The sequence below is a fragment of the Pristis pectinata genome, chromosome 23 (assembly GCF_009764475.1).
Source record: "Pristis pectinata isolate sPriPec2 chromosome 23, sPriPec2.1.pri, whole genome shotgun sequence".
Classification (NCBI taxonomy): Eukaryota; Metazoa; Chordata; class Chondrichthyes; order Rhinopristiformes; family Pristidae; genus Pristis; species Pristis pectinata.
Window position 1 is genome coordinate 31,051,735 of NC_067427.1, and position 134,792 is coordinate 31,186,526.

The following is a 134,792-nucleotide window of genomic DNA, read 5'->3' on the forward strand; positions in this document are numbered from 1 at the left end:
GAGATCAATCAACCATAATCTTATTGAAAGGTGGAAAACAAAGGATTGACCATATGGTCTAGTTTTCTAATATTCTTAGGAGCCCAGATGTACATCAATCCACACCCACTTCTTGAGACTGGGTGTAAGGCTGGACTTCATTTTAAGAGAATAACTTCCATGTCAATATGAAGTGTCTTGACAGGACAATTAAACTAAGGCCAGAAATGTTGTTAATATCTGTGCAAGGCAAATGAACATTTAAAAGATGATCCTTAGAAGAATTTGAGATTGTACAGGTTGCAGGGCACACATACATCAACACACTCATTCAAATCACAAATTCTACAATCTGAGTCACAAACTCAGATAAAGTGATAAAATACTTTGGACTGAACTATTATATATGAAGTTGATCAGTGGATGAGTCAGTTTAAACTCTGTAGATTTCGGACATGGAAAGGACTCAGGAGAGGGACTAAGGAATATCAACACTGATCACAGTGGGTCCTAATGTAAGTTGGAAGCAGAAAACTTAAACCTGTTGACCAATCTTTTGATACAGACGACCCCCACGTTATGGCTGTTTGGGTCATGAAAGTTCATCCTTACAGAATTCACAAATTATTACCCAAAAATTTGAGATACAGAATAAAATTTGGCCTCATGGAATTTGTAGAAAAGAAAGGAAATAAATCAACACAGTTTTCTTTTCACTCACGTTTCTTGATGCATGCGTAGATGACGCAGCTCTGCGTTATTGAAAATTGTGATACAGACTGTCTTCTAGGAACACAACCCCATCCCCTATTCACCCCACCCTCAGGATTGCCTGTATTTCTATCCCAGTCTTCCGCATTCTCTCATGAATGAAAACTTTGAAGAACTGCAGATGCTGAAGATCTGAATTCGAATTGGAATTTTCTTTATTTCACTATGTCAGCCTGATGAGATTTTCAACTCCAGGGCTCCAGAAACATCTTTCTCCTTAAGTGTGGCTTCCCCTTCACTATCATTGCCAGAGATTTCAACCACACCTGCCCCATTTGTCACATTTCTGGTCTCATCCCCCCTCCTACCCCGAGCAAGGATAGGGCTCCTTATCCGTATCTTTCTCCTCATCATATTCCATGTAGCTTTTGTAATTTCTGTGACTTTCAAGAAATTACTACCAAACACACCATTCCAGAGGGACAGCTCCCTCAGTGACCATCTCCAGCAATCATTCCTCTTTGCATGGCACTTTCCCATGCAACTGCAGGAGATTCAACATCTGCCCTTTTACCTCTTTCCTTCCCGCTATTCAGGGAGCCAAACAATCCTGACAGGTGAAGCATATTTTCCAATTTAGTGTACTGCATTTGTTGCTTACAGTGTGATCTCCCTTACATGGAGTGGGCGACCACTATGTAGAACCTCCATTCATTTGGCCAGAGTGACTCTAAGCTTCCACTTCCCAGTCACCTTAATTATCCGTCCCACTCTGATCATTCTTTTGGCCTCCAAACTGTTCCAAAGGCAGCCAAAATAAGCTTGAGGAACAGCATCTCATCTTCCAGCTTCACATATGCCACTATTTGGGAAACAATATTGAATTCAACAATTTCATATAACCAGCCTTACTTGTGTGTCAGAACTATCCAGTTCTGATTAATGTGCAACATTAATTCAGTTTTTCTCCAGCCACAGATGCTGCCTAAGCTGCTGAGTACTTTCAGCAAACTGCACTTTTTTTACACCTTGCAGTTCCAACACTTTTTTTTAAAAACTTTCTCCTCCTGTCCTCAATCATCACCCTCAATTTACACCTCCTCCAGACAAATCAATGACAACTGAAAAGCATTCATCAACCTTTCTGAGACAGTATTTGTATTGTTTTGGTCTCCACCTTATCTTAGACATTCCTTTGTTCTCTCCACTCCTCCCATTTGGCTGCAATACAAAAGATATTTGCTTTCTTTTCCAATTCTGATGATGACAGGTCATTGACCTGAAACATTAACTGCTTATCTTTCCATTGTACTGCCTTTCCTGCTGAGTATCTCCAATATTTTCTGGTTTTAATTCTGATTTCCAGGATTTGTAGTTTGCTTAGATGCATACAACTAATTCTGGTAAACTGCACGATCAGGTACTACAAGCTCTTCTTAATAAAAATATTAATGAAAAGTCAAAGTGAAAGAGTAACCTGGTTTCTTTCTCCACCAACAGTGACTGTCTTACTTCCAGCATTGCTCATTATTTCAAATTTCTAGCATCAAGTGTTTTGATTTGAGATGTTATGGTTTGCCCCAATCATTGCCAACTCATTTCACTTTAGCCAAGTCAAATGGAGAAAAGTTATGACACACCTTTACACCTGAGTTCGGAAGACAAAAATCAGAAAATTTCCTGCTTATTGCCAGTGAGCCCTGCTATTAAATACATGCGCAAGTATGGATCCATGTAACAAAGAAGTAATTCCTTGGACTCTAGAACAGTAAGCATTGATGGCTAAGGGTTCATGTTTAGCTCAGACAGGTGGATATACATTCTTGTAAGAAATAGCATGGAAGACGGGGAAAATCGACAAGGACAGGGAGTCTGAACAGTGCTTGGCATATATAGATTTAAAGAGTTCACTGACAGAAGCGGGACTGGTAGTTCTTGTGACGTTGGAAATTTCGTGACCAACGTTGGCAGGAATGGCAATTCAAGGCAAACATAGCCTCTGTCACAAACCAGCAACAAAAGAAACACACTGAGCATGATTTAGTGTTAAAAACTATTTTATTAATCACTACTTATGATAATACGTAAAATAAAAGTTAAAATGTTAGTATGTTAGAATTCAAGAATGTTAAACCTCGAACGTTAACCCCAAAACTAAACTCTTCGTGTGTGTGTGTGACAAAGTCCAAAACTCCCAGTTCCTGAATGGTTCTTAAAGTTCAGTTCCGCAAGCCATAAGGTGAAACATGAGCAAGGGCTTCTTCAACAACCACCGTTGTCTGAAGAAAAGATGTAGATGTAGAAAAACATAGAGAGAGTACATACGAAATCCAAATGTTCCACGATGGAACCCAAACGACACTTCAGTGTTTACTCGGTAGTGACTTCCTCACCCCGAAAAGCATCCGAACCGTGGTCGTCCACACACAAATACCTGTTTCCTTCTACAGGTCAGCAACAAAGTGAACTCCACCGGATTACTTCCAACTTCCATACATGGATTTCAGTGGCAAACACAGTTATTGTTTCTCATCCATCGATAGAGAAAACAAGCAGGCTGGTGTCTCTCTCCCTTCTCTCTCTCTCTTCTTCTTCTTCTTCTGACTTCTTCAACAACGTCATTACGTCCTTTATCTTCTATTGACGTAAGCACGCCCCACACACACTCTCTATCTTAAAGGGACTTTCACTGAGTCCGTAACACCTCAAATAGCAGGAGGCCATTCGGGCCAACGAGCCTTTGCTGACCTTGATCAAAGCCACACAATTAATCCCACCACTGCTCCAGCCAAATACCATTCCATTGCTCTCCCCACCACAGGTTACATTGACCCAGACAAAATGTTGTTAAGACACTAACTTTCTCCCAATTCCTCACACTACCCAATCCCCTCAGACTGCAGCCGAGTGTTTGGTGTCCTGTTGAGGTGCGGACAGCGCCCAGGCCGGGGACTGGGGTGCGATTCACGGTCATCAGCACTGCCTCCCGGAGCTGGGCAGGCCGTTACCTTCCAGGTAGACCCTGTTCCGCAACTGCAGTATCTGGTCGCGGCTGCTCCACTCCTTGAAGCACGCCATGTCCTCGTCGTCGCCGCCCATCTGGCGCCAGCCGCCGCCTCTTCCACTGCGCCTGCGTCACACACACACCGCCCTGTGGCGTCACACAGCCCGCGTGCAGCGGGTGCAGCGCGCATCGCCGGGGGCGCGACTGGGCTCCGCGTGCGCGCGCATCGCCGGGGGCGCGACGGGGCGCCGACGTCACGTGTGCAAGGGGCCGCGCTCAGCTGTGGCAAGGTGAGGCCTCGGCTCGGGGTGTGAGTGGACTGAGGGTTGGAAACAGGTGTACGGGTGAAGTCCGCCCCAATACCGCCAAGTCTGAAGGTTTGCTCCCCTGTCGTCGTCGAGCAACTCAGACGCCCGCCCAAAGGGAGACAAGACGGGCTGATTATACAGGGCAGGGAAAATGTGAAAAAGTAGGACCTCTGTTAACAACTACAGACGTATGTTGCTAGAGGAATCAAAGAAGTAACGGGATGGGTGTGTGGGGGATGAGGGGTTGGGGTGGATGTGTGTGTGTGTGTGTGGGGGTGGGGTGGTTGGGATGGATGGGGGTGGGGGGCTGTGTTGGGTGTGTGTGTGGGGTTGGGGGTGGTGGGTGTGTGTGTGTGTGTGTGGGAGGTTGTGGGGGTGTGTCTGTTTGGGGTGGTGGGGGTGTGTGTGGGAGGTTGTGGGGGTGTGTCTGTTTGGGGTGGTGGGGGTGGGAGGATGACTTCAGATACTGGAAATCTGAAGCAAAAGCAGAAAATGCTGGAAATATTCAAGGATCCCAGACCCTGTCTCTCCTCCATAGTTGCTGCCTGAACTGCTGGAGGTTTTCACATGTTCTTTTAGTTTAAATAAGTAATAGTTGGAGAGATGGTGGTGGAGGAGGGGGAGATTTGGGTTTATGAGGCATTGGTTCTGTTCCTGAGGCAAGTTGGACCAGCGCTAATCAGATGGGTTTCACTTCAAATAGACCAGGGCAAATATCCTAGCCAGGGGTTTGCTGGGGCTCATGGGCAGGGTTTAACTAGGCAAAGGACAGGAATCTTGGAGGGAATACACAAAGGAGAGGAACAAAAGAAATGGAAGTTAGAAAACTAGTAAGCAAAATAGATAGGCAGAAGAAACAATGGCTATCAGTGAATGGGGGTCAAAACATGGATAAATGCTAAAACCTCAAAACTTTGATATAAATCAAAGTGTATACGGTATTAGCAACAAAGTAGGTGAATTAATGGTACAAATAAAACTAAATATGTATGATCTAATTACCATTATAGAGCCATGGCTGCAAGGTGATCAAAGCTGGGCGTTGAATGTTCAAGGCTGGTTGACATTTCGGAAGAACAAGCAAAGAGGAAGAAGAGGCAGGGTAGTGCTATTCATAAGGAGGGAGGTCACTGCAGTAGGGAGAAATCATCCTGGTCAGCGGATGATGAGGTAGAATTAAAATCAGCTTGGATGGAGTTTAGAACCAGCAAAGGGCAGAAGGCGTTGATGGAATTATTTATAAACCACCGAACTGTAGTTGTAATTTTTTTAAAATTTTATTTGCAGCGTGGTAACAGGCCCTTCTGGCCCAACGAGTCCGCGCCGCCCGTTCTAAACCCAAATTAACCTACCCGTACGTGGAAATGAGAGGTTCATGTAACGGGTACAGAGCAATCACGGGGGACTTTAATCTACACACAGACTGGGGGGAATCAGGTGGAGGACGAATTCATGGAATGTGTACAAAGTTATTGTCTAAATCAATATGTTGAGGAACCAAAAAAAAACAAAAGGGCTATTTTAAACCTCATGTTGTACAATGAGCAAAGGTGAATTAATAATCTTGTTGTAGAGGAACCTTTAGGGAAGAGTGACCAGTGAGTTTTAAAGTGATGCAGTTCAATTTAAAACCAAGGTCTTAAATTCAAACAAAAGAAACCACGAACCATGGGATAGGTTTGGGAAACTACATTGAAAGCCATGACTGTGGAAGGGCAATGGCAAGCTATTAAAGATATAGGATTTGCAAAACAAAAACTTTTGAGGTCAACTCCTATATTCTTTTGTCCATGTTCTCATTCAGAGTTGAACAACACAGAAACGGGCCCTTTGGCCCACCTGTCCATGCCAACCTTTCTGCCCATCTATACTAATCCCATTTGCCTGCATTAGGTCTGTATCCTTCTATGCCTTACCCATTCAAGTGCCTATCTAAATATCTCTTAAACATTGTGATTGTATCTGAGAAATTGAATGAAAAATTATGGTATTGGTGCTGCTGTGGGAGGGATAATACAAGTTAGCATTGCCAGTGATGCCCAAAACCCCTGAATAAATGTGGTTTCTGCAGATTCAGTCTTCCACTATATGATTAATGCCCTCTGCAGGGACCCAATATGCTGCTCAATTATAAACAATTGCTAACTCACACAAGCACTTGAGAAAAGTTATTTGGCTTGGTCTTTCAGCAGTGGACAGGATCTCCATTCCCTCCCTTTGTTTTATCAGTCAGCTGCAGAATGCAGTGCAGCAAACCACCAAGGATATACTACTGCACAAATCAGCCTCATCAACTCTATCTTCTTTATCAAAGTTCATTCATTGACCAGATAACCTTCTTTACAGCTTATCCCCATGGTCACCTTGGTTTTATCCTATGAGAGGCATCTCCCTTCCCCCACCCTACCAGCAAGCGTAAGTTAAAACTTAAGGCAAATTCTGTTGTTTCCTTCCCATTCTGACAAAGCATCTTTGACCTGAAACGTTAACTCTGTTTCTCTTCTCACAGGTGTAGCCTGACATGCTGAGTATTTCAGTTTTTGTTTACATTCACTAGGTTGATTCCTAGGATGAGGGGTTGACATATGAAGAAAGGTTGAGCAGGTTGGGCCTATATTCATTGAAGTTTAAAAGAATAAGAGATGATCTCAATGAAAAGTACAAGATTCTCTGAGGGAATGACAAGGGGATGTTTCCCCTTCTAGGTATATCAAGAGCCAGGAGGCATTGTTTAAGAATAAGGGGCCACCCACTTAAGATGGAGATGAGGAGGAATTCCTTCTCTGATGGTTGTGAATCTTTGGAATTCTCTACCCTGGAGGCAGAGACATTGAATATATTCAAAATGGAGATTGATTATTATTTAAACCACATGGGTATGGGGAAAGGAGTGGGAAAAGTGGTGTGTTGAGGCCAAGATTTGATCAGCCGTGATCCTTCTGAATGGTGGCCCAAGCTCGAGCACTAACTGGTCGAGCTGCTCCAGCTTCTAATGAACTTGTGTTTCGATCGAATGAGCTGCAGGCATGGTGATATATTTCCAGGTCAGTTGTGTGGCCCAGACAGGAACTTAAGATGGAAGTATTCCACTGGACTTGCTGCCTTTGTACTAATCAAGCTTGCAGGTTTGGAAGGTATGATTGGAGAGTTGTTGCAGTATATTCTGTAAATATTCCACTCTGTAGTCATGGTGTGCTCATGGTGGATGGACTGCCCGTCGATAGGGTTGCATTTTCCTGGATGGGAAGGGTTTGGGATGTCAAGTGGTGAGTCACTCACTGTAGATTACCCACCCACTGACCTGTTCTTGTATCCTGTTGAGTGTCTGGTCAAAGGTCACTCAGAGTAATTGATGGTGGAGGACTTGGCAAAGATAATTCCTTGGACTGTAATGAGTAGGTGACTGAGCTCTCTCTTACTGGAGATATTCATTGCCTGGCAGTTCTGTGGCATGAATGTTACTTGCCACTTATCAGCCCATGTCCAAATGTTGTACAGGTTTTTCTGCATTCGTGCATGAGTTGCTTCATTTTGTTGCATTTGGGATTGGACATGTGCAATCATTATCAAATATCCCTATTTCCGACTCTATGATGCAAGGTCATTGCTGAAGGGAGAGGGAGTGGGATAGATAGAGGGGAGGGAAGGATGGATGAGGTGAGGGAGTGGACAATAGAAGGAGGGGGAGAATTGAGTGGGGAAAGGGGGTGCAGTTGGAATAAGGACACTGCCCTGTGGAGCTCCTGCAGCAATGTCCTGGGGTTGAGATGATTGACCTCCAATGCTACACCCTTCTTCCTTTATGGGGGGCTTTGACTCCTGATTCACATAGAATACCTGGCATTCCTACTAATCTTGCTATCACTATTACGAATATAAGGATCAGGAACAGGAGAAGGCCAAGCCTGCTCTACTATTTAAGAAGATCATGGCTGATTGATTGGTAAATTCAATTCTGCATTCCCATCTATCCCCAGTAACCTTTGACCATGTTATCAAGTAACTATCTACCTCTGCCTTAAAAATATTTAAAGACTTTGCTTCCACTGGCCTTCAAAGAAAAAATTTCAAAAATTAAAAAAAAATTATCATCTTGACTTAATTGAGTGACCCCTAATTTTTAAGCAGTGATCCCTACTTCTAGATTGTCCCAGAGGAACATCCTCTCCACATCCACCCTATCAAGATCCTTAAGGATCATATGGTTCAATGAAGTCTTTCCCCCCATCCACACCCCCACTTCTAAACTCTAGTAGATACAAGCCTCACCTGTGCAACCTTTCCTCATAAAACAATCTGCCGTTCCAGGTATAAATCAAATCAACCTTATCTGATCTGCTTCCAATGCATTAAAATCCCACTTTAAACAAGGGGACCAAACCAGTGATCAAAACTTTACATGGTCTCACAATGCATCATATGACTGATGTATAACCTTTTTAATTCAATTCCCCATCGCAATAAATGATAACATTGGGAATGATAACAACTAATTGCTGTACCTACAAACATGTCCTCCCAAGGTAACGGCAGGGTTCCATTCCTGTGAACTATTCATAACCCAAACAGTTTGTCAGTTGGAAATTCAGCTGTAAAGTGAGTTCCCAGGTGGCAGAAGATACCTATAGCTCGCAGCAGCCAGCAAATCCATCCTGCCGGTCCCCCAAATACTTGTTTATAGATACAGGCTGGACACAAGTCAGGCGTTCGTAAGTTAGGGAGGACCTGTATCAGCCTTTTGTGAATCGTACAAGGATAGGCAGATCTCAGAGGTCTTTGACCGTACAGACTTGGAGCTCTTTCACCATAGAGACAATGTAGTTTATTTTTAATGCCAAAGTGGACAATTTATCATTTTTCTCACATTGTACTCCATTTGCCAGATCTTTGTGCACTGACTTAACCTATCTCCGTCCCTTTATAGCTTTCTATGTCTGTTGCACAACCTGTTTTCCTCCTTTTTTAATCTTGTACATGTAATGACACAGGAGGCTGCCACTGGGCTCATTTGGTCCATGCTGGCTCTCAAGGGAGCAATCTCATCTGTCCCATTACATTATTTCCTTGTATCCCAGCAACCTTTTCCCTCTCCGACATGTCCTTCAACGCCTCCTTGATTCTTTTTGCCACTAACCTATACTAAGGGACAATTTACATTAGCCAATCTTTTTGTCGTCAACAAATTTAGCAACCACACCTTTGGAGTTTCCATCTATTGTTTGCATAAATTGAAAATGTTCAGGTCCCAAGACCAATCCCTGAGGCACCCCACTCATTACATTTACCCAAACAGAAAATGACCCATTTATGCCCACATGGAGACACAGGAGACTGCAGATGCCAGAATCTGGAGCAAAAAAACAAACTGGACTCAAGACAAAGGGTCTCAACCCAAAACACGACTGTCCATTTCCCTCCACAGATGCTGCCTGATCCACTGAGTTCCTCCAGTGGCCCATTAATCCTATCCACGTCAACATATTATCAGAAGAAGCAATTAACCCAGTTCTCACTTTCCAAAGCTTAGTAACTTTAAAAAGAAAGAAGTCCCAGGTTGTTGAACATTGCTGAATTTTGGTGGGGAGAATGGGACAGAGAAAAGGATGGAGAAACTGAGTGACTAGGGGAGAGTGGGATCGGGGAAGTGGGCAACATGAGTGGGAGTTGAGTAGGGGATGTTTGGAATTGGGGCTTTGGAGATAAAGATAATGGGCTGTTGAGGGAATGGGGGTGTGGAGAGAGGAGGGAGGGTAGAGGTAGGGTTGGAAAGGATTGGTATTGGATAGTTTAGGGTAGGATGTTTCCTGTTATACCGCGTAGGGAAGGGAGTGGGGTAGGGGCTATATGGATAGAGTGATAGGGGAGCAGGGTAGAGGTTGGAAGGGTTAGGATCTGAGGAGGACATATGGGGGTATGGGATGTGGAGAAAAGGGAAGGGGGAGGGATTATGCATATGGGATGGGTGAGAGTAGGGGATGAAGAGAGGGAGTGGGGATGGTTGGGAATAAGGCTATGGGAAAGAGGGAGTGTGGGATATGGGGAAGAAGAGTGAGATATTGATGGGGGTGAGGGATCACAGAGGGAGGGGTTGGGTAGGAGGAGTAGGGAATACAAGAGGGCGGAGGTGGGTGTGGGGTCAAAGTTGGGATATAGGAGGAAGGGTGGGGGCATGGGGAGGGGGAACGGGGTAAGAGAGCGAGGGATGTATCTGGAGGATAGATTGAAGGAGGCAGTTAGATGAGGAAAAAAGTGGGGAGTAAGGTGATTGGGAATAGAGTGAGGGAGGGTTGGGAAGGAGAGAATTTGTGGTAGGGTGTGACTAATGAGGATGATGGATGGAGGGAGGGACTGGGGTTGAAGTGAGAGGGGTTGGTTATAGGGGTAGAAAAAGGGAAGCAAGGAATAGGTAAGTCAGAAGGAGAGGGTTAATTGGTTTATTATTGTCACATGTAGCGAGGTACAGTGAAAAACTTTTGCATGCCGTCCATTGCAGATCATTTCATCACATCAGTACATCAAGGTAGTACAAGGGAAAACAATAACAGAATGCAAATTATAGTGTTACAGTTACAGAGGAAGTACGGTGCAGGCAGACAATAAGGTACAAGACCATGATGAGGTAGATTGTGAGGTCAAGAGTCCATCCTGTCGGATGCAGGATGAGGGGAATGGGGTAGGGGGAGCAAGGGGGAGGAGTAGGTTGAACATGAAGTATTGGGAAGGAGTTATGATGAGTGGGCATAGAGAGAGGCATGGGGGAATAGCAGTGGCTGGGGTGGGGGATGGGTAGAAAATGTGTAGTAGTAGTGACATGGGGTGGGAAGGAATGGAATGGTGATCGGCTGGGGCAGTGGTGGCTGTTAGGATGAGAGGGGTGGAGTAGGGGTGGGTGGGTTAGTGGACTAGGATAGGTAAAGGAGGGAGTGGGGATTGAGGGAAGGAGAGGTCTGTAGAGAATAGGGAATGTAGGAGGGGGAAGAAGTTGGTGGTGTAGGAATGGGAGGGATTGGCACAAGGTGAGGCGGTAGGGAAGGAAGGGAGAATGGATGTAGGTGGTAGAGATATATTGAAGGTAGAGGGCAGGGGAAGGTAGAGGAAGGAGGTAAAGGGAATGAATGGGTTGGAGTAATGGGGAGATAGAGAGAAGTGAGTGTTGGTGATGGGAGAGGAAAGATTGAGGTGGGTTTTGGGGTGTAGAGGTGTTTGCAGTGGAGGTGGGATTGTGGGAGGAGGAGTTGCTGTGAGTGGTGAATGGGATAGGAGGGTTTGTGAGATATCAGTGGAAGTGCAGAGAGTGAGGTGTTGGGTAGGAGGAGTTGGGATGGGGGCTGGGGGAAAAGTTGGGATGAGTGGGGGAAGTGATGGTGGAGTGGAGTGAATACTGGAGAAGGGTGAGTTTGTGTGCTGTTGAAAGTCTGGATGGAGGAGAATTGGGTTGCAGGAGTCAGGCTGGAGGAGTTGAATAGAGGTGATGGGGTGGGATGCAGTGGGTTGGAGTTGGTTGCATGGATGCACAGGTATTAAGATAGATGGAGCTTTGTTAGGGTGAATAGGGAAATGGGTGGGGTGAGGGATTTGGGTATTGTGGGTGGGGGCAGGGGTTTGAAGTCAGTGGGAATTTGGAAGAAGGGATTTGAGGAAGAACAGGAAATTCAGCAGAGGATTAGGGGTTTGTGTAGTTTGAGGGAGGATGGGAGCAAAAGGCAATGATGGTTTTGGACGAGATTGGGGCTTTGGTATCAGGAGGCATGGGTGGTTTGAAGGAGAAAGGGGATATTGGGGGAGGATGTGGGATGGATTAGGTTAGGGGTGATGGAGATTGGGGATATTGTGACTGGGGAAAATCAGGGTTCAGAGAGTAGGAGGCATTAAGTGTCAGGTTGGATGATGATTTGGAGTTAGGGAAGATGGTGGGCTTTGCTGTGGGCACAGATGGCAGGCTGGGGATTTTAGAATGCAAAGAATTTTGAGGTGAGAATGTGGGATGAGAAGGTTGTTCTATTAAAGGCAGCTGAAGAAACTAGTTCCGAAAAATGAAGGATGATCTTATCAAAACTTAAAATCTTCAGGGGGAGAATCTCAAATGAGGGAACATAATTATATGATAAGGGATCTGTCATTTAAAACTGAGGGTAGTTAACCTCTGGAATTCTCTTGTTGTGGAGGCATGATCATTGGGGTGTTTAAAGAGAATGTAGATACATCTCTAAACTTTCAGAAAATTGAGGGCTATAGGGGAACTGGCACAGAAGAGGATCTGGGACAGATCAGCCTTGATCATATTGGCAGGCCAAGTGGCTTACTCCTCTCCTATTTTCTTTTGTAGGGAGGTTGGATTCAGAGATGTTTGGGGTTTCAGGGAGGATGTGAGGAGTAGGGGTTTTGAGGAAAGAATGAGGCTTTGTTGTGGGGAGGTTGGAAGATTGGGGGAAAATGGGTTGGGATATGAGGGTTGTCTTTATTTGGGGGAGGGTGGAAGATGTGTTTGTGGGATGGAGAGGGGTTAGATTGGAGCATTTTGGGTCTAGGAATGTTTGAGGAGTAGAATTGGCTGGAGTTCTGGGACCATGATTCAATGGGGTTCAGAGAGGAGAGTTGGGAAGCAGGGCTTGGGAGTTTGGCGGTGAGATTTTGGGATGGTTCGGGGAGAATTTGGTGGGGTGTAAGGGGATTTGGAGTGGTTGGGTGGGGATTTAGTTGGGGATGGGGTTTGGATGGAGTTCCAGGAATAATTTGATGACATGCAGGGGCAAAGAGTTGGTGGTTTTAGTGTTTGGTGGGGTTTGGGAATAATCTGATGTGGCTCGGGAGGATTTATTAGGGGGTGAAGTATGGGTGTGGTTCTGGTAAAAAGTTAGGATGCAGGGGAGGATTTGATGTGGTTCAGGGAGGATATGTTGGGGTTTGAGAGGAGGATTTCATGAGTTTGGGGTGGATTTAGATGAGGGTGTGGGTTGGCTAAAGTTCAGGAAAGAATTTGGTGGAGTGTAGAGGGAGGATTTGGTAGTCTTCAGGGAAGGGTTGGTTGGACGATCTGATGACCTGATGGGAGAATTTGGTCGAGGTTTTGGTGGGTTTCAGGAGGTGAGTTTGGATGTGATCAGCTTCAGGGCAAAGTTAAACAGGGTTCATTGGGGGGGGGGATTTGGTGGGGTTCAGAGGCGAGGTTGTTGAGATTCAGGATGTGAAGTTTGGGATGAGTTTTTGAGAGTTTGGGGTGTGGGGTGCTTTTGGGTGGGGACTGTTGGGGTTCTTTTATTTATTCAAGGGATGTGGGCTTCATGGGCTAAGCAGGTATTTAATTGCCCATCCTTAATTGCCCTTGATAAGATGGTGGTGAGCTGCCTTCTTGAACCACTGTGTTCCTTGAGTTGTGAGTATACCCAAAATGCTGCTGGAGAATGAGTTCCAGGACTTTGACACGGCAATGGTGAAGCAACAGCAATATATTTCCAAGTCACAATGCTGTGTGGGTTGGAGGGTAACTTCCAGGTGGTGGTGTTCCCCTGCTTTTGCTGCACTTGTCCTTCTCGCTAGTAGAGATCGTGGGTTTGGAAGGTGCTGTCTAAGGAGTCTTGGTGAGTTGCTGCAGTGCACCCTTAGATGGTACAAACTGCTGCTACTGTGCGTCAGTGGTGGAGTGAGTGATTGGTTGTGGATGGGGTGCCTATTAAGTGGGCTGTTGTGTCCTGTATGGTGTCGAGCTTTTTGAGTGTTGTTGAAGCTGTATTCATCCAGGCAAGTGGAGAGTGTTCCATCACACTCCTGACTTGAGCCTTGGAGATGGTGGACAGACTTCAGGGAGTTAGGAGGTGAGTTACTCACCGCAGGATTCCCAGCCTCTAACCTGCTCTTGTAGCCATATTGTGTATATGGCTACTCCAGTTCAGTTTTCCAACGGTAACCACCAGCATATTGATGCTAGGAGATTCAGGGGGTGAAAGCTATATTTTCTTTTGTTGAATATTGTCATTGTCTGGCACCTCTTTGGTGCACTGTGGACAGTGGTGCCACTGTCAGCTCGAGCCTGGATATTGTCCATGACTTGCTGCATTTGGATGTGGATTGCTTCAATATCTGAGGAGTTACGAATGATGCTGAAAGTTGTGCAATCACCAGCAAACATCCCTACTTCAGACCTTACAACTGACCTGACCTTATGACCTTCAGGGGTGAGAATTTTTCAGTTTCAGGACGGGATGTTTGGCATTTGGATGAAGTTTTGTGTTTTGGGACATTGGGGTTCAGGTGTGAGGTTGGGGTTCAGTGTTGACATTCAGGTTGGCATCTGGGAGTGTGGGGATTGTTGGCATAGAGGCTGTGGGATTGTTTGGGGTTTGTGGTGTTTGGGTTCAAGAATTGGGGGTTGTCCAGGTGTGGCGGTTTGGGGTGTTGGGTTCTGCGATGATTGGGGTTCATGGACACAGTTGTTGGGTGTTGAAGGCTGGGTGTTGGGTATTGGTGTTCAGGTTCAAGGTGTTGGAGGTTGGGGTGTGAGGGTTCGGGGTGTTGGAGGTTAGGGTGTGAGGGGTCGGGGTGCTGGGGGCCCGGGGTGGGGGGGTCGGGGTGCTGGGGGCCCGGGGTGGGGGTGCTGGCGGCCCGGTGTGGGGGGGGGTCGGGGTGCTGGGGGCCCGGGGTGGGGGGGGGTCGGGGTGCTGGCGGCCCGGTGGGGGGGGGGGGGTCGGGGTACTGGCGGCCCGGGGTGGGGGGGGGGGGGTCGGGGTGCTGGCGGCCCGGTGTGAGGGGTCGGGGTGCTGGCGGCCCGGGGTTGGGGGGGGTCGGGGTGCTGGGGGCCCGGGGTGAGGAGTTGGGGTGTGGAAGCCGTGTGTCTGGAGCTCGCCGCCCCGCTCTTTCTCCCTCAGTGCTGGCCCGCCGCCGTGGCCCTGGCCCCGCCCAGCTGCAGTCGGCTGCGTCTGGAGCGGTCCGTGGAGCGGGCGGTGAGTGGGGCTCGGGCTTCGGGGAGCGGGCTGTGGGCAGCGAAGTGCTGCGGGATCCCGGGCCTGGCTTGCTTCAGGGCGGCCGGTTCCCTCCGGCCCAACGGCCGCGGAGCCGAGGCCTAGGCCGGCTTCTGCGGACTGGAGCTGGCACTGACCCGCGCTCTGTGGAGCTCGTCCCGGACACTGCGATGCAGCAATTCCGCCTGCACCGATAGCCGAGCCCGGAGCCGGCTGCGACCTGGGGTTGGAAGCTGGGGAGGAGAGAGAGAGGGAGGGCGGCGTTGTCCGGTCCTGGGGGTGGTCTGGCTCCCGGGCCGGTGCCGGCCTGGCGCACATTGTAAACGTTGTGTGGAGACGGGAGCGGAGTAATCCGGCTCGGGAGGGCCGCCGTTGTTGGCTTCAGGCTTTTGTGTGGGGTTGGAGTCCATGAACACTGGCCTGGTGATGATGTGGGCGAATCGACCGAGGGGCCCTGGCAAACGTGCTGGATGCAGTCAGCATGTGTGGCAGCACACTTCACCGGCAGCTGCTGTTGAATTATGTTTACTCGTTTAAGTAATACAAACGTTGCTGGGAAGGCCAGCATTTATTGTCCATCCCCTAATTGCCCTTGAGAAAGTGGTGGTAGGATGCTGCCTTTAAAATGCTGTATCTACTGTATTTTTCTGGTAGGATTGAAATCCATTGACAATGGGCATTTAGATCAGCATGTTCTGAGGGAAGAAAGGAAACCTGAAATACTACTACAGAGATGGGGGTTGTGGTTTTCAAAGTGGTTAGAATAACCGTTTGAGTACGTTGTGGATGGTATACACACTGTAGCCACAGTGTGCTGATAGTAAAGGGAATCAACGTTTAAGATGATGGGCGCTGTGCCAATAAAACAGTTGTTTTGCCGTGAATGTTATCAAGCTTTTTAATTGTTGGAACTGCTCTTAACCAAGAAGTATCATGGAATACTCTCTACATGTGCCTAGGGGTTAATGGAAAGACCCTTGAGAGTCATTAGGTGAACCACTCACTGCAGGATATCCAGTCTTTGACCTGCTCTTATAGCCACAGAATTGAGGTGGTTGGTCCAGTTGAGTCTCTGGTTGAGGGTGTCCACCAAGATGTTGAAGTTGTGATGGCAGAGCCATTGAATGTTAGTGGAAAGTAGTTGGAGTCTCTTGTTGTCATTGGACAGTGTCAGGCACCTGTGTGGCACAAATGTTACTTACAGTTTAATTAACCTGAATCTTATCCAAATCTTGCTGCACACAGGCCCAGTCTACTAAAGGATAATGCATGGTTGAAGAGGATGAGCAGCTGCAGGGAAGGATAGCAGTCAGTTTCTGGTGATGCTTTGCCTGTTTTTGGATAGGTAGCAATTGGTCAGTATGATAATCCAGTGCGGCTTCATGGAGGATTGTCAGTTACATGTGTAAATCTAGGAGGAGCATAACTTTGCTGGGAAGTGATCCACATCAAGGGCCTGAGGGAGAAGAAAGGCTGAAGCTGGATTTATAATCTTTGAGCAATAGCTCTTAAACTTTGTCTTTTGGGCAATTGTTGACCTTGCTGAAGGATGGGGTGGATGCATGCTTCAGGCCCTGCTCTCCTCCCTTGGCTGCCATGCCCGGCACAGAGTGGACAGGGCAGTGGCCTGCCTTTGAACAAAGGTAGATATGGATGGGCAGCAGATCTCCAACAGGTTTTACTGTGGAAAAGTTGGGGTGGTAGGAGCAGAGGGAGGTGGTTGGGGGGGGGATGCAGGTTTCGGACAGTATGGCTGCTGGGACCGGGATGGGGTGTTTGGTGCTTGTGGAATGTCCTTGGAGAGAGTGAGCAAATGGTGGCTAGAGAGTTGGGAATGGGTGGTAGTCAAAGAGGGGGCTGGTGGAATGGGTGGTAGTCAAAGAGGGGGCTGGTGGAAGGAGATGGGTCATGATGGGAGAGCTAGAGTCAGTGGGAGACTGGAGAGGGTGAGATAATGGGAGAGGCAGTGAGGGGGCCTTGGGTGGAAGTGGGAGATTTGACAAGATAATGGGAGAGCAGAAGTACAATGAAGGGGGTAGTGGGTGAGCAGTGGGCAGAGTGTGAAAGAGGATGCAGCAATGGGAGAGTGGGACAGTGAGGTTGGGTTAACTCCTAAGTCCTAAAGCAACTAAAATGCCATATTGATATATTATTAGTGCAATGGATGGGAATTAAGTCACTGAAATGCTTAGAGACAACCCGAAGATCATTGTAGGTTGCCCTGATCAGGACTGAAAGCCTTGTTATAGTCAAATATGTGACAGGTCTTGGGAAAGTGGTATGGGATTGTTTTTGGGTCCTGACACAGAAAGAAGGACCATTATCCAAGAAGTTGGTTGGATTGGAGTAGCATTTTGGAATGAGGTTGGCAGAAGCTTTGTGTGTAAGACAGAGAGGTGAGCAGGAAGGAGATGGAAAGTAGAAGGTAGGTCCCATGGACCAATTAGGGTTGAGAACTGGGATTAGAAAAAGAGAAGCTGCAGAAAGTTCGAGGTGCATGATTGAAATAGTTTGGGAACAGGACAGGTAGTAGATGAGGAGGTGTTTGGTCTTTGATATGAAGAAATCTGTGAGGTGTTGGTAGTTGGATTTAGTACTTGAGGTAGAAGGAGCCAAAGGAAAGGAAAAAAACTAAGATGATCTCATTTTGGAGTTAATTAATTAAGTCATAGTGAAGTATAAACAAGCTTTCGTCTGTCCAGAAGGATCAGATGAGGAAGGTATGTGCTGGCATTGGGGGCTGGGGATTTCAGTTTACAAACTCATTAACTTAGAGACACAAGAGACTGCAGATGCTGAAATCTGGAGCAACACACAACCTGCTGGAGGAGCTCAGTGTTACAGCATCTTTGGGATGAAAGGATTGTCGATGTTTCGGGTCGAAACCCTGGATCAGGACTGAGAATGGAGAGGGAAGAAGGGTCCCCTCCATTTTACACTGGTTGTGTCCTCACTCCACTCTCAGTCCTGATGCAGGGTTTCCACCTGAAATGTCGACAGTTCCTTTCCTTCTACAGATGTTGCTTGACCCGCTGTTCCTCCAGCAGGTTGTTTGTAGCTCATTAACTTTAATTGTACTTCTTTTACTTCCTTAGACTGTTAGTTCGTAAGTATTTCTGGGAGATTATATTTTATTTTGTGAAATATTAGCCTTTCCCTTAGAAGTAATTCTATACTTGTTGTCTTTTAATTTCTCTTGTAATCCATGGTTGGACCACTTTTTCTGTTGAGTCTTAATGGAATGCGTATTTATTACAAATCTTATATTATTTCCATAACTGCTAGTCATTGCCTGTGTGCTATCCGATCCTTTATTGTAGTCTCCCTCAGCCTGCCCCTCAGAATAAAGCTTCATTGACAGGTGACTGTCTCGGGGCAAGGTTCCCTCTCAGTATACAGTGTACTCTGTCATGTGGCATCCAGGTGGAAGGGGGTTGCTGGTCGCATGAAATACGCCAGTTGCTTGAGAATTGCTTTAAAAAAATTACTGTACATCACACACTAGTATTCTATGCATAAACTTTTAAATAAATTGTCAAATTATATGTCCTCTCCTTACCCTTTTAAATAACAATGTTTTACACTGCAATTCTAGATTTTAAGGCTAAACAGTATTAATATATACTACAAAAATAAATCAGATGAATGACTGCACCCACCATCACATGAAGCGGCAAATCTTCGGAGGAGGTTGCTGCTAATCAGTCTATAGCTACACTGCCCTTGTGTATAAATGTAAATAAACTAAAAATGTGTCTTCACATTTATTTTGCATAACACTTGAAATAAGATTTATTGTTTGAGCTTACCTTCATGAAAAACTAAACAGTGTTGTGTAGGCCATGCATAGACTTTTACACATAGCCTAGCTTGGGCGAGGCTACCACTTGAACTAACATCACTTGATTCTAAATGTCAAAAGGACAGTGCAATCTAATGGGATTTCAGTAGGTTCAACAGAACTTTCATGCGTTGAAGTTGAAGGCTTAATATTCTTACAAATTTTTGCTGGTTGAAAGAATTCCAGGTGCATAAAAAAAGAGAAGTGAGGCAATGTCTCAGGAAGGTAACATTAATCATCAAGGACCCCCACCACCTGGGCCATGCCCTCTCCTCATTGCTGTCGTCAGTCCGAAGCCTGAAGACCTGCACCTCCAGGTTCAACTCCAGCTTCTTCTCCACTGCCGTCAGGTTCTTGAACAGACCTGAAAAACACAAACTCTACCTCAGACTATATTTCCCTCAACTTGCACTAATGTCATTTCATTTATTGAGTACTGTAAGTTATTTATAATTTGTGTTAATTTAAGTTTATATAATTTATGTTTGTAATGTACTCTGCTGCTGCAAAGAGCTAATTTTCATGGCATTTACACCTTGGGTATATATGCCCATGACAATAAACTTGTAGTTTACTGTAATTTCCTCACCTTTAATTTATTCTGGAGGGTAACTTGTGGCCAGTGCCCAGATACCCACCTTAAGTGTCTGGAGAATTTGTCTGTAAATTTGTCAGTTCTGTCCTTTCTTGATCTCCTATACGTGTACTCTCCAACAAGGTTCACATTTCTTTCTGCACCTACTGTTATCCAGCTTCATTATCTTGAGACATGTTGTGTTTGACAGAATATTTTGTGTGTGTGTGTGTGTGTATATATATATGTGTGTATGTATGTACATACAGCTTCTTCATGGGTCAATCTTTAGGTCATAGAAACATTCATGCATGAGCTGGCACTTTGAAATGCACAGGTTATAACTGACGTGTGCAGTAAATAAGTCACTCTGCGGTACTCTGTGGTATTTACATGACCTAGTTAATGTCACTAATTTGTGACATGTAACTGAAACTGGTTGGATTTCTATGCAGCAATGCTTTTTCAATTCTAGTCAAGTTGTAATAGCTTATTTCTGTTTTTTTTTCAGGCAAACTGTCAGCTGTGGAGATTACAACAGATGGCAGCAAGGAGTGAGAGGAGCCCACCAAACTCATTAGAATCCCAAGCGCAGGGGAATCGCACTGGTTTTCCTAAAGAAATTTTGGCAGCTAAGGTTGAGGGGAAGTACCTGTGCTTCGAGTGTCGCGGGATCCTGAGAAAACCCTTCCAGGCACAATGTGGTCACCGCTACTGTGCCTCCTGTCTAAAGGGGATTGTCAGGTGAGAGATTGCAAGCAAATGACTTTCAAGGCTGTGCCCTTCTGTTTCCTCCCTTCTCTGATTCCAACTTGCCTTCGGAAGGGTATAATTCCACAGGGGACAACACATAGAGCCAAGTTGACCCAGAGAGTAAACTATAATACGCTCTTAAACTGTGAAGGCCTCTCAGTGTGTTCCTGTTCATATTCCTTTATTAATCAGATATGTTAAGCTTGGTGCTAGGGAATGGAAGTCTCCGATTCTGCCATCCAGTTTTAACGTCAGCGCACATGAACGTCATGTTCAAAGGTCAGCTCCCAATTGTTTATCCAATAGTGTGTGGAAAAATGTTTTGTCAATTTCACACAAGCCATCATGCTTCAATAGCTTCAATCACTATCTTGAGACATGTTGGGTTTGGAGGGCTATAATTTGCAGCAATGCTGTAGTTTTTTTTCCACAGATCAATGACACTCTGTATGTGACAGATTGTAGAAAAATTCATGCATGAGCTGCCACTATGAAGAGTGCAGGCTAGAACTGACGTGATCATCGGCATGTACTCGCAAAGTTATGGTGGGGGCTTCAGTCTTTGTGATGTTTGGTTGGAGAAAGTGAAAACTGCTTTCACTTTCTCCGACCAAACGTCACAAAGGCTGAAGCCCCCACTATAACTTTGCAAGTACGTGCTCAGTCATTAGATACTATTTAAAACATTGATGCCCTCTTTGACTCACAGTTGAACTTCAAACCATGTCCATAACTAGCTTGTTTGTTTCCATCTCCATTATAAAACAACATCATATTTTTCTTACTTCTCAACTTATTTTCCCAATAACTGCCTGCTGGACTCCCAATCTCCTTCCTCCATTACTCTTAGCTATCTAAAGCTCAAGCTAACTTAACCTTTTTGCTTTGAGTCCTCAGTAGCATGATATCCCTTGGTCTCTGGTCAGTTTTCTGGAATAACACTTTTTTGAACTAGCAAGAAAAATGCCTTCATAGAAGTAACAGCGAGTAATGAACCTGAATTGGTCAGTAACCTAATCTAGCTGAAATTACCAAAATATGACTGAATTTGATGTCTGATTTGAGGAGGAGGAATCACTATCCAGTATGTTGGGTAATCCAGAAACACAATGCTGAAGCTGCTAGAAATCTGAAATGAAAGAGAAAATGCCAGAAATACTTGGCAGATCAATCAGTACTTCCAGTTTTTATTTCAAATTTCCAGCACCTGTATTGGCCATTGTAAATTACTCCTATTGTGTAGGTGAGTGGTCAAATCAGCAGGGGGAGGGGAATGTGGGGAGACAAGGTACAGGGAAAATGAGTGGGTAATGGGATTGCTCTGTGAGCCAGCATGAACTTGATGGGCCAAAATGGCCTCTGGCTATGTGATAAGGAAATATGGAAATACATGTGCTGCTCCAGCTCCATGAAAATCCCTGAATCTGCTCACTCCACAGTTGGCAAACTTTCCTTCAGCTGCTCAGTCCCCAGCATTTGAATTCTTCCCTAAACCCCTCTCCCCCTCTCTCGTCCTCTATGTTGCTTTTACAACTCACTTCATTGACTAACCTTTTGATCAATTGCCTTAGTTTCACCTTGTGTTTTTTTTTGTTGATTGAATTCCTTGATGTTTTTGCCACATTAAATGCTCCAAAAAATTGAAGCTGCGGAATTGAGGATGTAGCAGACTTTCTAAATAGCTGCTTTGTATGAGTCTTCACAGCAGACCACGAGGAAAAGTTGAGACATGAGGACAATAAGACTAAATCAATACATGAATAATCCAGATTCAACACAAGTGAAAACGTAGTGACGCGTTGGTTTGGTAACTCATCTGCCCTCCAAATACTTGTGCATTAAAAATTGTACATGTTGATTATGATATTCCAGACCAGTTCCCAGCAGAGCAGTTCCATCAGTCCCACTTCCCTTCTCATTTCCCTGCGTTCTGCAATTTATTTTCTTTCACATGCCCATCAATTCCCCTTTGGTTGTTTTGCTATTTACCATAGCTGATCAAATCAAGTTTATTGTCATATGCACAAGTATGGTGAGATACATGTACAATGAAAAACTTGCTTGCAGCAGCATTGCAAGTTTGTAGATTCAGACAACACACAAGAAGTATGTTGTACATAAATTATACAATACATTATTCATAAGTTATATAATATGTAAATTATACAATACATAAACTATACATGACATTGAAGAAAAAGACTGTAGAACAACATCAGTCGTGCAAAAAAACAGTCAGCCAATTGACCTACTAGCACAGTTTTGCACCTGAGAGAAGCAAAAAAAAAACAAATTGCTGGAGGAACTCGGTGAGTCCGGCAGCATCCGTGGAGAAAAATGGACAGTTGGCATTTCGGGTCGAGACCCTTCGTCAGTTGAAATGAAGGGTCTCGACCTGAAATGTTGGCTGTCCCATTTCCCTCCACAGATGCTGCCTGACCTAATGAGCTCCTTAAGCAGTTTGTTTTTTGCTCCAGATTTCAGCATCTGCAGTCTCTCATGTCTCCACCTGAGAGAAACCCACATGGTCACAGGAAGAACGTGCAAGCTCCACACAGACAGTGCTTGAACAGGCCAGGTTTGAACCCAGGACCCTGGGATCATGAGGCAGCAGCACTAACTGTGGCACTGCCATCGAGTCTCGAGTAATTTCTTAATTAAGCTTTTGGCTTGGTTAAGGAATTGCTTAGGACGTGGGAGAGAGAACTTAGAAATGATGTGTATTTTCTCATGTTGGCAAGATGTCACTAATGATATCTTCCAAGGATCTGTATTGGAGCTGCAACTCTTCACTATATAAATGATATGGTTGGAGAATTTGCTGCCGAGACATGTCGTAGCAAGCATGGTTAAGGGGAGTAGAAAGTTACAAAGAGATGCTGATAGATAAAGTGAGTGGCTAAAACTACGGGTTATCAAGCTCCTTGTGGGAGCTTATGAAGTTTGGACCCAAGACCAATCGGATTTTTTTAATGTAGAGGAAGAAACTGGATGAAGGAGCCAAATACAAAATTTATTAAAGGCAAGTGGACAGGTACAAACATAAATATAAAGGTTAATGAATTGTTGATGGTTATCTAAAGGAGGCTGGGACCAAAAGGATGGAAGTTGATTTATAGCTCCTCAGAGCACTGGATTAGATCCCATTTGGATCTGGGTGCTGCATCTCAGGAAACATTGATTGTGTTTGTCATAAGTGCAGCATAGTTTCAGCAGATAGATCATATCGGGCTGTGCAGCTAAATTTTGTGGACATATTACAAACATGAGTGTTGTATTGCCTTGACTACAGAAGGCTGCTATACTTTAAAATAGTTAAGGTGATTTAGGGCATATCAAGACAATTTCCTCTGGTGGGAGAACCCTGAATAATGGGCCATGATATTAAAAGTTAGAGTCAGACCGTTCTGGAGTGATGTCAGAAAACGCTCTTCACACAGAATTGTGTAAATCTCTTCCCCAACAAAGCTGTTGGAAGTTAGGTGAATAAAAAACTTCAAAGCCATGATTGATGGATTTTTGGAAGGCAAGAACTGCAGAGCCGAGGTAGGCTATAGATTTCAGAATTAGGTCAACTGTACAAAACTGAATGGTGGTACAGGCTTCTCCTGTTCCTATGTCCAATCTTTCTTCCACTACCATTTGAATTTTCAATCCTAGATTTCAGATTTTCATTTACTTCATTGTCTAGGCCTAGCCTTTTTCTCCCAACTGCTCCAAACCTGGCATACGCTGGATAGGCCCCTGGGCAAACTGTCCTCGCTCCATTGCACCATAGTTGGCAGGGCCTTCAACTTCAGCTTTACATACAAACAGGAATGGGATATTCAGCTTCTTGATGGTTCTAGATTCTCAGTCTGAGCATTACTGTGACCCTTCTCTGACTCTCAGGATTCAGAGAGAGAACAGATGTGACAGCCTATCTATATACACCCAATCTCTTCTGTTTTTGGTGGTGTTTTAGGAGGAAAGATTGAACAAGCTCAGGAGCTGTCCAAAGCTGAAACTCAGAAGAGTGAGAGGGGATTTAAGACAGATGAGACTTTTTTTCTCAGGGTTGTTAGTCTTTGGAACTCGCTTCCTCAAAAGCTAGTGAAAACCAAAACTTTGAATATTTATAAGGCAGCAATAGATGGATCCTTGATAAAGCAATGGCGTGAAAGGTTACCATGGATAAATGGGAGTTGGGAATCAGATCAGCCATGATTTTGTTAAATAGTGGAGCAGGCTTGCAGGGCCAGTTGGCTGCCTACTGCTCCTAATTCATATGTCTGTACTGACTGGCAGATGATATTGACGTTTATATCAGGCGAAGCTGTTACTTTCGCTTTCTGATTGATTTTTCCACTGGTTTATATTTTTGATCTTGCTCTCTCTTGCTTTCTCTCTCTCCCCACCTGACCTTACTTCAAAGCAGTATTCAGGAAGGACTTGAGATAAGCATTTTTGTGTGACATATATTTTGACTTCCTCCATCTGTGACTTCTTTTCGGACTTCAACAGTTGTCGTGCTTTCCTGTCTAGCTTCTTGTGTTTAATACCCATCTGTAGTCCTTAACCAGCTGTGTATAAAGAGTGTATACAAGGAGACACTTGTCCTCTGTTATATAATTTAGAAAATAATTAACTACAAGTTGAGTCTTGTAATCAGCACCTTGCTATTGCACTGTTTTATCTGGTTAAAATTGCTAATAGTTTCATAAGTAGTAATGGAAATGTCTGTGAGTGTCAGAATGAGTTCAACATGGTCTCACATGTGAAATTGTTAATAAAAATGGGAACACTTAGAATCTGAGGCACAGATGGAGGCTATTCAATCCATGAAGTCCCTGCCATTTCCCAGAGGAATAAACCCATCAGTCCCATTTCCCCCTCTCATTTCCCTGTGGTCCCGCAATTTATTTTCCCTCACATGCCTATCAACTCCCAAGAGCTTGGTTAAGAAATTGCTGGTTAGTGCTGCTGTTCACGGTTCTAGGTTTCTGGGTTTGATCTTGGCCTGGAGTGCTGTCTGTGTGGAATTTGCATGTTCTCCCTGTCACCACGGGGATTTCTCCTAGGTGCTCTAATGTCCTCCCATATTCCAGAATTGGAAGAGGTGAATGATCACTGGTCAGGATTATAACTCTTGGTTAAATGTTTCCTTTTATCCTAGATCTTGGGGGACTAAGATCCATTATAATTCCCCTACTTATAATCTGGATAAAAACAACCTAATGCGATATGCTGGGGATCAGTTGCATTTTTCTCCCATGTTTGATGTTGTCTTTCTGGGCAGTAACTTGTGTGTCTCAGGTGCAGGGCACTGCAATGATAGCTACAGTTTCTCAGTGAACAACTCTTGGGAGGTTTCAGTGGGTGTTGGATGTTTCTTGAATATCATATTTCAGGAAAACCCATTCCTTTGCTTTTCTCATTCCCTGAAACAATGGGAGCAGAAATACAAAATAGTACAGTAGGGAGGAGGGCCCTTCTCCACCCGATCTACTGCAACACATTTGAAAAGCAGTGTACTTCCTACTTCCCTCGCGTCAGAGCAACTTTGTCAGCTATGTGTTCAAGGTTGTCAGTGATCTTGTTTCCACCATTGTACAAAGTCATTGTATAACAACAGTCAGTTCTCAGGTCATCTCTATTCCTTAGATTATTGTCACTTCACCTGTTGGAAACTTACTCATTTTCCATTTATGATCCAAAGCAATCTAATTAAATATTAGTCTGTTCTGCTCCAAGGAAAATAACCTACTTTATCCCGTCTATCCACATAACTTAATCCCTTATTCTGGCACTGTTGTATCAAATCTCTTTTGAACTTCCATTGAATCTGATTCTGTAGTCATTATATTACTGCTGGATAGTGTCCAAAATCAGATGCAATTCTCCATTTGGGGCTGATCTAATGTTTTATAAAAGCTGACCATAGCTTCTTTGCTATAGAGTCATACAGCATGGAAATGGGCCCTTCGGCCCACCTTCTCCATGCCGACCAAGATGACCATCTAAGGGAGTCCCATTTGCCCGCATTTGGCCCATATCCCTCTAAACCTTTCCTATCCATGTACCTGTCCAAATGTCTTTTAAATGTTGTTATTGTACCTGCCTCAACCACTTCCTCTGGCAGCTCATTCCATATGCGCACCACCCTCTGTGAAAATGTTGCCCCTCAGGTCCCTATAAATCTTTATCCCCTCTCATCTTAATGCCTCTATAAGGTCAACCCTCACACCTCTATAAGATCACCTCTCTGATTCTACTCATAAAATTGAGGATTTTGTGCCACCTTCACCCACCTCAATATTCTAGCACTCCCTCTAAAACTGTACTGTTCAGCTTGTGTTGATATCCTCTTTCTAACTTTTATTGCCTCACACTTTTCCGTGTTGATTTTCATCTGCCACGTGTCTGCTCGTTCCACCCATTGCCCTCATGAAGTCGAATGTTATCTTCCTCAATGGTTGCTGTGCTCTCAAGTTTCCTATCATCTGCAGATTTCAAAATTATGTTCTGATGCTTCATGTCCAAGTTAATGTAAATTTAAACAGCAGTAGTCCTTGCACGGAGCTACAAGGAACAATGATATGCACTTACTGCCTGTGTGAAAACACCCATTCATCACAACTCTATTCCTCAGCGAATTTTGTATCCACGTGGCTGTTATTGTTGCTTTTATTTCAAAGATTCAGTTTTGCTAACTGGCCTTTTGAAAATCCGTGTGTATAACAGCATTATGCTCATTCGTCTTATTTTATCAGAAAACACAAGCAAGTTGTTAAGCAAATGGCTCCTCAAAAGAATCTGTTGACTCTACTTACCTACTTTTGTCCAAGTAGCTGTTAGTTATCTCCCACGTTGTTATTGCTCAATGCTGTCTCACCAGTGAAGTTAAATTAATTTGCCTGTTATTGCTGGCTTCACCCTGTATCCAAAGATAATTGGAAGATTGGCCAGCAGTTCGGGGATTTTTCCCTTATTTTCCTCAGCAGCTGAGGGTACATTCCATCCAGACAGCATGACTTAGGAAATGCCAAAGCAAAGTACTCATTTAATGCCTTAATTCCATTGGCAACTCTGTTTCCTTGCTGAAAGCATGGTCTGATGAATGGCAAGGGACATGCCAAACAAGTGCAAGGCAGTGTTCATCTTGAGCAAAATACTGACTCATGATACCATTCCCAAATCCCCAAATATCAACAGTCTGGAGGTCAGTTCTAATCAGCAATTAACTGGATCAGCCACACAAATATTGTAGCTACAAGAGTAGGTTGGAGGTTGAGTAATTTGAGCTGAGTGACTTGCCTGCTGACACCCCAGAGTTTTCCCACCATCTGCAGCCTCAAGTTAGGAGTGTGATGGAATGCTGCCCACTTGGTTCAGTCACCAACAAATCACTTACAGTGAGTACCACTGACATGTTGCACTGCAGCAGCTTGCAAACCCTAAACCTCTACCACTTAGAAGCATAAGTACTGGAAATGCTTGAGAACATCACTTACATTCAATTCTGAACTCTCAAAATTGCAGAACTTTCACCCACGGCGCTTTCACCTGTTGGTCTGCAGCGATTCGAGGAAACAATTCAGCATCTTCTCAAGGATGTGAAAAGCCTCTCCATTCATCACAGTGGAGGGGAACTGCTGAAGTAGTGGTTAATATTGATATTTTTAAATTGAGAGTATTTATAAGGTATTTTAGAAGTTTTTGAATGTTTCTCACATTCAGGAACATCTAGTTTTTAATTGGTCCTATCCATGTGACTTGGAATCATGTAGTTGTTCCTTCATTGTCATTGGCTGCAAATCTTGCAACTTCAGACCTAACATCAGTGTGAAAATGCCTTCACCTCACAGGCTGCTTTAGTTCGGGTCAGTAGTTCTCCATCACTTTTTTCAGGAACAATAAATGCTGGCCATGTCAGCAACATCTCCATCTTCTGGATGCATAAATTAACAAGTTCATGATAGAGTTCCTCCCTCTTCTTTGGGAGTCGCCCATGAGCAGAAAGGATTCCTCCCCCACAGTGCCTAAATGCAAACCTACACTTTCCTTTCACAAAATACTTTCTTATACCTTCATTCATAAATGCATACAAACTTGGTAGGTCCCCAATTTATGGAATTTCAGTATTTACTCTGCTGCCTCATTGCTCCAGGGACCTAGGTTGTATCCTGATTTTGGGTGTTGACTGTGCAGAGTTTACAAGTTCTCCGTGTGACCCCATGGGTTACCTCTGGCTTTTCTCCCATATCACAAAGACCTGCTGGTAGGTTAGTTGGCTACTATAAATTATGCCTTGGTGTAGATTAATGGCAAAAAGAATCGAAGGGGACTTGATGGGCATGTGTAGGAGAGAATATGTTGCATGAGTACTGGGCAATAGGCAGAAGAGGAATGGGACTGAAAGGATTGCTCCTGTGAGGGCCAGCATGGACCTAATGGGCTGAATGCCCTCCTGTGTTGTCATATAAATTATATATACATATCACACTTGTGTTTGCTGCTGTACATCAGCTCCTGATCTGGCACTATTTTGAATTTGAAATTTTTGTCCTTATTTTCAAATCTGTCCCAGCCACCACCTACAGCCTTTCCAAGCTGCTCCAGTCTTAGCCCCTTGTGTATCCATGATTTCCATTGTGTCTATGCCTTCCATTTTTTTTAGATCCCAAGTTTTGTGGTTTTCTTCTTTGCCTCTCAGGATATGACGTTGAAATTCCCCTTAAAGTCACTTCCTATTCTGAACTTTCATCCTAAAAAGTGGATCTGGCAAATTTTGTTTCGTAGTGCTCCTATGAAGATTGGGACATTTTATTATGTTTAAAATGCCATATAAAGTTGTTTTTGTTGGCTTATCATCTGTAGTGTGCACCCCTTGAGCAACATTATGTTTACAGACTGAACTCGGCTCCTGAAGCGCATATTTTGCCAGAATAACCCCTCCCAGAGAGATTTACTCTGCTGTCCTGTGAAGAGCTTCTGAAGTTGCACGTGAAGAACAGGATATGTATTAAAGGACACCTTGGTTCATACTCCAGCAATAGTCTGCAGGTCCGGAGAGAAGGATCCAATAGTGAAAAGCTTTTCCAACATGGTTTTATTTGGACTGCTGATTTGTGTGTCTTTTTTCCCAGCACTGGCCCACAGAAGTGTGCAGCCTGCATTGAAGAAAACATTTATGAAGAACCACTGTCTCTTTTGGATGCCAATTCAGTAAGTCAAATGCCACAAACAACAATAAATGTCATAAGATTTTCCTAGATATCCATATTGAGGTTATAAGATAAATTCAGCATGAATTAAAAAAAAATACTGCACAAGTGATCCCGTCTATTTTTGACTCTAAGCATCCGACCTTTTACTGTGGAATGGAAAAAGTCACAGACCACAGCTCCCGCATCCCATCATTGGATTTGGGAAATCACAGACTGCTGTCCTATGCCCTGAAAATCATGGACCACAGCTCCTTATCTTTGGTGGAGAAAACCCCAATCTGTATTGGATTGGGAAAGAGGAAGACCTTTGTGTTCAAACATTCAGGAAAGGGGAAAGCATAGTGGAAAGAATCTTCATTACTCACTATTTCCTGAGCCAGGACTGGATACAGTAATGAAATGTTACTGAATAACATCAAAACAGCTCTGGTGCTTACTGGTCTGCTTAAGAATGGTATAGATTACTGGTGGATATAAGACTGTTGCTATCTCTGGAGTTCAGTACCAGTGGATGAAGGACCTATACAATAATACTGTGGTATAAGAACAGCGGCAGTGAGTCTATGTCTGAAGGATGGTGAGAGGATGACTTTTAAATGTTAGACAGTTTTGGTGGATTGAATCAGTTGGCTTTGGCTAGTGTGTTTGCTTTCTCTGAGTAGAAATTTTCAATATGTGTAGAACTGGGGATTCAGTTAATGTGGAAATTGTGGCAAACTATTCGGCTCATCCAGTGTTGGTGCTCCCACTCTCACCCTGTCCACAACACAAGTCTGACTGGATGTAGAAAAAGTGTTACCACTTAGATACGTCACCAAAACTAGACTCAAGGAATCATTACAGGATAGCAGGAAGCCATTCAACCTATCTGGTCTTTGCCAGTTTCCTGTGGAGCAATCCAGTCAGTCCCATTCCCCAGTCTTTCTTTGTGGCCCTACAAATTATTTAACCTCAAGTACCTATCCAATTCCCTTTTGAAAGCTCTGATTGACTCTGCTTGTAGAGGTGATGTAATTATTGACTTCTAGATCATTACAATTCTCTGTGCTCTCAATTCTTTCAGTAACGTTCACTGCTAACATATCAAGCAGTGTTTCTGATGTCTTTTTCATTCACTGTTCCCTTTTCTGGTAACCCGAGCAAGGAACATGAAAATGAGAACTCATTGTTGTATTCTTTCTTCCTATAGGCTTTCCCAGACAATGCAGCGCGCAGGGAGCTGGACAACCTGCCTGCAGTTTGTAGCAATGAGAGCTGCCCGTGGAAGGGCACCATCAAGGAATATGAGGTGAGAAGGAGAAATTAATATAAAAGCAGGAAGTTTTAAATAAACGTGAATTGACTGGAAGTAGACAGCAGGTCTGATGGTATCAGGAAGGAAAGGGTCCTCAGGCATTCAGTAAATATTGTTCTGGTGAGGGAGTGGAACTCCCCTAATCTCTTTCCAGGAATCATTAGCAAACACATTCTTCCTGTGACTGTGTGGGTTTATTCCAGAGGTTCTGGTTTCCTCCCAGTTCCCAAAGATATGCAAGTCAGTGGGTTAATTCCCACTGTAAATTGCCCCAGTATAGGTGAGTGATGGAATTGATGGGAATGTGGGGAGAGTAGTTAATAGGGATGATTAGTGGGTGAATAACCTCGTATTGGGAAACGAACCTGACCAGGTGATTGGGGTTTCAGTTGGAGAGCATCTCAAGTTGTAAGATAGTTATGAGTAAGGATATGTCTGGACTTCGGGTGAAGGTGCCAAATTGGGACAAAGCAAATTAACACATTATTAGATAGGAGCTAGGGAGAGTAGATTGGGAGCAGCTTTTATTGAACAAGTCCACATTTGGCATGTGGGAGTCATTCAAAGATCAGCTGATCAGAATTCAGGACAGTATGTACCTGTAAGGAGGAAAGATAAGGATGGCAAGGTTCAGGTACCTTGGCTGATGAGTGATGTTATAAATTTAGTCAAAAAGAAAAAGAAAGCATATGTAAAAAATCAGATAGAGGCCTATAAAGAAAGCAGGAAAGAACTTAAGCAGGGAATTAGCAAGGCCAAAAGGAGCCATGAAATGTCCTTGGCCAGTAAGATTAAGGATAATCCAAAAGCATTTTATACATACATTAAAACAAGGGAGAGAAGGACCACTCAAGGATAAAGGAGGGAATTTGTGCCTGGAGCCAGGGGATGTGGGTGAGGTACTAAATGAGTCCTTCGCATTGGTATTCACCAAGGAGAAGGACATGGAGGATAGTGAGATAAGTGTGGGGTATGATAATCTAGGACATGTTGAGATCAAGAAGGTGATGGTGCTGGGTCAATTAAACATAGAACACTACAGCACAGTACAGGCCCTTTGGCCCACAATGTTGTGCCGACATTTTATCCTGCTCTAAGATTTATCTAACCCGTTCCTCCCATATAACCCTCCATTTTTCTATCATTCATGTGCCTATCTGAGAGTCTCTTAAATGTCCCTAATGTACCTGCCTCCACCACCTCTGCCGGCAGTGTGTTCCACGCACCCACCACTCTCTGTAGAAAAAAAAACTTGCCTCTGACATCCCCCGACACCGTCCTCCAACCACTTTGAGATTATGCCCCCTTGTGTTAGCCATTTTCACCCTGGGAAAAAGGTTTCTGACTGTCCACTTGATCTATGCCTCTTATCTTGTACACCTTTATCAAGTCACTTCTCATCCTCCTCCTCTCCAAAGAAAAGGCCTAGCTCACTCAACCTATCCTCATAAGACATGCTCTTTAATCTAGGCAGTATCCTGGTAAATCTCCTCTGCACCTTCTCTAAAGCTTCCACGTCCTTCCTATAATGAGGTGACCAGAACTGAACACAATACTCCAAGTATGGTGTAACTGGAGTTCTATATAGAGCTGCAACATTACCTCGTGGCTCTTGAACTTAGTACCACAAATAATGAAGGTCAACATACCTCTTAACAACCCTATCACCCTGCGTGGCAACCTTGAGGGATCTGTGGATGTGCAGCCCAAGATCCCTCTGTTCCTCCATACTGCTAAGAGTCCTGCCATTAACCTTGTATTCTGCCTTCACATTCGATCTTCCAAAGTGTAACACTTCACATTTTTCCAGATTGAACTCCATCTGCCACTTCTCAGCCCAGCTCTGCATCCTATCAATGTCATGTCGTAACCTACAGCAAAACTTTCTACAATATCCACAACACCACCAACCTTTGTGTCATCTGCAAACTTTAACCCACCCTTCCACATCCTCATCCAAGTCATTTATAAAAATCACAAAGAGCAGGGGTCCCAGAACACATCCCTGTGGAACGCCACTGGTCACTGACTTCCAGGCAGAATACACTCCATCTACCACCACCCTCTGTCTTCTATGGGTGAGCTAATTCTGAATCCACACAGCCAAGTTTCCCTGGATCCTATGCCTTCTGACTTTCTGAATGAGCCTTCAATGAGGAACCTTATCAAACGCCTTACTAAAATCCACGTACACCACATCCATTGCTCTACCTTCATCGATGTGCTTTGTCACATCCTCATAGAATTTAATCAGACTCATAAGACACGTCCTGCCCCTCACAAAGTCATGTTGACTGTCCCTAATCAGCGTATGCTTCTCCAAATGCCCATAAATCTTGTCTCTAAGATCTTCTCCAGTAATTTGCCCGCCACTGAAGTAAGACTAACTGGCCTGTAATTCCCAGGGTTATCCCTACTCCTTTTCTTCAACAAAGGAACAACATTTGCCACCCTTCAATCATCTGGTACTACTCCTGTGACCAGTGAGGATGCAAAGGTCATTGCCAAGGGCGCAGCAATCTCTTCCCTCACTTCCCATAAGAACCTTGGATGTATCCCGTCCAGCCCCAGTGACTTATCTATCCTAATGCTTTTCAATAGTTCCAGCACATCCTCTTTCCTCACGTCGACATGCCCTAGCATATCAGCCTGTTGTATGCCATCCTCACAAACATCAAGGTCTCTCTCACTGGTGAATACTGAAACAAAGTATTCATTAAGGACCTCCCCTACCTCTTCCGATTCCAGGCACGTTTCCTCTTTTATCCCTATCGGTACTACCCTCACTCTGGTCATCCTCCTTTTCTTCACATACGTGTAGAACGCCTTGGGGTTTTCCTTAATGCTACTCACCAAGGCCTTCTCATGCCCCCTTCTAGCTCTCGTCCATTCTTAAGCTCCCTCCTGGCTACCTTGTAACTCTCCAGAGCCCTGTCTGATCCTTGCTTTCTAAACCTTAGGTAAGCTTCTTTCTTCCTCTTGACAAGATATTCTATGTCTCTTGTCGACCACGGTTTCTTCACTCTACCATCCTTACCCTGCCTCAATGGGACAAACCTATACATATTCCTATAAATATGGAACATAAGGAATGAACCCATGGACAGCTGCCATCTTTGTAAATTCCAAAAACAGGAGGGGGAAAGAAATGAAATTGGAACAACATGAGAAATATTGGGTTCAAACTGAATGTAGAAAGTACAGAAGAGATCTTAAATGTACAATGAGGGAGGAAAAGAGTGAATGAGGACACGAGAGTATACGAGGGTTAAAAATTAAACATAACATGAGCCCCGAGTCTTTTTCAAACATAATAAAGAATGAAAGGGGAATCAAAGAAAGTGTGAAGATGGTTCAGGACCAAAAAAAGGTAATTTTGGGCATGGCTGACCTAGTAAAGGGGTATTACATGAGTACCTGCATCTATGTTTGCTAAACAAGGTACTGTCAACGCAGCAGTAAAGGAGGACCCAGTAGCAATTTACAAAGGATAAAAATAGCTGAGATACTTAAAAGATTGGCAGTCCTTAAAGTAGACGAATCTCCTGGATGGGATGTGTTCTCAGTTGCTGAAGGAAAGATGAGAATTGTGAAATCCTCTGTGTGTTGGGGTGATGTCAGAGGGCATGGGGAAGGCAAATGCTGCACTGATTTTTGAAGAAGTGGAGAAGGGTAAACTCAACAACTCAAGGTCAAGCTGCCCAATATCAGTGGAAGAGAAAGCCCCCAGAGATAATTGTGGCAAAATTAGTTGTTCTAAAAATACAAGTTGAAGTGGAAATAGCAATAGATTTGTTGAAGGCAAATTGTTTCATGAACTTTAAGTTCTGAGAAGTAATGGAGAGTTGATAAGAATAGTGTGGTTGATTTCAAAAGATATTTGACCTAGATTTATTTACAGAATAAAAACCCATAGGTTTTAAAGGATTGTGACTGCATGGATATGAAAACTGGCTCAGGGACAGAAAGCAGATTGTCAGAGAGCTGTTTTTTTCAGATTAGATGGAAATATACAATGACATTCTTCAATGATCATTGTTAGGACTTGTTCTTTTTGTCTAAATAAATAATGTCTTGAATTTATGGGGCATGATTTCAAAATTTACAGCAAAGAGAAAATTCAGAAATGTGGAGAAGACATCTTTAGAAGTTATAGGTTGGTGGGAAAAGGGCAGATCCATAGCAAATGAAATTTAACATGAAGTGTGAAGTGATAACTGAGGAGAGTCATTATTAACCAAATGGTATAATTTTAGAGGGTGTGGGAACAGATGCCTGTGGGCATTTACACACCAGTCTTTGAAGGTAGTGGGGAAGATGTAAAGGCTGTTAAAGAAGCATATGGAATCCTTGTTTGTTCACCCTTTCACTTCAGCTTTTGCAGCAACTTTTTATGTGGCACCTAGTAAAATGCCTTCTTTATATCTAACTATACCACATGTACTAGTTCCCCTTTATCCATGCTGCCCATTACATCTTCAGATAATCATGATAAATTTCTCAAAAACAATTTCACTTTCAGAATATCATGTGGACTCTATTATTTGTAATCAGCTACTGCTACCTTAATAAATTGATACAGCATCTTTCCAATGACGCGTCAGGCTAACTGGCCTATAGGTCCCTGTTTGGGAGGTAGGGGTTAGATGGTCTTAGGGGTGGTTTGAAGGTTGGCACAACATGGTGGGCCGAAGGGCCTGTATTGTGCTGTATTGGTCTATGGTTTGCTGCCTCCCTCCATTTTTGAATTACATTAGTGAATTTTTAACCTCGGGGACTTTTCCAGTATGTAGGAAACTTTGGAAGATCATAACCTCTTGTTGAACACTCTTGAATGCAGGCCGTTAGGTCCAGCGGACTTGTAAACATTAGTCACGTTAGTTCGCTTTTTACTTTCTCTGTCGTGATCATAATTTTTTGAAAGTCCCTCCTCCCTTTTGCCCCGTGTTTTCTACTAATATTGGATGCTTTTGGCGTTTTCTACCATGAGGACAGATACAAAGTATTTCTGTGTGCTTAGTTGGAATAAGATCAGGATTAGCAGTGATTCTCCCTCGGTTCAATAATTGGTTTCTGATCTTTGGTGCGATGTCTCAGGGCTGTGATGGCTTTGGACTGCTTTGTCCCAGCACATTTGTGCCTTCAGAGAAAATATGGAGCAATGATACAACAGTACAGTATCTCAGCTCAAAGCCGAGTTTATTGTCATGTGCATAAGTACACGTATGCACAGGTGCAATGAAAATCTTAGTTGCAGCAGCATTACAGGCACATAGCATCATATAAGCAGCATTCACAAAAACAAATTAAACTTCAATTATACACCATTTTTACGAGAAAGAACACAAATAGAACAAAAAAAACAAAGTTTATTTTAGTACAAAGTGATCAAAGTGGTCATAGTGTTGCTAAACTGTCGTGATTAGGTTTTGCTGGTTGGTTCAAGAACCGTATGGTTGAATGGAGTAGCTGTTCTTTAACCTGGTAGTGTGGGACTTCAGGCTTCTGTACCTCCTGCCTGTTGGTAGCTGCGAGAAGATGGCATGGCCCGGATGGTGGGGATCTTTGATGATCGATGTTGCCTTCTTGAGACAGCACCTTCTGTAGATACTACCAGTGGTGGGGAGGCATGTGCCCATGATGTATTGGGCAGAATCCACTACTCTCTGCAGCTTCTTATGTCCCTGTGCATTTGAATTGCCATACCAGACCATGATGCAACCAGTCAGGGTACTTTCAACAGTACCTCTGCAGAAGTTTGTTAGAGTGTTCGGTGACAAGTGGAACCTCTTTAACCTTCTAAGAAAGTAAAGACACTGGTGCACTTTCCTTATGATTGCATCTATGTGCTGGGCCCAGGACAGGTCATCCAATATGTTAACACCCAGGAAGCTGCTGACTCGCTCCACCGACAATCCCCCAATGTAGGCTGGTGGATGTTTGCCCTCCTTCCCCTTCCTGAAGTCAACAAACAGCTCTTTAGTTTTACTGACATTGAGCGAGAGGTTGTTGTTGCAGCACCACTCAACCAGGTGTCCTATCTCGTTCTGGTAAGCTGACTCATTGCCACCTGTGATTCGTCCAACAGTAGTGACATTGGTGAATTTGAAGATAGCGTTGGAACTGCGCTTAACCACACAATCGTGTGTATAGAGAGTAGAGCAGGGGGCTAAGCAGGCAGCCTTGAGGTGCACCTGTGTTGATGGTCAGCGAGGAGGAAGTGTTGTTACCAATCCTCACTGACTGAGGTCTGCTGATGAGGAAGTCGAGGATCCAGTTGCAGAGGGAGGAACAAAGGCCCAGGTCTTGAAGCTTGATGATGAGTTTGGATGGATGATTGTGTTGAACGTCAAGCTGTAGTCGATGAACAGCAGCCTGACCTACGAGTTCCTGTTGTCCAGATGGTCCAGAGCAGAGTGAAGAGCCAGAGAAATTGCATCTGCTGTTAACCTGTTGCGGCAGTAGGCAACTTGCTCGGATCCAGGTCATCTCTGAGGCAGGAGTTGATTTGCGCCGTAACCAACCTCTTGAAGCACTTCGTGACGGTTGACGTAAGCGCCACCAGATGGTAGTCATTGTGGCAGGTCACCACGCTCTTCTTAGGCTCAAGTACAATAGAAGCCTTTTTGAAGCAGGTGGGAACTTCAGATCGCAAAAGCGAGAGGTTGAATATGTCCGTAAATACGTCTGTGGAATCAGCAGCATTCCACCCACCGAACAATGTTACAGAAAAGATCTTTATGCACAACTAGCAATCATTTGGCTTAACTGTGAGATTACTAGTACATTGTTAGGATTGAGTCTCTGTTTAGCTAATTAAAATGGAATGAGGTAGCTGGTATGTATGCTGAGTAAAGAATAACTAATGAAGCTCAGGTGGGAATGTTGACTGATTCTGGCACCACTCCTACTCACTGTGCAGTGACTTGGCTTTGTTGCAGCAATAGTTAATGACTTGTCCTTTGTAAACGCAGCTGTGATTGGTCAATAACTTGGGCTTGGTAGTTTGATCAGATCTGCATATTTACTGCTTGGAAAGTCCCTGAGACTCTCAATACCCTGCTGTGTTTTAAAATAACAGAACAAGTGGAAAGTCCCTAAGACTTGCTGCTCTAGATGATATGATGATTGTCCAGCACACCATGGAAAGTTGCAATAACATTTCTTTTTAAAAGTTCTACAATTTTCCCTCACAAAACTGCTCAGTGTTTATTTTAGAAAAAGTACATTCCATTTGAATGTTTTCATTTGAAATGACGGTAACAAATTGAACCATTTTTAAATAAAGCCAAGCCTCGGGTTGATCCTGCACTGGATGCATTCCAGCACTGGCAAGCTATCTATTTGAGGCCAAAAACAAAGGGCATGTTCAAACCAAAACTACCTCTCCTTCCTCCCATCCAAGCATTCTAAGGGGGAAGTACAATATTGGGTTAGACGCAGAGTAAACTCCCTCTGTGGATCATTGAATTTGGTTGGAGAACAGCAGGAGCCAAAGACAGGCAGCATCTACCTTAATGGCAGAAGATGCATCAAAATGTTGCAGGTGTTGGAAATCCGAAACAGAAAATGTTGGAAATGTTCAGCAGGTCAGGAAAGTTCCAATAAGAGGTCATCAGACTGAAACGTTAACCCTGTTTCTCTCTCCAGAGATGCCATCTGACCCAAGGTTTCCAACATTTTCTGTTTTATTTCATCTTTATTCCAGATTGGGTAATTGGTCATATCGATGACAAAGAATACTATGCCCTCTCAAAATCCAAGTATTGAGCTCGGGGGAAGTTGGGAAAGATGGAAGGAGTGGCGGTTTTACCTATTGTTGCATGTACCTCCTGGGTTTTGACCTGGAATTCTGCATTTGCCTGGATGGTCCAGAGTGGAGCTTAAAACTGCACCTGCTGTTTCAAAAGTGACAGCACTACCACTGAGCCAGAAACTTTGACCTGTTGAATGAGAGTCGGAGCTTCCCTTTTGCCCTAGTGCGGAAGAGTTTCTGTGGTGGATGTGGGGACAAATGTGGATGTGGGGACAAATGTGGATGTCACATGCTGGCTGAATGGACAGTAATCATGTGATGAAAGAATTTGCCCTCAGCAAGGGATTGTGTTGACGCTTGCTATCCCTGCAATTGCCGCAGACATGCACTTGGCCACTGGCCCTATTACCTGTATCTATTGTTTGTTGTAGGCTAACCATGAGGGAAGGTGTGAGTTTGTCTTGATGCCTTGTGAAGCATGCAGCAAGAAGGTGCGCCAGGTCGATTTACCTCGGCATTTGGAGCGAGAATGTCCTGAAAGAAACCTCAACTGCAAATTCTGCAAAATGTCGTTCCACCACAAGGATATAAAGGTCATTGTCTTTAGCAAAGAATGAATTCACTTCCCTGACCATTTCCTGGGCTATGCTGAATCATGTCCTTATAGCCACCAGATCAGCTGTTGCAAATGACCTCAGCAGCCCAGCAGTTGTTCTGCTCCCAACCACAGTCTATTCATTCCCAGCGAAGAATACAGCAGGTGGATGTGAACGGGATTGGAATCACTGATTAACTAGCTAATAATTATGGTAATTACAATAGTCAGTAACAGGTATTTCCCACTGCGATGTCCAAGCTGATCACAGGTGCAGCTACTAGTTTTATTTATTTTGTGTGATACAGACGTCACTGCCAATGTCAGTATTTATTGGCCACCTCAAGCTGCCTTTGTAAAGGTGGTGGTAAGGGCAAGCCAGGTTCTCGAACTGCTGCAGTGTAGACGCTCTGATGATTGTACAGTAAAACTTCGGTAATCTAGTATCTATTTCCTCATAAATCTTGATTTGGCATCTGGATCAGCGGGTAATCTTTTCACTGGGTGCTCCCTGTAAACAGACTGGGCCCCGTTTCCTGTGCTCCTTTTGAACTCACTGGGGCCCCATTTCCCACGCTTCCTTTGAACTCACCAGGGCCCTGGTTCCCGTGTTCCCTTTAATGCACCTGATTCACTGGTAAATTTATTGTACAACTGTGCAACATGTTAAAAAAAGAAAAGTGAATTAAAAGTGCAAAGTGCTTTAGGGTTTTAATAGGAGGATTCCAGTAATTTGGAAAGTCTGCTCATCAGGCACTACCAGTGTCCCATGGGTATCAGATTATCAGAGTTTTACTGAATTTGTGTGTTTGAAAACAGCATCGCTGAGAAGGCAGTGGTTGAGGCAGTATGAACATGAGAAACAGAAACAGGATGAGTAAGTCAGTTAGCCTCACAAGCCTGCCTCACCTTTCAATAAACTGATCTAATCCTGATGTGAACAACACTTCCTCTCTCTTTCCCCATATTGTTTAATTCTTTTTAAAAATCTGTCAATCTCCTCCTGCAGCTTTCTGTGGTAGAGGATTCCAAAAGCTCACGAACCTGTGAGGGAAGAAATTTTTTTCTTAAATTTTTAAAAATTTTATTTTTATTTACAGCGTGGTAACAGGCCCTTCCGGCCCAACGAGTCCACGCTGCCCATTTTAAACCCAATTAACCTACCCGTACATCTTTGCAATGTGGGAGGAAACCGGAGCACCCGGAGGAAACCCACGCAGACACGGGAGAACGTACAAACTCCTTATAGACAGCGACGGGAATCGAACCCCGATCGCTGGCGCTGTAATAGCGTCACGCTAACTGCTACGCTACCGTGCGGATGTTTCCTCATCCGCAGTAAAGGTGGGAGAAACTGCTGTATCTTGAAACTTCCCTGTCACTGATGCCACCCCAACAGATCTGATTCAGGATACTGACCCTTGGGATGGTCTGGTAGCAGCATCTTAGAGCTGAGATTTCCGAATTTTACAAAGGATACCTTTAACCTGCAGATCAGATAACTAAGCATAGATCTGGACGAGAGAGAAAAGACTGCAGATGCTGTAATCTGGAGCAAAAAAACAAACTCCTGGAGGAACTCAGCAGTTCAGGCAGTATCTGTGGAGGCAGAGGGCTGGCTGACGTTTCAGGTCGAGACTCTGCCATCAGGACTGAGATTGTAGAGGGGAGAGAGCCAGTATAAAGAGGTGAGAGGGACAAGTGAGGCAGAGGCTGGCGGGTGATAGGTGGAACCAGGTGAGGAGGGGAATGATGGGCAGATGGAGCCAGGTGTCAGGTGCAGGAGGGGGAGGGATAGAGTTGAGAGGCAGAGGCTGGTGGATGATGGGTAGAACCAGATTTGGGGGGGGGGGGGGGGGCGTGGTTAGAAAGAGGGCTGATGGAGCCAGGTGGGAGTAAGGGGAGGGTAGAGGCAGAGGCAGGAAGGTGATAAGTGGAAACACAAGAGGCTGCAGATGAAAAACACAATAACGCTGGAGGAACTCAGCAGACCAGGCAGCATTGGTATTGCTTTATTATTGTCACTTGTACCATGGTACAGTGAAAAACTTGTCTTACAAACCGATCATACAGGTCAATTCATTACACAGTGCAGTTACATTGAGTCAGTACAGAGTGCATTGATGTTGTACAGGTAAAAACAATAACAGTACAGAGTAAAGTGTCACAGCTACAGAGAAAGTGCAGTGCAATAAGGTGCGGAAGATCGCCAGCCCTGTAAGAAGATTTAAAAGAACATTATTAGTGATAATTAGTGACAGAGTTTAAATTTAAAAGTGTAGAACAATTATAGTAAAGGTAATGAGTAGATCTGTAGAAAGCAGCTTGCAACCTGTTGCCACGCTCCGGCGCCACCCGGAGAAAAGCAGGTGGTCGACGTTTCGGGTTTCTTCAGGACTGAAGATAGGAAAAGGGGAAGCCCGATATATAGGAGGGAAAAGCAGAGCAGTGATAGGTGGACAAAAGAGGGGAGGTGGGGTGGGGTTGAGGTGGTGATAGGTAGATGCAGGTAAGAGATTGTGATAGGCAGGTGCGGGGGAGGAGGGGAGAGCAGATCCACCGGGGTCAAGGATAAGGAGAAAAAAATGGGGGGTAGAAAAAGAGAGAGGCTAGGAAGGGGAAGAAAAGAAGAGGCACGGCTGCAGATGCTGGAATCGGATAAGTAAGGAAGGTGATGTGGAAGTAGGTAAGGGAGGGGTGGGGGGCAGACAGAACCAGGAGAGGGAGGGGATAGGTGACCAGTAGGTTCAGTGTGTGGGGGAGAGGAACAAAACTGAGTAACGAGTGGCAGGGGGTTTTGAAAAACGGGCTGAGCAGTAAGAGAACCTGGGTGGGTTAGAAGGAGAGAGGAAGGAACACAGGGGTTGCAGGTTACCTGAAGCTGGAAAACTCAGTGTTCACTCTATTAGGTTGTAGACTGGATGGAAATGGATGCAGAATAAAATTGCCTCCACTCTGTCCTTACAACATTCCTCAGCCTTAGTTATAAATTTTGTTTGCAAGGCCAGCTGCCTTTTAGCCCTTTGAGTGAGGTGACCAGCTACTGCTGAAGTATGACAGCTCTGGCCTTCCCATGAGGAGCTGGACTGCGAGTGACAAGCACGTATAACAAAAAGCACTACAAGCCAGAAAATTGCCTATCTTGGCAAAGCCCAGGGACTGAACCAGAGATTTCCTGGCACTAACTCAGAGTTTACTCTTTCGGATACAGGTTCCTAGTTGTGACTGATGTAATCAGTCAAATTTTGCAACTTGCAGTTGAAGCTAGGAGTGACATCATTATTCATTTAGAATAGGCTGTTCCCAGCCTCTTTCACTTCAGGCTTTCAGGCATTTCCTGTGTCGTGACACCACACTCAGTGAGAATAAATACAGACAGACTCTTTGTTAATTCCATCAGCCTGGCTGGAGAGCTGGCCTTGAGAAAACGCACCGCAGCAGTTAGATTGTTGAGGAGAGTGAGGGAACAGCAAGAGAAATAATTTACCAATGTTCAGCAATGTCCTGCAAAGTGTCACTTCCTTGATTACAGTACTCTCCTTAGTTCTCTGAACATCCAGAGTGGTCTTGGGATCCCCTGCAATCTCCCCAGTAATTGTGCTGCAGTCTTCGCACTGGAACAAAAGCTCCAATACTCGGGACTGGTTGCTAAAGGAAATATAATAACACAATATTCCATTGATATATCGAATTACCCCAGAAGGGAATTATCTTGTGTTGTGAGGGAATGTGGCAATGAATTAACAATGAGGCATTCAGCTCACCATCAATACTACTGATAGCTTTGTGGAGAGCAGGAAGTGTAAAACTCCCAGTAATGGCCATTGTTAAGTTAATGTCTCTTTAGTGCTGCATCTGCTCATTCCTGTTACTTAACAAGGAAAGTGGTGTTTCCATTGTCCTGCAAAACAGCTCATTGTGAGTCTGGTGTGAAAATCCAGTTAGAGTTTGACTGATAGACCAATTATTTGGAACTGTCATTTGAGTTAGATTTTAGTGAGTTGTTGCTGGAAGTTGATTCTTTGCACAGGTCAGTTCTCTGATCTGATGACCCACACAATTCCACCCCTCTGCCTTTTCTCATCCATAGTCAGAATTTCCTTTTCCAATTTATTGCTTCCCACACAGATTAAATTAGTGTGGGAGTGCCCTTCCTGACATGAGTCACTTGATGTGGGTGCCCCTACCCTGCCCTTCCCACCCAATATGAGTCACTTGGTGTGGGTGCACCTCTCCTCTCTCCAAACTGACTAGCTTGAGGGCCCACCACCAAGCGCACTGTAGTGAGTCACTCAGTCTGGATGCCCCATCATTGCCCCCACCCAACACAAGACACTCAGTTTGTTGGTGTCCTTCCAGTGTGAGGTACAAATTATGTGGATATTAATCCTAACTCTCTGTCCTTCATGTGAGTTACTCAGTTTGTGGATGTGCCCCATTTACCCAATGTGAGAGACTAGTGTATCCCCCTTCCCCTTGTGTTAGTCAGGGTGTGGCTATATCTTCCCTCATCCAGTGTGAGTCATTCATGTGGATACCCCTTCCCTATTCCATTTGAGTTGCCTGAGTGTGGACACTGCCCAAATTAAGTGTGTGGTTAACCTTTCCTCTTGAGTTACTGTATGTGGGTGTCCCTTCCCCCACTCTGAGTTGTTTGATGAGAGGGTGCCATCCCTGGGAGTGAGCAGTTTGCGGATCCTCCCACCACCAGCAGTTAACAGATGTGTAGATCCTGTTCACAATTGCTTCACTGGTTAAGACAGCTAATGTCTGAATTGCAGAGTTCCCAAATTTTTTCAATGGGCTCTCCAGTGAGTTATGTGGTCTGTGTAAAGATTGCTATCCAGTAATCCATGCTGAAGTTTAATGGGAGGTGTAGCCAACTCCAACAAGCCTGTTGCTTGCCATGGACCCTTTCCACAATGTCTGGGTCTCCAAGGAGGTATTGCATTTCATGAGCTGCATTTCTGCTCCAGCTTCTGATTCCTAATCGAATTGTCAGTATCAGGCAAGTCTGAAGCACCAGTGCAGCTAAAACCACAGGGGCTGTCACAGACCCCAGCTTTTGCTTCAGTTGACATATATTGGATTTATATTATTTGTTGAGGAGCGCTATTGTAGAGTAAGCACCTTAGATGTCTTTTGTGTTTGGCATCCATAGGCTCATGATGAAATATGTTCCAAGTACCCATTAATGTGTGAATGGTGTGGGAAAAAAAAGATTCCAAGAGAAAAGGTAAGATCTGTGCTGAAATAAAATCAAATGAAAAGTGTCTGATTGGATCCTACGAGAAGGAAAAGCATGAGAGCCATGCTCGGCAAACTTGAGAAATGGATCATTCACTTCATATGCTTTGTACCTCTGTAGTTATTTCTGTTCTCCACGTTAATCTCCAGAGTGAATTAACTCTTGCTGGAATATCTTTCCACAGCGCTCACCCTTAATGCCATAACTCTCACTGTATACAGCTCCATTGGGAATGAAGGGAAATGGGGCACAATTACATAGAAACTGACTCCCACTGGGGTGTTCCACTAAAGTAGGTGTATGTAAAGTAGGACATGATTAAGTCATAGCCTCCTTTAAATGAGGCATCATTACCCAGGCACTGGTGGCGATGCAGGGCACTGGCAGCCAGGAGGGGGGTGGTTCCCCAGGCACTGGCGGCCACTGAGGCATGGTTCCCCAGGCACTGGCAGTCACTGGAGGCAATTACCTGGGCACTGGCAGCCAGTGGGACATGGATCCCCAGGCACTGGCAGCCACTGGAGGTGGTTACTCGGGCACTGGCAGCCACTTGGGGTGCCATCACACAGGGCACTGGCAGCCACTGGGACACATTATTTCGTTAGCGCTTCCTCACAGGATACAGCTTCAAAGTCAGCGCTCTCACTAGGTCGTGTTTTAATGTTCTTGGATGAGAATCAGTATCAGGAGCATATAATCATTTCCCCCTTTCCTAGTTCTGAGGACATTCAAATCTGACAGGAACATAGTTTACAACACAATGTATAGTAGATGAGTTTGCCCCTGGATAATTCTTTGTCCAGTCCCTCCTTGAACATTGGAAATCTTTTGTTTAATGCTTGCTGCCTCTTCCATGGATCTTATAAAGCTGTGAGCAAATGAGTTTCCCATTGACAGTTTCAAACCTGCCACAGCTACTGATTCGATCTTGCATGCTACTTTAATTGGTTTTGAGATTTTCTTTTCTGACCAATGCTTTCCCTTCTCCACAGTATTCACTTTCACTGCTTCCCACAGTTGAAGGCTTTGCCTATGGTTGTTTTGTTGTGATGTGTAATCTGTCTTTGATGCAGCAATGTGATATTCCAGCAGAGGTTCGGTGTAAGAGTTCCTTCAAAACAGAGCGATAGATTTCTGAGCATTAAGGAAATCAAGGGATATGAGGATAGTGCAGGAGAAAGGTGCTGAGCTAGAAGATTGGCCATGATCTGGGTGAATGGCAAAGCAGGTTTAAAAGGCCAGGTGGCCTACTCCTTGTGTTCAAATGAGAATTCACAGAAAGATGTGGGTGGAATGCTTTTAATAACAAAAATTAAGCAATTATGGCAATTTCTTAAAGACTTTGAGTCTGAAATGAAGTGTTCCATTCCCCAATAAAAAGTATTTCGCATTGAAATGAGTACCAGGTTGTTTAAGAACTTTGTTACGGTCTTTGGCTGACTCATTGTAAAGTCGAATATAAGAGGAAAGAATTAGTTGGAGGGTCATCTGATGTACACTCATCTCTCTCCCCTTATAAAGCCAGTAATAGAAAAAAAAATCTTTGAGATCAAACACCAAAAATGTTTGCTGTAAATTCACGGAATCAATCAAAAGGAATATCCAGACCTGAGATTGTCATGCAGCATCCTTCATTAGCAATACTGACAATAATTAGTCTAAAGAAATGTGGCAAGAGATGGGACCGAAGATAGAAGAAAAGCTTCCAAAGAGACAAGGAATATGCGAATAAGATATTTATTTATTAGTTACATGTACATCAAAACACACAGTGAAATTCATCTTTTTGCATTACTGAGAATGTTCTGGGGGCAGCCCGTGAGTGTTGCCACTCTTCCGGCACCAACGTAGCATGCACACCGCTCCTAACCTGTAAGTCTTTCGAATGTGGGAGGAAACCGGAGCACCTGAAGGAAACTCATGCAGACACTGGGAGAACGTACAAACTCCTTACAGACAGCAGCCGGAATTGAACCCGGGTCGCTGGCGCTGTTATAGCGTTACGCTAACTGCTACACTATAAACAGAAGCAGGGGTAAGCCATTCAGCCCCATCACACCTGCTCCATTCAATAAGGTGATGGCTGAACTTTTATCTCAGCACCACTTGCCCACACAAAACCTGTATTTCATGATATTCAAAAATATGGATCCCTGTCTTAAACATACTTGGCCATAAGCCATTTTGGGTGGAGAATTCCAAAGGTTCACCACACTGTAGGTGATGAAATTTCTTCTCATCTCTGACCTGAGTAGCTGCTCCCTTATTTTAAGAGGACGACCCCTGGCTCTAAACACCTAGTCGAGGAAAATCTCATCCCCACATCTACTCTGTCAAGCCATATAAGAATTTTCTTGGTTTCAATAAGATAATCATTGAGAAGGTATTCCAGGGAGTATGATTACAGATTGTGCTGGTGTCAGAGTTGAGAGGAAGAAGAGAAAGAAGCAGAAATGGGAGAATTATGTATTTTTCATCATTATTTCTATTTGAACCTAATTACGTAGCTGGCCAGTGACATTCTGAATGTTGATCACACTGGATTACTGAGGCTTGCCTTTCCAACTAATTCTTTTCTCTGATATTTGGCTATATAACATGTCTGCCAGAGACTGCAACAATATTCCAAAGGAATTTAGTACTAATTTTGATGCAAAATATTAATTCATAGATTTTTAAGAAAGGGTCATAATTTATAAGATAAAATTCAGGAGAAGTTGGATACTGAGTAAATCCCCTCTACACCGCCCCTTCAGAGATTTGCAGAGCAGATACAGCAAGTTGGGTTCGGTGTAAATTTCCCTTCGCACTGTCCAAAATACATTTCAGTTAATGATGTCGTGAGCAGGTTTGTGCTGTGTAAGTACCATGAAACAGAAGGCAACTTGCAGGCTTTTCATGAACAGGTCAATTTATAGCTGCATAACCACTGGACTCCATTTAAAGTCATTTCAAATTTGACCGTTTCTAAAAGCAACTGGCAAGATGTTCATTGTAATTTCCTGAGCTCACTCTAAGCCAATGTCCCCACCCTACTCCAATCTTTGATAACAAAGAACATTTTTGGAAATAGAATAGTACTTGGTATTCTGCTGTGCTGGGCACTAAGCATGGCAGCTGGCTAGCTACTGAGTGAGCGACCGTGAATGCAATGCTGGGCAGGGTTCTGGCTTTGTCTCACCAAGCTGCGTTATCGGTGCATCTCTGCTGAGTGTTCATTTTGTCTTTGTCTTCACAGTACGCCGATCACATTCGATCATGTGGGAAGGTGAAACTCCTTTGTCGATTCAACCAGATTGGCTGTGAAATGGCAGTAGGTGCACTTTTCAATATTTGTTTTGTATTCTAGCAGCAGTAGCTGCTAGTTCCCAATGCCAGCCATGGTGGTTGTTTTGTAGTTGTGAATTAATTAGTATTTTTGATAGATAGCTTGATCATACTTCTTGGTACGTGGATAAAATTGACCTTGCACATAATTCTGATACCCATGAGTCTATCAGTTTGTGCGTAGTGGTTTTTGCAGAATTAGATGGGTAGTAGATTAGTAGATGTTTCTGCATCCCACCTTGCACCTCCAGCCCACTCCCAACCCCCCTTATCCCCTCCCCCTACCCTGACCTCTCCTCCTGCTCCCCCTCTTGTTCCCTCCCCTCCATCCACCTCCTATCCTTCATCGCACTCTTCACCCCTGTACCACTCCCAACCCCTCTCACCCCTTTCCTCACCAGCCCAGCCCCTCCATCCCCCCCACCCTTCCTCTTCTAGCCCCAACTCTAACCCCTGCCGGGTCTTTTACCATCCCCCTGACCTCCCCCTCTCTGAGGCTGTGCAGTCTGTTCTCAGCAAAAGCCTCACCTTCGTACCTCTATGCCCCCACCTCAACAAATTCCGAGCCCAGCACGATGCCGAGCTCTTTTTCCTCCGCCTCCATGCCGCCTTCTTCGGTAAGAAGTCCTCTCCCCCTTCTGATGACCCATTCTCCCACCTCCAGCCCCCTTGTTCCATCTGGACTCTCCCACAGGGCCTGTAACATTCCCTGGACCTATTCATAGCCAACTGTCAGTGCAGCATCAGCCGTCTGGACTTTCCTGCTCCCCTCACCCACTCCAACCTCACCCCTTCTGAACGCTCTGCTCTCCACTCCCTCTGCACCAAGCCTGACATTGTCATCAAACCAGCCGACACAAATGGTGCCATGGTACTCTGGCATACTGACCTCTACCTTGCAGAGGCCAGATGCCAACTCTCGGACACTTCCTCCTACCAACCCCTGAACCATGACCCCACCAAGGACCACCAAGACATTATCTCCTGCACCTCCACAGCTACCAACATAATAGTCCCACAGCCTCAGACTGCCCGCTTCTATCTCCTCCCCAAAATCCACAAGATGGACTGTCCCGGCAGACCTATTGTCTCCACATGCGCTTGCCCCACGGAGCTCATATCCTCGTACCTGGACACCATCCTGTCCCCCCAGTCCAATCCCTTCCCACCTACACCTACGTCCGTGACACATCACACACTCTCCAACTCCTTAACTTCTCCGGCACGCACAACCTCATCTTCACCATGGACATCTAGTCCATATACACCTCCATTCCCCATCATGACAGCCTCACCGCCCTCTGCTTCTTTCTTGACCAGAGACGGAACCAGTCCCCTTCCACTGACACTCTCCTCCACCTGGCTGAACTTGTCCTCACCCTAAACAACTTCACTTTTGATTCCTCTCAGTTTCTACAAACCAAGGGCTTAGCTATGGGCACTCACATGGGCCCCAGCTATGCCTGCCTCTTCGTTGGCTACGTTGAACAGCCTCTATTCTGAGCCGCATTCCTCAACTCTTTCTCCGCTATATTGGTGCCACCTCTTGCACCCGTGCGGAACTTGACAGTTTCATAAATTTCGTCACAAATTTTTACCCTGCTTTCCAATTCACTTGGACTACCTCTGACACTTTCTCTCCTTCCTCGATCTTTCCACCTCCATCTCGGGAGATTCCTTATCCACTGACATCTTCTACAAACCTACTGATGCCCACAGCTACCTCGATTACAGCTCCTCTCACCCTGTCTCTTGCAAGGAAGCTATCCCTTTTTCTCAATTTCTCTGCATCCACCTCATCTGCTTTCCACTCCAGGACATCCGAGATGTCCAACTTCTTTACTAACTGTGGCTTCCTCCCTACTGTGGCTGAGAGAGCTCGCATCCACATCTCTGCCATTACCCGCACCTCTGCTCTCACCCCCACCCCTCCCAGACCCAACAGGGATAGGGTCCCTCTTGTCCTCATATTTCATCCAGCCAGCCTACGTATCCAACACATCATTCTCTGCCACTTCTGCCATCTCCAATGGGACCTCACCACCAAGTATATCTCCCTAGTTCACTTCTCTTCCCCACCCACCCATCCCACTACCACCCCAGGAACTTTCCACTGTCCCTGCCATAGGTGCAACACCTGCCCCTACACCACCTCCATCCAGGGACCCCAACAGTCCTATCAAGTGAGACAGAGATTCACCTGCACCTCCCTTAATATCATCTACTGCATTCAGTGCTCCAAGTGTGGCCTCCTCTACATTGGTGAGACCAAACGCAGGCTAGGTGACCGTTTCGCAGAACACCTGCGCTCTGTCCATACCCGCGACCTGCATCTCCCCATTGCCAGTCTCTTCAACTTCCTTCCCACTCCATCGCAGATATGTCAATCCTCAGCCTCCTCCACTGCTAGAATTCCAAGCGCATACTGGAGGAACAGCACCTCATTTTCCGTCTTGGAACCTTACACTTTTATGGCATGAACATTGAATTCTCCCACTTTAAGTAATGCCTACAACCCCCTCCACCCCCACCCCCAGCCATGCTTCTTTTCTTCCCTTTCCTAGTCTCTCTCTCTCTTTTTCTACCCCCCTTTTTTCTTCCTTACCTTTTGACCCATCCCCCGGTGGATCTGCTCTCCCCTCCTCCCCTGCACCTGTCTATCACTATCTCTTACCTGCATCCACCTATCACCACCCTGTGCCCACCCCACCTCCCCTCTTTTGTCCACCTATCACTGCTCTGCTTTTCCCTCCTATATATTGGGCTTCCCCTTTTCCTATCTTCAGTCCTGAAGAAGGGTCCTGACCCGAAACGTTGACTGCCTGCTTTTCTCCACGGATGCTGCCCGGCCTGCTGAGTTCCTCCAGCATCATAGTGTTTAGTCTATCAGTTTGGACATTAATTCATTGATCCAGGACCTACGGGACACCATTGTGGTCCAGCTGCCTCATAGCTTCGGTGACCTAGTTCGATCCTGATCTCCAGTACTCTCCTTCTGGAGGTTACATCACCTCCCTGTGACCATATGGGTTTCTCCAGAGTACTCTGGTGTCCTCCCACATTCCAAATGTTGATAGGTTAACTGAGAACCGTAAATTACCCTTTGGTCTTTGTAAGTGACAAAAGAATTAAGAGGGAGTTGATGGACATGAGAGAGAACATGTTGCAGGGCTACAGGGAAATGAGGGAAGGTGAATGTGACTGATTGGATTGCACTGCTGGGAGCTGGTGTGGATCCAGTGCACTGAATGACCTCCTTCTGTGTCTTAAAATGTGAATAGGCAAGAAGTGATTACCTTTGTTTATCAAGTACTCCTTTCCATGTAGTAGTTGTTCTACAAAAATGTCAGTTTGAGAATATTGGTCTTGTAACAAGAAAGGCTAACTGTATTTGTAAATCAAAAAGCTGCAGATCTGGAAATCTGAAATAAAACCAGAAAATGCTGGAAACACTCAGCAGATCAGGCAGCATCTGTGGAGAGAGAAACAGTAAAGATTCAGGTCCAGTACTATTTGTCAGAACTGGGAAACAGAAAATAAGTTGATGAAGAGAGGAAATAATGGACGAGAAGGAAGTGTGAGGATCAAGATACAGATAGTGGAGGTGGAAACAAAAATATTTGGAAATACCCAGCAGGTCAGGCACCATCCGTGGAGAGAGAAGCAGAGTTAGCATCGATGACCTGTTTTCAGAATAAGGAAATGTTGAAAATGGAACATGTTTTAAGTTGCAGAGAAGAAAGGGAATGTGTGTGATAAATTCAGAGTGCACAAGATGGAAGGCGACAGTACCAGCTGAGTGGTGAAGGCATTATTGGCAGTTAATCTATCTGGTGGAGATGCTGTAGGAGATAAGGACATAGGGAGAGAGAAGTAAAAACATTATTGAAACTGAAACGTTCGACATACATCATGTGCTGGAAATGCAAATTGCAAGGGAATGCGGAAAATACCGAGCAGGTTAGGCAGTGTGAGCAGAGTCAAAATTACAGTCTGATAACGTGTTATTAGAACTGGCCTGTTCCAGCACAATCTGGAAAGGCTGCTTATTTGAATTCAATGATGAGTTCTAAGGGCTGTGCTGTGCCTAGACAAAAGGTGAGATGCTTTTCCTTGGAGCAATGTAAACTGCCAAAGAGAGAGGTCATAGTGGGATTGGAAATAGGAAAGTGAAGAAACAAGTTTGTTTTTTGTAGAGGGGCTGGGATAGGGATGGATAGGACAAATGGAATATCTCTGATAGGATGAGGCCAGGGCTGTCATGGTGATAAGCTGTTAATGAACATTTCTGGTTGATAGGTTAATGATAGAAGCTTGCACAGATGCTCCCTGACCTGCTGAGTGTTCCCAGCTTTTTCTGTTTCATATGTCCAGCATCTGCAGCTTTTTGACTTTCATTAATCACCCAGACACACAATTGGAACGTAAGGGCATTGGGAAACCTCCCCTTGCTGTGGGTGGGAGGAGAGGACGGAACACGTGTGGTTAGAGCCCTGTCAGTTACAGGGATGAGATGGTGATGGAGGGAAGTGAAGCCATGGTTAAGGAAACAGGAAGACACCTGGTGTGGAAAGTATCATTGTCAGAACAGGAACAAGAGAGCCATGTAAACTGGGAGAAAAGAATGGGGTCCTTCCAGGAAGCAGGGTGCCTGGAGGTACCTCCATCCAGTCAACAGTGTGGATGAGGGGAGGAATAGAGAGAAACAACCATCTAACTCACCAGCCTGCATCAAAATTTGAATTCACATTTTTTTGAAGAGCATAGAAGGAGGTTATTGGGTACATCAAATATATGGCAGCTGTCAGAGCAGTCCCATCAGTTATTGCCCTACCCATTTCCCTGCAAACTATTGTCTCTCACTGACACTCACCTACACATTAGTGACAATTTACAGATGCCGATTAACTTACCAACCAGCATGTCTTTGGAATATGGGAGAAAACAGCAGCATTCAGGAAAAGCCCAGTTGCTCACATGGAGAGCATGCAAACTCCACGTGAGACAGCACTGGAAATTGGGACTAAACCTGGATTGCAGGAACTGTGAGGCAGCAGCGGTACCTGCTGCAACAATGTTATCCCACATTCTGAAATGAGGCAATAGTGTCCTCCAGATGGGACATGATGGGCAAAAGGATTTCTGAGGCTTGAGGATAAATTTTGAGGACTTGGCTTTTGTCATTTGAGTTTATAAGATGAAGGGATGATCTGATCAAGGTGTTTAAAATGATAAAGATTTACTGGGATATGCAATGAGAAACCATGTTTGTGGTGGGAAATGGTGATGTAGGGTGGGTTGTTCAAGGGTGAAATTAGGAAGCATACTTGGTCACTCAAAGTGTGGTAGAAATGACAGACTCTGTTTTCAGTGACTGTACACTGGGGATCATTTGAAATTTTAAAGACTAAACTCAGTTTTATCAAATAAGCATATCAAGGTGGGCCAATGGAGTTCTGGTAGAGATCTCAAAAACACAACATCGGCCAATGCTCAACAGGTCAGGTGGCGCTTGTGGATACTGAAAATCTGTCTGGTTCAAACTGACCTTCACCACTTTCTGTTCTTGACAAACGTGTACCAAGATACAGCTTTACTAATCTGCTGTATAATTTCTTTACACAAATCTGCAGTAATTTAGCTGGGTTTTCAGCTATGCAGTGGCTAGGTCAGCACAGCCACCGAGAGCAACCAGCAAGACTGATTAACTGAAGGACACTCAATGTAAGTTCCTTGAAAACAACATGAACAGCACTCCTGGTTTATGTCAGTGTGGGATTTGAAGCAGAAAAATTGATTACAAAGTCAGGTGTACACCAAGTTAATTGATAACCAGTAAATTGACAGTGGTTTAACTATTAGTGTTGGTGTCCTCTGGGCAGGGAGAGACAAATCTTTCATTCAGTGCACACTTGAAGGTGCCTTGTATAGTTTGGACCCAACAATGATGCCTCTGCAGAGTCGGGTATTCTCTACACAGACTTGTGGAGAATGGGTGAAGTACTGAAACACTCCAGGACCCAAGTCTAGCAAAAGCCAGCAAGTATCTTTGGGAGATTAGAGGAGAAAAAAAGGATTTGTCAAAAAATGCTTCCCCTTCACTGGTACTGCATAGCTATTGCAGTTTTTAAGTCTTCCTTTCAGTTCTCCAAGTGCTCACAAGATGAGCAGGATTCCAGTGATGTACTTCAGTATTTGGTGAATTTCTGTGTTTTCATATACTGTGAGAAAACACAGATTAGTTCTTAGCTCAGTTGAATGCTGTGGGCACAATCTGATTCTAGGCAGTTTTGGGCTTGATATCATCAGGACATGGGAGTGGATGAGACTACTGTGTTGGGCTATTGTGGTCTCTGTGGAAAAATGAGTGTGATCGGCCAGAGAGCCTCCTTCATCTGGGTGTATCTTTGTGTCTTAATTTGGTTCTTTTCCTTCAAGTTTGGAATCAAGGTTAGTTGTGTGTGGATGTTGAATAACTTGGTTAGAGATTGGACATCCATGCTTGCACTAAATCGGCCCAGACCCTCAACATAATTTGGTGAAATATAGACTGAGCGAGCAGTAACATGAGGAGAAAAGTGAGAGAAGATTTTCTGAAGTGTTTAGGAGAACTTCCTTGATCAGTATGCTTCTGGCCAAATGAGGAAGGTGATCATGCTGGATTTGGTTCTGGGAAATGAGTCAGGCCAAGTGGAGCAAGTATCGGCAGGGGAATATATAAGAAACAGTGATAATAATATCATGTGCTCTAAAATAGCAATGGGAAAGGATGTAGTCCACTGCAAAGCAGAAATAATCAATTGGAGTATGGCCAAATTTAATGCAGTGAAACAGATCTGGCAGATTGGAGACAAAGTCTAGCAGGCAGACTAATTCAGCTTCAATCTCAGTGCATTCTATGAGGTAGAAAGTAGAAAATTAAATCCAATGCTCCATGGATGGCCAAAAAAATGGAATGTGAAATAGAGTGGGGGGGAGAGGGCTGGGATTGAGAGGTGCCAAGAAGGGTTGTAAGAGAAGAGTTGCAGCTGACCAGAGAACAAAGGAAATTTACTCATGGAAGCAGAGGACATGGATGAGGTATTAAGTGATCACTTTAGAACATTCTTCAGCAAGGAGGATGATGCTGCTGGAGTCTCAACAAAGGAAAATGATACTGATATTCTGGTTAGGTTAAATATTGATAGTGAAGGAATTAGAAGGGCTAGCTGCACTTCCGTGGAAATCATCTTATCCAAATGGTATGATTCCAAGGTTTCAGAGGAAAGTAAGGGAGGAAATTGCAGAGGCCTTCACCAGAACCTCCCAAACACATATAGATTCTGAGGTACTTAAGAACTGGAAAGTTGCAACACCAACCAAATTGCAGACTTTTACATGAACAAAAAAGGGTGCAGGAATACACCTACTGCAGGTAGACCAGTCAGTTTAACCTTGGTGGTTGAGAATGTTCTGAAACAATAATCGGACAGAATCAGCATAGATTGATTTGATAAAGCCAGCACGGGTTTGTTCCAGGAAAATAGTGTCTCACTAACTTGATCGAGTGCTTTGATAAAGTAACAGAGGATAATGAAGGAAGTGAAATTGGTGTAGGGTATCTATTTGACATGATGAGAGGCCACAATATAGGCTTGTCACAAAGAATAAAGGCCATGGAATAAAAGGGCCTGTACCAGCAGATAGAAAATTGGCTAAGTAACAGATAACAGCAATAGGGAAAGGTTGTTCTTTGGATTGGAGGCATGTGTGCTGTGGACTTCCCCTGAGGTCAGTACTAGGACCATGAATTTTCTTGTATATTTATATCTTGGACTTGGGTGTACAGGACACAATTTCCAAAGTTGCAGGTGGTATAGAATTTGGAAGAAATGAGGATGATTGCAGTAGACTTCGAAGAGATGTAGATGGACTATGGAATGGGTGGATAAGTGGTTAGTGAAATTGAATGTGAAGTGTTATATTTTAATAGGAAGAATTATAAGAGGCAATATAAACTAGAGGGCACAAATCTAAAAGGCGGACAAGAGCAGAGAGGTGTTAGGGGTATGTGCATAATATGTTGAAAGTGGCAGGGTAGGCTGAGCAAGTGGGTTTAAAAAAAACATCTTTATAAATGGATGTTTGGAGTATGAGAACAAGAATGTGATGATGAACACTGATTTAGCCACAAGTGGTGCATTGTCCCCAGTTCTGGGCACTACACTTTAGGAAAGATGTGAAGGTTTTGGAGAGGGTGCTGGAGAGATTTACCAAAATGATTCCAGGGATGATTCCGCAGACTGGATGACTCTGCAGGGCTATAAGAAGAGGGTGAGGGTGTGGGACCAGGTGGATTGCTTTTCAAAAGACTCAACTTGCTGAATAGCCCCTTCCTTGCTATATCCATTCTGTGAATAGAGTCCAGAACCTTAAAGGACCCAGGGTATCAATATGATTTGGTGAAGGGTGTTCTCTGTCCCTTCAGAACACAGGGCCTGAACCTGCTAGAAGGAGACAGCTTCAGTCTCAGTGAGTTCTGGTGGCCATGCTATAGGAAAGGTGTGATTAAGCAAGAGAGGGTGCAGAAAAGATTCACTGAAGGGCTTGAGTGATAAGGAGAGAATGGATGGGCTGGGATTATTTTCCCTGGAGTGAAGGAGGCTGAGGGAGGATAAGGTGGATGGTCAATCTTTTCTCAGGGTAGAGGAGTCTAAAACTAGAGGGCATAGGTTTAAGGTGAGACCTGAGGAGCAACTTTTTCACACGCAGGCTGTTGGGTATATGGAACAAGCTGCCAGAAAAGATAGTAGCTCAAGAGCAATTACAATGTTTAAAAGACATTTGGACACATCGTGGATACGAAAGGTTTTGAGGATCTAGGCCAAACACAGACAAATGGGACTAACTCGGGTAAAACCGTGGTCAGCATGGATGAGTTGGGCTGAAGGGCCGCTTCCATGATGTAGAACTCTATCACTCTATGAGAGAGGTCAGTCCTGCCATACCCTCCTCGCCCCACGCGCAGCAAAAAGTGGGGTCTGTATCCATTCACTTCGGTACCTTAGCCTTTCACGCACTGCAATCAGACCCAGGGCCCTGGTTAGAGCTGTCACAGTTTACAGGCTCCTTCACCAATCCAGTGCAATTGGGAGGTCAGGTCCCTTTTTGATTTTGTTTGACAGTTGAATTAATCCTCTGGGCAGATTATTACCAGATCAATGGCTGTGGCAGGTGTCTGTCACTGCCCTTTACATTGTTGAATTTATTACACACTGAGAAAATCAACAAGCAGTAACACAGAGCCTGAGGCATCACACTGAGGATGAACTTTCCTGTTCTGTCAGTTTGTTGTTATTAAGTTCTGGTGAAAGTGAAACACTTGTGATGGAATGTTCCTAATGATCCCTTGGATAAATGAACCAGCTGGTTTGGACTATGATACAGGAATGAAGAGGGCACTTGAGTTTGCTGATTTGTGTGACATTGAAAATACCAAAGTCAGCAGTTACCCTGGGTAAAGGGAAAAGAATATCAGCCAAGATCCCTACTTGCGGTTGAAAGGAGGAGGGTATTCGACCTGAAACATTAACTGTGTTTTTCTTTCTATAGATGCTGTCTAACCAGCTGAGTAATTCCAGTATGTTTTGTTCTTCATCCCCACTTATGGTCACTGTTTGTTCACTCCTGCTGGAGTGTGCATGTGTGGCTCAGCAATCATGGCTGTCAATCGTGGCATTTAGCTCATCCTGGGACCCTTTCATTATTTGGCAGCACGGTAGCGTTGCGGTTAGTGTAACGCTATTACAGCGCCAGCGGTTGGGGTTCAATTCCCGCCACTGTCTGTAAGGAGTTTGTACATTCTCCCCATGGCTGTGTGGGTTTCCTCCAGGTGCTCCGGTTTCCTCCCACATTCCAAAGACGTACAGGTTAGTAGGTTAACATGGGTGTAATTGGGCGGTGCGGGCTCATTGGGCCAGAAGGGCCTGTTACTGTGCTGTATAAATAGAAAATAAATTGGCACTTGTAGTGGTTTAGTGAGGGGGGGGGGAGGGGAAGAGTGGGGAATCTGGGGAGTTACTAAGTGTGGCAGATTTGTTTGTTAGATGTGGTTTCCTGCTCTGCATCTGCGTGGAGTCAGTAACTTGATCAAGCTAAGTTTTTACAAACTTGGGCCCTTTCCTGGAATGTTAATTGGTGCTGCTCTGTTAATACCTGCCTTATAATTACTCAATGTCTTTCAATAGACATTTGAATTAACACTGCCCAATGGCATTAGTTTTCATTTTATAAACTATGTAAATGAAAACTGGGTGAGCACAGACGACGGAGACAAGTGCCCAGGAAGGACACATGGCTATGGAAGCAAACTTTGTGTGTGTATCTAAATGAAAACTGTCAGAGCTTGTAAACTCTGGAAATGCTACACAAAGTTGTAATTTCATCCTTCCCCACAAAAGCGCTGATTGTCGTGGTTCTACTATATCTGGGAAAATGAGCAAAAAAGTTGTCTCTACTTGTTGAGTATGTATACAGTTTTGGTCTCTTTACCTAAAATAAAGGGATGTGCCTGCTATATAGAGAGTGCCGCAGCGTGGTTCCTGGGAAGATGAGGAGAGATTGAGTAGGCTAGGGTTAAGGAGAATAAAAGGTGACCCCTGAGCAATTTGGTTTTGAATGTAGAGGGTATGCTTAGTAAGTCTACAGATGATACAAAAATTGGTGGTGTTGTTGATAGCAAGGAGGATAGCCTTGTGTTACTTGGTAAAATAGGCAGAGCAATGGCCGATGGAATTTAATCCTGGTAAGTCCAAGGTGATGCACTTTGTGATGACTAATAAGGGTTAGTACAGGCACAATGATTGGATGGACCCTAAATAATATTAAGGAACAGAGAGATATTGGTGTATAATTCCAAGGATCCCTGAAGGTGGATGAAGTGGTGAAGAAGGCATATGAGATACTTGCCTTCAATGGCCGGGGCACGGAATATAAGAGCAGGGATGTTATGGTACTATTTTATAAAACATTGGATAGACAACAGCTGTAATATTGTGTGCAGTTCTGGTCGCCACCCTATAGGAAGGACACAGTTGCAATACAGAGGATGTGGAGGAAGTTCACCAGGATTTGCCTGGGATGGAACGTTTCAGTTATAAGGAGAGACTGGATCGGCTGGGGTTGTTTTCCTTGGAGCGAGGAAGCTGAAGGGGGACCTGATAAAGGTGTACAAAAGTGAGAGGGACAGATAGTATACATATCCCTGTAAGTGGCTGTTCCTAAAACCAGAGAACATGGGTCTAAGGTAAGAGGTGGTAGGTTTAAAGGGCATCTGAGGGAGAATTTTGTCACCCAAAACTCTGGAACTCCCTGCCTGAGGGGGTGATGGAGGCAGAGACTCTGAACATTTAATAAGTATCTGGATGAACACTTGAATCATTGAGGTATAGAAGGCTAGTAAATGTAGTATAAGTGGGTGCTTGATGGGCAGCATGGACGTGGTGGGCCGAAGGGGTTGTTTCTGTGCTGTAGAGCTCTATAGAGGCCTAGACAGAGTGGGTGCAGGTAGGATGTTCCCTTGGCTAAAGGGTCTGGCACCAGGAGCCACCGTCTCCGAATAAGGTGTAGGCCATTTAGAACTGAGAAGAGGAGACACTTCTTCATAAAAAACATTGTGAATCTTTGGAATTCTTACTCTGGATGCTGTGGAGGCTCAGTTTGTCGATTGCATTCAAAATAGAGATTGAAGGGTTTCTCTATATTAAAGGAATGAAGAGATGTGGGGATAGGGCAGGTAGAAGATCAGCCATGATCTTGAAGAATGGAGGAGCAGGCATGAAGGATCAAATGGCCTACTCCAATTTCTGAAGTTTCTGTGTCTCAGGTATGTCATTCCATGGTTTTTTTACAACTCTGCAAGCCCAGTTTCACTGCCTGCAGTGGAACCACCTGTGCAGAGGTGAGTGTATTTGGTGGGCAGTATTCCCCAAGTGGTTGCTACTGGTAACCAAAGACACATTTCTTTCCCAGTATGTCTTTTAACCCTTGCTTCCACACCCAGGTAAATGCCGAGGATATAGAGAGGGCCAAGTGATCATGACCGCTTGTTTGAGCCCGGGCTTAGATTAAGATGTTATCTGAATCCATTCTTACCCTGTCTTTTCAGTAATATGCTTGAGCCATATAACAAAAACCCACAAACGCAGCTATTTTTATACTTCTCAAATACTTAGGAGCAGCAAACATTTCCCTCCCACTATGTGTTTGGAAGGGCAGGATGTAGTTCTACACCTTCAAAACTTTCAACGTCATCCAGCAACTGGAGAACATGTGATGTTGGGTGCTTTTATCTTTGCTGCTTTTACATGTGTGATGAATTGTTTCTTATAAGGTCTTCAATCGACTTCACAGGTTGAGAAGGAGAAATTAATTGAGCACGAGAGTCTGTGTATGGTGGAGCACCTCCGCCTGATGCTGCAGCATGTTATGGGAATGAAGAGTACAATAGAAAGCTTGCAACCTCAGAACCTGCAGCAGGGCAACATTAAAGTAAACCAGCTGCTGACGTCCATTCAACAAATAGAGGAATCTATTCGGCCGTTCTGCTCTCTCCCTCTCAGTCAGCAGGGCATCTCCTCCCCTGGGGTCTTGGGGAAACCTTGTGCATCTGAAAAGCTAGAAGATGTACAAAAGCGATGTGACGCTCTTAAACACAAAGCTGAAACGTTTGAAAATATTGTTTGTGTTCTCAACCGGGAAGTGGAGAGAGCCTCTGTGAGCATGGCAGCTTACGAACAGCAGCACAAACTGGACCAGGAAAAGATTGAAGACTTGCAGATGAAGGTATGTGAAATGTGGAGAGTGAACACCTCACAGGCTCATCAGTAAGTCACTACCCTCTGTTGGAATGTCAGCCCAACACTGCATTATCCCACCAGTGGTTCAAACAACGTGCATTCTTTCTGCATGCACTCTGGCGACCTGTGCCAGCAGCTATTCAATTGTCAGACTTTGGCATTGAGAACATGATGAATAAGGTGAAGCCCTCCCTGTGGAATGGCTGGCTAACCTGTGCATCAGATTAGTTATAGGAGACATCGCAATATACTGTAACTCAGGTGTGGCTGAGAAACAGCCTCCCTAGTCCTAAAATGAATCATCTCTCTCCCTGCAACTCCCAAGCAGATTAATGTGTAAATGAGTATATAATCTATAGTCAAGTGGATTGCATTTGCTGAGAATTTGGGAGTGGGGTGGGGCTGGCAATAATTGAGCACAGAGCAGTCAGGCTTCTGATAAGATTGGGTGATTTGCATTGATACAAATCTGGAAGGTCAGAAGCTGGAACTCCATCTGCTAATGAAAATGCTCCCATTCAGTGCTGACAGACCGACCCTTCTGGTATTTCCAGTCTGGTGCATTGCCTTGTCATTTTCTGTGTAAATTGTTGCTGTTCTCAGGTCCGTCAGATGGAGCATGCGGCAGCCCTGAAGGACCTGGCCATTGCAGAGCTGGAACTGAAGCTGCAGGCACTCGAGTTCAGCACCTACAATGGAATTTTCATCTGGAAAATAGCAGATTTCAGCAGAAGACGGCAGGATGCGAAATCCCAGAGGTCACCGGCCATATTCTCACCAGGTTCGCCCAGGGTTATTAATTATGGTTTTGGGGAATATTTGAATTCGTCCCAAAATCAGCCACTGTGACACAAGCAGTAAATAAACTCATTGTCTGAAATATCCAAGGGGATCTGCAGCCAGCAAGTGAAGACTGGGATCCCGACTTTTCAGCATGCAAATGTGCTGGAAATGGGGAATCCCTGAGGAACAAAGCCCACCAGGGGTGCTTGGCAGAAATGGGTATGCACAAATTGGTGAGGTGTGGGCACTAACCATTGCCAGTGGCCGGGCACTTCTGTACACCTGCCCGGCAGTGGCATTCTCAGTTTATCCCCGCCATGCAAGTTCCCCAGCTCCCTGCCATGCTCGGTTCCTCTCCTCACTACTTTCCCTCTGGGTGCTGACTTTTTTTTTCTTGGGTGCCAGCCCCTCTCTGAGTGTTGTTGCTCAATGTCAGACTTCCTGAACAGCAGCAGTTTACTGGCATACAGAGGACAAAGTCCTGTCACTGATTGCCCTGTGTGTCTGAAACCGGAACCCTGCTCTTATGAAGCTGCCCACCCACCCCATTTATCTCCGTCAATGGTTGTGGGACCTGTTGTGCATTCTAGGTTTTATTTTTTATCTTTTGACATTTATTTATCCACTTTTAAAGATCCTGTACTTAACAAATCCTACCAATGGTTTTCATTTCCAAAACCACATTATTTCTTTTCAATGTTAATTCCTGTATCAGCCTTTCTTCTTTGAAGATAGACACAAATTATTTATTTAGAATTTTACATCTTATAGCCTTTATGCACAGTATACAATTTTGATCTTTAGTCTCTAGCCTCTTTCCTGCAACATATGTATTAAAAAAGGATGTTTTCCTTCATTTTACCTGTCTGATCTGGTCTGGTTTGATCTGGATGGTCACTGAGAGTGAGTTTGAGCAAGGTGCAGGTTCCGGTGGGATCAATAAGTGCATGGTGTACAGAGGGACCCAGAGGATGGCATCATGGATCAAACAGATCAACAGTGAGGTGGGAAGGGTAGGCGAGATCCCTGGGGAGTTAGTGAATTGCTATAATCCCATTAGAGTCATTAGTGCAGAAACAGCCGTCAGTGCACCTTCATGCTGACCATTCTACACTAATCTTGCCCTAAACCATTTTAATTTCTCTCTCTCCCCCCCCCCCCCCCATGTTCCCATCAACTATCCCCAGATTCTACTACTCATCTACACACTATGGGAATTTACAGTGACCAATTAAACTACCAACCTGGACACTCTTAAGATGTGGGAGGAAACTGAAACACTTGGAGGAAACCCACACGGTTACAGGTGTATCATCCAAAAGCCACACAGACAGGACCCAGGGTGAGGATTGAACCTGGGTCTCTGGAGCTGTGAGGAAGCAGCTCTTATGAGCCGTGCACTGTGCCGCCCTTCATTGCTGGTCAGTCTTGCTGCTGGCTGCCTAACTGCTCATTGGTCTTCCTTGTCTCACGGCCGGTTAGCATAGAGGTGGGATTGTATACTGGCTGCCTGGCATTGTGCAGCTCACCGTCTCTGCCCATTCCTAGAGTCCAACTCTAACACTTCCTCCTTAATTGTTCAGCCTTCTACACGAGTAAGTACGGGTACAAGATGTGCATGCGTATCTACCTGAATGGCGATGGTGTGGGCCGTGGCTCCCACTTGTCCCTCTTCTTCGTCATTATGAAGGGAAACTACGATGGATTGCTCAGATGGCCGTTCAGACAAAAGGTGTGTTCACCCTCTCGTATCCCATACGGTATGGAGCCCTGACAACAGTTAGTAGAGCAGAGGCATAGCCAGGCCTGCGCTGGGTCTGTGTGTGTGTGCTGAGCGAGCCTGTCGCACACAGACTGGCCTGTTTATCGCAGTCCTCAGTCTGCTGGTGATCACATTGTCGCTCAACAAACATGCCAGGGAGGTGGGTGGTGCTGATTGGCGTGGGGGTGGAGTGTGATGAGTGAAGGAGGAATTGGGGTAGATTCCTCATTGAGGGGTGGAAAGGTGGAGGTGGGACCTGTTGCTGAGGGACGGGGGTGGGTGGGGGGGGGAGATGTGGGACCTAGTGGGCTCTGGTGCTAGTGAGGATGGTCGGTGGTGTGAGGTGAGGTGGTGTCTGCATGATGTGTCAGTAGTAAGGATGATGTGTGCCATGCAGCAGTGCTGGGACACCTATCCCTGGTTGGGGACTGTAGTTGAGGGTATGTACCTCCTGAGAAGTGGCAGCTGTTTCAACAGGCGAAGTTCTCTGAGGTGTCCTGAACCTCAACTTGAGGTTGTCTGGGATCTTGCTGTGCATGGGTGGTTACTGTTTTCTATAGTGGAGCAGTAACTGCTCTTCAGAAGGCCGTGCCTGGCTGTGCTGTACTTTGGACTGTTGTGCTGGTGGGATGTAAATGCCAGCGTGTTTCTGCCTTGCCCACAGGTGACCCTTATGCTGCTGGACCAGACCAACCGTGAACACATTATTGATGCATTCCGACCGGACGTCAGTTCATCCTCTTTCCAGAGACCCGTCAGTGAGATGAACATTGCCAGTGGATGCCCTCTGTTCTGTGCACTTACCAAACTAGACGGCAAGAATAATTATGTGTGTGACGACAGCATTTTCATCAAGGTTATTGTGGATCTAACTGATCTGTAACAAGCTGTTATCTACAGCAGGGTCTGAGATCTAAAGCTGTCAGGCTCCAAATCCTTGCTGTATCATTGTGTTGGGTGGGGGGGGGGGGGGGTGGGGTGGTGGGGGGGGGGTCACAGTCAGCAAGAATGCGCCTGAAGTCCCACTACCAGTCAGATCTGTGTGCTGGGCTGAGAGCTGATCAGCAAGAAGCTCATTGCAATCCTCAGCTTCCTGTTCCAATCTACCTGCAATCAGTGGATGGTTGTTGCTAAACAAGTTGGTGGGAGGGACATCTGGCTGGTCCTTCCCCACAAGCCAGTGATAGAAGTGAAGCGTGCAGCTAATGATGAGGTGCAGTGCATGTGCCTTGTCTCTTTCCAGTTTTTCCCTTTTGTCTTGTGAAAGAGAGTTGGAACCAGCGCACTTCCTAATGAAGTGTGAGCAGAGGTCTGGGTTGCTGGAGTCGGCTGGATTAATGGAGGCACGATGGGGAGAAGTGTAACTGTGGTCTGCCCATCTTCAGCGCTCCACGCAGTGAGCTGTGTGTTACTCTGGGGATTGGGTGCGGAGAAAGCCATGGAGCTTGTGATGAGAGCCTCCCCTTAGCATGTCATATGCACACTGTGCTGCTTCCTCTTGGGAATGGACAATGGGTGTGTGCTACACACTTAACCTCATCCTAGAGGACTCTCAGTGGCAACAACCTGCTCTACCTTGGTTCACTCAGTGTCAAGTCCACCAAGCCGATCACTGTTAATTGCAAGATGCCTTGAGTTCCTCTTCCCACGGCCTGGCTGCCTTCCAATGAAGGCCTACTTCCAAGAAAGTGAAGGGGTAGGAATCGGAAAGTCACAGATCCTGTTCCTTACCAATCACACTTGGCGAGGACCTTGTGCTGGGAATCAAAAGCTTGAATCAGCAGTGTTCAGGGTTTTTGAAATGTGATATTATGCAGTGCAAGAAGATAAACACTGCAGATGCTGGAAATTAAACAAAAACAGAATATTTTGGAAAAACTCAGCAGGTCCGCAGCATCTGTGGAAAGAGGAACAGTCGATGTTTCAGGTCTGTTCATCTGCTGAGTTTTATCAAAATGTTCTATGTTTGTTTCAAATTGTGGAGTGCTTTGGTCCTATTTATTTACTCTTAATATAATAATAGACTATAGTCCATTATTTTATGGACAATATATAATAATTTTTAGTTTTGCATTAGCCAGTTATTTCCAGGAGTGGAAGCACGTGCAGGCCTTGAAGTACTTAAAATCAACGGAGCTGGGGGACTCTTTCTGGTGTCCATCTTCTGTTGAACACACCTGGGTAGCTCAGGATTATAGCAGGGAGGAATTTCAACAGGGTAACAGTGCAGTGAGTTCAGCTGAGTGAGGGAGGTTTGGGATGAAGTTGCTTTACCTTCTCTTTAACCCTGCCTGTACTTGTGGAAAATACATATTATTCATGCTGTTTATCTCCACCAGAGGAGTCATTGGCTGTTACCCTGTGGATGCATAGAGGGCATTTTCAGCAGTAGGTGGCGAGACGTGAAAGGTCAATATAGATGAAGAATTATTTATAGACATAAATCACAATTCAGAGATACTCTTGGCTGTGATGTACATAATGTTCCCATTCATTATATACTGAAAAGAACATACTAAAACTCATTGCTTCACAAAGGAGAGGGACTGCTTCGGCAGCTTCACAGATCAGCACCACTCACAGGCTCAACTATTAAGAGGATTGATGTATTGGGAAGGATCTTCATATAAATGAGGCTGATTTTCCCCAGAACGGCGAGTTCCCAGTGGTCAAGGTCATGTTTATAATTCTGCTTATATTGTGAGACTGTTTATGTAACGGGACACATTTCTAGCCTAGGACAGGTAGTTGTGTAGCAACAAACAATCTGCTGGAGGAACTCAGCAGGTTGAGTAGCATCTGTGGGAGGAAAGAAATTGTCAATGTTTTGAGTTGAAACCCTGCGTCAGGACTAAGAGTGGAGAGGCGAGATGGCCAGCTGAGAGAGGAACAGAGGAGTGGCAAGAAAGGATTCTGAGGTGATTGGTGGTTGTCTCATTGACCAAGGCTTCTGATTTTGACATCATGCTGATTGATGCTGTTTGGGGACCAGCTCTTTTCATTGTGGGCAATACTATGTTTCCTGGCCTCTGCACTTTACTTTTACGACCCAGATCCACTGGCTATGCTGCCAGGCATTAGGGTATTTAATGTGCTGGAGTTTTACTGTGATGTGTTTGGGGGATGAGAAGACTCTCAGCATGGTAGATGTTTGTGAAAAACATTGCGCCTTTTGCTGATAGTTGCTGGAGGGCAGAGCAGAATATTTCCTAAAATAGAAACAGAAGATGCTGGAAACACTTAGCAGGCCGGGCAGCATCTATGGAGAGAGAAACCTGACCTTCTGAGCATCTCCAGCATTTTCTGTTTTTATTCAGCATTTCCAGAATCTGCAGTTTTTGCATTTTCAATATTTCTAGGTGACTTCTGTGTTCTGGTATCTGCTTATTGTGTGGCTGCTTCACCCATTGAGTCTTGTTTAAAAACATTGGAGGAAGGACCATGTCTCTGAAGAAGTGTGAGCAGTAGGGAACAGAATTCAGCAGCAAGGGAAGCTCCGTGAAGGAGTGATGAGGCTGATGTCGTCTGTGTTCCTGTGTGATTGTACTGTACAGGAGGAGGCAGCTGACAGGGTGAAAGACTGGGCAGTGTCACAGTAACTGCTGTTAGACCATTAAAGTACAATTATCAATAAAGTATCATGTTTACAAATCTCTTCCACAGACAATAATGTGAAGTTGCTCTCCTGTAAAGAAATGTCTGCTTTTGTGGCAGTGTGTAAGAATGTGAACTCTGTCAATGCTATTATAAAACAACAGCTTGATGATGGTGTTTCCTGCATTGCCTTGAAAGAATTCACTTGGTCCACAGAGCTGATGAATTTTGTACACAACAATCCCCGTGTAACTTTCATGTCACAAGTAAATCCTTTTCAAGGATGTTTTGGCATGGATTTTCCTCGGCCACACCATTTCCATCCTCGTCTACTGCATTCGGTGCTCCCGATGTGGCCTCCTCTATGTCAGTGAGACCAAGCACAGACATTTTGTTTGGTTCTCAACGGCCATCCCAGGCTCCTAGTTGCAGGCCATTTCAATTCCCCTTCCCGTTCCCACACTGACCTGCCCATCCTCGCCGCCTTCACTGCCAAGGTTAAGCCCAACGCAAACTGGAGGAACAACACCTCATGTTCTGGCTGGGTAGTCCAATGGCGTAAACTTTGAGTTTTCCAATTCTAGATAACCCTCATCTCCAGTGGGTTGTTTCTCCACCCCCCCCACCCCGATCCTCCTATTTTTGTCCCCCTTCCCTCAACCCTTCCCTCAACCCCCCCCCCCCCCAGCCTCCCATCACCTTCGTCCCCCTCCCCTTCCTGGTTCCATCCACCCACCACTCGTACACTGTTCACCCGACAAGTTCCACACCACCTCCCACCCCCCCACCTCCACTTCCTGATCTGGTTCTGGTTCCAACTGCCATACACCTCCTCCCTAATGGTTCCCACTCCCACCCTACCAGATGGCCGCACTGGTATCCCCTTGTGTTTTTGCTCATCTCCCTCCAGCAGCCATCTCCAACCTTCCCTCCCCCCACTGTGCTCCGTCTACTTCTCCATATTTTTTTCCTTCCTCTCCTTGTTCTGCCCTCATCTATCGTTCACCCGTCGCTGTCTCCCAATTCCATCCCCTGCTCCCCTCCCTTACCTGGGACCACCTGCCCCTCCTCAGTCCACCAACCACCTTTTTCACCACTCCCCTTCCCCTCTTTATTACCAGCCACCTTGCCTCTCCACACTCAGTCCTGGTGCAGGGTTTCAACCCAAAACGTTGACAGTTCCTTTCCTCCCACAGGTGCTGCTCGACCTGCTGAGTTCCTCCAGCAGATTGATTGTATTTCCAAGCTGAGGTTGGAAAACGTACAGGATTAATGGTGAGAGGTGGGATGGTTATCTCAGTGACTGATGTGACTTATAATGGTCAAATGAAATGAAAAGTGCAGTGTTCTAATGTCCAGGACTTATTCTAAGTCCTAGTGAAAGTATGACCTGAATCTACTGTATAATCCTGTCAGCATCAACAGTGATGACCTGAATCTACTGTATACTCCTGTCAGCATCACAGTGCCTCGCTCAGCTCTACTCAATCAACTGCACTGCAGCAAAAAATAAGCTTGCAATACACGATGAGTCTTCAAAATCATTTGCTGTTTCTACTTCAGTAGATGTAGAGATGGACATTTGAGTATCTCTACATTTTGGTGGCTGCATATCCAGATGCAGCTGTTGCTTGTTTCTCTTTGAGCAACTATACAAAAGTGCAGCCAAGTAACCTCATCTGGAAGTGAATAGATTGCTTGGTTTTTGCAATTTAGCCAACATCCTGAATGTTTGGTGTTTTTTATTGTTACAGTTTGAGGTATGCAGAGGTGGGGGAAGCCTGTTTCAACAAGCGGTTCAGCAAAAAAGTCCTGACAATTGTTTTCTGTGTAATGTTTTGTATTGCACACCACAAGTTCACTATCTCTCTCATTCTAATCAGTTATCTCATTCTATTCATCTGCTAATTCACCTCTTCTTAAAAAGTACGTATGCTGTACTCAAATCACGCCTACTGTGGTAGCGATTGCCACGCAAACTCTGAGAAAACACATTTCTACTATATTTGTGGTCTGGTTTGGACTTCCCCACAACTGGCATTCTTTCTGTCTAACCTATTTATTCCACTGTAAAGAATCTGCCCATCAGGTCAAGAGGCTTTTGGAGTCGCATGAATATGCAGGGAATAGAGGGATATGTATCATTTGCAGGCTGAAGGGATTAGTTTAATTTGGCATCATGCTCTGCACAAATATGGTGGGCTAAAGGGCCTGTTCTTGTGCTGTCCTGAACTGTTCTGTTCTTAGGTCAAACTGTTAACCATTCTAAAGCACTCTGTCCAGTTCAGTTATGCCTGATCAATGACCGACAAGAAGTTGAAAAGGCTACATATCACCTATACAAGCCTCTGGAATAGATTGTATCTATGCTGAAGTTCTAAACTTGGTGTGGAACCTCAGTCAAAATCCATAATGTGGGAACCTCAGAGATACTGTAATCATTCTGACTATGGCAACTAGAGTGGTCTCCCTGCTGCCACAGGAAAGGGTACAGGGTCCTCCTCAGCCAACACCGAGTGGGCAGAGAGCTGCTCTCCAAATCACTTTGTGGATTCGATCCACCTGGATGTGATCTTCACTGTGTGGCAACAAAAAAAAATGCAGGGAGCAGTACCACATGGCTGCCTTCAATCTCAGTAAAACCTTTTACTCTGTCAATTTACAGAAACTATAGAACATTCCAAATACTTGTACTCTCAATGTTTCAATAACCTTACTGTATCATGTCCTGTCCCCTTAGGGTGCAAGCCATTAATGTTGTCAGTTAACAGAAGGCTCTGATGTGTTGAGCTCAGCTGCAGTGAGCAGAGAGTCTCTAATACACTTCCAGTGACCAAGAATTTTGGGGCACCTTTGCCAGGATTGCAGGACTAGTGCAGATTTACTGAAGTGTATTCAAAGAACAGGGAGGCAATATCTAGTGGCACAGCTGCTTCTTCACAGCTCCAGCAACCTGGGTTAAACCCTGACCTTGTTGCTATCCATGTGGAGTTTGCATGTCTCTGTGTGGGTTTCCTCCAGCATACCAAAGATTGGTAGGTTAATTGTATATTTTAAATTGGCCTTTGTGTAGAATCAGTGTGTGTTTGGGGGGGGTGGGGGGGGAAGAAGGTGGGTGGAGTTGATGAGTGGATATGGAGAATAAAGTGGGATTAGTGTAAATAATGTGTGCTTGATGGTAGGTGCAAACTCAGTGGGCCAAAGGGTCTGCTTCCATACTGTATGACTACTAATTTCAGTTACCACCATAGAGTATGTGCCCAGAGCATGAGGGCAGTTTTTGGCTCTTATCCAGAATGTGCTGTGGAAACATTTTAACAATGTTTTCTTGGCATCTGGGCACCTTGCTTCATTTGGCATTAGGTTCTATCTACTATCTGCATATTTGAGACAACTGACCAGTTTGCTAAGGCAGTTGAGAACCAGCCATGCTGTGGGACTGAAGTTTATGGAAGATCGGGTTTCCTCCCCATTTGCGATTTTACAGCCTTACAACTGCATAACTGTTTCCACTGATACCAAATTATATTTTTGTATTTTTAAACAAATTAAATGGTGAAATTTGGGGTAAACACCCCACTATCTGAGCTTTAACTTACTAAGTGGGTAATGTGCACTGCTGCAGAAACATCTTTGACATGGAACTACAGAACACCATCTTCACTACTGTGAACTATTTCATTGAACAGTGACACTTCATGAATCTGTTTATTAGCTAGAGAACATTCTGCAATTAGAATGAACAAACTGCTGTACATTTTAGGTTAGGATTACAACATCCAGAAAGCAAGCCCAGTTTTAAATGCAGAGTTTCAGCCCTGGACAGTCAGGTTTGTTCAGTTATTCTTTAAACTGTACCAAGTTAACTTGGCCATAGGCTCCACTTGTAAGGCTGTTGTGGGAGTAGGAACCCCAGTTGAACTGAACTGTTGAGCCACACAGCACTGGTTCAGGAAGAACAGCTGGCAAGCACTACTTGCTGATTTGTGATGACATGCAAATTAAGTCAATGTCCAGCTGTAGTTGGTTAGAAGCACTTGTCTTCAGATTCATTCAACACAGACTGACTGGTAACACAATGTGTCTGAGGAGCATAATATAGAAAACTCTAATGAATTTTGATCTTCTCCCCTCTGTGTCCACTTTCCTGAAGGTTTGTGGTCAGCTGGATGGGTGCAGCAGATATTAAACTGAATCAGGTTTCAGGTACCTAGAGGAACCTCTCCTCCCTCCTCTACCCACCATCCTCACAACCCCTGTTTTCCTGCCCATTGACTCATTCACTTTTTATTGAGCCAGAAGAAGGAGAATTTCTTGCGGTTGGGCTTGGTGCTGATGATACGCATGATGCGTGGTGAGCGCCAGACTTTCAACGTGCAGTCATCACTGGCTGTGATCAACATCTCCTGGTCCACAGGGCTGAAGGCCACAGAATTCACCACATCCTCGTGCTGTAGCTTTGCCAGGCAGATGTTGTAGTGCCTATCCCAGATGTAGCCATGCCGGTCCTCAGCACCACTAAGAAAGAGATGTGTGGAGACTATAATCAGCTACCACATTTCAGCTAACAAATTTCTAATTCAGCTCCAGAGACCTGGGTTTAATCCTGACCTGACATGCTGTCTGTGTGGAGTTTGCATTCTCCCCATAACCACATGGGTTTTCCCCGGCGACCTCCCAAAAACATGCAAGTTGGTAGGTGAATTGGCTGTTGTAAATTACCCCTAGTGTAGATGGGTGGGAGATCTTGGGGGAGCAGAAGGGAATGTGGGGAGATTTTAAAAAATGGAATTAATATAGCATTAGTTTAAAATGGTCCTGATGGTCAGCCCGGACTCAGTGGGCCAAAGAGCCTGTCTCCATGCTGTGTCTCTGTGTCACAGAAAAGGTTGGTCTGTCTGTGACTGGAAACCTGCCTCCTCTAACATTAGCCAATGATTTTGAATCCATGCCCTCTAGTTGCTAACCCACCACCAAGAGGGAATGGTTTATCTCTACAATAGCAAGAGCTCTGACTACAGTGAAAATCTTTAGTTGGCTATTTCTAAATCTTCTCCCTGGACAAAGTGGTAATGGCCAGAGCCATTACCTACAACTAATGTTGTGGTAAATCACCTTCATTACTTATTAGTTATGCAGAAATCTGGGCACCACACATCAGGAAAAATGTAATAATTTATAACCCTGGCATGGTGAATCTGCAGAGCCTGTTCCTCTGTTTATAAATCAGGTAACCAGTGTCTTTTTTAACCAGCTTAAATAGTTAAACCACAAGGATCTGTGCACATGGATACCAAGAGTATGATTTTGAAAAGTAGTGACATTTCTGGCTTTCTATCTTTCCACATTCATCCTCCCAAAGTACATCCCTTTGAACTCCATCTGCCATGATTGTACCATCACTGGCTGTGATCTGCCACAATTATGGGTATTTCCATTCACACAAAGTCCAATCTCTGACAGACCAACCCCAGAGTCCAATATTACAACCCATTCCCATCCACATCCCAAGACCAAGTTCTGATGGACCTCAGTCAAACAGACTATTATGGTATGGAAATTCTCCGATCTGCAACGCAGAGACTGTTTTCACAAAGTAGACTCAATTCATCATCAGCATCTGGGGCTAGTACCTAGATTGGAAAAGCTGTTTCACAGACTTGTCAAGCAAAAGTCTAATACAGTTGTACTTGCAGAATTAAATTTTTCAACTCATGCTTCAGACTTCTCTACCATGGTCCAACAGCTCACCCTTTTACATGAGCACAGACCCACCAGAGGTGTCAGTGTAGAGAAGTCAAGAGGGTGCGGCCTTGGGAGTTCTCAACATTGACCTTAATTGCCATTAAAGATCTGCTGCAGACAGCCACATCCCACAAGAGAGAACTTAAAGTGCTGATTGTAAACTAGTACAAAACCTTCACCAATACAGATTTCAGTCAGTCAGTCATGGATGGCTCTCCTTCCCCTCATCACCTGCCTAATTCTGAGTCCAATCTAACAGGGCCTCAACCAATACACAGCACTAGCCTATTGCACATCCTCCTCCACAGACACTGCTAGATTGGCCTCTGTGTTAGGAGATAGATTGCAAAGGCTAAGCCCAATACTGGGCAAAGCTATTGTGGATCATAATCATTTGGAGTCCATGCATGTCCCCATGCATCAGGGACTTTGTCCTAACAAAGTGTAATCTTGTGTGAACTGCCTTCCCCACATGGGTGACTTCTATCCAAGTCCAATTTACTGTGAACTGCACACTTAGAAAAATGCTGACACTACTCCTTTAAGGCACTTTAACTTTGTTTAACACATCTCCTTGAAGCATTATCGATCTCCAAGTCCCCCTGTAAGCATACTAACAGTTCCTTTTTAGATACAAGTTGACTCTCAATTGCTCCGCCCTGGCAATGACTAACCCTGAAGGGCTTATCATATCTGACTACACGGTCATGGTCCAGAGACAGTGGCCAGTGACTGAGCTGAGTTGTCAGGAATATACTTTCAAGGCAAGTCATGATTCTGACAAGGGATGGGAGTACAGGTAGGAACTGTGGAACCCTCAGATGATGTGGATTGAAAGGAACCAAGAAGTTTACCTGGCAACATAATCCCTGCTGACATCCAAGAAGATGAAGAAGCACTCATCATTGGGAGTGTAAGCTGTGTGTGCCCGCAGAGTCTGCGTTACTTCCTGCATCGTCTTCAAGTCAAATACGTGGATATCAATCTCCTCAGCGATGGGTGGAGGGTTCATGGGGTCACTAATGACACAGCCCTTGGGCCAGGCACGACTGTTCACATATAAATACCTGAAAGCAGCACAGTGCAGTATCAGATCTGGGACGGATTCACTGAGACCAAGAACCTGGACACACACCCAGCCACGACTCTGCTTGGTGTGGAAACAGCACAAGTGGAGGAGGAATAAGCTGTCCTCACACCTCAATGCCACATTCCCAATTGACTGCTAAAACAATGTTCTTGACATCAGGAATTTCAAAGAATAAAAACTAATTTTAAAAAATTCTTCCTCCCGTTTGTCTTGAACAGCCAACCCACTACACAAAATCTGTGTCTTTAAGATGGCCTTTTCAACCAGGCCATCAAATATCTGTTTCAAGTATTTACAAATGCTAACAAAGGCTTGTACATTGCATGTGGGCAAATCCTCGCCAGAGTCAATGGACAGTGGGACACCTGTGCTCAGTGTCTGAGGGGCTGACTCCTGATGTGGTAAAACAGGACTGGACTGTGGTTTGGAGACTGGCAGAGGAACTGACCTGTGGTCTGGAGACAGACCCATCCCAATGATGTGACCATGGACATCAATCGTGTGGTCCAAAGGATCGAAAAACTCACTGGAACTCCGTTCTTCCCCCAGTACTGGTCCTGTTGTTGTCATGTGATGAGGCAATATTTGCTTAATACCTGCAATTATACAGAGGTTCACAAGTGTCAAGAAATAAAAAGCTCATCTTTCGTGTATGTCTCCGGAAGGCTCCATCTCCTTAAAGTGGCTGCCAATGTCTAGCCTTTCCAGATATTCCGTTCTCCAACCTTATTCCTCCCTTCCCTCTACTATGATGCAGGATCTGTAGATATGTGGCCAAGGGCTTCTCTTCACATATTTGACTGTGGGAGGGATAAACGTACGTACTTTCCTGAACATTGAAACAGCACAAAAACTTTCAACAAGGAGAAACAAAAACTTCCAATTATTTTTAATGAAGGAAATATTGTTGAAGCTGTACTTATGAATCAAAACATGATATGAGAACACACCAGATCTGTTTGTGTTTGTCATATTTCAGGCAAGTCCACTCGTGGAGTTTCCCTTTCACACTGCATTTCCAATTGCATGTTTCATCTCATCCACAAACACCGATCTTAATTCAAATCAAAAATTAATCATTGCAGGGGCTCCCCAGTTTATGGAAGACCTGACTTACAGAAATCTTACTTTAAGAAGTTATGGAAGAATTTGCATAAAGGATTTTTCAAGATAGGAAAATTAGTTACAGGAAATGCAAACATCTTCAGAAGTTATGGAATAGGGTCACTAGTTAATTCAAAAGTCAACTAGTCTTCAAAAAAAAAGAAACTGTTTAAAAACTGTCCCTGCAGTAATCAAATGACACTGTCATCTTTAAGAATGCAGCAGCCGGTTCACAGCACGAGGCCACTCAAGAGATTTACTTTGGAAATTGACAAGGCAATTTCCTCTATTGACACTTGTAAGACACTTTATCAAACAATGTAACATCCATTGATACTTGAAGGCCATCAAAACTTGCCATAGGATGTGGAACAAGTCTGACTCTGTACCATTGCAACTACGAAGGGGAAGATAGTAAATCCTCGCTGAAATTATGTGTTTCTGGATTTACAGGGAAACAACTGGTATACAGAGTGTTCTCAGGAACAGAACCCTAACTTAACCTAGGGACTGCCTGTACTAGTTTACCACAGGGCACCAGGAAGTAATATTGAAGTGGGGTAAAGCAGGAAGAGGATACGTGAATGGTTACGAGGAGATCCTTGACGTGATGGGTTTACTTTCAGTGCACTAGTGAAAATTAAGGAACTAAGGATCATGAAAAAAAGTGAGTAGGATAGACTATTCCATTTGGTCGTGATCAGTGAGGATGGCAAGTTCTTTTAAATCACGTCTGAGAGCAGGGCAGAGATTAGGATTCATACAGGACGCTGGGGAGAGGGCAGGTCGTGGGGTTGACACAGGGGTATAGGAAAAGCCCAACAGAGTAGCACTGCAGTTTGGGCTAGTACTTAGATAGTCTTACTAGAGAAGAGGCTGTACTGCACCTAATCTAAGGGAATATAGCCAGGCAAGTGCTTGAAATGTCAGTGGGAGAGCATTTTGGAGATAGTGACCATAACTCAGTTTCAAGGGAAGGGAAATGGATGGTCCAGATATCAAGGTCCTAAGGGAAGACCAATTGCAATATCATATGACAGGACCTGGTAAACAGACTAGGAGCAGCTACTTACAGCCAACAACTGGGAGTCCAAGGTGAAATAATGAGAGTTCAGGGCCAATGTGTTCCCTTAAGGTTGAAAGGCAAGGCCAAGGAACCCAGATATCAAGGGATATCACAGGATGAATAAACAAAAAAGAGAAGCATATGGCAGGTACAGAGATCTGACAACAAGGGAGGCCCTTCAGGAGCATATAAAGTGAAGGGAGGTACATTAAAAGAAATTAGGATGGCAAAAATGGGGCACAAAGTATCACTGGTGGACAAGATTAAGTAAAGTTCCAAAGCATTTTATAATTATATTAAAGGCAAGAGGGTAACCAGAGAAGGAGAAGGACTCATTCAGGACCAAAATAGCAACCTGTGTGTGGAGACAGAGGACATGTGTATGGTCTTAATGAATACTTCACATCCATGTTCTCCAAGGAGGACATTGTAATTGGAGAATTTGGGAAGGGGGATAGTGAAATTCTACAAAAAAAATTACCAAAAAGGGATTAGATGTCTTGGTGGGTTTAAAGTTGGATAGATCCCCTGGGCCTGAGATGTGTTCCAGGCTGCTACGGGAGGCAAGGGAGGAGATTGCTAGGACCCAGAAAGATTTGAAAATCTTCACTACAGTACCTCTAGTCAAGAAGTGCAGCAGAGATAGCCAGGTAATTATAGGCCAGTGAGTCCATCATCAGTGGCAGGGAGTTACTGGAAAAATTACTGACTGACTCACTTGGAAGGGCAGGGATCAAGACAGTCAGCATAGTTTTTTTGTTAAGGAGGAGATCCTGACTGACCAACTTGTTTGAATTTTTCAAGAGGTTTCAAAGTGTATTGATGAGTGCAATGCAGTCGGTATAGTCTGTATGGACTTCAGTATGGCCTTTGACACATTTCCACAGGTCCAAAACATTAGCACCCATGGGATCCTGAGCTGGTTGTTAAATTGAATCCAAATCCTGACATTCAATGGCACTACCATCCCCCACTAAAAATATCTCAGAGGTTACCACTGACCAGAAACTGAACTGGAGTAGCCATTTACACAATGTGGCTACAAGGGTAGGTCAGATGAAAGGAATCCTGCAGCAAGCAACTTACCTCCAACTCCCCACAGCCTGTCCACCATCTACAAGGCTCAAATTAGGATTGTGATGGAATACTCTCTGCTTGTCTAGACATGTGGCACTTCAACAACATTCAAGGAGCTCGACACCATAAAAGACATAGCAGCCCACTTGACAGACACCCACGCACAACCACTCACCCCACCACTGATGCACAGTAGCAGCAGTTTGTACCATCTGCACAAAACACTGTGGCAACTCACCAAGACTCCTTAGACAGCACCTTCCAAACCCACCACCTCTAACAGAGAGAAAGACAAGGGCAGCAAAAGCCCGGGAACGCCACCACCCAGGAGTTGCCCTCCAAGCTGCACACCATCCTGACTTGGAAATATATCACCATTCTTTCACCGTTGCTAGGTCAATATCCTGGAACCTCCTCACTAACAGAACTAGGGTATATCCACACTTCAACAATTGCAGCAGTTAGAACATAGAAAAACTACAGCACAATTCAGACCCTTCAGCCCACAAAGCTGTGCCGAACATGTCCCTACCCTAGAAATTACTAGGCTTACCCATAGCCCTCTATTTTCCTCAGCTCCATGTACCTATCCAACAGTCTCTTAAAAGACCCTATCATATCCACCTCCACCACCGTTGCCGGCAGCCCATTCCACACACTCACCACTGAGTAAAAAAAAACTTACCCAGACATCTCCTCTATACCTGCTCCCCAGCACCTTAAACCTATGGCCTCTTGTGGCCACCATTTCAGCCCTGGGGAAAAGCCTCTGACCATTTACCTGATCAATACCTCTCATCATCTTATACACCTCAATCAAGTCCCCCCTCATCCTCTGTCACTCCAAGGAGAAAAGGCCGAATTCCCTCAACCTGCTTTCATAAGGCATACTCCACATTCCAGGCAACATCCTTGTGAATCTCCTCTGCACCCTTTCTATGGCTTCCACATCCTTCCTGTAGTGAGGTGACCAGAACTGAGTACAGTACTCCAAGTGGGATCTGACCAGGGACCTATATCGCTGCAACAATACCTCTCAGCTCCTAAATTCAATTCCCCGATCGATGAAGGACAATACACCATATGCCTTCTTAACCACAGATTCAACCTGCACAGCCGCTTTGAGCGTCCTATGGACTCGGACCCCAAGATCCCTCTGATCCTCCACACTGCCAAGAGTCCTACCATTAATACTATATTCCGCCAACATATTTGACCTACCAAAGTGAACTACTTCACACTTATCTGGGTTGAACTGTATCTGCCACTTCTCAGCCCAACTTTGCATCCTATCTATGTCCCTCTGTAACCTCTAACAGCCCTCCAAACTATCCACAACACCCCCATCCTTCGTGTCATCCGCAACTTACTAACCCACCCCTCCACTTCCTCATCCAGGTTGTTTATAAAAATCACAAATAGCAAGGGTCCCAGTACAGATCCCTGAGGTACACCACTGGTCACCGACCTCCACGCAGAATATGACCCTTCAACAACCACTCTTTGCCTTCTGTGGGCCAGCCAGTTCTGGATCCACACTGCAATGTCCCCTTGGATCCTATGCCTCCTTACTTTCTCAATAAGCCTTGCATGGGGTACCTTATCAAACGCTTTGCTGAAATCCATATAAACTACATCTACTGCTCTCCCTTCATTGATGTGTTTAGTCACATCCTTAAAAAATTCAATCAGTCTCGTAAGGCAGGACCTGCCCTTGACAAAGCCATCCTGACTATTCCTAATCATATTATACCTCTCCAAATGTTCATAAATCCTACCTCTCAGGATCTTCTCCATCAGCTTACCAACCACTAAGGTAAGACTCACTGGCCTATAATTCCCTGGGCTATCTCTACTCCCTTTCTTGAATAAGGGAACAACATCCACAACCCTCCAATCTTCCAGAACCTCTCCCGTCTCCATTGATGATGCAAAGATCATCGTCAGAGGCTCCGCAATCTCTTCCCTCACGTCCCACAGCAGCCTGGGGTACATCTCATCCGGTCCCGGCGACTTATCCGACGTGCTTTTCAAAAGTTTCAGCACCTCCTCTTTCCTAATATCTACATGCTCAAGCTTTTCAGCCCACTGCAAGTCCCCACTACAATCTCCCAGATCTTTTTCCGTGGTGAATACTGACAAAGTATTCATGAAGTACCTCCGCTATTTCTTCCTGATCCATACACACTTTCCCACTGCTGCACTTGATAGGCCCTATTCTTCCGCATCTCATCCTCTTACTCTTCACGTACTTGTAGAATGCCTTGGGGTTTTCCTTAATCCTGCCCGCCAAGGCCTTCTCATGCCCCCTTCTGGCTCTCCTAATCTCCTTCCTATTAGCCTTGTACTCTTCCAGATCGCTAACATTACCTAGCTCTCTGTACCTTTTGTAAGCTTTTCTTTTCCTTTTGACTAGATTTATTATAGCCTTTGTACACCACGGTTCCTGTATCCTCTCGTGACTTCCCTGTCTCATTGGAACATGCCTATGTAGAGCTCCACACAAATATCCCCTGAATATTTGCCACATTTCTTCCATACTTTTCCCTGAGAACATCTGTTCCCAATTTAATCTTCCAGTTTCATGCCCGAGAGCCTCATAATTCCCTTTACTTCAAGTAAACGCCTTTCTAGTCTGTCTGTTCCTATCTCTCTCCAGTGCTAACGTAAAGGAGATAGAATTATGATCACTATCACAAAAATGTTCACCCACTGAGAGATCTGACACCTGACCAGGTTCATTTCCCAATACCAAATCAAGCACAGCCTCTCCTCTTGTAGGCCTATCAACATATTGTGTCAAGAATCCTTCCCGAACACACAAACTCCTCCCCATCTAAACCCCTCACTGTCTGGAGATGCCAATTGATGTTTGGGAAATTAAAATCCCCCATCACAACAACTGTTATTCTCACACCTTTCTAGGATCTGCTTCCCTATCTGCTCCTCAATATTCACCACCATCTTCTCAACAGCAACTAGGGATGGGAAATTAAATGCTGGCTCAGCCTGCGAAGCCCACGTCCCTTGAATGAATAAAGCAAAAATTGGCTTAGCAATAAAATCATAGCAACACAGACTTGCACAGCACAGAAACAGTTTCAGCTCACCACATCCATGCTGACCTTGTTGCCCACCTACACTAATCCCATTTGCCCATGTTGGGTCTGTATCCTTCTATGCCTTGCCTATTCAAGTGCATGTCTAAATGTCTCTTAATTATATATACCTTGACCAGGTCACCTCTCAGCCTCTTTCACTCCAGGGAAAACCAGCCCAGTCTACGCAGTCTCTCCCCATAACTAAAATCCTTCAATCTAGGCATCATCCTGGGGAATCTACTCTGCATTCTCCACAGTGCAATCAGTTCCTATAGCGTAGCGACCAAAACTGAACAATACCCCAAGTGTAGTCTAACCAGTGTTTGGTAAAGTTGCAACATAATATCCCAACTTTTACATTCTGTGCCCTGACCTTTTAAGGCAAGCATGCCATACGCCTTCTTCACCATCCTATCTACCAGTGTTGCTGCTTTCAGGGAACTATGGACTTGGGCCCCAAATTCCCTCTGTTCATCATTCCTTAGCAACCTACCATTTACTGTACACGACCAACCCTATTTGATTTCCCAATAGGAGGCAGAGGGTGATGCTGGAGGGCTGTTATTGTGATCGGAAGCCTGTGACCAGTGGTGTGTCACAGGGATCAGTGCTGGGACCCTTACTGTTTGTTGTATACATTGACAATTTGGATATGAATGTAGGAAATATGATGAGTAAGTTCGCAGACAACAAGAAAAAAATCAGATAGGTTCAGGCCATATAATATTGATCAGCTGGTAAAATGGACAGAGCGATAACAGATGGAATTTAGTCCTGATAAGTGTGAGGTGATGTGCTTTTTGGAAGTCTAACAAGGGTAGGGCATACACAATGAATGGTAAAGCCCTAGGGAGTATTGAGGAACAGAGGACCCTTGGTGTACAAAACCAAGGATCCCTGAAAGTGGTAGCACAGATAAATATGGTGAAGGCAGCATACGGGATACTTGTCTTCATTAGCCAAGGCACAAAGTACAAGAACAGGAAGGTTATGTAACACTTCATAAAACATTGAAAGGCCACAGCTGGAGTACTGCTTGCAGTTCTGGTGTGTCAACCAGAACTGCAGGCAGTAGGGTGTGATGGTGCTGGAGAGGGTGCAGAAGATTCATCACGATGTTGCCTGGGATGGAGCATTTCAGTAATGAGGAGAGACTGATTAAGCAGGGTTTAGTTTCCTTGGAGTGGAGGAGGCTGAGGGAAGATCTGATAGAGGTATACAGGATTATGAGGGGCATGGATAGGGTAGATAATAGGAAACATTTCCCCATAGCAGAGGTATGAAAATCTAGAGAGAAGAGGTTATGTAAAGGGTAGGAGATTTAGAAGGCATCTGAAGAGGAGCTTTTTCATCCAAAGAGCGGTTGGAATCTGGAACACACTGCCATTTATGGAGTATCTAAATGAGCGCTTAAGTCATCAAGGCACGGAAGGCTATGGACCAGGTGCCGATAAAAAGGATTGATATAGATGGTGCTTAGTGGTTGATGTGGACGCGGGGAGCCAAAGGACCCGTTTCTGCGTTGTGTGACCATGACTCATTTAAACCCCATGCTTCCAGGATTAGGATCAACCATAAGGACACAGATGTCTGCTCCAAATGGCTGTGGATGCTGTCATTTAGGATAATTTTTGGACACGAAGGAAACAGAGATCAGATAGGAAAATGGACCCGAGATGTGGGAGCAGCAATGATCTCGCTGAGCAGCAGATCAGGCTTGAGGGAATACATGGACTACTTTTCTTTCTATTTCATATTCTTCATCCTCTCAGTCTCATCTCACTGATTCCTGGGATGGAGGAATAATCTTGTGAACCCTTCACTGGGGATAGAGAGCAAACAACACACTGTACAGCAGCCTAGGTCATCAGGATCCTGCATACACTCAGTGCCTTCCAGTTGCACCTCATCTACTGTTAGGTACAACCTCAGAAAAACTCTTGACAGATTTGTCCAAAGCTAGTATCAATAATTGTGTAACCAATGGATGAAAGCAAGCATCAATAAGGAAACTTACCAACCTGGCCTTTGTGTGACTCAAGACCTCAGCAATGTGAGTGACTCTTAATTATCTTTATTACGCCATTCAGATCAAAGGTAATTAGGGATGGGCATTAGATACTGGCCTCCTCACATTTTTCCCACTGCTACGGAAACTTTCACCATCAGTTTCTATGTCCATTCAAGTTTACTTTCATACTCTGCCTTCTCTCAATTACCTTCTCATTTCTTACTGAATTCTAAAGTGCTCCCAATCCTCAGCCTCACTGCTCTTGACAATAACATTTATAAGCCTCTTCCCCAAATATAAAATTGTTTTTAAACTTTTCTTGTTAGTTACAGCTGGACTACTTTTCCCATTGAAGATTTCATTACTTTGTGAAATCCAGTTTCTCTCTTTCAATGTTTGCCGATCCTTATCTATCTTGATAGAGCCACGGAGTCAGAGCCATACACCACAGAAACAGGCCCTTCTGCCCACCTAGCTTTTAACCTAGTTTTGCCTTCCTGCCTCAGTAACTATCCTCCTTTTACCTATAAAGTTTGTTTTATTCAAATTAAAAGAACCAAGCTTTGGACTTGCCTAAATCACTTTCAAACTCACTATCAAATTCCATTTATGATTACTCCATCAAAGGGTCCTTCCTTGACTTTCCATTACAGATTATCATATTCACCCTGCCTCTTTGCACAATACTAGATCTAAAAATGCAGGGTCCCTGCTCAGTTCTTCCAAAATTTAATCTAGAAAACTATCTTCAGTGCATTCCAAGAACAAGTCTTCCTCAATAATGTGCAGATTTAGTTTACCCAGGCTCTCGGAGGATGAATTTTCTCCATGATCGCATTATTACTTTCATTGCAAGTAGGTGGAGAGCCTAGGGTTACGTAACTTCAAGGAATCATACGGGAGAGAAAGAGAACTGGGATTAACAAGAAAACTGTCAGGACCCTCATCCATTTCCGCCCTCTTGTGCGCCCTCCAATTTAATCGTTCCACCATTAGTAGCTGTACCTTCAGCTGCCATGGCACTAAACTCTGGAATTGCCGGCCCAGCCTCTCTAACTTCCTTTATTGCACTCCTTAACAACTTCCTTCTTCCCAAGCTTTTGCTTTTCACCCTTAATACCTCCCACATAGCTTATTGTCATTTTATTTCATGTGAACCCTCCCCAAACCTCATCAGTTGCCTAGGGACATACCACTTCTTTAAAGCTGCTAAACAGATGTAAATGTTTACCAAGATCCCTTGAGACTGACACCACCAGTGCTGAACACATTGGGTAGGACGGGCCTTGACCTGGTACAGGTGTGGCATCTGGAACCTACCTATCTGATGGGGAGTGTAGGTAAGGCTTCCTGTGGTGAAGATCAAGTACTTCTTGTTCTGAGCTGCCTGATGTTCTGACAGGATGTCAATGTCTGCAGGCTTCGTCTTGGCCTGTAGAAAAAGTTCTGCTACTCGAGCCTCCAAATGCTTCTCATCCATCAGGGGCTGGAGCCCTTCGGTGAGCATGTTTGCCTCCACCTCAGCACCATCCTGAACGCCAGCTATTGCCTCATTCACACTCTCGCTGCTGTGCTTTGGTTTGTTGTAACATTCGTCCTCGCTGTCACTGCCCAGGTAAAAGACCCGGGGGGGTGAATGGAGCCCCTGCTCCTCAAGGCCCAGCAGAAGGTCAGGAGTGTTGTGTCTGCTGCAGTCTGCCACCATCACTGTGCGAATGGTGCTAGCATTCCGATTCTGCAGCTGGAACAGTCTCTTCACCACATTTATATTTTCTGATTCAATATCCTGGTGTGTGGGAAAGGGAGAGTGCATCATTAGGCACCAAACTGCTCACACATGATGAGCACAACCACTGTTACACAAATACACATCCAGCCGTGGAACACCACTGTGACAGCTGAACATTTGAAGTGAAATGCTGGAAACATCCAGCACATCAACAACACACATTCAGGCCAGGAAATGAGATGAACCCCCCTCCCATTCCCACCCATCCTTGGCCGCCTCCACTACCAGGGCAAGGGGTTTCTGTGCTGTATGACTATGACCAACAATAGAGAGGTAAGCTTCAAGAAGTTTCTTGAAGGAGCAGAGCTAAAGAGGTTTAGGAAGGGAATGCTTGGCCTTAGCATAAACTGTTTAAGGCACAGCCACCAATAATGGAGAAGGTAAAACCTGGGATAAATAAGGGGCTAGAACTAGAGAATTATAGTGATCTCAAAGGTTTACTTGGTTGTGAAAGATTACAGAGATATTCACAGATAGAGCAATGAAGGATTTTGAAAACTAGAATGAGAATATTTGTGAACTTTCAAACTAAATTATCTTAGTATCATAAATGCCTAATGGAGCTGCTATAATCTTTGATACTGCATCTCCCACCCCAAACTCCAAGGGAGTCGCACAGCTTAGGTTAGAATCACGGCTCTTTGGTTTGCACTCATGATGAGTTCATGTCTCACTCACTCTCTCATCATCCACAGACTCCTAAGTTCAGCATCAGAAACACAAAGTATATCACGTCCCAACTTATCCACATTTTGGCTCAAAAATAGGTTTCAGGTGCTAAAGGTGGGCATGACCAACTGTGTCTTCACCTGATAGGCTTTGTTTAACCAGAGCACCGAGCAAGATGTCATGTTCCCAATCCAGTGCAGATTCCCAGAGATTAAATGCGTTTCATTTAACCAACAACCAAAGACATCATAGGGTTTATTCCTCACTCGGGACAGCAACGTGAAGTCATCTGGAAGTAAAGAACAACGGAGGAAATAATGAGAATGTGTGGAAAATTCAGCACTCATTAAATGATACAATTATACACCACAAAAGGCAGCTATTCAAAAAAGAGTTATCCAATTTCACTCTCAGCTCTTTCCCCTTCAGCCCAGTATTTTATTAAACATTTATCCAATTCTTATTTGAATGTTACTTTTGAATCTGCTTCCATCACCCTTTCATGCAGTGCAATCCAAACCACAACATTCTGCAAAGAACTGGTTCACCCATATTTCTTTAAATGTCATTTTACTTTGCCTTCAAATTTATTTCCAATTGATATTAGGATTATATAATACAGACAACAGAATAATTTGTTTTGTCAGTCCTAAAGATGTTCATTATTCAAACTGGATTAATCATCACAGTTTTATTTCTGTGATGAGCAATCTCTCCCCCTTTTTTGAACATGGTTGTAAAATTGACAATTCACCAATCCTCTGGATCCACCAGCATATTAGGAGACATCTTTTTAAACACATGCTGTGTGCATTGCTGGCAAGGTCAGCATTTATTGTCCATCCTTAATTGCCCTTGACAGGGTCATACTGAGCCACTTTGAATAGCTGCAGTCTTTGTGGGGAAGATATTCCCACACTGTTTTTGAGTGGGAAGTTTAAGTATTCAGACTCAGCAAAATGAAGAAAGTGTGTGATATCTTTCCAAAGCAAGGTAGTGTGCAACTTGGAGAGAAACATGCAAATAGTGGTTCTCCTGTTCACTTCCTGGTCAAAGCCTCCATAAACTCTACCTTTATATGGTGCAACAGCCCAGGATTCATTCTGTCCAAGTGCTGCTTCATATTCATACTTCTATCATATTCAATTTCTCTGCTACCTCCTCTAGTTACTCTGATGCTTTTAATCTGTCACCAAGAAAGCAGAGTCCTTATTTTAGACCTCAGCCATGTTCTCCACCCACAAAAGATGACTGATCTTCCACTCTTCCTGACTACTCAATCCCTACTGGTATGATTATAGAGCTTCCTTTTATGTTGGCCACTAATTATTCCTCATCTTCTTTTCCTGTCCCACTGGTTTCCTAACTCCTCCTCGACTTCAATTTAACCTCAGAGTTTCATCATCCAGAGAAAACTGGAATCAGATGCCCTTCCTTTCCTCTTTCGTTAATGTGCTCATTCTGTAACTGTACCATCAGATCTTTGAAGGTCTCAAATTACATTATGCACAAAACAGTGAACTAATTTATTGTATCTGCAGCAAAATGGCACCAAATTCAATACTGTCTAACCCCAACCATATTGTTACACAGTTCTATACAGTGGCATATGTTCCCATCAGTACAAAACTACATTTACACAGGGACTGATCTGTACTCCCCAGTACTCTGCCCCAACTGTTCTGTAGTGAAGGGCATATACCAATTAGTTCTATATCTCAGTAGAAGACTCCATCCATCAACAAAATACTGCAAATGCTGGAAATCTGAAGTAAAAACAAAGTGTTGGAAATATTCAGGTCAGGCCACTGAATATTGCCAGCATTTTCTGTAGCTGTTATGTGGTATGGCAGCCACCAATACCATACCAGATAATGTGCTCCAGCCTTGCATCTGCCTATGTTCCCAGTCCTTAATTCTGGCCACACATCCTGCCCACATTCCCAAGTATCAGTTCCTCCTGCACATCTAAATGCACAGACTCCACAAAATCCTCCAAATTCACTGAAAGAAAGATTGAAGCAACTTTTGCTTTTTCTCCAGACCAACATCCCAGCACTGAGAATCTAGCTTTTCTAAGCCTGGTATCAGGCAAGCCACTTTGCTTGCAATGCCCAACACCAAACTCCCGAAGCAGACACTCTGTGGCAAGGGATTACCTAGCAGACCTGTACTGTATCCCATTATACAGAGACCAGAATTATACCAAAGTTATGCAGGCAAACCTGTACTTGCAAGTATATCCCAGTACCATACAGTGACAGACCAATACCCTCTAGCACCGTAACACTGAATAGCTCATGCAGCATTGAACCAGGTACCAGATCTGGGTGACTACCAACCCTGTAAACCTTGTAAAGACCTTCCTGAGACAATCTGAGGACCGATGCCTGAAATGGGTGAGCTGTCCCACAGACCAGTCATGCAAAACTTAACCTGGTATTTGTCACACAATTATAGTTTCCAGTAAATACCTCAGACTTGTCTATTACCCTAGATGCGCACTGTCCTACTGGTAGGACAGAATCACCAGAGGTGATGACACATTTGCAAACAGTTGGAAAGGAGTGAACCTGGAACTCCTCAACACAAAGTTGTATCAGGTCAAACAAGGACAAGGAAAACACCTGTAGTCTTCCCTTGGCTGATGAATTAGTACTCCTCCACATTGAACAGCACTTGGAAGCAGCACTGAGGGAAGCAAAGGCATAACATAAATTCTGATGGCAAACTTCAAAAGAATAGTTCAGTAGAACCACCACTGACTGTGTTGGCTGACTGATGAAAGATTCTTACAGATTAAATCTGCAAGAGACAAACGAACCAACGTGAATCTTGTCCTCATCAATCCACCTTGCTGCAGTTTCATCTATCCACAACAGTAATGGCAGGGTTAACCAATCCTTGTGGACTCAAAGTCCTGCCTTCACACTGAAAAAGCTCTCCATAATATTGGGTAGAACTACGAATATATTGGACATATCAGAGGCCCAGTAGAACAATAGGGACAGAATCTTCAACCCCAGGGCCTGGCATATCCCTCACTCTTATCAAGTCAGGGAAGTAACCCTGGTTTAATGAGAAAGGGGGCATGTCAGGACCAAGTTTACCTAAAGATGTGCCAGCCCAGTGAACGTACAACAGAGCTGCCTGCACGCACAGAAACTGCATACAGTACACAGACATAAGCAATTCCATAACCAATGGATCAGACCAAAGCTCTGCACTTCTGCCACTTCTAGTCATGAATAGTGGCAGCAAATAAAACAGCTAATTGAAGAGGCTCAAAGAACACATCCACCCTCAATGATTGATGACAAAGTCTGGCATGTGGGTGCCAAGGCCAAGGCTACAGCATTTGCAACTTTGTTCAGTCAGGAGAGAGATCTGTCTTGGCCTCCTGAGGACCCTGCCATCATTAAACTAGACTTAAGCCAATACAATTCATTCTGTGTGAGATCAGGAAATGGCTGACAGCACAGGATATAGCAAAGGCCATAACACCAGCAAACATCCCAGCTATGGTACTGAAGACCTGTGCTCCAGAACTACCTCTCGATAAGCTATTCCCATATATTTATAACACTGGCATCTAACAGTCTGGAAAATTGCCAAGGTATGTTGTGTTTGCATGGGTATCCTGAGAGAAGTGACTCACTTCCTGACACCTCTAGGCCGTTCCACCATGTACAAGGCACAAGTCAGGAGTGTGGTAGAATACTTTCCACTTACCTGAATGAATGCAGCTCCAACAACTTAAGAAGTTTGATACCATCAGTACGAAGCAGCTGTTTGATTGGCACCTCATCCAGCTTTCTGAACAGTCAGTCCCTCCACTCCAGCACCTAGGCAGTTCTGTCAGCACCTCCCAAACACATGACCTCCACAACAAAGAAGGATATGGGCAGAAGCCACATGGGAACACCATAAAGCTGCAGGTTTCCTTCCAAGTCATACACCACTCAGACTTGGAAATATATCGCCCACTCCTTCATTGTTGCTGGCTTTAAATCCTGGCTCTCCATTGTACAGAGCTGTGAGAGTACTCTCACCAAAAGATCAGCAGTAGTTCAGGCTGCTTGCTCAAGGGATTTAGGAACAGACAATAAATACTGGTTTTTAAAATCAACAATGCACCCATTTCTAAATGTAAAAAAATGTGAGAGTCCTGCATTGTAAGCCAGTATAATACAGTCACATACCCACACCCTCCGTAGTATAAACCAGTGTCATACAGCGACAGACTTCTACCCACAAGTACCCAAGTTGTGTAATGCAGTAACAGTCCTGTCCAACCAGCAGGTAGCCTCGTATCTCATTCTCAAACCTGTTCCAGTTCTGCTTGTTCTCATGCACACTCCCAATTGGTTTTATCCCCAGTTCTGATTCTAAGTTAGATCTAAGACAGTTACAGCATGAGAACTGGTGCCATAAACTTGGCTTGCATTCATTTTAGTTTAGGAGATTTAAAGGGGTAATTTAATTAAGGTTTTTTTTTAAATGAACATTGAATTTATAGGATATGTGAAGCAAGAACCATTTCCTCTGGTGGTGGAATCCAGAACAGGAGGAAAGAAATTTTAATAATTAAGCCTGGCTATTCAGGGGTGAGATCTGCAAGTACCTTTCCCACATAGCTGGTCACAGAACAGTGGAACTCTGTCTTCAAGAAGCTGTGGATGCAGTGAGTCAAATGGTGCTTTCAAGACTGAGAATAGAAGGTTTTTATTAGTTCAGAACGTCTAGGGGTATGGAATAGAGATGAGTAAATGAAGCTGAAGTGCCTGAATCTGCAGTGAACAAGATAACATGCCCGAGGAGCTGCACAGAAACAGGCCCTTCAGTCCACCATGTGTATACTGACTATCAAATACCCCTCTATACCAATCTCAATTACCAGCACCTGGTCCATAAACTTGTGATTCAAGTTCTCATGGCCTCCACATGTTCTGATATTGTCCAAGCCTTCTCACTTGGGCTCATTTTCTCTCAACATTTCCCAATGGCCACTTATTTCTGGTCTCAGAAACTGCTAATTAATGTCACAGTACAACTGGAAGCAAACAAAACATTAGATACCTAGATTGAAGACTGCGATTTCACCAGAGGATGAACTGTGAGGCCCAATATAGACGCCAGAGACAAGGAGCAGGGTGTCTTCAGCATTGAACTGGGAGAACTGGGTGTAGCTCCAATTGTAGGGGCGCATATTAGCGCTATGTAACACTGATATCTCCAAATCATTGTTCCAGACCTGAAACAACAGTGAAAACTTCTTTGAAGTCACACGATCACAGTAAGAATTCCTGCAGCATTATGAACCACTTTATCAGCTTCGGGGTATGGCAGCACAGTGGTTAAGTTAATGCTGAGTTTGAATCTTAATTGACCGCTAGGAAATACAAATAAGTAATAAACTAACAGCTGGTACTATTAGTAGGGAACATGAAAGAATAACATTTTACACACCCACCCGGTTCACTAACGTTCTTCAGGGAAGGCAATATATGAGCTCTATGTGGCTGAGGCACACAGCAGCATTATTGACTCTCAACTACTCCCTGAAATAGCTCAACAATTCAGCAGCAATAAGTGAAGGGCCATAAACGTGACACTAGCCCGTGACACTCACATCCAATGAACAAATAAATGAGGAAAAAGCAGTTAACTTGGTTCTTTACAGGCTTCTAAGTACATCTTGATAAAAGCACCCCAACACAGGTGCCAACTTACAAGGATTGATATATCACACAAATTATTACTAGACTAAAATACAAAGGAATTTCTTGGTAATAGACAGAAATTAAAGAATGAATAGATGGGATAGTGTTACAGGGAGAATCTTTCTTGGGATCAACAAATGGGGGGGGGGGGGTTAGTGGGGGATGCAAGAGACTGGGTCCCTTGGTTACAGGGGATGGGTAGGAGAAGCAAGAGAAATTTGGGAAAGGGGACCCTCAGAGAGAGGGAGAGCTGGGACCTTCAGTAGAAGAGACCTCTTACCTTGACAAAACAGTCCTTGGAGCAGGAGCCAAATAAGTAGCCATTATGAGAAAAACTGACATGCAAGACTTGGTCTCGATGTTCCTTCAAAGTTGCCACCTGTACACAGGGTATTGTATCATACAGCCTTCGGAACTCACCCAGCCACGAAGTAGCAGCTGCAAGAGACAAAATGTCAGCATGAACCTGTTATCCTGGGTGCGACATTGTGAAATCATTCAGTTAAGCATTTATCATGACTTGGTTCCCTGACTCTTACCTTTACTACAACTTTAATTCAGCATTAACTGGGTAAGTCACTCAGAGACAGCAACAGTCCAGTGGGCGAGGGAAAAGAAAAGCACTCAAATAACTCATGTGATTCCCAGAAAGTGGGTCTGAGCAATAATGTTGGGGCACCACAAAACCTGACTGCCTTCCTGCCACTGACCTGATTGTAACTGTGCTACCAAATACATAACACCAAAAGCACCATCTAATGGTCCAGAACGATCAATTCAATAGGGACTGAGTATAATGATAATTCCTGTCTATTCTTCCCTTAGATTTTCCACCCTGCCTCTGGATTCACCTCCTTTGCATATTCTTTACCAACGATGGTGGCTTAATCTTCATTTCCATCTACCTTCACTTTCACACAGTACTTCTAGTCCGGTGGAACGCTTCCCATGTCACTTCCTATTTTCAAAACAGGCACAAAGTACTTTGCAATTGATTCTTGATTTTAGCGTGTGTTATAACACATTTTGCTGCCTCTTTTGTCCACTTTATACATCAAGCTATAAACAGTTATTCTAGAAAGCCTAAACGCAGTAACTGAGAGTGGCTTCAGATACTGCGGGGTCATGCCGAGGGAGAGGACTGGCAGGGTGGTACCAAGGGCTGGTCCTGCACAGGCTGAGGTGGGGTAGTGCCGAGGGCCAGCTATGTGCTGGCCAAGGGGTCATGCTGAAGGCCATGGGCAAAGTTAGGAAACCACTGACGTGGTTCACTGTGATATTACCGCAACAATCTCGTCCAATCACACCTTTCACTCGGCTGTTTGTGGAGGTGACCACCTTCTTTGCTGCTGCTGAGTTAATGCAAAACCAAGCATTTAATATTTGGTCCATCAGTGCCTGTGCAATTCTGACCGAAAACTACTCATGCACACCATCCTATTTGCCACCTCTTAGGAAACTGATAAACAGGGTTGCTCCAGTTTATCTCAGTAAAGTTGAAGTTCTTTCCAAAAGGTACAAATATCTATTCTGCAGGAAATTCTGCAGCAGATGAAGCTGCCAAGGACGCAGCATACACAGGTTCAATTTGGATTCACCTGAAGGAGGTCCTTCACCAATGCTCTGAGCTTCCAGTGAAACTGACCTCAATACATCCTCCTCCCTATCACATGATTGTGTCAATGCTTGGCATCAAGTGTACAGATCACTACTGAAACCTAAATGTTGGGCTCATCAGATCGTCTGTGCCAATGAACAAATAACTCGGATACCTCAAGCCCCAGTCTTTAAATCCACAGTGAACATAAGAACATAGGAGCAGGAGAAGGCCACTTGGCCCCTCAAGCTTCCCCCACCATTTAATATGATTATGGCAGATCTACCCCAGGTTTCCTCTCTTCAGTGCAAGTTCCCCAGAGACCTACCTTTCCTGATAGACTCTTCTAGCACAAAACCAGGCCATGGAAAAAGACCCTTCAGCCCATCTCATCAATGCTGACCATGACGCCTATCTACACTAATCCCATTTGCCCGCATTAGTCCCATATCCCTTTACTCCTTTCCTATCCATTCCTGTTCCTCAGTGAGACACGAGGCCCTGATATTAATTCAGTTACAAGGAGGGGCCTGACTAAGGCTCTGGTCAACTGAAGCACTGCTTCCATCCGTCTGTAATTCAGCTCACTGAGATCTTGAGGAGCCCCACACATCTGAGACAACAGCTGCTCCTGATGACCTACTTTGCAAAAATGTGGGAATTAGGTACTTACGTAGAATTTCTAAAAATACATATTAAAAAATTCAAGAGGCTAATAAAATTTGTCACATTGTAAATTAAAAGTATTGGAAAAGTAGACTATTAATTACAATATTTAAAAGACATTTGGACAGGTACACAGATAGGAAAGGTTTAGAGTGATATGGGCAAATGCGATTAGCGTAGATAGGCATCTTGGTCCACAGGGATAGGTTAGGCTGAAGGGTCTGATTCTGTCCTGTTTAACTCCATGAGTCTCTATGAAAAACTCAGAAGAGTTGCATTTATGAGACTCTTAATAATCTCATTCAGTTCCAAAGCACTTTACACATAATAACATGTTTCAGAATGCAGTCAGTCTTGATCAGAACCAGAAAGGGATTTGGAGACTAACCTGGATGTCGGGGGATTGACCGATTCACATTGTAATAACGATAAAAGAGATCCCTCCACAGAAAATCGTCACGGGACACTCCGTACCACTGCCTGCAAGTGGCACCGGCAGCAAGGACATCCTGGTGCTCCAGGTTCTGGAACACTTCAAGGAGAATGGTGTCCGGCAACTGGGGGAAGCCCCCGCTTTCCATCGTATCATTCTGAGCTCATGTGCACTGAAAACAACAAAAAACAGCATGGCCTCATCAGTGGGCAGAGATTACAAACAAGTGAAGGATAAACACAAAGCATCTCCAGGACTTCCTCTGAAAAGTTTCAATTTTCAGATCCTGGTTAATATTGCTAATATTTTACTTTCTATACACAAAAAGCACAATACAGAAGTTTAACAAAATAACTCTACAAAGAAACCGCAAATTTTGCCGAGTGCTGAAATGCCCTGTGTGGTGGTTAAAACTGAGGAAGAGGGGAATTCACAAGAGTACACATAGGTACAGAGCAAGAAAAAAGTGCTTTAAATTATTTTGCAACAGACAGCGTCAATCGTCACCTCACCAAATCTTCACACCTTCTACCCAGCAACACCATCAAACAGTACAGAACAACAATGACAAGTATTACCTTGTGCCTTTTACGTAGCAAAATAGTCAAAGGCATTTTACAGCAACATTTGTCAAACAAAATTTGACACTCAGCTACTTAAAGAGTTATTAGGGAGTATGATCAAATGCTTGGTCAAAGAGTGCAAAGGGCAGCCAAGATTTCCCTTGAAGGAATTCCAGAATTGAGGGCCTTTGATGGCTGAAGACACATTAACCCATAAATAAAGTGGTTAAATTTAGGATTAAAAATAGAAAACATTAAATACCAGCAGTTGGGGAACAATCATGGAGAAAGAGACAATTAACACTTCTGGTTGCTGACTTTGCATCAGGATAATTCATTTCAGATTTCCAGTATCTGCAGTATTTTGCTTTGGGGTGAAATTCATGGATGATCAAGAAGCCAAAAATGGAAAAGATGAAGGACTTCAAGAGATTTCAGTTAAGATTAGGAGCGTCCATGGAGGAATTACAAGGGTGACAATTTCTAAAAGGAGACACTTCTTAACTAGGAGAATTGCCAGTCAGTAAGCAAAGCAGTTATAGGGTTAGAGGGTGTGCTGCGAGTTAGGACAGTATTACCCAACATGTTCCAGCCCAAGACACATTTCGATTGAAAACAAGGCAAGCAGCATCACATCTTTCGACTGGCAGTGAAACACACACACTTATTCACCCGTCACCACCACCACCAACCCCTCGCAGTAACAGGTCCCCAGCGCCCACCTCTCCTCCCGGGGAAATCCCTCCCCGGGGTCCGGGGCCCTGTCACCACCCCCCCCCCCCTCAACCTCCCCTACCCCAGGGCCCCGTCACCCCCCCCCCACACCTCCCCTACCCCGGGGCCCTGTCACCACCCCCACCTCCCCTACCCCGGGGCCGGGGCCCTGTCACCCCACCTCCCCTAGCCCGGGGCTCTGTCACCCCACCCCATCACCTCTCTACCCCGGGGCCGGGGCCCTATCACCCCACCCCGGGGATGAGGCCCTGTCACCCCCCCCCAACCTCCCCTACCCCGGGGCCCTGTCACCCCCCCCCCCCACCTCCCCTACCCCGGGGCCCTGTCACCCCCCCCCAACCTCCCCCTACCCCGGGGCCCTGTCAACCCCCCCCCAACCTTCCCTACCCCGGGGCCCTGTCAACCCCCCCGGGGCCGGGGCCCCGTCACCCCCCTCTCTCCCGGGTCCCGTCACTCTCCCCACCCCCGGCCCCGTCACTGGTTTACTCCTGATGCCCTCCACAGCTCCGGGACGATAGGCCTGTTGTAGCCGCCCGGTCGCCGCCAGTCCCCCGCCGCGCACCGTCCGCCCTCGGGCTCCCCTCACCCGCCGCCTGTTGCCGGGCCGCACGGCCGTGGGCGCGAGCGCCTGGCGGGAGCGCGGAGGCGGGGGCGCGGACCGCGCGTTGGCGCCGCTCTCCCGGGCCTTGCCGTGGCCGTGGCCGCGGCCGCTGGTGGGTGGGGTGGGTGGCGCCTCTTTCGCCGGAGAGGATTCAGGCTGAGGAAAGGCTCAGGCAGCCTCCCGCCGTCGGTGAGGACAGGCCCCGCTTCCCAGCCGCTCCGGGACAGGCGGGCCCGGGAATCACGTCGGTAAACCGGGCCTTCAGTCGCTAAACCCCCCCCCCATCGGCAAACCGGGCCTTCAGTCGCTAAAACCCCCCCCCCCCCCATCGGCAAACCCGGGCCTTCAGTCGGTAACCCCCCCCCCCATCGGTAACCCCCCCCCCCCATCGGTAACCCCCCCCCCCCCATCGGTAACCCAGGCCTTCAGTCGGTTAAACCCCCCATCGGCAAACCGGGCCTTCAGTCGCTAAAACCCCCCCCCCCCCATCGGCAAACCGGGCCTTCAGTCGGTAACCCCCCCCCCATCGGTAACCCCCCCCCCCCCATCGGTAACCCAGGCCTTCAGTCGGTTAAACCCCCCATCGGCAAACCGGGCCTTCAGTCGCTAAACCCCCCCCCCCCCCATCGGCAAACCGGGCCTTCAGTCGGTAACCCCCCCCCCCCCCCCCCATCGGTAACCCCCCCCCCCCCTCGGTAACCCAGGCCTTCAGTCGGTTAAACCCCCCATCGGCAAACCGGGCCTTCAGTCGGTAACCCCCCCCCCCCCATCGGTAACCCAGGCCTTCAGTCGGTTAAACCCCCCATCGGTAAACCAGGCCTTCAGTCGGTAACCCTCCCCCCCCCAATTGGTAACCCGGGCCTTCAGTCGATAATCCCGACCCCCCCCCCCCATATCAATTAACCAAACCTTCAATTGGTAATCCTGACCCCAACCGATAAACCAGATCTTTAATCAATAATTTCCCCCCTCCCAATCAATAAACCAAACCATCAATTTGTAATCCGCCTCCCCCCCATCGTTAATCAGATGGTGGTCTGGTTTACCAATTGAAGGTTGGGGTTTAACGAGAGGTGGTCTGGTTTGTCAATTGTAAATCAGGTTTATAGATAGGTGGTTGGGTTTACCAACATGTAGTCAGGTTTACCAATTGATGGTCCAAGCATCCCCATCAGTAAGCCGGACCATCAATCAGTAATCCCGACTCCACCCCATCAGTAAACTGGGCTATCAATCAGTAAACTGAACTAGCAAATCAGTAATTCTGAGGTTCATTCGGTAAACCCATGGGCACGAGTGCCTGCTGGGACCTTGGGCACAGGGAATCCAACCACCCATTGGTTAACCAGATTATCAACTAGCAAACCAGACCATCAATTGGTAAACCTGACGACATGTTGGTAAACCCGACCACCTGTCGGCAAATCTGACCTTCCGTCAATAAACCTGACTACTTATCTGTAAACTCCACCTTCAATCAGTAAACCCAACCGCCTATCGGTAAACTTGACTTACAATTGACAAACCAGACCACTCATCGTTAAACCCAACCTTCAATCAGTAAACCAAACCACCCGTCAATAAACCCCAACCTTCAATTGGTAAACCAGACCACCATCAGTATATCTGACATTCACTTAGTAAATCACATCACCTGTTAGTAAGGCTGACCTTCAATCAGTAAATTAAATTTTTTTTTAAATTAAATTTTATTTACAGCGTGGTAACAGGCCCTTTCGGCCCAACGAGTCCACGCTGCCCATTTTTCTTTTAAACCCCCAAATTAACCTACCCGTACGTCTTTCAAATGTGGGAGGAAACCGGAGCACTCGGAGGAAACCCACGCAGACACAGGAGAACGTACAAACTCCTTAGAGACAGCGACAGGAATAGAATCCGATCGCTGGCGCTGTAATAACGTCGCGCTAACCGCTACGCTACCATGCTGCCACCAACTAGACCACTTGTCAGTAAATCTGACCTTCAATCAGTAAAACAGACCTTCAGTTGGTAAACCCAACCACACCTCACTGAAGCTGATTACCTGTCAGTAAATCTTACCATCCTTCAGTAAATCCAGTCTGTCCTTTGGTAAGACCAAACACCCTTTGGTAAACCCAACCATTGAACGGTAAGCTATCTATCCTTTAGTACATCTGACATTGACTTGGTAAATTGAACCAACCTTCAGTAAAATGGTCCTTCAGTCGGTTGAACAAACTGCCCACTGATTTACAATCTGACAATTTATTGGTGAGACTGACCTCCCTTTGGTGCAATAAACAAAACCAATGTGGTACTCCAGCTGCTGTGACATAAGCCCCGTCCAGGAACTGCCTAATTGCTTGCTCTGCCTACATGTTAACATTTGGTTCTCCAGCACTCACCTCTCTCTGTGGACCAATATTTACTAATTGCTTATCACAGGGTGTTCTAGTGCATGATTTGCAAATTGTTGATAAACAGGTAGTGTAAGTTATTAAGAAAGCTAATAGAATGTTTTCATTTATTGCATGGGCAATTGAACATAAATGAGGGAGGTTATGCTTCAGTTGTGGGGTGTTGGTGAGACACGATGGCTTTCTTACGTAGGGAAGGGTGAATTGAAAGCAGATCAGAAAAGCTTACTAGACCTGAAGTTGGAAAGTTGTCTTATGAGGAAAGGTTGGACTGGCTAGGTTTGTACCTGCTATAGTTTAGAAGAGTGAGAGGAGATTTGATTGAAACATATAAGATCCTGACAAAATCTGATAGGGTGGATGTGGAGAGGTATTTTTTTCTCTTGTGGGAGAATTTAGAACTAGGGTCAATGTTTAAAAATAAAGGGTCACTTACATAGAGTCGTAGAGCACGGAACAGGTACTTATGCCCACTGTGTCTGTGCTGGCCATCAGGTGCCTATCTATACTAATCCCATTTCCCAGCACTAGATCTGTAGCCTTCTACGCCATGGTATTTCAAGTGCTCACCTAAGTATGTCGTGAGAGCATCTGTTTCCACTATTTCTTCAAGCAGTGCATTCCAAATTTCAATCACACTATGTGCAAAAAAATTCTTCCACAAACCCTCTTTAAATCGCATACCCCTTAGCTTCAACCTACGATCTCTGGTCAAAGACACCTCTGCTAAGTGGAAAAGTCCTCACGATCTACCTCATCCATGCCTTTCACAATTTTAAGTATTCACTCCCCGCCTCCATTCTCTGCTCCAAAGAAAACAAACCCAGCCTATCCAGTCTCACCTCATGGTTGAAATGCTCCAAACTTGGCAACATTGTGGTAAATTTCCTTTGTACCCTCTCCAGCATAATCACATCCTTCCTCTATGTGAGGAAGGGAAATGCACACGGTACTCCAGCTGTGGCCAGAATATAGAGAAGGGAGGTTATGGTACGACCACTTTATATGGTTGTGTCACTATCTCCCTGCTTATATATTCTCTGCCCCAGTTAATAAAGGCCAATATCCCACATGCTTTCTTGATCACCTTACTTACCTGTGCTGCTACCTTCAGGATCCTTGGTTTTAGTAGTTCCTACAGTCCACTCATTCATTGTGCTATCCCAGTTTAATTAGTATCACCTTAAAATTTTCAGGATTAAATTTTATCTGCCATTTTTCGGCCTATTTTACAAACTCATTCTGTAACTGAAGGCTACCTCCTCATTATCAACAATACCACCAATTTTTGTGTCCTCTGCAAACTCACTAATCATTACCTCTTACGTTCACATCCTGATAGTTAATGTATATAACTAACAACAAGGGTCCCACACTGACTCTGGTGGTGGTGACTGATCACAGGCACAGCAGCAGCCCTACTTTGTTAGGAGTTTGAGGAGATTTGGTATGTCATCAAAAACTCTTGCAAATTTGTACATATGTACTGTGGAGAGCATTCTGATTGGTTGCATCACCGCCTGGTATGGAGGGTCCAATGTGGAGGATGTAAAGAGGCTGCAGGGGGTTGTAGATTCAGCCAGCTCCATCAGGGACACAACCCTCCCCACCATAGAGGACATCTTCAAGAGCCAGTGCCTCAAGAAGGTGGCATCCATCACTGAGGACCCTCACCACCCGGGACATGCATTCTTCACGTTACTACCATCAGTGAGGAGGTACAGGAGCCTGGAGACCCACATTCAATGTTTCAGGAACAGCTTCTTCCCTTCTGCCGTCAGATTTATGAACAGTCAATAAACCCATGAACACTACCTCGTTTTTCCACCACCCTCCACCCTCTTTTGCACTATTTACTTACATTTTTGTAACTTATAGTAATTTTTATGTTTTTATGTCTTGCACCATACTGCTGCTGCAAAACAACAAATCTCATGACATATGTCAGTGATAATAAACCTGATTCTGATCTTCAGAAACGAAACAACTTGAAAATTTCTTTCAAACCCCAGCAATCTCCTCCCTTGTCCCCCCACAATTACCTGGGATACATTTCATTGGGCTCTAGGGATTTATCTGTCTTTAAGCCCCTTATGACATCTAATGTCTCCTCCTTTTTGATGGTAATTTTGTTCTGGAATTCCACTGTCCCCCTGGCTTAATTCTCCAACTACAGTGTACCTCTCCTCAGTGAAGTATTCATTTAAGATCTCACCCACATCTTTTGGCTCCACAATTGCCACTTTATCCCTATTGGGCCCCACTCTTTCCCTGACTACCCTCTTGTCCTAGCTATACTTATAAAATGCTTTGGGGTTATCCTTAATTTTGGCCATCAGTGCCCCCATTCTGTGTAATTAAACTTTTTAATGTCCCGCACTACATTTTCTACCCTCCTGAAGCCGCTCTTCAATTTTCAGTCCTCTATATTTATAATGAGCTACATTTTTTTTATCCAACCCTCAATATCCCTTGACATCCAGGGTTCCTTGGACTTATTGGCCTTGCTTTGTACCCTCATGGGGACATGTTGATCCTAATCTCTATTTCACTTTTGTATGTCTCTCACTGGTCAGTTGTAGACATACTTGCAAGTGGCAGCTCCCAGTCTACCAGGTCCTTGTCTTTTCATTATTGAAACCTGCCAATTCAGGACCTAAATTCCTGATTCACTCTTGTCCTTCTCCATAACTGCCTTAAGATTTTATGGAGTTATGATCACCATATCCAAAATATAGTAATTTTTATGTTTTTATGTCTTGTACTCTACTGCTGCCACAAAACAGTAAATTTCGCCACATATGTCAGTGATAATAATTCTGATTCTGAAAATACTCTCCCATTAACATTTCCATCACTTACATTTCCAAAGATTAGAACCAGTACTGCCTCTTACACTTGCCTAGATGAATGCAACCGTAACAACACTCAAGAAGCTCAATTGCCTCCAGGACAAAACAGATTGAAATGCCATCCACCGCCCCAAACGTCCACTATCTTGGCCTCATTGTGACCACAGTGTGCATCATCTACCAGATGCACTGCAGTTACTTGCCTAGGCTGCTCTGACAGCACCTCCCAAACTTGCGACCTCTATCATCTTGTAGGACAAGAATTTCAATCACTTGGGAACATCACCATTGCATGTTCCCCTCCAAATTACATACCATCCTGACTTGCATAAGAAATAGACATATAAGCAGGTCATTTGGCACCACGTGCCTTGCTCCATTATTCAATAAAATGATGACAGATCTTTTACTTAGGTACCTCGTTTCTGTGCTAGCCACAAGTATCCTGATTCCAATAATATCTAAAAATCCTTCAATCTTTGTCTTACTTTGCTTTGTCAAGGTCCTGCATGGTAGGTTGGTCTGGAAGGTTAGATCACATGGGATCCAGGGCGAGCTAGCCAATTGGATACAAATTGGCTTGGTGCTAGGAGTTAGAGGGTGGTAGTGGAGGGTTGTTATTCATATTTGAGGCCTGTGGCCAACAGTGCCGCAGAGATCGCTGCTGGGTCCACTGTTGTTCTTCATCTATATTAATGATTTGGATGAGAATATAGTGGGCATGGTTAGTAAGTTTGCGGATGACACAAAAATTGGTGGTATAGTGGACAGTGAAGAAGGTTATCTAAGATTACAACAGGATCTAGATCAACTGGGAAATTGGGCCAAGGAATGGCAGATGGAGTTTAACTCAGACAAGTGTGAAAGGTTGAGCTCTGGGAAGTTAAAGCAGGGCAGGACTTGCGCAGTAAATGTCAGGACGCTGGAGAGTATTGTAGAACAGAGAGACCTAGGGGTACAAGTATATTGTTCCCTGAAAATGGTGACACAGGTAGACAGGGTGGTGAAGAAGGCATTTGACACACTTGCCTTCGTTGGTCAGGGCACCAAGTACAAGAGTTGGGATGTCATGTTACAGCTGTACAGGACGTTGGTGAGACCACACTTGGAGTATTGTGTGCAGTTCTGGTGGCCTAGGAACAATGTCATTAAGCTGGAACGGGTGCAGAAAAGATTCACAAGGCTTGAGTTATAAGGGGAGACTGGGACTGTTTTCCCTGGAGCGTAGAAGGCTGAGGGGGGACCTTATAGTGGTAAATAAAATCATTAGGGGCATAGATAAGGTGAATGGTCACTGTCTTTTTCCCAGGGTAGGGGAGACTAAAACTAGAAGGTGAGAGGGGAAAACTTTAAAGGGGACCTGAGGGGCAAGTTTTTCACACAGTAGGTGGCAGGTATGGAACAAGTTGCCAGAGGAAATGGTAGAGTCAGGTACAATTACTATGTTTGAAAGACATCTGGAAAGGTACATGGATAGGAAAGGTTTAGAGGGATATGGATCAAATGCAGGTAAATAGGATTAGCTCAGGAAAGCAATCTGGCATGGATGAGCTTTTGTACTGTATAACTCTATGACTCTATCTAACACAGATAGGACCCATTTCTATGTCATATGTTTCCATGATCCTATGGTCTTCACTGAGATTGGATCTGCTGTGGACCTGTTTGTTATGATCATGCATGCCATCAAGAGGCAAATCACATCAAGGACGAGAGTCACAGCTGAGGAGGCCTTTGAAGTGTGCCTTCCAGCAGATGCTGACTGCCTCTCTGTCCTTGATAAGTTCACTTCCATTCTTAGCTCCCAATGGGGTGGAACTTTGGGCATTTAATGTCAAGGTCTTGAAAGCACTGAAGAATCTGTGCATGCCATGGTTATCAGTACATAGCTGAACTTCCTGTGTGCTTTCCACCCATCGTCTATTCTTTAGGTAACAGGTCTTCTGTTGGACCTTGGCTGTCAGGTGTTGGTAGAGCTGTTTCTTTTCTCTTGAGGCATAGTGGAGTTTGTAATCCAGCACATTTGTGGTCAGTTAGTTAGATTTTCTGGTTATTGCCATCAAACCAGTTTGTTTCTTTCTGGTGGAGAAGCCAAGTCTTCTCACAAGTGCTCATTTTAGAGGTATTCAGGGCAATCATTTGCTGTAGTCACTCTATGGCTCCTGAGGTCTGGGAGTCATCAAGTTGTCCAAGAGAAGACATTTATAAGAGAGCCATCTTTGCAGTCCTTGAGAACTTCAACATTGATTTTTATGAGTTAATGTGTCTGTTCTTTTATGGCCAGTTCGATGGAGATAGACTAGTTCAGTTTAGAACCATTAATACATTCTAGATGACTGTGAGAAAGGTATTCCAGGCTTGCTCACTATCCTTGATTGGTCTGTGTCTGTGATATAGTCGCCTGCACCCTTCTCCAATGTCTATCCATCACCGGCTGAGTGGGACCATACTCCATTGCTGCACAACTGTGGCCTAGGAATCACCAATAACACATGCTCTTCCCACTCCTACCATTACCTCTGAGGTCTGCAATGTTACCTCCACCTATCACCTCCCAGCCTCTGTCTCTATTTCTACCTCTCCATCTCCCACCTGGCCTCATCTGCTCAGTAACCCCTCTCACCTGGATCCACCTATCTCTTGCCAGCTCCTGCCTCACCCTTCCCCTTCGCCTTGTTACACTGGCTATTTCCCTTTTACACTCTCGGTCCTGATGCAGGGCCTCAACCCAGAATGTTGACTATATCTTTGCCTCCATAGATGCTGCCTGACCCGCTGAGTTCCTCTAGCAGCTTGTTTGTTGACCTGCAGCACTAACTCTGTGTGTGTGTGTGTCTCCCTCTCTCTCTCTCTCTCTCTCTCTCTCTCTCTCTCTCTGACCAATGACATCTGTTTGATCAAAATGTACCTTTCACATGAGGTAGTTGGTGAAATAAAATTTCTGTCTACCTCAGTGCTGTTAAAGCCATGTCCTAATTACTTCTCCATTGTAATCTCATTCTCCACAGCTGTTACTCAGGTTTTGTTCTAAAGGAGTTATTCACTGGAACAGTTCCGTTCAGGTTCTCAACAAAGGTCAACAACTTCTTGATGTCAGCTGAAGAAATAAATTTCTGCTTTTCACTGGGAATAGATACTTCAATACTTATCACAGCTTTAAAAGGAGGCCGCTCAGCCCATCAGATCTATGCCAGCTCCCAGCAGAGCAATTATATCAGTCCCATTCCCCCTTTTATTTTTCCTGTAGCCCTGCAACTTATTCTCTCTCACTTGCCCATCAACTCCCCATTGATTCTTTTGCCTCTCACCTACACTGGGGATAATTTACAGATGCCAATTAACCTACCAACCCATGTGACTTCAGCATGTGGGGGAAACCGAACCACCCAACGGAAAACCCATGCAGTCAAAGGACGGACGTACAAACTCCACACAGATAGCACTGGAGGTCAGGATCAAACCTGAATCCCCAGAGCTGTAAGGCAACAGCACTAACTGCTGTGCCACCCCACTGTACTATACAGAAAATAAAACCAATTGTACCAGTTACCTAGTACTATTTTTATAAAGGCATCTGAATTGTTTCCATTAAGGATCTTTACATATTAATCTAGCTGTGACATAAATGTTTTGTACTGTCTCTGTTCTTATATTCTGTGCCTCGGCTAATAGAGGAAAATCCCTTTCGATATCATAGTCACATGCCCCATCAGGAATCTGTGGACATGCAGTCCAGGGTCGCACCACAGTTCCCATTTATGGTGAGTTCCCTTACTTGATTGCCCTTTCCGAATACATTACCACACTTCATGTAGCTTTTTCCTCACTATAAATCACGCCAATTTTGTATCATCTGCAAACTTCTTAATAATATCACCTGCATTTATGTGTAAATCATTGACATTTGCCACAAAAAGTGAAGGATCTATTACAAAGCTCCATGGAACCTCGATGGAAACATTCTTCCTTTGACTGTAATCATCGACCATTAACATTTTCTTCCTGATTTTGGGCTCTTTCGCACTTTTGAATATGACGTGCGGCTCCCTGTTGCATATTATAGGCGTTTAATTTTCTGACTCCTCTATTGTTTGATACCTTGTCAAAAGACTTGTTAAAATTTGGGTGGACCACACCAAATATACTTTCATTGACCATCCATGTAACTCAGAAAATACAGTTCCTTTGGATGGAAGGAAGATGGCTGCACACATAGCAGCCTCCTCGCCGATGCCAGCGTTTCCTCCAGCACTGAGACATTGATACCACGCACCATTCCACTGGGCTGGACACTGTGTGGAAATGCCAGATTCTTGTCTCCCCGAACACATCCTCCACTCTGGCTCACCCACGGTGAGGGTAAGACCCACATCCTTCTTTATCCAGTTACATAAACAGGTATCTGTTACTAAATTGAACAAGATAAGGGATAAAAATTCCGCTGTTTGACTCCCTTCCTATTTGGGATTGGTTTAGTAGATTCTGATCTAACCTCAGTCACTGTTGTTGAATTTAAATATATTTGGACCTGTAGGTTATTGATTCCCTGACGACTCAGTGTTTTAGAACACAGGACATGGAACAGTACAGCACAGGAACAGGCCCTTCAGCCCACCACATTTGTGCTGACCATGATGCCAATCTAAACTAATCCTATCCCCCTGCATGTGGCCGGTATCCTTCAGTCCCCTGCCTGTTCATGTGTCTGTCTAAATGCTTCTTAAATGTTGCTATCGGTTTGCTTCCACCACTTCCCCTGGAAACATGTTCCAGGCACCTGCCACTCTCTGTGTAAATGAAACGCCCCATGCAGCTCCTTTAAACTTTCCCCTATCATCTTAAACCTATGCCCTCTAGAAATTGACATTTCTACCCTGGGGAAAAGCCTCTGACCATCTATCCTTTCTATACCTTTCTCTAAAGCTCTAGAGAAAACAAGTTTGTCCAACCTGCGCTTATAGCTAATACTCTGCAATCCAAGCTGCATCTTGGTAAACCTCTTCTGCACCCTCTCCAAAGCCTCCACATCTTTCCTGTAGTGTGGCGATCAGAACTGTGCACAGCACTCCAAATGTGGCATAACTAAAGTTTTATGCAGCCACAACATGACTTCCTGACGTTTATACTCAGTATTCTGACCAATGAAAGTAAGCATGCCAAACACCTTTTTTACCACCCCATCTACTTGTGTTGCCACTTTCAGAGAGCTACACACCTGCACCCCAAGATCCCTCTGTACACCAATGCTCCTTAGGCCCTTCCATTTACTGTACACTTTCGTCTTGCATTTGGCCTCCCAAAGTGCAACACCTCACACTTGTCCAGATCAATGTCCATCTGCCACTTCTCTGCCCATATTTCCAACTGATTTATATCCTGCAGTATCCTGTGACAACCTTCCTCACTATCCCCAACTCCACCAATTGTCAAAATACAAAAATGGAAGGAGCAATTCCCCTCTGAAATTCTGCAAGTATTTCCTAGAAACTATAACAGCTATCCTTTCCATGACAAAATGCTTCCTGATTTTTCCCCGTGCCACCATTATCAGGTTTAGGACAACGCTCCCTTGTTCTGGGTTCCTTTCCATAGCGGTTGGAGGTGAGTAATAAGTGAGAGGGGAGGTAGATGAGCTTGAGGGATATGGTGAGAAGGGGATGGGAAGGTGGGCTTGAGGGTAGTGACCTCATATAGGATGTACTGCAAGCTCCTCAGAGCAGGAGAATTGGCTAGAATCCAAGCATACCTTGTAGGCTGTAGTTTCTTTAATGATAAACCAAAGATGACCTTGTCACTTGTAAATATTGCTCTATCTGTTGGAAACTCCAAAGAGCCCACTCAGCAGATACTTTCCCTGTCTCCAGAGAATGGGGCCTCTCAGTTTGATTTTCCTTTTCACATTAAGTCTGACTTTTCTTTCAGGTGGCAGAGGGGCAAGACGGCGAGCACAGGACCCGACTCCCATTGACAAGATCCAGCCTCAGCACAACTTTAACATTCAGCAGGTAACAACGCAATCTTTTAGTCGCACCGTTTTCTAATGGTGGTACGATCAGAGATCCAGCCTGCTGGTGAAGCGAACCTGCAACTCACCTTCCTGGGCAGAAATGTGCTTTTAACCATTTACAGGTGACTGATACAGTGGAGCTGCCGGTAAATTGAAGGAGCCAAGGCTGATGATATGGGTAGACAAGTGGCAGATAGTACTTAATGCAGAGAGGTGTGAACTGTTGCATTTAGGTAGATTGAATGACAATTTACAGTGAATAATACAATTCTGAAAGGGATGCTGAAGTAGAGCTGGGATTATTTGTATTTAAATATTTGAAGCTGGTAAGGTAAATTGAGAAAACTATTAAAATAACAGTTGGGATCCTTGGCCTCAGAAATGGAGGTTGACATCACAAAAACGTTTATGAGAACGGCAGAGGGATTTCAGTTGCATGGAGAGACTGCAGGAGCTAAGGCTGTTCACCGCAGAGCTTAGAAATGAAAGGGGAGACTTAATTTGGGGTGTTTTGAGATGTTTTGTTGGAGCAAATTATTAGAAGATTAGGATTATTTAGAATTGAGAGATAGGTCGTCTTTGTGGGGAAGGGGTTAAACACGATTTAAGGTCATTGGGATGGTGCAGGGAGTTTTATTTTCACTGCCCCTTGCTCTTCCTGCTGTAGGAGTGTTTGAATACACAGTGAAGAGCAAGCTTTACTCTCTAATTAACCCATAATGTGCCTGTCCTGGGACTGCTAGATGTGATGTTTATTTTAGTTTACAGGGGTGTGGCGCCTCATTGCTATTGGATCGCAATGTTCCTATTTGAGAAAAAGTAACTACAGGCTGGATGCGGTCACTGTGCGAGTGAGTGATCAGACTGAAGCCATGCGGATCAACACATTACACAAAATGTGAGTGCAACAAAGTTTTATTTTGCAAATTTCCCATTTCCTCACTCAATGGGAATCAGTCACTTTGTTTTCATCAACCCAGGAGTGAGTTGTACTTGCATCACAGAGCAAATGGTCAGTGACTCACTTCTCCCTGAGAGATTCTTCTACTCCTCTGCCTATCCCCCTTCTCCCATTGGATGGGAGACGGATCCCCTGCTCCCACTGGACGGGAGTCAGACCTCCTGTTCCCATCGGACGGGAGTCAGACCCCCTGCTCCCATTGGATGGGAGTTGGACCCCCTGCTCCCATTGGACGGGAGTCAGACTGGCCCCCCTCCCAATCGGCAGCAGTGGTCTCACCAGTCACCTGGACAGAATTAACATTTGCTCCTTCGGAGAGAAATTGTTTCACACAGCACAAAAGCAGGCCTTTCAGCCCACCATTTCCACGTTGACCATAAAGTTACCATCTATACTAATCCCATTTACCGACACTTGGTCCATAGTCTTCTATCCTTGGCGATTCAAGTTACTTGTTAAATGTTGTGAGAATCCCTGCCTCCACCATCCACCCAGGCAGTGGGTATCAGACTCCAACCACCCAGTCGGTGCAAAAATTCCTTCTCAGATCACCTCTAAACCTCCTATCATTTACCCTAAGCCTTTATCTTCTAGTTATAGACACCTCTACTGTGGGGAAAAGTTTCATACTAAGCACCCTGTAATGCCATCATGTCCCACCTCAGCCTACTCCATCCCAAGAAAAACAATCCCAGCCTATCCAGCCTCTCCTCCTAACTGAAGCGCTCCATGCCTGGCCACATCCTGGTGAATCTCCGCTGCACCCTCTCCTTCCGATAGTACCACGAGCAGAACTGCATACAGTACTCCAGCTGTGGTCTAACCAACAATTTATCGAAATGCACAATAACCTACCTGTTCTTACATTCTCTGTCCCAGCTAATGAAGGCAAGTATCCCATATATCTTCTTTACCAGCTTATCTAACTTTGTTGCTCCCTTCGGAGATCCTTGGACTTGTGCACCAAGGTCCTTCTGTTCTTCAATACTCCTGAGGACCCTACCATTCATTGTATATGTCCTACTGTTATCAGTCTTCCAAAGTTGCATCACCTCACACTTACCAGGATTACGTTCCACCTGCCATTGCTTTGCCCATCTTGCCAGCTGAACAGTATCATCCTGTAGCCTAGGACTAACCTGTGGGTGAACCACAAGGCCAAATGAAGAAAGTTCAGTGGAGTTTCTGAGCTGAGCTAAGAATCAGCTTCCGGGCGTGCAATGCAATGAAATGTAATTGATGTTCTCTTCTTCTCTCCCAGGGATGGGATCTGTTGGGACATTAAGCAAGACTACAGGAAGGCTACAACCCCTGGGAGATTCTCAAGAAAAAGTTTGTGAAATCTATGTTGTTACCTTATAGTATTCTATTCCCTCCATGTCCCCAGAAGGCATTTGGCCTATACAGCTGCTGTCTCTCTCTCTCTCGCTCTCTCTCTCTCTTTCACATCCCCTGGGGGTACTTGGTCTCACCCCCAGCCTTGCTGGACTGACTCCCTGCCCCCTCCCCTGAAATTGCTGACTCCTCTCTCCCCAGCACACGAGTTACATTTGCTCTTCATTGCCCTGAAGGGCTATTTCTCCCTCTCACTGCCAAAGTGTTGACTCTCTCCCTCTTCCCTCTTTATACTCACTTTATGCCCCTCACGTTGAAGGGTGACTCCCTCCAGTGAGCTGCTTTCTTTCCCTCCCCTCAAGTTATAGCGACAGCACAGAAAGGGGCCCTTCAAACCACCATGTCCAGGCTGAGCTGTTTGCCCATCCACACTAATATCATTTGCCTGCATTAGGGCCGTATCCCACCTTGCCTTGCCTAAATGTCTGTCTAAATGTCTCTTAAACATAGTGATTGCATCTGATTCCACCACTTGTTCTGACAGTGAGATCCAATTATCAGTCATTCTTTGTGTAAACAAAACTTTCCACCCCAACTCCCCCTCCTCCGTGAGACGCTGACTCTCTCTCCCTCTATCCAGGGCCCGACACCCCCCGTATCTTGTCATGGGACTTAATCCACATCGTTCCTCCCTGGGAATTCTCTCCCTTGAAGTTCTAACACTGCTCCTCCACCACTCCTTTCAGGACATCACTCTCTTCCTCTCGGGAGGGTGCATGTCTCTCCCCCCCTCCCTAAGGACCAACAGTAGCCCTGTCCCCTCAAGGGTTAGACTTCCCCCCTCCCGAGGGCTGCTCTCCACTTCCCCCCCCCCCCCCCGCTGCTCTCCATGCTCTAACTTTATGCTCCTCCCTTGAAGAGTTCTCTCTCCCTCCTCTAAATATGCTGCTTTCTTTTAATTATTATCCCCTCAGAATTGTTGACTCTCTCCCCCTGTCCCCAAGGGCTGACTTTATCTTTACCCCTCCCCTCAAAGGCTGACTTGATTCCCATCCCCCCCCCCCCCCCCCAAGGGCTGACTCTCTTCTTCTCCACCACAACTCAGTCATTTGGTCCTCCATTCCCCCCTCCACTTGAAAGAGCGAACACCATGTCCCCGCCCTCAAGCTACTCCCCCCCCCAGTGCTAATTTTATATTCCTCCCTTGATGGGCTGATCCTCCTTCCTCTGATGTTGAGCCTCTCCTATTCACCCCTCAACCTATTCACCCTTTCCCACTTCCCTCAGCTCCCTCTCAGCTCAAAGACTCAATCTAATTCCCCCCCGGTAGGTGGTCACTCTCCTCCACACCAAATGCTGATGCCCAACCTCCCCCAACGTACAGGGAGCTGACAATATCCCTCCTCTCCTCAAGCCCCATGATACAACTCGCTCCTGCTCTTCAGGTTCCAACACTCTTTCCCCTCTCCCCAACACTCCCACTGATCCTGAGTCTCTTTGCCATATTGTTGGCATGTGACAAGCCAAGAGATAACAGGAGAACTTATAAACAACATTCAAAGTGGGGCGGTAAAGGCCAGGGCGTTACACAGAACTGAAATACGCCCACTCCTGACACCACACCTGAAAGGACATGGAGGGGCACAGAAGAGCTTCAATGGAATGGGACTGAGGGGGAGGGTCTCCAGTTAGATGGAGGGGTAAGAAAAATTTCAGTTGTTCTCCTTAGAGTAGAGAAACTGAAAGGGTATCTTATAAAGATGTTTAAGATCCTGAAGGGATTAGATGCAAACTGTTCCCAGTAGTTGAAAGGTCAAAGATCAGAGGGAACAGATTGCAAACTGGTTAAACACAGGGTGGAGCTGAAGGCCTCAGGATGTTGGTGTGAACCAAAAGATGTTGTATATTTTCGGAGCTGACAAAATGTCAGTGCTCCTGGGATCAGCTGGGTCGAGGAACAGTGACGTCCAAGGTGAGAGCAGACTGTGGTGGCTGGGAGGCTGATGGTGTCAGAGGCTGACTGGAGGCCCAGGAGGGTCTCAGAGATCAGTGCGGAGTGGTCAGGATTTGGAGTCAGGGTTGTGGTTTGGTATTGTGGTCAGGGAGGTGTCGGGGGTAGGTGGAACAGGGAATTGGATGTGTAATGGGGAGTTGGGGCTGTGGATTTGATCAGGAATTGGTGCCATGGACGGATGGGGATATTGGGGCCAGGGGCTGTAATAGGAGGTTGGGGTTGGGGAGGGTTGTCCAAGGTGAGTGGTGGGGTGTGGATGATGTTCTCTGTGTGGTTTTGTCCAGAAGCGAAGGATGGTGGAGAGTCTGACCTCTTCGAGAGTCCCTGACTAACTGGTGGTAATAAAACATGGTTGCTCCAGCTGTGACCACCGACTGTTAATAACGTGTTGTGCTGTTTTCCAAAAGAGATGTTGCACGTGAAGTATAGTGATGAAAACATGCTGGGCGCAGGATCAGAATAGGAGTGCAAGATGACTGGAAGCACCCGGTTAAATTTTCACTGAATCGTTAAACGTGTCTGCCTCTTGTAACTTACCAAACTGTATTGGTTACTGTTGTGACGTGTTCAGATGAAATATTATTAAGCTGAAGCATATACTGTCTACACTGCCAGACCTGCTGAACATTCCCAGCATTTTGTGCTTTCTCAGTCTGCCACCCACTGTAATACTTGGCCTTAGGAGAAGGCTATATGGATGGGTTCAAGGTTGGGAGGAGCCTAGTGAATAAAGACTTGACAGAGAAATATTGCTGGGAAATTGAGAAAGGGCTGGAGAGTGCAAATAACTGGGCTGTTGTGTGAGACAGCTGGCAGACTCCAGTGGGCTAAATAGCCTCCTTCTGGGCTACATTGTTCATCATCCTGATGGAGCATAAACTAGGAGTTGCTCAGAAAATGTCAGGTTTGAATCTGTCCCAAAATTCCACATTATTATCCCATGTAGAATATTTAGGAATCCAACATCCTAATTGTAACTTTTTTCTTCACTCTGCAGATCGGGGACTGACTACTGACATTGTAGTCAGTGACACAGACTACACCAATTACGCAATACTCTTCCTTCAGCAAAGACGGAAAATTACTCTCAAGCTCTATGGTGGGTAAAGTATGCCCAGCTCCCGTGTTCGTAGAAACACGTGAAGCCCAAACTAGGATACACACCAACACGGGCCTCAAACTCCTCTGTGTTACTTTGCTGAATTTTGTGCTTATCAGGGTGAGAGGTATCAACACTCACGAGAAGGTGAACTCCCGGTGGCAACTCATGTATAAGTTGGGCTACACACAGGGCATAAACTCCCACTATATGGGAGTGCAGCACAGCTTAAGTACAGAGTAAAGCCTTCTTTTGTTGTCCCATCAAACACACTCGGGGCAGTTACAGAACTAGTTAGGTACATGAAAAGCACTGTGTAGAGGCAGACTATGTGGTTGTCACTGATAGACTCATCCTTCAATAATGGTTTCTTTTTCTATTTCCAGGGAGAACCTCTAACATCGATGAAGCTGTACAGATCAAGTTTCGTCAACTTGTTATCAGCAACAACATCCCAGAAATATTCATTTATGCATTCCCTCAATATGGTCAGAATCATCCCAATGTCAAATCTGTCTTTTAAATATTAGCTTAGTATTAACTGTCTAGCTGTATTTTGCTCACTCGTAGAAACAAGGATAAGGTATAAAGCTGGCGATGCTCAGCAGGTCAGGTAGCATCTGTGGAGAGAGAAACAGAAGTGGAAAAGTTAAGAAATAAGCAGTTTCTTCAGCATAGAGACCGCATCGTGAGCGTCAAATGCAGTGTGCTAAATTGGAACACTGCTTCACCTGGAAGGAATGTTTGATCCAGTAAGGTGGGAAGGGGCCAGCTGAAAGGACAGGTGTTGTAGCTCCTGCAGTTGCTTGGGAAAGGGAAGTGAGAAGGGGAGTAGTTAGTAGAAACGGAAGGATAAACCAGGGAGCTGCAGGAGAATGGTCCCTTTGTTGAAAGAGGAGGAGGGAGGCATGCGTCCTGTGATGGAATCTCACTGGAGATGGTGGGAAGTACAGAGGATGACCTGTTGAATGTGGACACTGGTAGGGTGGAAAAGGGGAGTCCTGATCCAGGGTCTCGACCCAAAACATCGCATTTCCTTTCCCCCTGAGTACCTCCAGCAGCTTGTTTTTTTTCTCCAGATTACAGTTCCTTGTGCTTCCGGAACTCTGTTCTTGTTCTGGCCAGGATGAGAGGGGATGAAAGAGGGTGGGAGGATGGAGCGAACGTCACTGAGAGTCCTGTCAGTGGTGTTAGCGGGGAAGCCACAGTTAAAGAAAGAGGAAGGCTTCTCAGAGGCACTGGTGTGGAATGTCTCAGCGTCAGAACTGAGCTGGGGAGAATAGAATGGAGTCCTTACAGGAAGCAGAGTTGGAGAAGATTTAATGAAGATAGCTTTGGGAGTCAGTGGGCTGGCAAGGCACATTGGTCACTGATCTCTCCCCTGAGATGGAGATAACAAAATCAAAAAAAGAAAGAGAAATGAAAGAAAGAGAATGAGAACAGGAAGAAAGTTGGCAGCAAAGGTGATGAAACTTCCGAGTGCAGGAAGCAGCAACGATACATTCATCGATGCACCAGAAAAAGAGGTAGTGACGGAACAAGGACTGTTCCAAATATCTGACCATGAGACCAGCATGGCTTAACTCCATGTGGGTTCCCATAGCTACAACTAAGAGGAACACGGAACAGGATTTAGCTTTTGGCAATAAGCTTGCCAATAATTTATTGATTGAACACTTTTCAAAAGAAGATGTATTCAACCTGTGATAGAATAAAGATAAGTAGAGTAATTCTAATTTTGGTTGGGGCATTGGAACTTGGAGGCTCAAAGAAAAGCACAAGAAGTACTTTCATGTTGCTAATGCATTGAAAGGGTAATAATGGTTTATTGCAGTTTGAAAAGGATGCATTGGGTGCCTGATAATGGATAATTGCAGGAAGGAAGGCCTGGATAATGTGCCTAGCATTCGACCATTGCAGTTTCAAAGGGCTGGATGGTGTGCAGAATGATGGAAGGACAGTGGGTGGCACAATGGCGCAGTCAGTAGTGCTGCTGCCTCACAGCTGGGTTCAGTCCTGATCTCCGTTGCTGTCTGTGTGGAGTTTGCATGTTCTCCCTGTGACTGCATGGCTTTTCTCCAGATGCTCCGGTTTCCAATCACATCTCAAAAATGTGCAGGATTGGCCACTGTAAATTGCCCCTAGTGTGTAGGTGAGTGGTGGAATCTTGGGGGGGTGGGGGGCAGTTGATGGGAATGTGGGGAGAATAAAATGGGTTACGGTAGGATTAGTATAAAAATGGGTGCTTGATGGTTGGCACAGACTCAGTGTGCCGAAGGGCCTGTTTCCCGACAGTGCCTATGACTCTGTGATTATGACTCTATGGCAAAGGCCGTCAGTGCTGAGAAGAACAGGGGAAGCAGGCACTTAGGATCATCTCCCCCTGCATGTTCCCCTCCATGTCACACACCTTCCTGATCCAGAAGTATATCACAATTCCTTTGGAGCATGGGTCACAGTGCTGGCACTATGGAAGTCCCTTTGCCCCTCGACAGCAGCAGTTCAGGAAGGCTCACTACCTTGCTCAAGTGCGAGCAAGACTGGGACCTTGCCATGACCCCCAGACCAGAAGAAACAGAAGAATAACTGGTTATACCAAAGCACTCAACCTCCAGGGCATTGCTCAGTACTTCTAGCAACAGAGATCAGGCACAGAATTAGTGGTCGCGTGGAATGTACGGATTGGTTAGAGCATGCTAGCTTAAGGCAAATCATGTCTCACTAACTTGATAGAGATTTTAATCACAAGATTAAGAGGGAAATGCAGGTGACACAATACTTATGGACTTCCAAAATGTGCTTGATAAAGTGCCATTTAATAGGTTTGTCATCAAGATTGAAATCCATGGAATAAATAGGGAACTTATTAGTTAGGAGCAGGAGTAGCCACACCCTCTCGAACCTACTCTGTTATTTAATATACAACACGGCTGATCTGATTGTAAACTCAGCTCTGCATTCCTGTCTACCTGCTGCAACAGTTCACACCCTTGATTATCAAAGTACCGATCTACCTCCGCCTTCAAAATTCAAAGAAGGTTTGCTGGTCTGATACCTGAAATGGGCAGATTGTTTTATGAGGAAAAGTTGGACCAGGCCTGGCTTGTATCCACTGGAGGTTAGAAGAACGAGAAAGGACGTGATCAAAGCTTATAAGATCCCAACAGGCTAGATGTAGAGAGGATTGTGGGAGAATCTAGAACTAGGGTCACTGTGTAAAGAAAAAGGGTTGACCATTTAAGATGAGATGAGGTGAGTTTTTTTCTTTCGGAAAGAGTGTTTGGAACTCTTCATCAAAGGGTAGTGGAAACAGAGTCTTTGAATATCTGGCAGAGGTAGATAAATTTCTGATTTAAGAAGCTGAAAGGTTATTGGGGGTAGGTGGGAATGAAGAGTCGATCTTATTCATTGCATGATCTTATTGAATGGCTGAGCAGCCTCAATGTGGGGCGAGTGGCCTACTTCTGTCCCTAATTCATACGTTCGTATGAATTAGGGGATTTCTATGCATAGTTTGGTAGTACTGTTGACAACAACTTCGATCATTTGCTGATTGAGAGTACATGATTAGGTGCTAATCAGCTGGATTGGATTTATCCTTTTTATTCAAAGGACATACTAGGGCAACTTCTTATATTAGAAGCTTCCAGTTTTGTAAATGTACCGGAACAACTTGGTTAGAAGTGCAGCTGGTCCTGGAACACAGTCTTGAGTACAACAGCTGGGATGTTGTTGGCCTTTGCTATATCCTGTGCTCTCACTTGAGGTGAAATGAATTGACTGAAAACTGGCTTTTGTGATGGCGATAAGTTTGGAAGGAAACCAGGGCGCATCATCCACTTGGCACTTCTGTCTGAAGATAGTTGTGAGCACTTCAGCTTTGCCCTTTGATGCTGACCTTAGTTGAGGATGGGATGTTCTTGGCTGTTGAACTGACTCGCAAGTTTGATGACTGAAGTTAAGCAGGCCAGGAGGCAGGAACAAAGTCCTTGGTAACTCCTTGCATTTTAAGCTTTGAGAAATAGATGTGCATTGAAAGTGAGTGAATGATGGATCAGTGTGACAGGTACGGCAAAAATATGGTCATTGCCGAGAGTCATTATTTATTTATTTATTCATTCTTTTGGGATGTGGGTGTCACTGGGAAGACCAGCATTTATTGCCCATCCCTAATTATCCTTGAGAAGGTAGTGGTGAGCTGGCTTCTTGAATCATTGTAGACCTACTGGTGAAGGTGCCCCCACAGTGCTGTTGGGGAGGGAGATCCAGGACTTGGACCTAGAAGTGATGAAGGAACGGTGATATATTTCCAAGTCACCATGGTGTGCGACTTGAAGGGGAACCTGCAGATGATGGTGCTCCCATGCACCTGCAGCCCTCTTCATTGGTGGCTGAGCTCCCATGTTTTTGGGCGTTGCTGTTGGAGTAGGTTGGAGGAGTAACTGCATTCCATTTTATGGATGATAACACACTGAGCCATGATGTACCAGTGTTAGATGGATTTCAATCAAATGGGTTGCTTTGGTAATTCTTGAGGGTTGGATCCAGGCAAGTGGGGAGCATTCCATCCCATTCCTGATGGCGGAAAAGCTTTGGGTGCTAGGAGATCTCACCACTCTGACACAGAATCAGAGTACTGATGAAGGGTCTTTGACCTGAAATATTGACTGGTTTCTCTGTCCACAGACACTGCCTAACCAGCTGAGTTCTTCTAGCATTTCACTCTTTTCTCATTTGTCCATCTTTACTCTCCTTTTTTAGTTTTCTCTTCTCCTCCGATTCTTCTCTAATCCACCTGGTTCTCACTGGTACTTATAACCCAACAACTGTCACACAGCCTTTTTTGCTTTACCTTCCTCTATATCTATTTCATCATCCAGGGAACTCTGGATGTGTTTGTTCTTCCTCTGCTTTTCATGGACATATGCCTCAACTGTACTTGAACTATCTCCTCATTAACTGTAGTTCTGCTAAGCCTGTCAACTTCTGGTTGCTATTAACCTGGGCCAGATCCACTCTCATCCCATTAGCCCAAACTATTGCTTGTCTTGTACAGGCGACTCCCTGCATTATGGCCATTCGAGTTACAGAAATTTGCCTTTACAGAATTCACAAATCACTACCCAAAAATTGGAGGTACAGAATAAAATTCACTCTCCATAGAACCATAGAACACTACAGCACAGAAAACAGGCCATTCAGCCCTTCTAGTCTGTGCCAAAATGGTATTCTGCTAGTCCCATCTACCTGCACCCAGTCCATAACCCTCCAGACCTCTCCCGTCCATGTATCTATCCAACTTATTCTTAAAACTCAAGATTGAGCCTGCACTCACTACATCAGATGGCAGCCCGTTCCACACTCCCACCACTCTTTGAGTGAAGAAGTTCCCCTTAATGTTCCCCCTAAACTTTTCCCCTTTCGCCCTAAAGCCATGTCCTCTTGTACTTATCTCTCCTAATCTAGGTGGAAAGAGCCTACTCGCATTAACTCTGTCTATACCCCTCATAATTTTGTAAACCTCTATCAAATCTCCCCTCATTCTTCTGCGCTCCAAGGAATAAAGTCCTAACCTGTTCAATCTTTCCCTGTAACTCAACTCCTGAAAACCCAGCAACATTCTAGTAAATCTCCTCTGCACTCTTTCAATCTTACAAATATCCTTCCTATAGTTAGGTAACCAGAACTGCATGCAATACTCCAAATTTAGCCTCACCAATGTCTCATACAACCTCACCATAACATCCCAACTCCTATACTCAATACTTCGATTTAAGAATGCCAGGATGCCAAAAGCCTTCTTTACAACCCTGTCTACCTGCGACGCCACTTTCAGGGAATTATGTATCTGAACTCCCAGATCCCTTTGTTCCTCCGCACTCCTCAGTGCCCTACCATTTACTGTGTATGTCCTACTTTGATTTGTCTTTTCAAAATGCAACACCTCACACTTGTCTGCATCAAATTCCATCTGCCATTTTCTGGCCCATTCTTCCAGTTGGTTCAGATCCCTCTGCAAGCTTTGAACGCCTTCCTCGCCGTCCACTACGCCTCCATTCTTAGTATCATCAGCAAACTGGCTGATCCAATTTACCACATTATCATCTAGATCATTGATATAGACAACAAACAACAATGGCCCCAGCACAGATCCCTGAGGCACACCACTAGTCACAGGCCTCCAGTCTGAGAAACAATCATCCACTACCACTCTCTGTCTTCTCCCACACAGCCAATTTCGAATCCAGTTTACAACCTTTCCATGGATACCTAGGGACTGAACCTTCTGAACTAATCTCCCATGTGGGACCTTATCAAAGGCCTTACTAAAGTCCATATAGGCAACATCCACAGCCTTTCCTTCATCTACTTTCTTGGTAACCTCCTCGAAAAACTCTACAAGATTCGTTAAACACAATCTACCACGCACAAAGCCATGCTGACTATCCTTAATCAGCCCTTGGCTGTCCAAATACTTGTATATCCGATCTCTCAGAACACCTTCCAATAATTTACCCACTACTGATGTCAGGCTCACTGGCCTGTAATTACCTGGTGTACTTTTAGGTCCTTTTTTAAACAATGGAACTACATGAGCTACCCTCCAGTCCTCCAGCACTGTACCCGTGGCTAAGGACATTTTAAATATATCTGCCAGGGCCCCTGCAATTTCTACCATTGTCTCTCTCAATGTCCGAGGAAATATCTTATCAGTCCCGGGGGATTTATCTACCTTTATTCGCTGTAAAGCAGCAAGCACCTCCTCCTCTTTAATCTCTATATGTTCCATGACACTATTGCCTGTTTCCCTTCCTTCCATATCCACTATGCCAGTTTCCTGAGTAAATACTGATGCAAAAAAAACTGTTTAAGACCTCCCCCATCTCCTGAGGCTCCACACATAGATGACCACTCAGATCTTCTGGGGGACCAATTTTGTCCCCTACTATCCTTTTACTCTTAATATACTTGTAGAAACCCTTCAGGTTTACCTTCACATTATCTGCCAAAGCAACCTCATGTCTTCTTTTAGCCTTCCTGATTTCCTTTTTCAGTATTTTCTTACTTTTTCTATACTCTTCAAGTACCTCATTTGTTCCTAGTTGCCTATACCTGCTATACCCCTCTCTCTTTTTCTTAATCAGATCTCCCACAGAATTTGTATGAATAATTTTATGATTTTTATTTTGATTTGCTCCTCCTTTTCTAAACCTTATGACGTTTGATCACTATTTCCTAGATGTTCCCTGACCGAAACTTGGTGCACTTGACCCACCTCATTCCTCAGAACTAGATCCAGCAACGTCTCCTTCTTTGTTAGACTGGGAACATGCTGCTCTGGAAAATTATCCTGGACACATTTTAGTACCTCCATCCCTCCAGTCCGTCATCTCACCACTCTAACATCCCATCATTTTTCATTTCATCCTCCATCTCACTGGCCCATCGTATTCCCCTTTCATGCTGCTCACCTTCCTCCACCCCTACCCTCCACTATCACCCCTTTATCCCAGCTCTCCTTGCCATTCCCCCCTTCAACTCCCCCTTCCATCCTACCCTCCTCCATCCTACACCATTCTGATCCTCTATCCTACAAAACCTCCAACTCTGCATTACTTCCTTTCCCTTCTTCATTGTACTCCTTGGTACGGTATCTAGCAAAAAAAGCAGGAGATCTGTAGGTCTCCCCCTATCTGGTAATAATCTTTATTCATGGATTCTGATAGGCAGCCGGACACCACGCCTGTGACAGGTGTAATGTTGATCTCCTGTGCTCTTTTTCAGGGTTCTGTGATGCCGCTGATGAATTTCATCAACTCGGTGAGTGACTCCATATTATTGAACAAGGTTCCCTGTGTATCCTGTTACTAACAAGTAGATTACTCATGTCACTGCCAAACTCCATCCTTAGTCACAAGCTCAGCTCCATTTGGTTCTTTGTGCTTCAGGTGCCCAAACTATTGCTTGTCTTGTACAGGCGACTCCCTGCATTATGGCCGTTCGAGTTACAGAGATTTGTCTTTACAGAATTCACAAATCGCTACCCAAAAATTGGAGATACTGAATAACATTCACTCTCACAGAATTTGTATGAATAACTTGACACATATTTTGTGTCAATACTTGAAATTGAATTTACTTTTTTTCAACTCTCGTTTCTTGACGCATGCACAGATAACTTCATGTCACTGAAAATTGCGACAGCCCCCTCTTCCAGGAATGCCACACCCGTCCCCCTGTGTCATGGCCTGTATTGACCTGCTTAAGGATCTCATAACCCCCCTGCCGAGCACCCGTCGACCAATTAATTAATTTGTTGTTACTTTAGCAAACATGGCAGATATTTCTCTCCACCGGAACTCCGATTATATGATTGACCAAGTAATCTGGTTTTCCTGGTATTGGTTGAAGGAAGAAAGTAAGTGCAGTGAACACCTTGGTCTTGGCATCTTCCACGGCACTTTTGATATCTGCCGTATGTTCAGCCCCCATTGCTACTGTTCTCTTCCCAGATCCCATTAGGGAAAGAAAGTGTCCTTGGAGACTCCCTGCCTTAGCCCTAAACATACCTTTCCTAGTTTTTATCCTACATCCATATTGCCCTTTCGGGTTTTTCGCAGAGGGCCCATCATCACTCCCTATGTCTAGTTCCCACCATAGTACTGACCAGAGTGCAATCAGTCCTTCTCTTCTACAAACCTCTGGCAGTTCTCTACTCAAAACAAAACCCTTAAGTTCTCTGTTGTTGCAATCTGCTGCCTCACTTCCCGTCTCCTTTCCTCTCTAAGGTGTTTGCAAGTGTAGTTGCTTCTCATAGCCATGGTCATTATTCCTGCAACTCCATGTTAGAACCACCCAGCCTTAGCGCAGAAATGTTCCTCATCTACAATTACAAATCGCATCAGATGTAAACTATCATTGTTTTTTGTCTACAGCTGTTGATAAACAACTTTTCTCCAACCCAGCTGTATTTGCATAATTCCATTCCAATCCATCCAGCTGTAGCCAGAGCCATTGCCAGACCCACCTGCCACTGCTTTTCTTCCCACGCCCGTTACCCCTCCGTATGCCCCCACTCTTGTTGACGTTGAAATTTCCTCCAATTAAAAGTCAAGAAGATCAAGCTGCTGTCCTCAGTCCTCACCATAGTGTCCATTTCCTGGACACTCGCTGCATCCCACTACGGATCTCTGGTGCTGCTGATTGGCCCTCTCTCCAGAGTCCTGTGCCAATTATAAACTAATCCTCTTGCTCCACTTCTCAGAAGCCTTGTATCAATCCCAAGCATATTTGACTCTGCCGTTTCTCCCCAGAGCCCTGCATCGATCAGACTAAACCAACTGATTTGCTCTCTCCATAACCCTCTCAATCCTCAACAGATCCCTCTGTCCTGCTCTCTCCTCTTAGCCCTGCACCAATTCCAAGCAAGTCTCTCCTGCCCCCTCTCTCACCAGTGAACGAGTAACCTCGAGAAAATGGTTGATATCCTGAATGAGGTGGAACACACTTGTGAAATAACACAGCCTTGAGAAAACAGGTTGTTGGTAAACATGCAAGGACCCTAACAAGCGGGTAATTTGGTAATAAGCCTTGTAAATGGGTAAGACTGTAATTAATCAAAAGTGCCCATGGTAAATAGATAAGACCTTCAGTAAAGAAGTAGTACCCCAGATAATTGGATAATGTCTCCAGTAAATGTTAATTGGCATAGTGAGTGAATAAAACTCCAAGTAAATGGGAATGGTCCCCAACTGCATAATCAATGTAATTCATTGATGGACAACACCCCCATTTGCTCTGAGATGGCAAAGGCACCTCCAAGCTGCCTTCCTGTGGGTTCCCAAAGGCTTCCAGTGATGTCCTCACCTGTCCCTCCCGTCACTTCCCCATCGCTGCAGGACTTCAGCACAAACAAGTTCAACCATGGAAAAGGTTGAGTTCCAGTGGTCTCCCTCTTCCTGCACAGATCAATGCATTCAAGCATGGGGGATTTGTGATTTGCATCATCACGGCTACAGCAAGCTGACCAGAATCAACACCGAGCAGACAGCTGGAGTGAAATATTGTCACTGACAGTTTCTGATGATTTTTACTCCCTGAGCCTTTGGTTTAAAAACCCCAAAAGACAGTGAGAATATCAAACCCATATGTGGGAGGACCTCCAGTAAACAAGTAAAACCAGTAGTTGTTGGAAACACCCTGTGGCATCACTGCATTAGTTGTTTTGAGTTGTGCTTTTTTTTTTGCCTCAACAGATGACGATTTGGGAAAATCTTAAGCCGGAGGTGTTGAGCCTCACTCACTCTGCCCCCGGACAGTTTGTGGTTTCTCTGCTGATGGATGTGATCAACATCTTGTCAATTGATCAAATAAAGTTGAGCATGGCATTAAATGATGGTGGTCTCCTTTACTCCTGCAGTCTCTTGCCCTTCCTCTGTTTCTCTATAGCACCCAGCTGCCTTCCTGTGGTGGAAGGATGTCCTTTAGTCAGGATGTTCTGGCGACCTCTGTGGCTGGCAGAGCTGAGAGAGAAAGGAAATCTGGCACCAGAATCCACTTTAGTCCTTTTATCGAGGCATGGACTGGACTGTTTCTAGCACATTGCAACAGGCTCTGCCCCATGTCTACTGGTGATGACTCTCAAGTAAATCCTGAGGCAGATGAAGTGGAGATTGTGCCCCTCAGAAGAGCCATGATCTGTGTCTAAACCACGAGTTTCATCTATTACAATTACATCTCCACCACCTCTCCAAAGCTGCCATCTCACCTCTTCCATTTTGACCTCATCCAAGTTAAGAACCACCTCGTTCTCCTCCACTTCCTCAATCTCCTTCACCAGCCCTAACTCCACCATCATGTCCACGTCAACCTTCCTCCACCTCCACCACTCCCTCAAACACTTCCTCCTCCTACTTCCCTCCACATGCAGGGCAGCAAATTGGGTAACAATAACCAGACGATGTCAGGAAGGGGCAGTGCATACAGGCGTAAGGCAATACTTCCAATCAGACACGGAGCTGGGAAATAGTGGTCAAAAAATAAAATTGAAGGCAGTATCTGAAGTGTTCATAACAAGGTGGATGTCGTAAGTAGGATCAAATGGATACAATCAAATGGAGACACGAGAGAGACCACAGATGCTGGAAATCTGGAGCAACACACACAGAATGCTGGAGGAACTCAGTGGGTCAGACAGCGTCTACGGACGGAAATGAACAGTTGACACTTTGGGCCAAGACCCTTCATCAGGACTGGAAGAAAAGAGGGCAGAAGCCAGAATAAAAGGGTGGGGGGAAGGGGAGGAGCACGAGCTGGCGGGTGATAGATGAATCCAGGTGAGGGGGGGATGGTAGGCAGGTGGGGGTGGGGGGTGGGAACGATGTGAGAAGCTGGGAGGTGAGAGGTGGAAGAGGCAAAGGGCTGAACGAGATGGAATCTGATGGGAGAGGACAGGGGACCATGGAATAAAGGGAAGGAGGTGGGGGACCAGAGGGAGGAGGGTGTGAATGAGGGGCAGGTTGTGAGGGCAGGGGAGGGGAAAGGGAAGGGGTAAACGGGCCAGAGGGAATCAAATGTACATTACAGAGATGTAGCTGCAGAGATGTAGAATTAAATATTCCAGGAGACTTATTTTTTGGAAGGAATAGGCCAAATGCAAAAGGAGGGATATCCCTGGGAAGAAAGGATGGGATAAAGACATTGGAGGGGAGGGATCCTGGATTGGAAAATAAAGGAGTAGAATTCATTTGGGTGGAGCTATGAATCAGCAAGGGCAGAAGACATTGCTGGGAGTTGTTTACAGGCTCCCGACCAATGCAGGACAGAAGTATAAAGCAGGAAATGTAACAAAGGTAATGCAGTCATCACCAGGGACTTTAATTACACATAGACCGGGCAAGCCAAATTCACAGTAATAGTGTAGAGGTCAAATTTATGGAGTGTGTATGGGACGGTTTCTATATCAGAATATTGAGGAACTAACTAGTACTTAGACTATTTCAGATGCAATATCATGCAATGAGAAAGGATTAGTTATTACCTCCCTCTGGACCATGGCCACACCAGTGATCATCAGGCCATCCCCTCCCGGACGGGCAGGGACCTTGGTTCTTTCCCCACTCTCCTCCAGTATCAGAGCTCCCCCTTCCCATTGTTTCAGCTCACTCTTGTCCCACAAATCATACACCTTCCTCTCCTTTCTCCTCTTGTCCCCTCCTTGCCCTCTTAATCCATGACACCTCCGGTGCCCTCCATCACTTTTTTAGTTTCCATCTTCTGGGACCCAATTAGCTCATTTACACCATGGACATTCAGTCTCCCTACATCTCCACCCCACACCAGGATAACCTGAAGGCCCTTGCTTCTTCCATGAAGAGAGGCCCAGCCAGTGTCGTCCACCACCCCCCTCATTCACCTGGCAGAACTCGTTCTCATGTTGAACACCTTCTCCTTCAACTACATTCACTTTCTCCAAACCAAAGTGGTAGCTAAGGAACTCACTTGAGCCCAGGTGACAATGTCTCTTTATGGGACAGGCTGAGTGAGGCACCTCCCTCCGCTCTCCTCCCGTTACATTGATGACTTGGTGTTGCTTCTTGTGCTCCTTTCAATACTTCTGATGACAATCCTGCTGTTCCCCCTCACACCGTTCCTATCATTCCCTTCCCTTTCTGGAATTCTCTATCTTCATCTCAAAGTGACCAATATCCACTACAGGTCCACCGGGTCTCAGAACAATCTCCTCTCACCTTGATCCCCTGGGGACCCCATACCATTTTCCCAGTTTCTCCAGCTCCATCGTTCCATTTCTGATGACATGACTTTCCTCACCAGTACCTCTGAGTTGTCTTCATCTTTCCTTCACACTGGCTTTCTCTCCAACAGAGTTAACAGAGCCCTCAACCACATCTCATCTATTTACTGCACTTCTGCTGTCACCTTCTCTTCTCCCAGCCAGAGCAGGGATAGGAATCCCTTTGTCCTCACCTTTCAACCCACAAGCCTCCATAGTCATCTTCTGTAACTGCATCGAAATCCCACAACCAGATGTATCTTCCCCTCTTCTCCCTTTCCAGAATTCTAAAGGGACTGTTCCCTCTGTAACACCTTGGTTCCCTCTTCCATCTCCACAAAAAAAAGTCCACTTCTTTCTGCACTTTGCCAGTTTTCTGTGTACCTCTTCCCTTCCCACCAACCAGGCACCCAAGTATTCCAAGTAGGTAAAGCAGCAATTCACTCGCACTTCTTCCCATTCAGTGTAATGCATTTGGTGCTCACAAAGTAGTCTCCCCTACATTTAAGGGAGACACAGTGACACAGCTAGCAGAGCCACGACCTCACAGTGCCAGAGACCCAGGTTCAATCCTGACCTCGGTACTGTGTGTGTGGAGTTTGCACATTCTCCCCGTGACTGCGTTCGTTTCCTCCGGGTGCTCTGATTTCCTCCCACATCCCAAAGATGTGCGGATTGGTGGGTTAATTGCCTGCTGTAAATTGCCCCAAGTGTGTAGCTGAGTGGTAGAATCTGGGGGAAGTTGATGGGAATGTGAGGAGAATAAAAACTGGGATTAGTGTAAATGGGTGGTTGATGGTTGGTACAGACTTGGTGGGCCGAATGGCCCGTCTCCCTCTTGTATCTCTCCATGACTCTATGATATTGGAGAAATCCAATACAAATTGGGTGGTTACTTTGCAGAAAACTTTCATTCAATCCACAAGGATGATCCTGATCTTCCAGATGGTCATCCCACCCCCACTCTGGCCTCTCAGCCTTTTGCCCCCTGCACTGTCCCTACAACATCCAATGTAAGCTCAGGAAACAGTACCTTCCCTCTAGGTATGCTGCAACCATCAGCACTCAATGTTGAATTCTACAATTTCAGATAACCAGCCTTTCCTGTTTGTGTTCGGAAGTGGACAGCTCTGTTGTAAGGTTATGTGCCCATAACATTAACTCAGTTTTGCTCTCTCCACAGATGCTACTAGCTTTCCCTTTTAAATTTCTGGAAATTGCTTTATTCTGCATTTCATACTTATAGCATTGTACATTTTCTCTTTCATCACTCTCTATTCAAATTCAACAGTGATTACCTTCTCTTAGACAGCACCAACGCCTTTTCTGGCACCTGAACAATCTTGATTTCCACCCCATCACAGACATTCCCTTAGTTCTCTCCATGCCTCCCTTTCGCTACAAGTAAAATAGGTCTGATTTCTCACTTTTCCAGTTCCGACTTAACATTGGTGACCCAAAGAGTCAACTCTGTTTCAGTCTCCATAGATGCTGCCTGACCTGCTGAGTGCGGATGAAATAAAAACATTTTCTTTTTGCCTTGTATTAAGTAATCTGTTAATTGGTAAATGAAGAGTGATCATAATGTGATAGGATTTTATATGAAGATTGAAATTGATTTAGTCCAATCAACATCCAAATGAAGAAAGCAACAGAGGCATGAGGTGTAAGTAGTCACTGGGAGATTGGGAAAATGACAGAAGACAAGCAATGGCTAACATTTAAAGATTAATACAAAGTTTACAATGAACTAAGGCACAAAAATCCAGCAGAAAATGTGGTCCGACCCTGTCAAAAAGGAAGTTAAATCAAGGACAATGTTAGATCAAAGGTAAAGGCTTATAAGGTTGCCTAATAGTGCAGTAAACCTGAGGACTGAGAAAATCTCAACATTCAGCAAAGGAGGACCAAAAAATTGATATGGAGGAGGAAATAGGATAAAAGAGTAATCTACGAAGAATTATTAAAACAGACCGTAAAATCTTCTTTAGATATGAAAAAGGGAAAACTAAAGTTAATGTGGGTTCCTTATGATCTGAACAGGAGAGTAAGGTGGCAGCACAGGGAGATAAGGTGGTGAAGAAGGTATACAGGATACCTGTCTTCGTTAGTTGGGGGCATAGAATAGAAGAACAGGGAAGTTATGTTACAGCTTTACAAAACATTGGTTTGGCCACAGCTGGAGTACTGTGTGCAGTCCTGGTCGCCACACTACAGGAAGGATGTGATTACACTGGAGACGGTGCAGAAGAGATTCACCAGGATGTTGCCTGGGATGGAGCGTTGAATCTAACCTTTCACACAGCTGTCCATGTGAGACTGTGTCAAAGGCCTTACTGATGGTGACTTAATTGAAACATTCAAGATTCAAAGGGGGGTTGCTAGGGAGGCAGATTCCCCAGTGGGGGTATCTCACACTCAGGGGCATGGTTTCACAATAAGAGGCCACTTGTTTAATACTGAAATGAGGAGGAATTTCTTCTGTCAGAGGGTGGTGACCTTTGGAATTCTCTATCCAGAGAACTGTGGAGGTGGAGTCAATGAATATACTCAAGCTGAGATGGACAGATATTTCATCTACAGCGAAGTCAGGGGTTATGGGGAGCAGTCAGGAGCTGAGACTGAGATCAGATCAACCACTTTTTACTTCCTTCACCAGTCTGACTCGGATGGTACGAGGTGGGAGTTGGGTAAGATGTCTTGGGGATTGGTTATGAGGCTGACGGTGGATCGGTAATGGCAAATGTTGAAGGAACTCAGGGATGAAGTAGAACAACTGTTTATTCCTGTCTGGGACAAAAATAAAACAGGAAGGTGGATCAACTCTGAATAACCAGGGAAATTAGTGATAGTGTTCAATCAAGCAGAACTGGTCCCAAAAAGCAGTGAACCTGAGGACTGGGATCAGTGGAGAATGTAAGAAACGAAGACCAGGCCTGGGTTGATAGGTGGCAAATAACATTCATGCCACACAAGAGGCAGACAATATCCCACATGAGAACATCCAGCTATCACCCCCTGACATCCACTGGCATTACCATCACTGAATCTCCCACTATCAGTATCCTGGGGGTTACCATTGACCAGAAACTGAACTGGAGTAGCCATATACACAGTGTGGCTACAAGAGCAGGTCAGAGGCTGGGAATCCTGCGGTGAGTAACTCGCCTCCGAACTCCCCAAAGCCTGTCCACCATCTACAAGGTTCAAGACAGGAGTGTGACGGAACACTCTCCACTTGCCTGAGTGAGTGCAGCTTCGACAACACTCAAGAAGCTCGACACCATACAGGACATAGCAGCCCATTTGATAGGCACCCCATCCACAACCAATCACTCACTCCACCACCGACACACAGCAGCAGCAGTTTGTACCATCTACAGGATGCACTGCAGCAACTCACCAAGACTCCTTAGACAGCACCTTCCAAACCCACCACCTCTACCAATTAGAAGGACAGAGGCAGTAAAAGCAGGGGAGCATCACCAGCTTGAATTTGCCCTCCAAGCCACACACTATCCTGACTTGGAAATATATCGCCATTCCTTCACCGTCACTGGGTCAAATTCCTGGAACTCCCTCCTGAACAGCACTGTGGGTACACCCACACCTCACGGGCCGCAACGCTTCAAGAGGGCAGCTCATCGCCCCCTTCTCAAGGGCAACTGGGGATGGGCAATTAAATGCCGGCTCAGCCTGCGAAGCCCACATCCCCAGAATAAATAAAAAAATTACGAAGGGGAAAATAGAGTAAGAGAATAACCATCAGGGAATATAAACACTGCCTACGAAAGCTTCCATAGATATCTGAAGAGAAAAAATTGGTGAAAACAAATGTAGGTCCTTTGCAGTCAGAAAGAGGGGAGTTTATAATTGGAAACAATAAAATGGCAGCGCAGTTGAACAGATGTTGGAGGTCTGACTTTACGAAGCAGGACACCCATAAACTCCCAGAGACATTGGGGAACGTGGGGTCTGGTGAGAGGGAGGACTGAAGGAACTCCGTATTACTGGAGAAATGGTGTCGGGCAAATTGATGTTGACCAATAAATCCCCAGACCCTGATAGTCTGTATCCCAGAGTATTTAAAGAAGCCCAAAAATTAGTGGATGTATTGGTGGTCGTTTTCCAACATTCTTTAGACTCTGGATCAGATTTTACAGTTCAGACTGCAGCTAATGTCACCCAGGTGTTTCAAAAAGGAGGGAGAGAGAAAACAGAGAACTCCAGACCAGTTGGTCTCACGTCGGTGGTGGGAAGACGCCAGAGACAATTACCAAAGATGTAATAGCAGAACATTTGGGGAACAGTGCCAGCATCCGTTAAAGTCAGCATGGATTTATGAAAGGGAGGTCATGTTTGAGAAATCGACTGGAATTTTTTGAGAATGTAACCAGTCTCGTGGATGGGGGAGAACTATTTGGATTTTCAGAAAGCTTTTGGTGAGTTCCCACATAATGGAATGTAAAGTTAAAGCAGCTGGGATGGGGAGTAGGTGCTGATGTGGTTGACCAACAGGACACAGAGAAGGAATACACAGGTCCTTTCCTGAGCAGCAGGCAGTGACCACAGGGATCAGTGCCAGGACCCCAGAACTCACAATATAAATGAATTACATGAGAGAATTGAATGTAATGTCTCTGAGTTTGCAGAGGATGCAAAGCTGGGTGTGAGTGTGAGCTGTGAGGAGGATGCAGAGAGGCCCCAGGCTGATTTGGACAGGTTGAGCGAGTGGGCAAATGCCTGGGCAGATGCAGGGTGATGTGGAGGCAGTCTGGTATGTAAGGTGCCAATAGCAGGAAGGCAGACCGTTATCTGAATGTGGGTAAATGTGAGGCTATCGACTGTGGTGACAAAAAAAGGGAAGCAGATTATTGTCTGGTTGCTGAGAGATTAGGAAATGGGGAAGTGCTGAGAACTGCTGTCGTTATGTACCGGTCGATGAAAGTAAGTGTGCTGGTGTAGCAAGTTGTTAAGAAGGTGAATGGTAAACTGGCCTTCACAGCAAGAGGGTTAAAGTGTAGGAGCAGTGATCTCAGACAACAACTGTGCAGGGTCTTGGTGAGACCACATCCTGCGTATTGTATGCAGCTTAGGTCTGTAATCTGAGGAAGGATGTTCTTGCTATGGTGGGAGTTCGGTGAAGGTTCGTCAGACTGATTGCTGGGACCGATGTATGCAGAGAGATTGGGACAACTGGGATTATATTGACTGGAGTTTAGAAGGATGAGAGGAGATGTCATTGTGGCAGGAAAGGGGTGTGCAATGGTGGGGAAGTGCAGGGCTAGGAGGTCACAACCTTAGGCTAGGGGGAGGCCACATAGGACTGAGATGAGGAGAAATTGCTTCACTCAGAGAGCAGTGAACCTGTGAAATTCTCTACTATGGACGGCAGTTGAGGCCAAATCAAGGCCAAAAAATTCAAGACCGAGTTGGATATAGAACTAATGGCTCAAGAGATCGGGATACAGAGAGAAAGCTAGAACAGGGTACTGAGGCTGGATGACCAACCATCATCGTATTGGAATGACAGAGCATGTTTGAGGGGCCAAATGGCCTTCCCCTTCTCTTAATTACTATGTGTCAAAGTTTCTATCTTCACCAGTGCCTCCTCCGTTTCACCTCTGCCTCCACTGCCTCTGAAACCACCACCTCCAACTGTCCTTCACCAGATCCTCCAATTCCAATACCTCCTATGCCAAATTCTGCTTCTCATTCATCACCCATTAGACCATGCCATTTATCCCCACCACCTCTTGCCCCATCTCCATCTCTTCTTTATTGTTCACCACCTACCCCACCTCCAGCCCCTCTACACCCTGCTCAACCAGCAGCTCCTCCTCCACTTCCTCCCCCCTTCTGCCTCTTCCCTAATCTTCTCTTTGGTGACATCTGGAAACTGGGCAGTGTCTTAAGACAATATTGCTTAGGAGCAACGTTTAGATGTCAACTAGGAATGGGCAAGTGGTGATGGGCCGGAGTGGGAATAGAACCCTCGACACGTGAATTCATGAATGCTTCTGAAGGCTCGTAGGCTGGGGATGTGGCAACCATCACATCAGAAGTCATTGTCACTTTGACATTATGGCAGGAAGCATGACAGTTGTATATAAGATTACAAGAGGCACAGACAGGGGAGAGAGTCAAAATCCTTTTCCCATGGGGGGGGGTATCAAAAACAAGAGAGTGCAGGTAAAAGGTGAGAGGAAGGAATTTTGAAAGGGATCTGAGGGGGAAAGTTTTTGCACAGAGTAGTTGAAATCTGGGGTGGAATCAGATACAATCGCTGGCATTTAGACAGGCACTTAAATAGGCAAGGTACAGAAGGATACAGTCATAATGTGGGCATATAGGATGAGTGTAGATGGGCAAAAAGGTCAGCATAAACATGGTGGGCCGAAGGGCCTGTATCTCTGCTGTACAACAATGACTAACATGATAGGACAGATTTAAGACATGTCCTGAAAAAGACAGGTGTGGATTTAATGACATAAAAACACAAGCAAGGATTTTAAAATAGCAAAGCAGGTTGCAGATGGGGTGGCAGTTTGCAAGAACAAAGGGATCTTGTAGGTTTTTGAGAAGGAGATGGTAATGGCAAATTTGACAAAGGATAATTTTTCATGCAGCATCTTGTCAAATCACTCCCACAATTAATTATTTTTAGACACTTCTTAGGTCAATAATCACAGACAATTCATCACAGCTCCTGCAGTATGGAAAATATAACTTGTTCAAATGATGTTGATTGAGGAATAAATCGTGGGTAGGACTCCAGTGAGAACTCACTTCCTCTTCCCTGACTGGGATCCTGGCATCACTTACATCTACTCGAGGGAGCAAACAAAGCCTTGGCTCACCTCCCACCATGCAGGAGTATCAGTCCAGAACATTAGTGCAAGTCCAAATGGGGCTTGAACCTGCATTTTGTAGGTTCAGGGGTGAAAGTGCTCCTGACTGATCTAAGTCTGAAATGTCTGCAGTAGGACATTAGCTGAGGTTATATATTAACATCTGATTTGTTTACTCAGGGCACTGGATGTAAGAAAAATTCTGAAGTGATGAGTTTGTGTGTGAAAGGTAATGAGCAGTGCTCAGGCAAAGCTGTGCCCATCGTGGGATGCTGTTTGCAAGGTCATGTCAGGCCAGGTTATACGAAGTGTTGGCTTTGCATTACTTCAGCTTATGAAGAGCTTGTACCTGATTCAGCCATTCTTGTCTGTCCCCACTGTCTGTTGTTTCTCTGTCACATCATGGCTGCAGCTTCAAAATACCCAGCAAGTCAGACAGCATCGGTTGAGGGAGAACCAGCGTTATCTTTTCACATTGATGACATTACGCTAGAACTGGACAACAAGCACATTTTAAGTTGCATTGGAAGGGGAGGGATGGGGACAGTACCCCTGTGACGGGGATGATAATGATATAGGATGGAGACCACAGGGCACTGTTGGACATGGTGGTGCTGCCAACCGAGAGAGGGGGACAGAGGCTTGTAAATGGGAAGAGGTGAATGAGAATGGATGAGAGAGAATGTGTGTGTGAGAGAGAGAGATGCTGGAATTGAGAGATGCAGAACACAGCAGATGGTAGGAATCTGAAATAAACAGGAATGCTGGAAACACCCAACAGGTCAAGCAGCGTCTGTGGAGGAAGAAAAACTGAGTTAATGTTACAGGTTGATGACCTTTTGTCAGAACTGGTCAGTTCTGACACAAGCAGGAAAGACTGGTTATCAGAAGTTGTGGAAATCAATGTCATGTCCCAAGGGTTGGGCCTAATGGGAAGGTGAGGCCGTGTTGGGCTTCGTTGGAACAGTGCAAGAGGCCGATGGCTCAGAGTGGGAGTGGGAGTGGGATGGAGAACTAAAGTGGCAGGCAATGGGAAGTTCAGGGTCACTCCTGCGGACAGAATGGCAGTGTTCAACAAAGTGGTCACCCAATCTGCGTTTGGATTCTCCAGTGTAGAGGAAACCACACTGTGAACACTGGTTGCAGGACAGGAGATTGGAAGAAGTGCAAGGGAATCGCTGCTTCACCTGGCAGGAGTGTCTGGGTCCCTGGATGTGGGAAGGGAAGAGTTGAAAGAGCTGGTGTTGCATCTCCTGCAGTTACAGGGAAAGTTGGAAGCGGTGGGTGTCGGTGGGGACAGGAGTGGAGTGGGGAACTGCAGAGTGAATGATCCTTTTGGAATGCTGAAAGGGGACGGAGGAGAGATGTTGTTTACCCTTATTTCTGTTTTTCTCTCCGATGACACGAAAAGCCTCACGCTTGGTCCTCCAACACTGGACTGCGTCACATCACTGAACTTAATTGCTGACTGCCAAGCTCCTGGGCTCTGGAATGCCCTTCCCAGGACTTGAAACCTCTCTTTCCTCCCTTCAAGATGATCATTGAAAAAATCCTTCTTAAGCAAACCATAGGTCATCGGCACTAGAACCATTTTGGTGCTTAGTTTCGTTTTTGATGTTTGATAAAGATCTTGCACGGTGCTGAGACTGGATTTTCCCTCATTAAAAGTGCAAAATTGGAAATTGAAACATTTCTTGTTTGGATAAAACCTCACTAGGGGACAGTCCCACACACACCGACCCTCACTGGGGTACAGTCCCACACACACCGACCCTCATTGGGGTACAGTCCCACACACACCGACTCTCACCGGGGTACAGTCCCACACACACCGACTCTCACCGGGGTACAGTCCCACACACACACTGACCCTCACCGGGGTACAGCCCCACACACACTGACCCTCACCGGGGTACAGTCCCACACACACACTGACCCTCACTGGGGTACAGCCCCACACACACACTGACCCTCACTGGGGTACAGCCCCACACACACGACCCTCACCGGGAGACAGTCCCACTCACACTGACCTTCACTGGGGTACAGTCCCACACACCCTGACCTTCACTGTGGACAATCCCACACACACTGATTCTCAGTGCAGTACAGTCCCACAGGAAATTTTTCTGTGAATTACTTCTTCAACAGGAAAAACATCACTGTGTTGGACTCATGAATATCAGGAATGGTTCATGTGAATGTGAACTTGCCTATTTTCCACTTGTACTGTGTCAGTCAAAGGTCCTTTATGCTCAATGACTTCTCCAGAAATCCAGAAAGGCTCTGGATGTCTGAAATCGCGAACCATTGCCCTCTCCCCAGGTCCAGATGTGTGCTCACTGATTTTCCTGCCAGGTCCATCTGGAGTTAACTCCATCACCACTCCCCTGAGCTGTTAGTTAATAACCCAAATTGCTGTACCTCTGGTTCGGTGTCCTCCTGTGTCAGTCACATACTGTGCACCAGCAGTGCATTCTGTGAATGCTAAGCATGGGCTCTGTGACTGGCAATGAGGAGTTGTTCGTGGCCATTCTAATTTCAGGAGAACTGGTTCCACCAGTTCTCTCACTGAGGTAGATGCCCACTCACTGGGGCACAGCAGATAGACACTGACCCTGCAGACCTGCTCCAGCTCTCTGGGTCCATTTCCAGAGAATCTCACTCTCATGGAGCTGGATGGTAGAGATACTAATTCCCAGGTACAGCCTGTAAATCAGAGGAGATTGTGGCAGGAGGGAGAAGTGGGAGGCAGGAAGGAGAGTTAGGTAGCAACATACCATGGTCTTAAGTAGTTTCTGCACCACCTCAGCCACAGACTGGCCATTACTCTGACCTGACAGTGAGGGAAGTGAGCAGTGACCTTGTTGGAGGGGTTTGGTGATACACCTGTCGTGGTCGGCATGAGTGTGTGCATCTGAAATAGTGGTGGGAGTTTGAGGGTGCGGCCAATAGCTGGGTGCTAGAGCAGGTTTGTGACTGGGAAGGGTTGCTGTTAGGTGAGTGTTAGGAAGTGAAGGATGGTCCAGTTGTTGAGAGGGGAGAGGGGGAGATTGATGATTTACCCACTGACCTGATTTGATGGTCATTGAACTTCTTGCACAGATCGATGTCCTTCACTGCTGGAACTGACCTCCAGTTCACCCCACACTCATTGCCACCTGACTGGGAGCCGGCCGATGTGCCGGCCCTCTCTCTCCTCCCTGTACCTCTTTTATTCAGACCTGTGTACCGCCTGCCCTGCCTGACATTCCACCTGTTCTCTTCGCCCCAAATGCTCTTTAATATCCCACCGTCTAATCCCACTCTCTTGCCACTGCTGAGATACTTTACTTTCACAAGCTTACTTGCAAGAGTTTCTCCTCACTCTCCAACCTTGAGTCTCATTCTTGGTCAAATCTCATGCTCCCTCCCTCTTCACCAGCCCCGCAATATCCCACCAAGCACACTTCCTGGCTTCCAACGTCTGTTGTTTTGGTTCGGATTTTCAGCATTTTTCGGTTTCCATATTCTGCATACCCAATGAATATCCCAGTCAGTTTTGCCTTCTGCTCATCCCCCCTGACCTTCACAACTCTCAAAAATTTCAGAACAATTCCTGATCACTCCTTCTGTCCTTAAGTACCCAAAAAGGATAATCTCATTCTCCTGCATGCTCCCCACTTCCCTGTAATATCTCAGCTAATAACAAGAACAGCTTCTTCCTCACTGCTGTCAAACTCCTGAACCGATCACCTCTTTCACACCCCCTTCCTGGTGGCGCTGCCACGTTCTCGGACTCTTAACTCCAACTCTCTCGGTTATTCCATTATTGTCACTTCCACATTTCTTTTTGTACTGCTTCAGATTGCACTGCAGTCTTTGCACCACTCTGCAGTTTAGCACTCATCGCTGTACCTGTTGTTGTGTATAGAATTACAACATACAGTGTTTACTCTGTGAGCTTCATGAGAGCAAGGAATTTCATTGCACCCTGGTGTAT

General features: G+C 45.1%; 3 protein-coding genes and 1 long non-coding RNA gene across 10 annotated transcripts; 3 read left to right on the plus strand and 1 right to left on the minus strand.

Annotated features, from left to right (window-relative positions):
- Positions 1-14,814: 14,814 nt before the first annotated feature.
- On the plus strand, positions 14,815-70,119 carry LOC127582277 (TNF receptor-associated factor 2-like). 4 transcript variants are annotated; one of them, XM_052037451.1, is made up of 12 exons: positions 14,815-14,939; positions 19,884-20,116; positions 29,254-29,332; positions 30,524-30,622; positions 38,816-38,977; positions 44,141-44,215; positions 47,466-47,540; positions 59,945-60,376; positions 60,994-61,171; positions 62,757-62,905; positions 63,600-63,791; positions 67,726-70,119. In XM_052037451.1, the coding sequence occupies exons 2-12, from the start codon at positions 19,914-19,916 to the stop codon at positions 67,777-67,779; spliced, it is 1,698 nt and encodes a 565-aa protein (XP_051893411.1). In that variant the 5' UTR covers positions 14,815-14,939; positions 19,884-19,913; the 3' UTR covers positions 67,780-70,119. The 4 variants fall into 4 exon arrangements, with proteins under 4 accessions (XP_051893411.1, XP_051893409.1, XP_051893412.1 ...); XM_052037449.1 differs by lacking the exon at positions 14,815-14,939 and adding an exon at positions 19,056-19,236; XM_052037452.1 differs by lacking the exons at positions 14,815-14,939; positions 38,816-38,977 and adding an exon at positions 19,056-19,236.
- Positions 70,120-70,218: 99 nt separating this feature from the next.
- On the minus strand, positions 70,219-94,624 carry fbxw5 (F-box and WD repeat domain containing 5). Of its 4 annotated transcripts, none has more exons than XM_052037454.1 (9): positions 94,485-94,624; positions 92,556-92,772; positions 90,185-90,342; positions 89,261-89,435; positions 84,322-84,470; positions 83,044-83,509; positions 73,813-73,960; positions 73,129-73,341; positions 70,219-71,047 (listed from the first exon to the last, which is right to left on the minus strand). In XM_052037454.1, exons 2-9 carry the CDS (start codon positions 92,746-92,748, stop codon positions 70,810-70,812), a joined length of 1,740 nt encoding a protein of 579 aa, XP_051893414.1. In that variant the 5' UTR covers positions 92,749-92,772; positions 94,485-94,624; the 3' UTR covers positions 70,219-70,809. The 4 variants fall into 4 exon arrangements, with proteins under 4 accessions (XP_051893414.1, XP_051893416.1, XP_051893415.1 ...); XM_052037456.1 differs by having other exon boundaries at positions 94,385-94,511; XM_052037455.1 differs by lacking the exon at positions 94,485-94,624 and adding an exon at positions 93,742-93,913.
- Positions 92,794-121,559, plus strand: LOC127582311 (complement component C8 gamma chain-like). The gene is made up of 9 exons (XM_052037489.1): positions 92,794-92,826; positions 94,428-94,743; positions 105,673-105,755; positions 106,519-106,655; positions 107,980-108,050; positions 111,065-111,166; positions 111,553-111,654; positions 118,952-118,987; positions 121,423-121,559. Exons 1-9 carry the CDS (start codon positions 92,794-92,796, stop codon positions 121,443-121,445), a joined length of 903 nt encoding a protein of 300 aa, XP_051893449.1. The 3' UTR covers positions 121,446-121,559.
- LOC127582279 (uncharacterized) lies at positions 96,199-103,985 on the plus strand. The gene is made up of 3 exons (XR_007958092.1): positions 96,199-96,630; positions 103,423-103,511; positions 103,922-103,985. It is a non-coding gene; the product is annotated as an uncharacterized LOC127582279 (long non-coding RNA).
- Positions 121,560-134,792: the final 13,233 nt, after the last annotated feature.

Coding starts and splice junctions, on each gene's coding strand:
- LOC127582277 (XM_052037449.1), top strand. CDS start 19,213: ATGTCATTTCATTTATTGAGTACT. Junction 29,333..30,523: donor CTCTTTTGGATGCCAATTCA/GTAAGTCAAATG, acceptor TTCTTCCTATAG/GCTTTCCCAGACAATGCAGC. Junction 38,978..44,140: donor TCCACCACAAGGATATAAAG/GTCATTGTCTTT, acceptor TGGCATCCATAG/GCTCATGATGAAATATGTTC.
- fbxw5 (XM_052037454.1), bottom strand. CDS start 92,748: ATGGAAAGCGGGGGCTTCCCCCAGTTGCCGGACACCATTCTCCTTGAA. Junction 89,436..90,184: donor CCAAGGACTGTTTTGTCAAG/GTAAGAGGTCTC, acceptor CTGTTGTTTCAG/GTCTGGAACAATGATTTGGA. Junction 71,048..73,128: donor AGCAGGGATTATGTTGCCAG/GTAAACTTCTTG, acceptor TCTCTTTCTTAG/TGGTGCTGAGGACCGGCATG.
- LOC127582311 (XM_052037489.1), top strand. CDS start 92,794: ATGGCCTCATCAGTGGGCAGAGATTACAAACAA. Junction 105,756..106,518: donor ACAACTTTAACATTCAGCAG/GTAACAACGCAA, acceptor TGTTTATTTTAG/TTTACAGGGGTGTGGCGCCT. Junction 118,988..121,422: donor TGATGAATTTCATCAACTCG/GTGAGTGACTCC, acceptor TTGCCTCAACAG/ATGACGATTTGGGAAAATCT.